The 132,561-nt window shown below is 36.0% G+C and overlaps 1 protein-coding gene across 5 annotated transcripts; it reads right to left on the reverse strand.

The window, feature by feature from the left end:
• Window positions 1-561: 561 nt before the first annotated feature.
• Window positions 562-120,883, reverse strand: LOC149795680 (LIM domain-binding protein 2-like). Of its 5 annotated transcripts, XM_089965537.1 has the most exons (11): window positions 120,772-120,883; window positions 118,414-118,538; window positions 74,906-74,984; window positions 45,064-45,166; window positions 31,239-31,411; window positions 25,841-25,978; window positions 24,344-24,424; window positions 20,682-20,811; window positions 15,957-16,016; window positions 8,692-8,834; window positions 562-3,879 (listed from the first exon to the last, which is right to left on the reverse strand). In XM_089965537.1, exons 2-11 carry the CDS (start codon window positions 118,461-118,463, stop codon window positions 3,640-3,642), a joined length of 1,197 nt encoding a protein of 398 aa, XP_089821663.1. In that variant the 5' UTR covers window positions 118,464-118,538; window positions 120,772-120,883; the 3' UTR covers window positions 562-3,639. The 5 variants fall into 5 exon arrangements, with proteins under 5 accessions (XP_089821663.1, XP_089821665.1, XP_089821664.1 ...); XM_089965539.1 differs by lacking the exons at window positions 118,414-118,538; window positions 120,772-120,883 and adding an exon at window positions 96,686-96,708; XM_089965538.1 differs by lacking the exons at window positions 118,414-118,538; window positions 120,772-120,883 and having other exon boundaries at window positions 25,856-25,978; window positions 74,906-75,485.
• Between the last annotated feature and the right edge of the window lie 11,678 nt (window positions 120,884-132,561).

The following is a 132,561-nucleotide window of genomic DNA, read 5'->3' on the forward strand; positions in this document are numbered from 1 at the left end:
CTAGCCTCATTGTTGCCAGGGGGTCCCAAACATTGTCTACATGTTGGCATTATGAATCAGATTAGTTTCTTTAGTAAAGCCCACTTTATTTGCATGGGTGAGTCTATGATGTTCAAATATTCATCAATCAGAATGAAACTGATGGAATACACATCTAATTGGATGGAGAGGTGGATAGAACACGCACACCATCTCCATCTTTAATTCTGGAGGCACAATGAATTGGTTGAGGCAACTCAAGTCAATGGTGTGTCTCGACTTGCTGCTTGCGTTCTGACAAAGAGCCTAATCTTGACATTTAGTAATGAGCAAGCCAAATGTTTTTAAAGTTTTGAAACTTGAAATGCTTTATATGGATCACCTACTGTACCATCTGTGTGTGCTCTTAATCAAAATCCAAAAGGTGCATCTTGCAGTTTTACTGACACAACACTATTCCATGCATGTGAGAGGCGATTGATGGCAGTGATTCTAAGATTTTTTTTCAAGTAAAAAACTGATAGAAAAGTTTTAATTTTACGAAGATAATTGCTGTTTCACAACAAAAATATCACAAAAACATTGGTTATTTTATTTAATCATCTCATATATTCTCTTGAACTGATACAATACTATAAAACTAAGATTTAAACACAGATATATACAAAGTGAGACAATAAATTAATAAACATGATTCATGTGTGTGACATGTGTCAAAGGGAATGATGCACAATGTTTATTTCTTTGTACACCTTCAACAGTACTTTGATTCGACAGAAAAAGATTGCATTTTAAAAAAAGTGACAACTCAGTGACTCATTTAAGTTGTTCTGGAATAATGAGAGTTTAAATGTGTACATGGAATAAATTCTTTTCAGTATGCAGATCATTTCATGTCTCGTCTGGTCAACTGAACTTTCCCACTATTAACAAAATAGAAAGATACAGAACAGCAAAAAAGTTTATAAAATAGACACCAACATAAAAAGCCCACATTGTATGATTGTATATTTGATAATAGCTTTAGATTCAATGAATTTACATAAATTGTCAAATATCTGCAGTAGTAAGAACTATCAGATGTCCTCCAAATATATTGTTACAGGTTAACAGTTCAGTCTTATCTAAATCTGTATGGGCATAAGAATGTTAATCATAGATATGAACAATCTATTTGTACATAACAGAAATGGATGCGGAAATACTGTTAGCTTTGATGAAGTGAAGTTCTGATAGACAAGGCAATATACAGCATGATACTGTTTGATACATGGCACATGGAATACAAGTGTAACACTATAATATGTCCGTTCAGGGTGGAACAATACACTTATGCCACATATATTGATACATATTGTAATGCACAACCTACAATACGATAATACCAATACATGTAAAAAAAAGATCTAGTCAAATGAACAATAATATTCATTGGTCACTTAAAATTAAAAGTATTTTTATATGGTAATAATATTTTAGAATTGATTCTCCACCTTTAGCACTGATGTATCAGAATGTCAAAATTACCAAAGCATCAATACATTGGTGAATCGTTTCTTCCTTAATGTCACTAGACCATGTATCAGATGTCATATTGGAATCACAGGTAACTATGTGAAGATCAAATCTGGAAACATGTATTAAGGCTCTTTAACGACATCCAATGGCACAAACTAATTTTTTCTGACAGCAAATGGTCATACTGATTTAAAAACAAAAATGTATGTGTGCAATTAATCTAGGTGCCAGAATATTTAATAAGCAATTTAGAAATGGCCATCATCAGAAAATATGCATCCAGTAATTACCAAAGAGAACAATAGATCAAGAAACACGTAACTGTCATTCAGTATTCATTTTTAAAAAAAATCATGAAACATCTGTTTCTGCACGCAAACAGTTAAGAATGGGCATTGTCTGTTTCTCAAAAAATGCCTGTAAAACCACTAAAGAAAACTAGAGTTACAGATATATATAAAAAAACTTTTTACAGATTTAAAAAAAAACCTGGAGTTACAACTCTGTTATATGTGACAAACTGAAAGGAACAGCAAAGTTATGAAAATAATATCAAAAAAGATTTGCATTCACAGTAACACAAGATTCTTTTGTATCCTCAAAATGCTAGATAGATAAATTTGGTATTAAAAAAGCATTAACATCATAAACTTGATAAATCATTATCTTCAGACAAATGAGTAGATTACCATATATAACCCATTTTATTTTAGCAGCAGTAAATTACTCAGACTCTATGAACACTTTGTACAGTCTGTCATTTTTCTTGCCTTATTTTGTCACAATGGCCTTTACCATTGCAACTTTACCAAGTTACCTTTCTTTGCCATTTATATAGTGACAAATAATAAATGTGCATTTATTTCTGACAGCAATTTGTTGTTTGCATTTATAGCTTTATGAATGACTCACATTACATATTGTTAAATGTCATTATTTTGTACCAGTCTCAAAATAAAGTGAAGCTTTGAAATTATAATTTCATCCATGACTCAAAGAAGCAATGGCACATTTCTGTCCCTGAAGAAAGGTAAGAACTCACAATAAAATATTATATGAACTTGAACTTGTAAATGGCAATTGCCAGCTTAGCTTGTACATTCCCATCAACATTTGATAAATATTTGAATCTGCAGTGTAACCAAGCTTCACACCACATACTGAATGACACAATAAAAAACACTAATAAACACTGCAGTAACATCTCAAAGTAGATAAAATGTGAACTAAACCTGCAAAGTAATGGTAATCAATATTCATAGTTTTTTTTTAATATAAAAAAAGGACTAAAAGAATTAACCTGATGCTGATTTAGAGCACACAAAATACCAAATACCAACAATTATTTTGTTAAACATATTTTAAGTTAAAAATTCACTGCAGTTAATATATGAAAGTTGCTGATGTAGTTGTGCAGACAATCAGCACCATAATACTTCAAATAAAGTGATATGTCGAGTCATTTTGGGGAATTATACAGTAGGAAACATATTTTCTAATGACAACAATTGATTCTTTAGAAAACCATGTCTTGCGTGCACATTTTGGTCTTGCTACTCTGATCTACACCATATTATCTCTATTCCAAGGCAAACACTCATCCATACACATATGTATTGGAAAGAGGTTAATGGTGGTGTCTCAGTAGGGAAATATAAAAAATGTCCATGCTGAGAAAACAAATACATGGCAAAAACATAACCTATCATGTCAGCATATTTTGTTTTTTTAAGTATTTTTTTGCTAATAAATTATAAAATTGGGTTACAAGTCAATTGTTGCAAATTTTACTTAAGAACGCTGCAATCAATGCATGATACAACAAAGCAATAATACTACCATCTGCAGTTGTGACACAATAAACAAAGTGATTTCCTATGCCCTGTCTGGGTAATCCTGAAAACGAATTTCACTGTCTAACAAGAATATATAGCCAATGACACCTCCCCCCATCCTGTAAAATACAATTATCAAAGGAAATGCATTTTTTTCACCACCTGATTTTTAATAATAGGATGTCAGCAGATATTTGAGTATAACACTGAGACAAGACAATATGGAGCACAAAAGCATGGCAAATTATGGATATCAGTCAGACAGTCTTCTATGTGAAGATTATACATAACAATTAAGCCACAGTAACTAGTCACTCTTCTCATCTGACTGAGTTGTCCCCCCTGACGGTGCCGATGCTGATGATGTAGGAGTCTTCTTGTCCTGGCCCCAGGGACTGTGCTGCAGGCTTGGGGAGTTGGGAAACTGTTTTTCATCATCGACAGCTGAGGTTTCAAACTGAGCATTTTCCAACCTGGTTATCAGCCGTTCATCTTCATCCCCAAATTCTCCACCCATAAGAGTTGGCTCCCCTACCACCATCACATCCTGTGAAATAAGGAAATACTCTTGTTCAACAATACTTACTGAAAACACACAAAGCAAGTAGTTCTGACAGGAAACAATTGGCCAATACCATGTTTTCAATTCCACCAAACTGACACCAAATAGTTGCAAAAATATTGATGATTCATTCAGAGGGCACAATAAAATAAATTTTTAAAAAAGTGTAATCTTTGAGTCTTTACTGCCAACAAGTGCGACAATTTTATCTTATCAATTAAACTGTGCTTTACTGTAAACTCTGTAAAATCACAGAAAACATTTTCTCTAATAATGAATGTTTATCCAGAGTACCCATGTGAATTACACTGCTCTCCTGACAATTTTGTTAGGTTTGCCATGATGTGACACCAGCTGCAGTTAGAACACTGTTGAAGAACACATGATTTTCCATGACAACAATCACAACAATAACCCAGTTTTACACTACTGGTATATAAATAAGCCAAGATCTTCCTTTCAGAAACAGTCCTTCAACATTTGTTTCTTGTTTTACACTATGATAAATTGGATTTAACAACACATTTTCATTACCATATCTACCTATGTGAAATAATATACAACCTATATCTATGTGCAATACTATACTACCTATATCTACCTATGTGTAATCCTATACTACCATTATACTACATATATCTACCTATGTGTAACACTATGCTACTTATATCTACCTATGTTTAGCACTATACTACCTGTATCTATATATCTGAAATACTATACTACCTATATCTACCTATGTGTAATACTATACAACCTATATCTTCCTATGTGTAACACTATACTACCTATATCTACCTATGTGTAATACTATACAACCTACATAGACCTATGTGTAATATTATACTAGCTATAATTATGAGTAATACTATACTACCCATATCTATGTGTAATACTATACAACCTATTCTACCTATGTGTAATACTATACAACCTATATCTACCTATGTGTAATACTATACAACCTATATCTACCTATGTGTAATACTATACAACCTACACAGACCTATGTGTAATACTATACTAGCTGTATCTATGAGTAATACTATACTACCCTTATCTATGTGTAATACTATACAACCTATTCTACCTATGTGTAATACTATACAACCTACATAGACCTATGTGTAATACTATACAACCTAAATAGACCTATGTGTAATACTATACAACCTATATCTTCCTATGTGTAACACTATACTACCTATATCTACCTATGTGTAATACTATACAACCTACACAGACCTATGTGTAATATTATACTAGCTATAATTATGAGTAATACTATACTACCCATATCTATGTGTAATACTATACAACCTATTCTACCTATGTGTAATACTATACAACCTATATCGACCTATGTGTAATACTATACAACCTACACAGACCTATGTGTAATACTATACTAGCTATATCTATGAGTAATACTATACTACCCTTATCTATGTGTAATACTATACAACCTATTCTACCTATGTGTAATACTATACAACCTATATCGACCTATGTGTAATACTATACTACCTAGATCTACCTATATGTAACACTATACTACCACTATACTACATATATCTACCTACATGTAACACTATACTACCTATGTGTAATACTATACAACCTACATAGACCTATGTGTAATACTATACTAGCTATAATTATGAGTAATACTATACTACCCATATCTATGTGTAATACTACACAACCTATATCGACCTATGTGTAATACTATACTACATATGTGTAATACTCTTCTAAGTACAAAATGCACACATCTAGGTTCTACAGTCCTATAATGTCATATCAAATCACATCCAGGTTCTACAGTCCCATAATGTGGTATCAAATCACATCTAGGTTCTACAGTTCCATAATGCAGTATCAAATCACATTTAGGTTCTACAGTCCCATAATGTAATATCAAATCACATTTAGGTTCTACAGTCCCATAATCTAGTATCAAATCACATCTAGGTTCTACAGTCTTATAATGTAATATCAAATCATATCCAGGTTCTACAGTTCCATAATGTAGTATCAAATCACATCTAGGTTCTACAGTCAATGTAGTATCAAATCACATCTACTGTTATCTGCCAGCCAATAAGATGATACTTTTTAACTAGAAAATCTTAGCTTCGTCTTACAATCTAAATCGACTTGTATATGGATTATGTCATCCGAATCCCTTTTTCGTATTTTTTGTATGGAAAATAATTCTTCAAGAGTACGAAAAATAATGTGTAAAAAATATTTAATTTTGGGGAAGAGATCACGTAGGAAAAAATATATGATCAAACAACGAGTATTTTAAACAATTACATGATCGTCAGTATTAAAAATTAACATAGCTCAGATGCAACTGCACTAAAACAGCATGCACCAGTAATGTACGTTGTTTGTAATATACACTTCTTAAATTTTATTAGAAGATGAATAACCATGACAAAAACATATTCCAGCACAATTTTCTTCTTGCATCTAATGATGAAATAATACGTATGCCCCATTTAGAAAGAGACAGAGACAGACACACATATGTCTTCACGATTGTAAATCTATATTGTTCACTTACCTGATGACTGATCTTACTCGTGTACAAGTGTAGTACCATTTTTTTCACCCCGTTATCAATTAATATCACTAGATAAGCAATTCCTTCTAGTTTTTGTTGCTACTTCCATTATTAAATGCTAATTAAATATGATACGGCTGTATTCAGTTATTCCAAGCAAACACCTGTTTAAGGTCAAGATTCAGCATACCAGATCTGATCAGGGAGGCTACCCATGGGTAATATAAATACCGTACCATATAATGAAAGAAAATGCCAGATGGTTACTAGTGAAAATTTCTCAGCCAGTGACATTTTTGAACTTGCCAATGGAACCGACAGCAATTTGAAGTACATATAGCATGAGCAAAGATCAAAAGCAATTGCCGCCTAAGTAGAGGAAGAACACATGCAACTTTTTAAAAAAATACTTGCAAAGAAAATTAGCATGCAAAATGGCCATTCTTGCGATTTAAACTAATGGGAGTCTATATGGATTTAACTATTGTGAATATTTAAACCCTGAAGGAGTATGGTATGTATTTTCATAGTTAATCATTCACTGTTTCATTTATTAATGTTTTCTCTCATTAACAAAAGCTTCAGCAACATGGGGGCAATAAGGTAAAGAATAAAACAACAAAACAAACCCACAAAGAGCTAACTCTCTCTCTCTCTCTCTCTCATTTGTTGGACTATATTTTATTTTGATCACAAGGTGCAAGAAGAAAAATGTGATGGAATACATATGCATCCTTCTCTCTGTATCTCTCCCTTCCCCATTGGAAAAATCATTTTAGTATTAATGATGCAATTTCCTTATTGCTGGTAATCTGAAATAGCATACAGTGATACTTTCAGTATTTATAAGACTGGAAGTTATTATAGTTTAATTCCATACAGCATTACGAGTTTTATCCTATCTGTAACTCAATAATGTTCAGGTCAGCATCATTATCTGTAGCTAAAAGTTCATAATACATTTAAAATACTTCATGTGAAACAAACTGGGTACTTTTAATTATGTTTAATGATCCTGACTGGAAAGGTTACTGAGTTACAGATAGGATAAAATTTGCAACACTGTGAAATGAAGTCAAAAACACAACCCAAAGTATTGATCTGGCCTTGTCTTATACTCAGCATCAACTTATATGTGGATGAAGGATGGAAAATTTGCCAAATTTGCTGATTCAATATATATACTTATAGGCAGGCAAATGAGGTAGGTTCTACAGTCCCATAATGTGTCAAATAACATTTAGGTGCTACAGTCCCATAATGCATATCAAATATACATCCTTAATTACAGTCAGAAGTAGAACAAAATGCATAGCAGTCTTGTTTCAACCAGACTTCTTGTATAGCTCTTTGAGAACTCCAACATTATAAAAAAAACAAAAAACAAAAAACAACAGCAAAAAACAGTTCAACTTGCATCGCCACAGGGAGGCTTTCCCCAAAATTGGAAATGCAATTCAAATGACAGAAAATGGGGAGACATAATGTCACTGTGATGATGAGACGTTTTGCATCTATATGAAAAATTTCACTGCCTGATAGAGACATGCCTCTTGCACTGGCTTCTATTTATCAAGTGAAGGTCGCCCCAGTTATCATACGTTGTACCCAGGGAAGGTTGTTTTTAAAATTAATGTATGCTAGGGTACTCTTGAGAATTCATATCAAAATCATAAAATTCTAATTAACATGTCTACTCCACACTGTAAGTATCTTCCCTTGGGTCCCAAGTATGTTTTACTGAACAACCCTGAGGGCAAATGTATTCCTTTAAACTTACAACAGAATTCTGACACAAATAATGACAAAATGTCAACAAAAGATTACATCAACATAAATTCTGACATGGCAATATATGTCTTTGTGATTTCATGAGTACAGTTTGAATGAGGCATCTTCTGTCAGTGATCAGTGATGCATTTTACCAGATCTTTGTGTGGCAGAGGTCTGCTTGAACAAGACTGGACCTCTAGCTAATGGTGCATGATTCAGTGGCAGATCAGGTTCTTTTTTTGTCTCAACTACAATAGGCATCATATTAATGGAAGAAACAGTTGCTGCATTCTTAAGAACTGGTGGTGAAGTTTTCTCAAGTCCTGTAATATTTATGACTGATTTTGCAGGAGAGATCCAGCATTTCACAAGAAACAAAGTTGATGTCATGAGTATTTCTTGGAAAGTTAGGTATAATAATCAAATGGAAGGACAAGTAAAATTCTTACTCCAGGTACAGAGTTTGTGATTCCCTGGGGCCCTGGAGATCGCTTTTGTTTCCCTGTAGGGGCACTGTTATTCATGTTAGTATTGGCATTGTTACTAGCAGAGTTCTTCCTTTTCCGCCGCTTTGTCTGTGTTCTTGTAGTTTCTGAAGAAGAAAAGAAACGATGTGCAGACTGTACAATATTGGTGAATAACAATTTCTAAAGTTAATGCTCAACCCAGTGTCTTGCAGTTTAATCTTCACAATCAAAAAGGGACTGCCACTCTACTGGCTGAAAAGAATTTTCATGAATCTATTACACATAGGTAGAAAATTTTCAAGTTAGCTACCATGGCAGTCATACTGGATACAAGACTGGCAGCACTTTCATTCAACTCAAATCTATCTATTGCATGAAGCAAGACACAAAGACAGTTGTGGATTTACATGACTAGATTCCATAAAATCTGCTGGAAATCCAGTACAAATTTAACAGTTTGTGATACCCTTTTCTATAGTTGAGATGTTCACCTTGAATTTTGTTTAAGGTATATGCTTTCCTGCAGGAATGAATAAATAACACTGACAAGGGCAAACTATCTATCTTTTCTACATTCTTGGGAAAGCATAAAAAATACTGGTCTGATTTCTTGACTGCAATATCCTGCCCATCAACTTATAAATATCAAAAAATGTCAAAAACTTTACATACGTTTGAATCCTCATTGAAAATGAGTATGTGTATGGGTGAAAGATGTCTTATCTTTACATCACAAATAGGAAAAAAACCTTGAATTGCATATAAACTCTAAAACCTGTTGTACAAATGTTAAGTATCCTTGATAAAAACAACAAGATTAAGAAAGGTTGGAAAAATAATGCACCCATACAATTTTATTTCCTTGGTGTTAGATGTTAACACTGATCCTTTCAACTTGCAATCTACTGATCATTTAACTAATGTTTACATGTATATAAATTAACATAATTACTTTTTTCCTGCTGAAGTGCATTAATCTTACTTATAATTCAATGACAAAGCATGTATTTTACTATGGTACTGGGTTAATCAAGCATTCAAATGCTTAGTGTGTTCATTTTAAAAGGTGAATGCAGAAATTTTCAAAAATATAATGATTTGCTTGCTTAGTAACAATCAAGATTGATGCAGTTTATATAATGAGGGATGTCATATTGGATAGCCATAAAACCTGTACTGGATCAAATCCTATCTTGTAAGTCATGCTTACTATATCTGATACATAAGTTTGACTGCAAACATCACAGCTGTAGATCTGCCATCACATGTGGCACCAGCAGAACAAGTTCTACTTAATTCTTTTTTCATATGATTTAATATGAAAGTAAAAATCTGACTCTGTCGGAAACACATTATAGGAAGCATGCAGTAGAAGATCCAAAATATTCCAATTGGATAATTGGAGAAGTACAGAAATGTTGACATCATACAATTATCTAGAATGAGTAGAGTTGTACAACTGATGTACTTTAAGCTAAAGCAAGTGTAACTAACACAAACACACATGGATAAATAATATTATCAAACAATCAATTATTAAACTGTCTCTAACAGTCACAGCATTAAAATTTCTTACAGGCAGGAGTTCAACCCATTACACACAAGTAGCAATGCTAATTGACTTGCTATCATGCATCAGTGCTGTAATTTTCTTGGCCATGCATTTGTACTTGAAAATGGATGCATCAAGGTCAGAGAAAGGCCCAAGGTGCATGAAAGCAAACTTAGGCAAGCAGAAATTGAACTCAGCTAAACGAACAATCCCACTGGGTTTCTATTTCAAAATGCAAGGTCTATACATGAAATTATAACCTGACACCCACCATATATACATGCTTCTAAGTCAAGTCTAACTGTTATGCACAGATCCAGATCTGCAGTCGCATAATGCACTGGCAGATCTGGATCTATGCAATTTGTTCAGAGTAATCAGTAGAACAAATAAAAGAGACCATGATCTGCCAGTGTATTATGTGACAGCAGATCAGATCAGGGTCTATGCTGTTGGCAGTTTGACTCAACTTATAGGCAAATACATAAAGTACAAACCCAGCAGATAAGAAAGCATTTAATCCTGGATCCAAAATCACACAAATACACACAAAGAATATTATTAAGCTTCAATCAAACTGCTAGAGACACAGAATCATACATTAAAATAACATGGCTTTTATAGTGTTGTTTGCATAAAGCTATTTGATGTATCAGCAATGACTGTATATCACATTGTGATCTGCCAGTGGTGCATTAATACAGACATGTAAACATTTATTCAACAGTAGGCTATCACTTGTATACTCTATGAAACAGTGTTTAATTTCCACTGACTAATCTATAGCAAAGTAAGAAAATAATGAGAAAAAATATCCCCATTTTCTAAATGAAGTAAACTTTCATCTAAATCTGTTCTGATTTCCCTTTCATGTCCCTCCCCGTCTATCTCTCGTGCATAAAGGACAAATAATGGGAAATCTGTGGAGATAGAAAAACTGAATTTGGGCATTTATAAAAACCTTGAAAGTGAACATGCAGCAAGTAACCTACAAGAACCTGGGCATCGTAATGGTTTGCATATGCTTTTCCTTGGGATTTAAATATAGTGTTCACAATACCACTGATACAAAGATGCAATAGCCTGTCGAGACTAAACACTACATTTCTTTGTTAGAAGGCACAAACATACCGTAATTAATGCTTTCTTTTGTTTTCCCCCTTATTACCAATAATTTGGTTCTAACAACAGATTATTTGATATTAAAATGGCCAAAGATCAATCTCCCCCACCCCCTTCTCTCTCTCTCTCTCTGTGTTGGTTGTTAAAGCAACAGACTAATTGGTCAACAAAGGAATACAGGGACGGACAATACAAAAATTCCTTTATGGTAAGTCTCCTTCCCTTCCACCACATGTATCTCTCTGTTTGTTGGTCTGTCAGCATACCCATTTTACCATAACCAGTCTCTCTCCCTCTCCATTATAGGAGCATGTGGGCAAAAATACATGAAAACACAATTGTAGTGGACCTTTGATGTGTCTGGTCTCTGATATTAAAATTTACACTCAAATGGACCATTGGAAATAAGGAAAAGATAGGAATGGAGGAAAGAAACAATTGCATGGTTGGTAGCAATGTTAATTAAAGCACAGTAATGACTTAGATCAACTGTAAATGCATTTAAATGTTTAAATTATCTCTTGCTGGTTCATCATTTCACTTAGTTTATATTTCCCATTTGTTTCAATATACCAGCTGGTAAGTTAATGTTTTTGTTCAAGAAACCATGCTGTGTTTGTAGTGTTCTACTTTCTTCACTTAAACCTTTTTCCTGTTCAAAATATAGGAATATCTTATAGTTATTTAATGAAAATAGAAGCTCAAAAAAAAAAGCAACTTATCAATTTGCAAAGATTATGCAGTCAATAAGCACAAAATGTAAATAACTACATTTTCTAGCAGGCACACTTGAGCAGGGATGTGAAGAGTTCATTCAGTTGGTCAATATACACCTGCCTTTAGCCAAACTTAAATCCTTTGGAAATGCAAGTATGTGTATTTGTATGTGATATAAATATAATATATTGAGTATGTATGCTGTATCTTTGATATACCACTTATATAAATTTTTCAATCATTGGAAACTCGGCAAGCCGCATTTCCTTTTAATGAAAACTTTATACAGTTAGTGGCATATCAATAATTGCAAACATGCCATATATGTGTGCTATGTATGTGTGTGTTCCCTCTTTAACAGAAGACCTAAAAATAACCCACACTATAAGCAAGGGGACCTTATACAGAGGGGTCTAGTGAAATAAAAAACCACACCCAAAACAGAGTATTTAATGATGTCAAATCACATAACTTTATTGCAATAATAAAACATCCAAAATGGAGATTTAAAACACATCTCAGGGCAAGAAAAAAATGCACGTTTCCTCTTTTTAAAATTTGGGAAGGTAGATATGAATGATTAGCAGATATAAGCACTTCAAGTTCAGCTCAATTTGATGCACAAATCAATTTCTAGATTTTTTTGGGTAAACTATTAAAAATATTTTTAAACATTATATATATTGTAATGATTAGAATATAGAGTGTACTAAGCACTTCAATAACTGGGCTAAACCAGCTCAGATGCACAAATCAATTTGCCCGGGGAGTGGGGAAGTGCCAGGGTCAGCAACGATAAACAGGAATGGTTGGCTGACCGAAACACATTTTTTTGCCTGACTGTACGTGTTTGCATTAATACAAATACTAATTACAACATCAAACAACACAACTAAAAGGAATGCCTTACATCATTAAAATGTACATGACTTGCATATAATCAATTAGTGGCAATACAAAAAACACCCTGATGCAACCCTTACCATGTGATCAAAATAAATGCCAGAAAACTGTCTGAAGAATGACTAACCCTTTGCACAACGATGGGAACAAATGTTACTGTGTCTGGGTTACAATGGTCTGGGGTGGGGTGGGGTGATATAAAGTTGAAAATATCCGACATATTGATATCAATGCTTGTTCTAAAATTTAATATCATTCCAGTTGCTGTCTCAATAGTTACAGAGCAAAATAAAATAATAATTTAGGCTATTCTTTTAATTTACTGACTGGCAGCTAATCTCACTCAACATTACAGACCCAAACAAAGGTCTGCTTAGTCAATGATTACCCTGTGTATTTCACACCATCTTCAATGACCTTAAACCAGGTGATAACCCCGTTTATTATCTATCACAGTACACCACAGGGTTGACTTCACCAATAGCACATAGATATTACACTGTGAAATTGGGCATAATGAGGTGAAAACTACACCAGCACAAGTGAATGAAGGTGAATACTGTATATGCCGTCCTACAAATTTAGGGAAAGGGGTGACTCGAGGCTGGAACTAATGCCATGTTATAAACTGTTGGATAGGCTTCATGTAATGTCAAATACAATAATGTTGGATAGGCTTCGTGTAATGTCAACTACAATATTGTTGGATAGGCTTCATGTAATGTCAAACACAATACTGTTGGATAGGCTTCATGTAATGCCAAATACAATACTGTTGCATAGGCTTCATGTAATGTCAAATACAATACTGTTGGATAGGCTTCATGTAATGTCAAACACAATACTGTTGGACAGGCTATGTGTAATGTCAAATACAATACTGTTGGATAGGCTTCATGTAATGTCAAACACAATACTGTTGGACAGGCTATGTGTAATGTCAAATACAATACTGTTGGATAGGCTTCATGTAATGTCAAATACAATACTGTTAGATAGGCTTCGTGTAATGTCAAATACAATACTGTTGGATAGGCTTCGTGTAATGTCAACTACAATACTGTTGGATAGGCTTCGTGTAATGTCAAATACAATACTGTTGGATAGGTTTCATGTAATGTCAAACACAATACTGTTGGATAGGCTTCATGTAATGTCAAATACAATACTGTTGAATAGGCTTCATGTAATGTCAAATACAATACTGTTGGATAGGCTTCGTGTAATGTCAACTACAATAATGTTGGATAGGCTTCGTGTAATGTCAAATACAATAATGTTGGATAGGCTTCGTGTAATGTCAAATACAATAATGTTGGATAGGCTTCGTGTAATGTCAAATACAACAATGTTGGATAGGCTTCGTGTAATGTCAAATACAACAATGCTGGATAGGCTTCGTGTAATGTCAAATACAATACTGTTGGATAGGCTTCGTGTAATGTCAAATACAATAATGTTGGATAGGCTTCATGTAATGTCAAATACAATAATGTTGGATAGGCTTCATGTAATGTCAACTACAATACTGTTGGATAGGCTTCGTGTAATGTCAAATACAATACTGTTGGACCGGCTATGTGTAATGTCAAATACAATACTGTTGGATAGGCTTCATGTAATGTCAAATACAATACTGTTGGATAGGCTTCGTGTAATGTCAACTACAATACTGTTGGATAGGCTATGTGTAATGTCAAATACAATACTGTTGGATAGGCTATGTGTAATGTCAAATACAATACTGTTGGATAGGCTTCATGTAATGTCAAACACAATACTGTTGGATAGGCTTCGTGTAATGTCAAATACAATACTGTTGGACAGGCTATGTGTAATGTCAAATACAATACTGTTGGATAGGCTTCATGTAATGTCAAACACAATACTGTTGGATAGGCTTCATGTAATGTCAAATACAATACTGTTGGATAGGCTTCATGTAATGTCAAATACAATACTGTTGGATAGGCTTCATGTAATGTCAAACACAATACTGTTGGATAGGCTTCATGTAATGTCAAATACAATAATGTTGGATAGGTTTCAGGTAATGTCAAATACAATACTGTTGGATAGGCTTCGTGTAATGTCAAATACAATACTGTTGGATAGGCTTCATGTAATGTCAAATACAATACTGTTGCAATGCACCATATAGATGTATTAATTCTTTCTTCTCATACAGCGATTTAAAAAAGGATGGTGCATGAACTGGTACATTAAATAATTAGTCATTAAATAATTAGTGTTGTTACAGTGCATTTGTAATGCTATACTAACCCTGATACAATGAAAAGAACACACACACACATATGCATATATATCACAACAAGGACTAAAAGCCAACAGTGCATAGTTTTTAAACAAGGCACACTCATTCCACCCAACCCATCCTCCGATTTCAACCTGTATCTTTTATACTTACTAGTACAGCTTCAGTGGTTAAACTTTTACTTTATGTTAGTTATATGAAACTAAATTATACAGATGACAATTTTTTTTACATAATGTTTTGATTTCCTAAGCCAGATAGTTTTTGAAGCCTATGGTGATCCCACCAACATAGTCTCCAAGATGGAGTTATTACAGACATCTATCTCAAACTCCCATTCCTACCTCATCACCACCCTAAAGAACTCCCATTTTAGCAAAAAAAAAAAAAAAAAGAAAGGTGCATGTGATAAAGATGAATGTTCACTACTCTCAAGACTACCTGTAAGTGCATCACATTTTACGGTGATCATTCCTTACAGTTATTATCAGTGTGGAAACATCCAACACAGATTGATAAAGAGTTAGTTTGGTTATTAATTGAACCTGATGCTATAACTGACATGCTAGCCTTCCAAAAGTGGCTAGCTGTTGTCAAATAAAGCCCCTAGACCAGCTGTTAGTGTCAAAATTGCTTGGTATTAAGTTCTACTAAGAGTTGAATTTGATCTGTACTCACTTTTACTTCCCATGCCCTGCTCTAGAGAATCACTTTGTGCTGCCTGCAAGTTGTTTAGCCCTGGAAAGTAGGTTACATTGGCCTAGTGGTAAAGCATACAGAATATCATGTATAGCCCTCATATTGTGGGCCAATATCAGATCAGATTCGGCATTCAGTGTGAGAAGAAAAACAAATATCGATGCTAAGAAATACAAAGATTGCAAACAATAAGTATAATAAATCTTTTAGCATAACGTTTATTACCTAAATGTTTCTTGAACATGAAGAGAATATGCATTTCAAAGTTACAATCCACTTTGCTAAGGGGCATCACAAGAAACTTGCTCAAAAAGTACATTTTTGCTTTAAGACTTATGAATTTCAAACTTAGAACTAGAAAATAAATATCCCAACTGTATCATTTAGTCTTTGAAAAAAGAAATTTCTGAACTGCCTCATTTAGCCTCTGAAAAAAGAAATCTCCCAACCATAAAATTTAGCCTTAGATAAAAAAAAAAGAGATGAAGGTATTTTAGCCTACACAATAAAATTTTAATTAACTCAAACATGAGCACCCTATATGATTACATTATATGCCCACTATGTCAAGTTCTGCAAAACCATTTTTCTTTTTCCAGCCATAGTGACCTTGATTTTGGACCTATTGATCCAAAAATTAATGGTTTCTTTCTTGTTTCAAATGTACCATCCACACAGTTTGGTTATGATTTGTGGCACAGGACTCAAATTATTTTGTGGAAACTATTTCTTCCTGGAGTATCTCTCATCTTTGACATTTTGACCAAAAATTAGTGTTTCCTTGTTTCCAATTTGAGTCATCTACTAAGGTTTGTCCAAATAGCTTCTAAAGAACTCAAGATATCATGCAGAGGTCATTTTCCTTCTTGAAGTCAGTGACTTCAACTTGTGACCTTTTGTCCCCAAAATGAAGAGGCATCTTGCTCATCTCAAATGAAACTCATTTACAAAGTTTGGTCAAGGTGTCTGTTATACAAGTAGGTGTCTGTTATACAAGTAGGTATCTATTATACAAGTAGGTATCTGTTATACAAGTAGGTGTCTGTTATACAAGTAGGTATCTATTATACCAGTTACTGAGTGACAAGAGTTTTCCATTTGACAGTACCTCTGACACTGCCCTTTGATATTTGAACTTGAAATCAGTAGGTTTCTTTTTTACCCAAGTGCAAGCTACTTACAAAATCTGGTAACAGTAGATGCTGGATAACTTGAGTTATTGTGCAGAAACAATATAGGGAACAGACATACAGATGGACAGACAACATAATATGGGCACAAAGTCTGATGAACAAAAGTCTACTTTCTACAACAGATTATGGTCAAAGATTTTATCAGACTTTTCTGCAGGATACAGCTGTGAAAATAACAACAAAGCATGCCTTCTAATGAAATAGTGGCATGGACTTGACAACGGGAAGTATATACTGCATTTATCTACATATAACACACATGCATGGAGTCAGATCTACTGTCACATTATGCAATGGTAAATCAGGGTCTACATTATTTCACTTGAAATAATAAGTAGGACATACAGCATAGACCCTAATCAACCAATACATCATGGAAAGCATATCGTGCTCTATGCCCTACACATCTGGGGGCAGATTATACCTAAGGAAATGTAGTAAGGAATGCAAAAGACTTTAGTTAGGCAAGCTTAATCTACAGGAAAGTGAGTTTTGAATAGTGTTGACATTTGTACGCATCAGTCCCATTTTTAACCAAGCTCATAGATTTTCCCCACTACAGTAGCTGAGTATTTCCATGTCTTTTGTGGTTACTTGTTGATACCATGCTCTATGTTGATGCTTCATACAAGCCAAGGTGGGTGGGCAAATACAATGCTATATACTGAAGCATACAGTGTAAATCCATACAAAGACTTGGGGTAGGCATGCTCAGCAAAACCAACAGTAAACAGGATTTAAAACCTTGCCATACACTTTTCCACATGTTGTCCGTTGTAATCAAACCTTTCTGTGGAACTTGATTTTCATTATAAAAAGCAATTCTACTGAACTTACTGACCCACGTTAAACCTAGAATTACAAATGCAACTAAAAGCTTATTTAGGATTATTAGGCCTTACATAGGGTTTCCAATTAAAACTTTGTAGCATGAGTTATATCCCTTTATTCAGCACTGCTCAGGTCAATTTTTGGAGCCATAAAGAAATGGATTCAAGCATATTAATCAAAATTCTCTTTTGAAAGTTTTTCTTTAATGCATTTTACAATACTGATGTCACATAAATGCCACATTGGAATTTTCATTTCTGTCACATGAAAAATTATTTTTTTTAAAAATGTGTCTTATCATACAATGATCTCAAAAATGGCAGACAGTAGATACCAAGAGAGAAACTCTCAAGTTATTGGAAACTGTAAGTGAAGTTGGACAGACAAGTATACATAAAGCCTTGAGTAACTACCCAATGTATTTCTATCCAGACTATTTAGAATCAACAATGTCTAGAAACTTGATTTATTATGAAAAACCAACAAAACTGCCAAAAAACAAGGAAGACTGGATGTCAAAAAAAATAACAAAATTCAGGAGAGATGTCTTTATGCACATCCACATTTCCTTTATCAATGAGACCCCTCCTGAATAAACCATCAAACCCAGTTTTAACATTTATCACTTAAATGACTTGTTGAGGTGGAATGTACATTACATGCCTACTGTGTTAAATAGTCCTATAGGAAGGCACCAGTAGGGTATGTTTGACTCTGGAAAATACTGACCAATGGGTATAATTCAGTATCACTGATCTTGACCATGAACTTTCTCATATCAGGTTCCATTTGTGAATTTTACTTAAAGATGGTATAGAATACCAACTGTCTTTATTTTGGTTGCTCTGACTTTGACCAAAGAGCTGTAACCCAAACTTTGCAGCACATTTCCTTCCTGTATCAACCAGCCCACTTCAAAGTTTGGTGCCCTCATCCAGTCTGTAAATTAAAGTTATTTTACGGAAACCATTCCAATTATTTGTGTCACTTACTTTGACCATGGACAGTGACTATATGATTGTGGATTTCTAGATTCCAAATATGTAGATTCACACTTACTTCCAAGTACAAACCATCCATAATGTTTGAACACTGAACATAATCTGAAACAAGTAATTGTGCAGAGGTAATTTTTCTTCTGAATCAAAAAGACCTCGACGAATGACCTTTTTTGACTTCAAAACCTAAAGACTTCTTCCTTTGGTTTCATCATGGTACATGGGTGAAACTAATCTTGCTGTGCTTAAACCATTTGTTCAGTCACAGTGACTGTTATATTTGAATTAATAGGTCTTTTCCTTACCAAATTGCAAGCTATCAACAAAGTCTGGCCAAGGCACAGAGTTAATAAAGATGATTATTCTGCAGAAACCATTGCTTATCCTTCAATCAAAATGACCTTGACCTCTGACCTACAATACTGGCTTCTTATACACCCTAACTTCAGCCACCTACAAAGTTTGGTCAAGGTTTGTGATGTAGAACTATATAAAAAATTGTAAAAACCATTTTAAACTTTTTACAAATCTTAGTTTTTAAAATGACTGACTTCTGACCCCCAAATAAATAAGCTTTTTTTTTACCCCCAAGTGCCAACCTGACTAAAATCAGATCTCCACTATCCTACATAAAGAACTGACAGCAACCAAATAGGGGTCATGTTCTGGTGACCTTTGAATTAACCAATTAAAAAGCACATTTCAGAAATCAAAAGTAAATCAAATTGAACGTACATATGCTTTTCAGGCATACTGCTCAGTTTCCCAATCATGATAATAACACAGGTCACCAGAATATGACCCCTAAGTGGTTGCTGTCAGATCTTCACGTAAGACAGTAGAGATCTGAGTTTAATTAGATTGCCCCAAGTGCAAGCCACCCCCAAAGTTTGCTCTAGGTTTGTAATCTGGAGCTATGGTTACTGTGTGTAAACCAAAGTGGGCAGATGGACAGAGTTGGACAACATTATAGCATTATATATTTCTGTCCAATGGTGGGGTGGAAACAACAAAAGAGCTAACTTTTGTTCATGAGATATTAAAGTCACAAACTTATCTGCTGAAACATTCTGCTAAATAATTTTGCAAATATGGTGTAATTCATAGAAAAGGTATACTGAAACATTACCAAATAGCTAAAATCATTGACCTAGATCTACCAATGCATTACGTTCTGGCAGATTTGATCATTCAACTTGTAATATTCAGTGGATAATATTGACCCTATGCAGCTAGTCTCATTCAATCAGACTCTTGCATGGCTCATTGAGATCTCCACTATACAAATGGTAGAATGCTTGCTGTTACAGACCGAAGGCACATGAGAAATATTTGTAGAAATGAAACTGCAAAGACATTTCTCCAAATTTATCTAGACATGCTTTCTGCAATCACTAAAGCCCAAATAGTTTTCAAGGCTTAAAAGAGTAACATTAAATACTAATTTTTTTAACAAAGTGGATGCCTCAATCTGTCAATGAAGCCATCCACTTTCATGTAAAACATTACATCATCAGAATGATTATGTCAACTCCTTTCCTCTGCCAATTAAGAAGCTTTTCAAAACATTGGAAAAGACTCATTCTGGCAATAATGGAAAGAACAAATTTTTACCACAACCGTATTTTGCTGAAGATCTCATAGAGCCATGTGAGAGGTCTGGTTGAACAAGACTACTGTACCTTTCCCTGGTGGGGCCACCATCCTCTGCCATTTTTGGAAAAGAGTTGTCTTTAGACAATCTCGAGGGTTGAGTCCATATGCTTTATGTCTGGACATCAGCTCCTGCATTGGTTCTAGGATCACACACAGCTGTTAAAAGGAGGAAAAGATCAAAGATGGAGACATTAATTCTATTATGTCACTTACAAAAGTAAAATGTGTTTCATGAGAAAATATCAACTCTATTATGGCACTTGCAAAGGTTTCTAGTAGTGCATTTTGGCACTAGTACAAGTTTCTAGCAGTGTAAACATTAGTTTCATGGGAATGTGTTAACCTTATTTTGGCACTAGTTCAAGTATCCAGCAGTGTAAACATGGACATGGAACAAAACAAATTCTCATCCATGGGACATTCTGCATGCCTAACTTTTCTTGTGTCAGTCTTTTTGTCTTAAACTGGCTGTCTGTAACCATGGGCAGCTGTGACAGTAGAGTTGAGGTCATGGGGTCAAGAGTTCCATACCCATGCAAGCCTGTGTCTGTCAGTTCTTGAGAAAGGTACTTAATTCCCAATTTTTCAATGCCATATAGCAAATAAAATGTTCAAAGTGCTGTTAAACTTAAAACCAACAAACTATAATGATGCTAGCCATCACCAAAATCAGCAAGAGTGATCAAATTTTCAGATGGAATTTCATCTACATTGGTATTTGTGAAAAAAATATGTCGACACTGCAAACATGGAAACAATAAACTGAATAATTTGCTGAATCAGGCCAACAAGGCCTGCAACACAAAGTGACCAAGTCAAACAGTTAAACAAATCTTCAAAAAGAGAATTGTGAATGCCACATAGTAGCCTGCCCTCTGTGTGTGTATGTTTGTGTGATTTGGATTTTTAAATGTAGCTTTAACAATTTTTCAGTCATATCACTATGATGTCTGCAGTGTGGCAGTTTATAGTGATGCCTAGCACTGGGGCATCATGCCACAGACATGTAGCATCATGTCCCACCCAGTCACATTATCCTGACAACAGGCCAACCAGTGCTAACACCAACTCTTAATGCTGTGTACCTAGTGAGGCAGCTGTTAGTACCATTTTTTAAAGTCTTCTGTATGGCTCGACTGGGGTTTGAACCCATGACCTTCTGCATCCAAGGCAGATGCTCTAACCACTGGGCCACCAGAGTGGTCTACCCTGCCCTGTGTTTATTTCTTTAACAGCCTTCTGCCAAGGCATGGTCAACTTTGGAGAATATCGACCAATGGGTATTGCTTACTTCAACCTTTGTTTATCTTATGCAGACTTGAACTAAACTTAATGTGAAGAAACCATTATTTCCTATACACTTACTATGACAAAGACCACTGACCTTGCGACTCCAGAATCTATGTGCAAGCCATCCACATTCAAGTAATTTTTTATCAATAACAAACATTATTCTGCAAAACCAATATTTCTTGAACATACGGATTCAGTATTGTTTTATGGCAACTCTGTAAAATTTTACTATATGGTGCCAACTAAAGTACAGCTAAATAATGCACAAATTGCATTTCTTTGAGCCACGATGACCTTCCACACCCAATCCTCATACTTTCAAACCTTAAATGCAAGCCCTCCGCAAGATTTGGTCAAGGCATATCCTCTAGAATCAATGTTATTATTTCAAAAACCAGTTTTCTTCTTTCAGTCAGCAACAGCTGACTTTATGACCCCAAAATCAGTACGTTTCATTCCTATCCAAGATGTAAGCCATCCACATATTTTGGTGAATATACATAATGGACCATGACCTTTGATCAACAGGCTTCTTTCTTTTCCCTAATTTCATGTCATCTACAAACAGCAGTTGGACAAGAAGTCTGGGCCAGCAGGATGTGTTCTGTTGAAATTTCTTTCTCTTTTGATCCCATCTCTTAAGCAAGCAAATATTTCAAGGCTATGCTAGTTTATCTTCATCAGATCAATTCTGGTCATATTCTCTTTAATGCTTTGGAGAAGAATTCCGTATATGATTTTCCACATCTAGTAAGAGTTGCCAAATTTTAAACTGGTGCAGAATCTTTCGCACAAACTTGAAAGACCTATACATCAGGATTCTCTGTAATTCATTTAGTAGAAAATGAATAGGTGGACTCTGTGAAGTTGAAAATAACAATGGTCATACAACAAATAATTTTTAAAAATTATGACCATTCAGTATTTTATGTACAGACTTGAAAGGTTTTATGCCAGGATGTACTGTGCCAAATTTTGGTTGAAATCAATTTACTGATATTTGAAAAGATGTTGAACATTGCAATTGTTGAAGGCCAGACAAAAGTCCGATGAAGCACCCTACAATCAGCTCATTGGCTTTATGGTCTGGTTAGCTAAACATCAAAAATATTGAAAATGAAGAATGGTGAATAGGAAAAATGCACACCAAGTTTTGAAGAGATACCATGAGCAGTTCAGATTTTTATGAATGGAGTAATTAAGCTTCATTCAAAGCCAAGCAGATAACACTTATGTATAGTACGTTACAGGTGAATGGAGTAATTAAGCTTCATTCAAAGCCAAGCAGATGACAAGTACAGTACATTACAGGTGAATGGCATAAGTAAGCTTCATTCAAAGCCAAGCAGATGACACTTAAGTACGGTACGTTACAGGTGAATGGAGTATTTAAGCTTCATTCAAAGACAAGCAGATGACACTTAAGTACAGTACATTACAGGTGAATGGCATAATTAAGCTTCATTCAAAGCCAAGCAGATGACACTTAAGTACGGTACGTTAGAGGCGAATGGCATAATTAAGCTTCATTCAAAGCCAAGCAGATGACACTTAAGTACAGTAAGTTACAGGTGAATGGAGTAACTAAGCTAGGTGAATGGCATAATTAAGCTTCATTCAAAGCCAAGCAGATGACACTTAAGTACAGTACATTACAGGTGAATGGCATAATTAAGCTTCATTCAAAGCCAAGCAGATGACACTTAAGTACGGTACGTTACAGGTGAATGGCATAATTAAGCTTCATTCAAAGCCAAGCAGATGACTCTTAAGGACAGTACATTACAGGTGAATGGCATAATTAAGCTTCTTTCAAAGCCAAGCAGATGTCACTTAAGTACAGTACATTACAGGTGAATGGAGTAATTAAGCTTCATTCAAAGCCAAGCAGATGACACTTAAGTACAGTACATTACAGATGAATGGCATAAGTAAGCTTCATTCAAAGCCAAGCAGATGACACTTAAGTACAGTATGTTACAGGTGAATGGAGTAATTAAGCTTCATTCAAAGCCAAGCAGATGACACTTAAATATGGTATGTTACAGGTGAATGGAGTAATTACACAATAAAGAGTTTCACTTCCTGTCCCTGCAGAAAGGCATGCCTTTTAACTGATGCTGTTGTTGTTGTGGTGGGTTTAATGCTATTGTTCAGCAGACAACAGGTTACACATATCAGCCAGTATAAACTGCCTTTTTAAGTTCACATGAAAACCAAAGCCATCCAAGAATTGTTGAAACCTGACAGCAATGGAAGTCTGGAAATAGTGCTAAAGTAGCCTTAAATTACACAATTACTTGATAGTACAATTCTAGGTGACAGGCACATATAAAATGGAAACAAGAAAGCTTTAAAGTTTGAACATCTATAAGTTGTAAATAAACTGACTCACCCTAAGGAAATTAAGCGTATAATTTGTTAAACCCTGCCGTGTTATATTCTTAGACAATTGTTCCACCATTGCTGGATCTTGCTGTAATAAAAATACATAAATAAATTACACTAAGTTATATTAAATATGTCTTATCTTATAGCAGGTATGAAATTCACAGATTACGATATTCAAATGAATGCTGGCTGATCATATTTAAATGTAATGTGACTCAGGAAATCTGCAATCTCCATCTACTCCCCATCAAGAAAAGTGGAGAAACTTGAAAATAAGTGAGCTGTAGTGTCTTCTTTAATAGACTTTATAAAACTTCCCATTGCTTATCCACCTGAACCTAGACCACTCCCCAATAACTATTTCAAAATGAGATCACAACCTTATGCATCATCTTTGTTATGTATATATTTCTTGCTTGTACTTTTTCTTTGTAATTACTTGTACCAGCATCAAGGTTTTTTGTTACTGTTGGGGAAACAGTGCTCTAATAAGCTCATGTTTTCTACTGAATTCCCAAAATCTGAGTTCTGTACTTGTCTATGGCAAAAGTTTTAAAGTCAATATGGTTTAAACTAACAGGAGACTACCTCCCAAAAAAGACCACTTTATCAACTGGTACTCTTAACTGTCCAATATGACTAATTTGAATTCCTCTTTACATCTAGTAAACAAATCACTCTATAAAAGCAGTATTTTCTATTTCATTCCAGTGATAAGAACAGAATGGTAAAGAATTAAGATATTTCAACTGCTGGATGTAGACCAAGGTATCAGTTTGGGATAATGTTCTCTTTTTTTATATATAAAAATCTAGACATCCAGTTATTCCTATTTTTTATTAATGGTAGGAGGGAATAATGTCTTTGGACTTGGAGACTAGTGTCAAGAAAAGATAAAACAATTCAACAATAGCAGATAATGTATTAAAATAAAAATAAATAATTATCATCAATAGTAATAAAAAGAGAATTACATCATTTTCAGAAAGTCTACATAATACATAACAGTAAGTAATGATAAATGTGAACTCGGATTAATTATCACTGATTATTCCAAATCTATACGTCTGTGGGACATGCATACATTTGGATAAATTGAGACCCCTGCCCCCCCCCCCACCATGTAGGTACATAAAAATTTACTTGTCTCATTGCACTCAAAACCATAATGTACACATCAATAACAATCAAGTATTGCATGCACTTTCCTTTCATACCCCCCTCCATGCTGAAATACATACAACATGGTAGATGTGTTTGTGTGTGTGTGTCTATATATATATATATATACACACACACACACACACACACACACACACACACATGAAATGTAAACAGCAAAATGAACAAAATGACCTCGACTAAAGGCTAACAATATTTGATCTCTAAGAAACAAACTGTTTCACTCTAAGCCAAAACAAGCAGCATGAAAAGAGAAGCAAGGTCTGCAAGGTTAAGACTTGGACAATCATATTTGTTTAAAAAATGGACTTTATCTCACTTCATAGTTTCCAACCTGCATTGCTATGACACTTCGGGGGATGAGCTCTCGATGTTGACGGATCGCAAAATGCCATGATCGAATTCTCATCAAGTCATCAAAGGTGAATTCCAACACCAGTCTGCCCTCTGTTACAACCTGAAATGATCAGCTTGAAATGAAAATAGGTTAATAAAACAATACATCGAAATTCTCATCAAGTCATCAAAGGTGAATTCCAACACCAGTCTGCCCTCTGTTACAACCTGAAATGATCAGCTTGAAATGAAAATAGGTTAATAAAACAATACATCGAATTCTCATCAAGTCATCAAAGGTGAATTCCAACACCAGTCTGCCCTCTGTTACAACCTGAAATGATCAGCTTGAAATGAAAATAGGTTAATAAAACAATACATCGAATTCTCATCAAGTCATCAAAGGTGAATTCCAACACCAGTCTGCCCTCTGTTACAACCTGAAACGATCAGCTTGAAATGAAAATAGGTTAATAAAACAATACATCGAATTCTCATCAAGTCATCAAAGGTGAATTCCAACACCAGTCTGCCCTCTGTTACAACCTGAAACGATCAGCTTGAAATGAAAATAGGTTAATAAAACAATACATCGAATTCTCATCAAGTCATCAAAGGTGAATTCCAACACCAGTCTGCCCTCTGTTACAACCTGAAATGATCAGCTTGAAATGAAAATAGGTTAATAAAACAATACATCGAATTCTCATCAAGTCATCAAAGGTGAATTCCAACACCAGTCTGCCCTGTGTTACAACCTGAAATGATCAGCTTGAAATGAAAATAGGTTAATAAAACAATACATCGAATTCTCATCAAGTCATCAAAGGCGAATTCCAACACCAGTCTGCCCTCTGTTACAACCTGAAATGATCAGCTTGAAATGAAAATAGGTTAATAAAACAATACATCGAAGAGACTGGTGCTCATCTGGTCAAAAGTAATTTCCAGCAATCTCTTACCTTGTAGTCTATTTCTGTGTAGGCCATCAATATATATGCAACAACGTCACACAGTATAGTGTGCTATAAATAGAATACCTGTTACCTATATGACTCCTATGTATAGTCCTGTCTGTTAAATTTACTGCAGTGTAGTATATGTCAAGTTCAACATAAATTTTAACCATTTTACTTTTCTGGCACACATCTGTTATCTATGGAAAGGTTGAAGAGGAAAATCTTATCTTTATAGTTGAGTAATTACTTTTCAAGAAAGAATTTTGTATTTGCTTTATAATCTTGAGAGAACTCCTTCACTATCAAGCCAGTGAAACAGTGTGACCAAACATACCTGATTTTTCTCAACTTTGAACGAAAGTCCATATCACAAAATCATCATTTTAAAGTAGCCAGGTGTAAATTAAAAGTAGCCAGGTGTAAATTAAAAGTAGCCTGGAAATCACCTGGCTCCCAGCTCATAAGCAAATCTTGCATAAAACTTTATTTTCGTTTTACGATACAGTTTAAATGATGTGTATCACTGATTACCTTTGACACCCATTGTTATTTCAAATGTTTTGTTTATATTCATGTTTATTTAGCACAGACTTGCTGTCAGAAACTCTTTACATAACGGACCCAAAAAGAATTATATATCAGTGCGCAAAGTAGTTTTGCGTTTATATTAAGCAGAGGAAAAGTTCATGGCAAACAAAGTTCTCACACAGTATGCGATTTTGTTCAGTGGACATCGTCAATACACTACTGTAATGGCCAAGCCAATGTATACTAGACTTTCATATTCTGTGCAGTTTCTGTCAAGAAATAATACTGATAGTGAACAAGAAAAAGATTATCCCCATGTGCCAACATGTGTGGACTGGATAGTGAATTTTAACCATCATGAAATATAACTTGCAACAGCGAACCAGCAAGCCATGTCCTCACATGAATCATACCCTGATCAGTGCTTTTTATGGCCTTTGGTTCAAAGGAGTTTGTGTTAAAAACTACCCATAGCCAGCATGTAAAAAATGTCAAATTTACCCCTCATGAACAGACAGATAATGGGGTTTACTGATGGAGAATATTTGTCCATTTCTAAATTCAACAAAAAGTTGATTTCTAAACTGAACACAGTGAATAAGTACCTAACTTGAATAATGAGGTGGTTAATCTGATAATCTGTAACCTAACTTGAATAATGAGGTGGTTAATCTGATAATCTGTAACCTAACTTGAATAATGAGGTGGTTAATCTGATAATCTGTAACCTAACTTGAATAATGAGGTGGTTAATCTGATTATCTGTAACCTAACTTGAATAATGAGGTGGTTAATCTGATTATCTGTAACCTAACTTGAATAATGAGATGGTTAATCTGATAATCTGTAACCTAATTTGGATAATGAGGTGGTTAATCTGATTATCTGTAACCTAACTTGAATAATGAGGTGGTTAATCTGATTATCTGTAACCTAACTTGAATAATGAGATGGTTAATCTGATAATCTGTAACTTAACTTGAATAATGAGGTGGTTAATCTGATTATCTGTAACCTAACTTGAATAATGAGGTGGTTAATCTGATTATCTGAACCTAACTTGAATAATGAGATGGTTAATCTGATAATCTGTAATCTAACTTGAATAATGAGGTGGTTAATCTGATTATCTGTAACCTAACTTGAATAATGAAATGGTTAATCTGATAATCTGTAACCTAACTTGAATAATGAGGTGGTTAATCTGATTATCTGTAACCTAACTTGAATAATGAGATGGTTAATCTGATAATCTGTAACCTAACTTGAATAATGAGGTGGTTAATCTGATTATCTGTAACCTAACTTGAATAATGAGATGGTTAATCTGATTATCTGTAACCTAACTTGAATAATGAGGTGGTTAATCTGATTATCTGTAACCTAACTTGAATAATGAGATGGTTAATCTGATAATCTGTAACCTAACTTGAATAATGAGATGGTTAATCTGATAATCTGTAACCTAACTTGAATAATGAGATGGTTAATCTGATTATCTGTAACCTAACTTGAATAATGAGATGGTTAATCTGATAATCTGTAACCTAACTTGAATAATGAGATGGTTAATCTGATAATCTGTAACCTAACTTGAATAATGAGGTGGTTAATCTGATTATCTGTAACCTAACTTGAATATTGAGATGGTTAATCTGATAATCTGTAACCTAACTTGAATAATGAGGTGGTTAATCTGATTATCTGTAACCTAACTTGAATAATGAGGTGGTTATCTGATTATCTGTAACCTAACTTGAATAATGAGATGGTTAATCTGATTATCTGTAACCTAACTTGAATAATGAGGTGGTTAATCTGATTATCTGTAATGTTGTGTGTTCCTGATATGCAAGGTTTTGTTACTTTCATAATTACTAGCCATTATCATCAACAATAATTATCAAGATGACGACAGTTGAGAAGCGAAATATTGTTCAGCTCTAGTCAGCAAGATGTATGTTCACCATAGCCATAATTCAGTCCATTTCTTATGTTACAAGATGTATGGTCACATAGCCATAATTCAGTCCATTTCTTATGTTACATGATGTATGTTCACCATAGCCATAATTCAGTCCATTTCTTATGTTACATGATGTATGTTCATCATAGCCATAATTCAGTCCATTTCTTATGTTACATGATGTATGGTCACTTAGCCATAATTCAGTCCATTTCTTATGTTACATGATGTATCGTCAACATAGCCATAATTCAGTCCATTTCTTATGTTACATGATGTATGGTCACTTAGCCATAATTCAGTCCATTTCTTATGTTACATGATGTATGGTCACCATAGCCATAATTCAGTCCATTTCTTATGTTACATGATGTATGGTCACTTAGCCATAATTCAGTCCATTTCTTATGTTACATGATGTATGGTCACCATAGCCATAATTCAGTCCATTTCTTATGTTACATGATGTATGGTTACCATAAACATAATTCAGTCCATTTCTTGTGTTACACGATGTATGGTCACTTAGCCATAATTCAGTCCATTTCTTATGTTACATGATGTATGGTCACCATAGCCATAATTCAGTCCATTTCTTATGTTACATGATGTATGGTCACTTAGCCATAATTCAGTCCATTTCTTATGTTACAAGATGTATGTTCACCATAGCCATAATTCAGTCCATTTCTTATGTTACAAGATGTATGTTTGCCATAGCCATAATTCAGTCCATTTCTTATGTTACATGATGTATGGTCACTTAGCCATAATTCAGTCCGTTTCTTATGTTACATGATGTATGGTCACCATAGCCATAATTCAGTCCATTTCTTATGTTACATGATGTATGGTCACTTAGCCATAATTCAGTCCATTTCTTATGTTACATGATGTATGTTCATCATAGCCATAATTCAGTCCATTTCTTATGTTACATGATGTATGGTCACTTAGCCATAATTCAGTCCATTTCTTATGTTACATGATGTATGGTCACCTAGCCATAATTCAGTCCATTTCTGATGTTACATGATGTATGGTCACTTAGCCATAATTCAGTCCATTTCTTATGTTACATGATGTATGGTTACCATAAACATAATTCAGTCCATTTCTTGTGTTACATGATGTATGGTCACTTAGCCAGAATTCAGTCCATTTCTTATGTTACATGATGTATGGTTACCATAGACATAATTCAGTCCATTTCTTATGTTACATGATGTATGTAAAGTGTACCAGACTAAAACCAGTAAATCATAGCATACACTCACATCCTTTTTAAACATAACATTTTTGTGCAATAGCTAGGAAGACAATGGAGTTGCCCCATCATAGGTACGATTTAGTTTGAAATTGCTATTGTTGCCTATTACAAAACAAGTTACTGTGAAAGTACAAAATTCATCAGAAGTTCTCAGATTATAAGGAAAAGCAAAAGGAATCCAACTAGATGAGAAATTTAATGTAAATTTTTAAAATAAATATCATTATCCATTCTGCTACAGTGTGAATGTGGAATGAAGGCTGCAACAATATCATAGCCATGACGTGTATTGAGAATGCTAGTTAGTCAGAAGATTATACCATGATTGTAGAAGTTTTTAAAATATATTTGCAATGGGACTAATAGTAATTCATAATTATCTTAAATAACATTAATAATATGTTTATCATATCAATTCCATAACTGACATGTAATTTTTAAATGAAAATATTAAATATCTTAGTTATTCCTTTCTTACTCTATGTGTATTACTCATACCTATGTGATCTCGCTCTCATTCGGCCCCACCCTTGTACAAGGACACGTTCCTACTGCAGAAGGGGTGGCCTTGTAAGAGGACTACTGTCAACTGATCTTGACAGAAGGTCTGCCATTTAATCTGTGCAGAGTAATACACATACTATGTGTTGCATGTTACCTTTGTAAACATGGGTTTCCCGTGATGGGTGACCATGGTGGTTTGATCGCAGTCTAATGTGATTGTTGTGGTGTGGAATGATTCCTTTGGATGCTTCAGTATGTAGTACAAATCTGTCACTCCCCCTTCAAAGATGCTGCGGAAGTAACGGGGAATCAGTGTCCTTCCAATGGCTAAAAGAAAAACCATATGCAAGTAAAAAATTTGAAGGAGCTTATACTATATTGGACAAAAAGAATTTCTTCTATACAACTGTTGTTCACGTGTTGGAATCATCTTCTATACAACTGTTGTTCACGTGTTGAAATCATCTTCTATACAACTGTTGTTCACGTGTTGAAATCATCTTCTATACAACTGTTGTTCACGTGCTGAAATCATCTTCTATATTTCTGAGTGACAATATTTGCCATCAGCCATACTGAGATGCAAGATTGGCACAATTTTTGTGTACAAGAAACTGAACATCATTAGAAGACTTGTTGAAAACTCAATTTTATATGATCATTCATTAAGGCAAATTAGTCAACTGTTGAAGTGCAATAACTTTCCATTTAGGAAGAGCAGCAATAAGATGTTTAAGACAGTTGCTGTGGTGGCCATTTTGGATATTAGAATTGCACATTTTGTATTTCAGACCAAGTTGACAAAATCAAAGTCTTTTTGTCAATACCCCATGCTGATAGGACTTTCTGTTAGGAGGAATTGCAATAATACTGTCAAAATGGCAGCCACGGTGGGTATATGGGCATCATTTTCAATTAAAACATGACACTGCAAAGTCAATCAGTCTTAAAGTTTAAAATAGCAATTGTTGATCAATGCATGTTTAGTTGAGCTAACAACATAAAGTTTCACATTTTAATAATCATTATGTCAAAAAAGAAAGTTTAATCACCCTTTGAATCCATTACAGAACTGGCAGACTTGTGTGGTTGCTGTAAGAAGAGGCCCAAGGGACTAATATTGACTTATTTAAAAAGTGTTTCCCAAAAAGATGGAAAAATTAATAGGCAAAGATCTGTCAAAACCGAACTTTAAGAAGATCTTGCTGGGATACACTTATTTGCCAAGTTGTATTGAAATTGAACGAGGACTAGTCCCTCAGGAGGTCAAAAGCTATAAATTGAAATCAGCAGTAACCATGTTATAGTCTGACTCAACAACAACCATGTTATTTTTGACTAAAATGCAACCATTATGGTCTAATTCAACAATAACCACCATATGTCATAGTCTGACTCAACAATAACTATGTTAAAGTCGACTAAAACGAAACAGTCATGGTCTGACTCAACAATACTGTTGTAGTCTGACTCGACAGAATGTTATAGTCCGACTCAACAGTAACCTTGTTATCGTCTGACTCAGCAGCTACTGTTAGTCTGACTCAACAGTAACCTTGTTATAGTGTGACTCAACAGTACCCTTGTTACAGTGTGAATAAACAGTTCCCTTGTTACAGTGTGACTCAACAGTAACTGTAATAATCTAACTCAACAGTTACTGTTAGTCTGACTCAGTGGTAACCACGGCATAGTCTGATCCAACAGCAAACTTGTTATAGTGTAACTCAACATTAACTGTGTTATAGTCTGACTCAACATTAACTGTTATAGTCTGACTCAACAGTAATCTTGTTATATTGTGACTCAACAGTAACTGTAATAGTCTAACTCTATAGCTATCATCAGTCTGACTCAATAGCAACAATGTTATAGTCTGATACAACAGCAACCTTGTTACAGTGCAACTCAACAGTAACTGTGTTACAGTCTGACTCAACAGTAACCAATATTGTCTGATCCAACAGCAACCTTGTTATGGTGTAACTCAACAGTAACTGTGTTATAGTCTAACTCAACACTGTTATAGTGTGACTCAACAGTAACTGTTATAGTCTAAATCAACAGTATACTCTTGTTGTAGTGTGACTCAACAGTAATCTTGTTATATTGTGACTCAACAGTAACTGTAATAGTCTAACTCTATAGCTACTATCAGTCTGACTCAATAGTAACTGTTATAGTCTGACTCAATAGCAACCTTGTTATAGTCTGATCTGAAAGTAATTAATTAAAAGTACATCGTGCTGGAAAAGTGAATACATATTGCACAAATGAATAAAATCCATAACCAGAGCACCTCTGATTGTTATCAGTCTCCATAAGCCTGTGATAATGGAATGAGAATTTTTCCTTTGTCATGAGCCTATCATAATTGGTTGAGAATTGACCTTATGCCAGAAGGTAAATCGCTCCGCCTACCGAACACGCGACTTGACAACATCTTAACCTCCGACAAACAATCTGTGAAAATGGCGTGCGTGATAACATTAACGTATGAAACAACATTGAGACAGAGACAGAAAGCGACAGCATTTATCCATCGCTTGCACTTCTCTAAGTTAGGTCGGTATGCGGAGAAGTTGCCCCCACGTATATGGAGAAGTCGCCCCAGAGTGGTTGGAGAAGTCATCCCAAAATTTGTCACCCAAACAACCTTTTTATAACACAATTAAGTCATCTTTTACATGATTCATATATATATATATATATATATATATGCGATCACAAAAGAGATATTAACTAAATTAAAGCAATATCATAGTAATATTTATAAGAATGAAATTAAGTCTGTATATAATCTAATAAATGACGACAGTATAGTGATTAAAAAGGATGATAATTCAAACACTATTATTATTGTGAATCAAGATGATTATGTTAAAGAAGTTGAACGTTAATTAGAAATTAAATAAAAAATTTCAACATGCATTAATGAGATCGCTAAAAATAATAATTCCGTATGTGAGGAATTTGATACTTTCCCTCTTAACATACGTACACCTCAAAAATAATAATTCCGTATATGAGGAATTTGATACTTTCAATTTTAACATATATACACCTCAATTCTACATATTACCCAAAACTCCTAAAAATCCTGACCATAATTTACCTTTAAATTTTCCAGGACGACCCATTATATCAGGTTGTAATTCATATACTGAAAACCTATCCAAATTTATTGATAGTGTTTTACAACCTTTAATGAAATCATTTCCTTCATACATTAAAGATACAACTACTTTCATTAAAAAGTCGAAGTCTATTCCACATCTATCTGATAATTTAAATCCTGGTATCATTAGATGTAACATCACTATATACCAACATTCTGCATGCAGATGGTATTGAAGCGTGCAATTTTTTTCTTGATAACATTCCTAATAATAGCACACTATCTTGCGAAGATATTTGTAAAATAATAAAAACTTATTTTGAAAAATAATTATTTTCAATTTAATAATATGAATTACGATTTTTAGATGACATATTTATGATTGGGAAGCATTCAACTTAAGAACTGAAAAAATGATTGATCGCCTAAATCATTTTCACCCGACGATTAAATTTACTTATACTGCATCTACAGGGATGGTCCTGACTTTTAAAAAGCTGTCACCAAAAAAATCGCCAACCTCAATATTTTGTCGCCAATTTTCACAAAAAGTGTCGCCAAAAAAAGTAGTGTACAGTTTTCCAAGTGTTAATTTAGTCTATTAATGTAACAGGCAATGAAAATTACAAAAGATGGATTAATTAATACTTTAATTACAACAAGCATTAACAAAATGTTACAAAGTGTTACATGAAGATCCGTCGCGATTTTAGGGCTGCCCACTTGTTGAATGCAGTTTCAAAGTCTAATTTTTCACATCTGTACATGCTGATTCTCATTAAATTCTCGAGAGATGAGATGCAGAGCTTATTTCTGATGTCAGTTTTTATGAGGTTCATCTTACTGAATCCACGTTCACAGTCCTCAGTGCTGACAGGTGACACTAGTAGTCTCTCAGCAGACCCCCCTCCATTTTATGGTTAGCTTCACAAAGCTTGTAGCAAATTTCTTCCTAAATCCCAAGAATGATCACTGAATGCTGTATAAATTTTCTCGACAAGAAAAATATGATCTCCATTCCCACGAATGAAACTTACACGAGTCAACACCTGGCAATATTGGACCGTATATATAAGCATAAATTCACACCCAATTTAGGGATTCTTTCACTCCTGTATTTTGAGAAATAAATAATTATTATTAATTATGCAAAACTGTTTTTTTTTGCTATTTCTTGTTGCGGAGTTTAAGTCTCTGCAGCCGTAACACGGGACTGATGGCAAAAGGAAAAGATCAATGAGTAAAATGCTGCACTGGCGACAGATGTAATTGTAATTGAGATTTTTTCCATTTGCTTTGTATTTATACACAGTAGTCGGTACTTCAAAGGTTATCAGTTTTCTATGAAGGTTCAGCAAAACTATTGTATTGGTATATGTATAAAAATAAAAAAACAGAAGGATTAGCCATTCAATTAATTGTATCTGTTCTATTCGCGTCTTCAGAAGTCGGTCAGTTGTAGGTATAGTGCTGTAGCATGATTGACTGTATCGCAGCATACAGTACTCAGCCCAGATGTCAGCATAAGCAGATTATGATGTAACAATGCACTGTAAAGATGGGGTTGTCAATAAGAACAAAGGATCGTTTGTGTAACAGATTGATTCCAATGCATTGCTTAGTCAAGTTTGTGGCTTCCTTTCGTTCTGCCTTTTAATTTATCCAGTCCAAATCCATGATTGTATGTACAAATTAAATAACCAAAAAATATGTCGCCAAAAAAATCGCCAGATGGGATATTTTTGTCGCCAATAAGAAAAAGAAATCGCAATTTGCGACATTGGCGAAGCCCAGGACGATCCCTGATCTAGTACGCATGTTTCATTTTTAGATGTAAATGTAATAAAAAATATTGATAACACTATCTCAACAAATATTATTAAAATACATCTAATGACTTAAAGAGCAGAGCAAAAGGGCCAGATAACACTTATTTTTCGTTAAGTACAGAAGCAGAGTTGCTCAAATGGAAAAGTTGAAAAATTGCAAATTGTATAAATTTAATAAGTTATTAAGTTGAAGAAAAACAACAATAAATAAAGCCTCAACCATGTGGCTATATCTCAGAATTACTATATATGATCCTTGGGGCGACTTCTCCAGGCGACTTCTCGAAACCATTGCGAAAATTTTTAAATATATATAATAGCCGAGTCGATATTGACAGAAGCAGCTTGTCGGAGGAAAATGGCAGACGTAAACAGTGCCTATCATAATGGGATGACAATACTACATGTGCCTATCATAATGGGATGAGAATTCTCCATGAGCCTATCATAATGGGATGACAATACTCCATGTGCCTATCATAATGGGATGACAATACTCCATGTGCCTATCATAATGGGATGACAATACTCCATGTGCCTATCATAATGGGATGACAATACTCCATGTGCCTATCATAATGGGATGACAATACTCCATGTGCCTATCATAATGGGATGACAATACTCCATGTGCCTATCATGATGGGATGACAATACTACATGTGCCTATCATGATGGAATGACAATACTCCATGTGCCTATCATGATGGGATAACAATACTCCATGTGCCTATCATAACGGGATGACAATACTACATGTGCCTATCATGATGGAATGACAATACTCCATGAGCATGTCATAATGGGATGAGAATCCTTTTTGCATTGTCATCAGTCTATCTTAAAGGGATCACAATTCTCCATGAGCCTATCATAATGGGATGACACTTCTCTATGAGCCAAATCATAATGGGATGAGAATTCTCCATGAGCCTATCATGATGGAATGATAATACTCTATGAGCCTATCATAATGGAGTGACAATATTACATGTGCCTATCATACAATCGGATAATAATTCTCCATAAGCCTATCATAATGGGACAAGAATACTCCATGAACCTATCATAATGGGATAAGAATTCTCCATAAGCCTATCATAATGGGATAAGAATACCCCATGAGCCTATCATAATGGGATAAGAATTCTCCATAAGCCTATCATAATGGGATGACACTACTCCATGTAATATCATAATGGGATAAGAATACTCCATGAGCATATCATAATGGGATTAAGAATTCTCCATAAGCCTATCATAATGGGATAAGAATACTCCATGAGCCTATCATAATGGGATTAAGAATTCTCCATAAGCCTATCATAATGGGATAAGAATACTCCATGAGCCTATCATAATAGGATCAGAATTCTCCATAAGCCTATCATAATGGGATGACAATACTCCATGTGCCTATCATATAATAGGATAAGAATTCTCCATAAGCCTATCATAATGGGATGACAATGCTCCATGTGCCTGTCATAATGGGATGACAATACTCCATGTGCCTATCATATAATAGGATAAGAATTCTCCATAAGCCTATCATAATGGGATGACAATACTACATGAGCCTAACATAATGGGACGAGAATTCTCCATAAGCCTATCATAATGGGATAAGAATTCTCCATAAGCCTATCATAATGGGATGAGAATTCTCCATGAGCCTATCATGATGGAATGACAATACTTTATGAGCCTATCATAATGGTGTGACAATATTACATGTGCCTATCATACAATCGGATAATAATTCTCCATAAGCCTATCATAATGGGACAAGAATACTCCATGAGCCTATCATAATGGGATAAGAATTCTCCATAAGCCTATCATAATGGGATAAGAATAACCCATGAGCCTATCATAATGGGATAAGAATTCTCCATAAGCCTATCATAATGGGATGACACTACTCCATGTAATATCATAATTGGATAAGAATACTCCATGAGCATATCATAATGGGATTAAGAATTCTCCATAAGCCTATCATAATGGGATGACAATACTCCATGTGCCTATCATATAATAGGATAAGACTTCTCCATAAGCCTATCATAATGGGATGACAATGCTCCATGTGCCTATCATAATGGGAAGACAATACTCCATGTGCCTATCATATAATAGGATAAGAATTCTCCATAAGCCTATCATAATGGGATGACAATGCTCCATGTGCCTATCATAATGGGATGACAATGCTCCATGTGCCTGTCATAATGGGATGACAATACTCCATGTGCCTATCATATAATAGGATAAGAATTCTCCATAAGCCTATCATAATGGGATGACAATACTACATGAGCCTAACATAATGGGACGAGAATTCTCCATAAGCCTATCATAATGGGATAAGAATTCTCCATAAGCCTATCATAATGGGATGAGAATTCTCCATGAGCCTATCATGATGGAATGACAATACTCTATGAGCCTATCATAATGGTGTGACAATATTACATGTGCCTATCATACAATCGGATAATAATTCTCCATAAGCCTATCATAATGGGACAAGAATACTCCATGAGCCTATCATAATGGGATAAGAATTCTCCATAAGCCTATCATAATGGGATAAGAATAACCCATGAGCCTATCATAATGGGATAAGAATTCTCCATAAGCCTATCATAATGGGATGACACTACTCCATGTAATATCATAATTGGATAAGAATACTCCATGAGCATATCATAATGGGATTAAGAATTCTCCATAAGCCTATCATAATGGGATGACAATACTCCATGTGCCTATCATATAATAGGATAAGACTTCTCCATAAGCCTATCATAATGGGATGACAATGCTCCATGTGCCTATCATAATGGGAAGACAATACTCCATGTGCCTATCATATAATAGGATAAGAATTCTCCATAAGCCTATCATAATGGGATGACAATGCTCCATGTGCCTATCATAATGGGATGACAATACTCCATGTGCCTATCATATAATAGGATAAGAATTCTCCATAAGCCTATCATAATGGGATGACAATACTACATGAGCCTATCATATAATAGAATAAGAATTCTCCATAAGCCTATCATAATGGGATGACAATACTCCATGTGCCTATCATATAATAGGATAAGAATTCTCCATAAGCCTATCATAATGGGATGACAATGCTCCATGTGCCTATCATAATGGGATGACAATACTCCATGTGTCTATCATATAATAGGATAAGAATTCTCCATAAGCCTATCATAATGGGATGACAATACTACATGAGCCTAACATAATGGGACGAGAATTCTCCATAAGCCTATCATAATGGGATAAGAATTCTCCATAAGCCTATCATAATGGGATGAAAATACTCCATGAGCCTATCATAATGGAATGACACTTCTCTATGAGCCAAATCATAATGGGATGAGAATTCTCCATGAGCCTATCATAATGGGATGACAGTACTCCATGTGCCTATCATAATGGTATGAGAATTCTCTATGAGCCTATCACAATCATAATGGGATAAGAATACTCCATGTGCCTATCATAATGGGATAAGAATACTCCATGTGCCTATCATAATGGGATGACAATACTCCATGTGCCTATCATATAATAGGATAAGACTTCTCCATAAGCCTATCATAATGGGATGAGAATTCTCCATGAGCCTATCATAATGGGATGACAATACTCCATGTGCCTATCATAATGGGATGACAATACTCCATGTGCCTATCATATAATAGGATAAGACTTCTCCATAAGCCTATCATAATGGGATGAGAATTCTCCATGAGCCTATCATAATGGGATGACAATACTCCATGTGCCTATCATAATGGGATGACAATACTCCATGTGCCTATCATGACGGGATAACAATACTCCATGTGCCTATCATGATGGGATGACAATACTCCATGTGCCTATCATGATGGAATGACAATACTCCATGTGCCTATCATGATGGGATAACAATACTCCATGTGCCTATCATGATGGGATGACAATACTCCATGTGCCTATTATAATGGGATGACAATACTCCATGTGCCTATCATATAATAGGATAAGAATTCTCCATAAGCCTATCATAATGGGATAAGAATACTCCATGATCCTATCATAATGGGATGACAATACTCCATGTGCCTATCATATAATAGGGTAAGAATTCTCCATAAGCCTATCATAATGGGATAAGAATTCTCCATAAGTCTATCATAATGGGATAAGAATTCTCCATGAGCCTATCATAATGGAGTGACAATATTACATGAGCCTATCATAATAGGATAAGAATTCTCCATAAGCCTATCATAATGGGATGACAATACTCCATGTGCCTATCATATAATAGGATAAGACTTCTCCATAAGCCTATCATAATGGGATGACAATGCTCCATGTGCCTATCATATAATAGGATAAGAATTCTCCATAAGCCTATCATAATGGGATGACAATACTACATGAGCCTATCATATAATAGGATAAGAATTCTCCATAAGCCTATCATAATGGGATGACAATACTCCATGTGCCTATCATATAGTAGGATAAGAATTCTCCATAAGCCTATCATAATGGGATGACAATGCTCCATGTGCCTATCATAATGGGATGACAATACTCCATGTGTCTATCATATAATAGGATAAGAATTCTCCATAAGCCTATCATAATGGGATGACAATACTACATGAGCCTAACATAATGGGACGAGAATTCTCCATAAGCCTATCATAATGGGATAAGAATTCTCCATAAGCCTATCATAATGGGATGAAAATACTCCATGAGCCTATCATAATGGAATGACACTTCTCTATGAGCCAAATCATAATGGGATGAGAATTCTCCATGAGCCTATCATAATGGGATGACAGTACTCCATGTGCCTATCATAATGGTATGAGAATTCTCTATGAGCCTATCATAATCATAATGGGATAAGAATACTCCATGTGCCTATCATAATGGGATAAGAATACTCCATGTGCCTATCATAATGGGATGACAATACTCCATGTGCCTATCATATAATAGGATAAGACTGCTCTATAAGCCTATCATAATGGGATGCGAATTCTCCATGAGCCTATCATAATGGGATGACAATACTCCATGTGCCTATCATAATGGGATGACAATACTCCATGTGCCTATCATGATGGGATAACAATACTCCATGTGCCTATCATGATGGGATAACAATACTCCATGTGCCTACCATAATGGGAGGACAATACTCCATGTGCCTATCATATAATAGGATAAGACTTCTCTATAAGCCTATCATAATGGGATGCGAATTCTCCATGAGCCTACCATAATGGGATGACAATACTCCATGTGCCTATCATAATGGGATGACAATACTCCATGTGCCTATCATGATGGGATAAGAATACTCCATGTGCCTACCATAATGGGATGACAATACTCCATGTGCCTATCATATAATAGGATAAGAATTCTCCATAAGCCTATCATAATGGGATAAGAATACTCCATGATCCTATCATAATGGGATGACAATACTCCATGTGCCTATCATATAATAGGGTAAGAATTCTCCATAAGCCTATCATAATGGGATAAGAATTCTCCATAAGTCTATCATAATGGGATAAGAATTCTCCATGAGCCTATCATAATGGAGTGACAATATTACATGAGCCTATCATAATAGGATAAGAATTCTCCATAAGCCTATCATAATGGGATGACAATACTCCATGTGCCTATCATATAATAGGATAAGACTTCTCCATAAGCCTATCATAATGGGATGACAATGCTCCATGTGCCTATCATATAATAGGATAAGAATTCTCCATAAGCCTATCATAATGGGATGACAATACTACATGAGCCTATCATATAATAGGATAAGAATTCTCCATAAGCCTATCATAATGGGATGACAATGCTCCATGTGCCTATCATAATGGGATGACAATACTCCATGTGTCTATCATATAATAGGATAAGAATTCTCCATAAGCCTATCATAATGGGATGACAATACTACATGAGCCTAACATAATGGGACGAGAATTCTCCATAAGCCTATCATAATGGGATAAGAATTCTCCATAAGCCTATCATAATGGGATGAAAATACTCCATGAGCCTATCATAATGGAATGACACTTCTCTATGAGCCAAATCATAATGGGATGAGAATTCTCCATGAGCCTATCATAATGGGATGACAGTACTCCATGTGCCTATCATAATGGTATGAGAATTCTCTATGAGCCTATCATAATCATAATGGGATAAGAATACTCCATGTGCCTATCATAATGGGATAAGAATACTCCATGTGCCTATCATAATGGGATGACAATACTCCATGTGCCTATCATATAATAGGATAAGACTGCTCTATAAGCCTATCATAATGGGATGCGAATTCTCCATGAGCCTATCATAATGGGATGACAATACTCCATGTGCCTATCATAATGGGATGACAATACTCCATGTGCCTATCATGATGGGATAACAATACTCCATGTGCCTATCATGATGGGATAACAATACTCCATGTGCCTACCATAATGGGAGGACAATACTCCATGTGCCTATCATATAATAGGATAAGACTTCTCTATAAGCCTATCATAATGGGATGCGAATTCTCCATGAGCCTACCATAATGGGATGACAATACTCCATGTGCCTATCATAATGGGATGACAATACTCCATGTGCCTATCATGATGGGATAAGAATACTCCATGTGCCTACCATAATGGGATGACAATACTCCATGTGCCTATCATATAATAGGATAAGAATTCTCCATAAGCCTATCATAATGGGATAAGAATACTCCATGATCCTATCATAATGGGATGACAATACTCCATGTGCCTATCATATAATAGGGTAAGAATTCTCCATAAGCCTATCATAATGGGATAAGAATTCTCCATAAGTCTATCATAATGGGATAAGAATTCTCCATGAGCCTATCATAATGGAGTGACAATATTACATGAGCCTATCATAATAGGATAAGAATTCTCCATAAGCCTATCATAATGGGATGACAATACTCCATGTGCCTATCATATAATAGGATAAGACTTCTCCATAAGCCTATCATAATGGGATGACAATGCTCCATGTGCCTATCATATAATAGGATAAGAATTCTCCATAAGCCTATCATAATGGAATGACAATACTACATGAGCCTATCATATAATAGGATAAGAATTCTCCATAAGCCTATCATAATGGGATGACAATGCTCCATGTGCCTATCATAATGGGATGACAATACTCCATGTGTCTATCATATAATAGGATAAGAATTCTCCATAAGCCTATCATAATGGGATGACAATACTACATGAGCCTAACATAATGGGACAAGAATTCTCCATAAGCCTATCATAATGGGATAAGAATTCTCCATAAGCCTATCATAATGGGATGAAAATACTCCATGAGCCTATCATAATGGAATGACACTTCTCTATGAGCCAAATCATAATGGGATGAGAATTCTCCATGAGCCTATCATAATGGGATGACAGTACTCCATGTGCCTATCATAATGGTATGAGAATTCTCTATGAGCCTATCATAATCATAATGGGATAAGAATACTCCATGTGCCTATCATAATGGGATAAGAATACTCCATGTGCCTATCATAATGGGATGACAATACTCCATGTGCCTATCATATAATAGGATAAGACTTCTCTATAAGCCTATCATAATGGGATGCGAATTCTCCATGAGCCTATCATAATGGGATGACAATACTCCATGTGCCTATCATAATGGGATGACAATACTCCATGTGCCTATCATGATGGGATAAGAATACTCCATGTGCCTACCATAATGGGATGACAATACTCCATGTGCCTATCATGATGGGATAACAATACTCCATGTGCCTACCATAATGGGATGACAATACTCCATGTGCCTATCATATAATAGGATAAGACTTCTCTATAAGCCTATCATAATGGGATGCGAATTCTCCATGAGCCTACCATAATGGGATGACAATACTCCATGTGCCTATCATAATGGGATGACAATACTCCATGTGCCTATCATGATGGGATAAGAATACTCCATGTGCCTACCATAATGGGATGACAATACTCCATGTGCCTATCATATAATAGGATAAGAATTCTCCATAAGCCTATCATAATGGGATAAGAATACTCCATGAGCCTATCATAATGGGATGACAATACTCCATGTGCCTATCATATAATAGGGTAAGAATTCTCCATAAGCCTATCATAATGGGATAAGAATTCTCCATAAGCCTATCATAATGGGATAAGAATTCTCCATGAGCCTATCATAATGGAGTGACAATATTACATGAGCCTATCATAATATTATAAGAATTCTCCATACGCCTATCATAATGGGATGACAAAACTCCATGTGCCTATCATATAATAGGATAAGAATTCTCCATAAGCCTATCATAATGGGATAAGAATACTCCATGGGCCTATCATAATGGGATGAGAATTCTTTATACTTCTGTAATCATTGTCTATTATTTTCTTTCTACATACAACTTTGGAAACAAATACAGCAGTCCTTTTGATGAAGATGTGAGATCCTACTTACAGGTCCATGATCATCAACCTTTTGCTCTCAACCAGTACCCATTTTAATCAAAATCAAGAAGACATTTATGTAAGCCAATGCAAATGGCAATCTTGTACTTTTCTGGCAACATTTGTGCAGTAAGCTTGCAATGCGCATTTAAAAACAAGAAAAATAAGAAATCACTGTTCAAGTAACGTACCCAGCTTAAATTAACCTGCAAGAGGTAACATGTTTAGCTGAGGATTTTCAAACTCAAAGACTGCTGTAAACCAGCAAAAAAGTCTAATTTATACTTACTGTATCTTTTGGGTCCATCTTCTTAACAGAAGGACCAAGTTAATGGGCTTTGTCCTCAAAGAATTCTGTAGCAAAAGCATCTCACCAAAGGATATTCCAGCAAAAAGTACCTAATTTATACTTACTGTATCTTTTGGGTCCATCTTCTAAACAGAAGGACAAAGTTAATGTGGCTTCATCCTCAAAGAATTCTGTAGCAAAAGCATCCCACCAAAGGTTATCACTCTCCTGGAAAAATCGGGAAGGACATATGAATGAGAATGAGACATGTGAAGACCATGATTCAAGATAACATTACTTCTCTTATGTATTTGTGACACATCTTGACCATGTGAGAAAGCCATATAGGATATAAATTTTGATTTTGGTTTGGTTTGGTGTTTTACAGCCCAGAAGCACAAGTTATTTATTGTCAATATAACTGCATGCCTTACCCAAGGACATGCCATAAGTAGCCAACCCTAGCAAATCTGACAGGATTCTAACCCACCTAGCAAATCTGACAGGATTCTAACCCACCCTTTCGGATTTTCCCCTCTTTCTTGAGATACAGCCACAAAGCCGTCATGGTTTGTTTGATTTGCATGCACATAGCTTTAGAAAAGTTCAGCATGCACATTATAACAGCTAAAGGAGAGATGGTGGGAGGCCGAGTTCCTCATTGATTCACTTAAAAAATGCTTTGTTTTGGTTGTTAACTTTGTACATGTTCATAAATTTGGCAAACTTTGTGGCCTTGCAAGATGACCTCATTCAATACAAGAATGTTTGTATCTTACTCTATTTATTATTCAACTTGTCCATGATCTTGACCTTCACACAATCAGATCACCACGGTAATATGTGTGGATCTTGTTGACTACAAAACCCATCCAAGATCTAAATGTTATAACCATCTATTCAGAGTTCTATCAAAATAAGGCCTCCAAAACCGAGATAAGATCAACTAATCAGATGCAAGATTACTCCATTAATATGCATGGATCTCAGTCATCATCAATTTGTTAAAGGTTCTGATGACAAAAAAAGATCACAACTTAACATTTGATTAAGATTTAACCATAAACATGGAATACAGATTGGTAACAAGCAAATGTAAACTGATGAAAGATGGATAACACTGCTCACTTACCTTTATGGTTAGGTGACCTTAATATGGTCTCACTGGATTAGTTTCGTATTTTGACACCCCCTTAATTTTTAAGGTAGAAGGCATAAACCTAATTATCACAAGCTTAGCATTTATAAATTCACACATAAGCTAAATCTATAATGTGGTTTAGATTTACTTTGAGTTAGGCTTGGAAATAGATTGGCTTGTTGGTGACTGCCTGTCACAGTTAGATTTGCATTGGAGATCAAATGCGTAACTTGGGCTGCAAATGAGCTGTCGACTTGGCTTACGTATTTATGTGTGTCTGCTACAGAGGTAAATATCTAAAAATCTAGATGGTTGAGGGGTGATGAAAAGTATGCTAATTTGTTATAGTACTAGTGAACTTTATTCATGCATAAGGCAAATACTGATTCTTTTAGCTGTCTTGTCACAGAAAAATATTTAAAATAGCTATTTCTTGTCAAAAATGAATGCAAAATTTAGGGGTTGGTGGCAGTGTTGGTTCAGTATAAAAACCACCAGTTGAATCAGGAATTAACCTTATTACTGCAGTCAAAATCTCACATGTATGCTTTCTACAAAAATCATTAGTTTGTTTTTATTTGTATCTTCAGTGTAAAATTATTCTCATTTTTCTGTAATTGGTCATTGTCGGATGAAAATTCACCAGATAAACTGTCCAGCGTGACCTATGGGCTATGGAGGAGTTGTCTCTCTTTGCATGCTCAATGTGAAAATTTACTACTGCATTATTGGAGGATGCAGTCCTGGAATCTGGACACCTACTCGATTTATCTTCATGCAAGGTTAGATTCTCAAATGATTTAAAAATCATGCAATGAGTTCTATCAAATAACGTATGCAAATATACATTGATGTGCTTACACTGATCACCATCATGACTCTGCCTAAAACGCTTTGAATATATAGAAGGGGTGGGTGTACATATGGTTCTTGTAACTGGAATATTAACTTTTCCAAATATATTCCTCTTACTCTTTACTCTCACCAAACCAAACAAATATACTGAAACAGACAGAAACTCTCAACAGAAAAATCAAAGTTTTCAAGCATCTACACTATCATCCAAAATCTAATAACTTCCAACAATTTTGGCAAATATTTCTGTGTTATATTAGCTCCTGATTCATTCAAGTGCATAGGACTTTGCCCCTATGATGTTTTGACTTGTTATACTGGCTTAATTAAATGCATGTAAACACATATTAAACAAACATTGTGGTGAAGAATTAAAACAGTGGTTGGGTGCACCTACACTACAGTGATCCAGTAGATCCATAACTAATGATATCTATTTTTAGAAGCATCTGAAACTGTGGTTCTGGTGGTATTCTGTTAGGTCAACTTCCAGCCTATTTATATTACCATGTTCTTGTGGTGAAACTCGTAACAATGGAATCAGACCTTTGAATTTAAGCCAGTATAACAATGCTTAACTTTTTCATACCCAGAGGTTAGGGTTGTATGTCATATGCTTCAATGCAAAATCTGATACAGTATTCAAATTATATTACTGTATGTAGCTGAAGAGTGAAAACTTGCATACAGTGCCTATAATGATGGAGGTCAAATACTCCATGCAAATTACACCATTGGATTTTTGTTTCCTATGAGATTCGAATTAAAATTATTAGCATTATATAGATATAGACATTTTTTATATTAGGTATATCAAATTGTAACCAAGAAAAATAAAAACAAAAATTGTGTTTGTGTGGGGAACCAAGGTTTTCTGAATTTCCTTGGGTGGGATTACCCTATCACATACCTGATGCATGTGACAGTTGTTGTTGTTATTATTGTGGGGTTTAACGCCATTTTTCAGCACATGATAGGCTATACATGGCGGTCAGTATTAATGGTGGAGGAAGAATCTGGGAAAACCCTGGAAAGAACCACCGACACACGAGAAGCTACTGGCAAGCTTTCTCACATACCCACATTGGCCGAATCTGAGACTCAAACCCACGCAGACAGAGGTAAGATGGCAGTGATCCTTAACGGAGAGCGCTTTAGACCACTTAGGGCCCCTACAAAGTTTGGTAACAACAGATGATAGAGAACTACAGTTATTGTGTGGAAACCAGACAGATGGATGTATGGACTAACAACAGATGATGGAGAACTACAGTTATTGTGTGGAAACCAGACAGATGGATGCATGTGATACAGTGTGACCCCGCTATAACACAGTAGTCGGGAGCCATAGAACCCAACCAGGTCAGTTAGCTGAAGAAATGATGTATGTAACCAAAAAGAAATTGCGGGGTGGAGGGGAAGCGGTAGGTAATAAATGTGGGTGTAAATACATGCTTCATTGGCACTGTTACCATCTAAAATCGATGCATGTTAAATGGGAAATACACTTGTAGTGAAAACAGAGATGGCATATATAATATTTTACTTTATTTAGAGAACCAAGGACTAGTACATATATTTGTATAATGTTTATATACACTCTCCTTCGATAACTTGTGCACAACGGGGTAAACAAACATAGACAGCACTATAAGTGAGTCGCGAGTTACATACAGAGGGACCTCAAAAAATTGGGAAAAAATTGCTTTGACAGCAAGAAAACTGGGGTGGGGGGAAGCGACGTTAGGGAATTGTGTTGTTTCTTGACTGAATCCTCAATTATGGCAATAATAATTTTTAATAATGCGCTTTTTATAATGAAGTTTGTTATTTAGTTTAAATAATGTTTATTAAAAAAAATGTCCAACATATCAAAGATCGTTCCAACTGGTTTCAACAACCATCACATGTACGCGAAAAAATCTGTGTATTACATCACTGCTTTTTGTTTTCTTGATGAGTCTGGTTCCTGTAGTGGTGTTTAATATTATCCTGCCAAATTAGGAGTCCAAAGTGCAGTGAACTAGACTAACTGTTAAAACACCACCAAACAAGATTCCTTTTTTAAAAAACTCGCGACATTTCGTGAGACAATCGTCTACATCGAAACTCAATTACTGTATTCTTCAATTAGTACAATACTGATGTTGTGATTTCATTGGAAGTAATAATGAAACTTCTTATCATCCTTGAGGATATCTCTAAGTACCAGTTGAAGAATTCTCTGAAACTTGCTTGCCCATAATGAGCTGTATCTGTGAAATAAAGCTCTATATCTTATCAAGTATTCATTTTACTTGGCTGCCTTGTTATCTTTGATCACAGTTATGAAAGAGTTGGTTAAATTAAGGTAGTTTATGTTACATACACAATTACATTTATAAGTGTTCGATCGATCAAATAGAGTGAGTTCACCTGACATTTGACAGGGCCGCTAGATTTAAAGTTTGTAGGATTTTCGTGCATTTTAACTTTTCTTTTATTCCACCTCTTTTTATTTGAAGACTGTAGTCAGCTTTCTTTGATGAAGGGTGCATAGCGTTATTGAAGTCACCGCCAAAGGACGGATTTGGAGAAACAAACAAATGCCTGTTTCATATTGTGGAGGCAACATCAAATAATTGTATTGCATGATAGAGACTGATCCCCCCGCCCATTTGCTAAGTACGTTTTCATAACAATTGGTGCATCAAAGGTAACCTGTTTTCTTTGAAATTTTATCAGGGTACATTTTTAACAAAGGAATTGGCTGTCACTTGGTCGATTGTAGATACTGTTCCTCACTGGCTACTGAATAGACCAACAAGTAAGATGTTTTATATTTTTTTTTTTTTTACATCTGCGGTATCATAGTGATGCTGCTTTCCAGGCATGCATTAGAAATTTAACAAAGGGTCAAGGGATGATAGACATGTATGTGTTCTGGTCTGATGACAAGGATTAGTGGTGTTCTGAAGGATTTAATTCTGAGTGAGAAGAACAGGAATATTACTTACCATCCACATACAAATGTCAATCTTTACCATCCACATACAAATGTCAATCTTTACCATCCACATACAAATGTCAATCTTTACCATCCACATACAAATGTCAATCTTTACCATCCACATACAAATGTCAGTCTTTACCATCCACATACAAATGTCAGTCTATATAAATATATTAACTACTAGCGAGCGGCTGAAATTATGACAAAAGATAGATTACGAGATAATGCCTCGTCTGGTTGAACTCCCTACCAGAAATGTCCACAACAACAAAAAGCAGATATCTCATAACATACAGTACTCATGCTTGATGTCAATATAAGTGGATTATAATATAACAATGCACGGTTAAGATGGTTTGTCAATATGGACAAAGAAATTGTTTATGTAACAATAAATAAATTTCAGTGCAATTTATATCAAGTTTGCGGTTTCCTTTCATAGGGCTTGTGAATTTCTCCACTCCAAACCAATAGTTGTATATACAAGTTTAAACAAGCAACAATGTTGCCAATAAAAACAAATATCAGCAGATGGTATATTCTGCCAACAATAAGGAAAAAAAATATTGTAGTTAGCAACATTGGTAAAGCCCTAGGCGATCCCAGAGTAAAAAAAATTTACGTTTTTTTCTTGCTTTTTAGAAGAAAAAACTAATTTTCTGTAAAACGAGAAAAATACATAAAATTTCAGGAGCCACGATCATCTTGTATTATTCATATGCGATATCTTCCCCAAAAATGATAATAAACTTTGTGGGTTTTTTTCGTACTTTTAAGAAAGATTTTTTTTTTCAAATACAAGAAAAATACATATATATAAAATTTCAGGAGCCATGCCACAACCGTGTTATAGCTGAATTTGTGTTATAACGGAGCGTGCTATAGTGGGGTCACACTGTATTAGTATTTGTTGCTTTAGTGATGGTACACCCTATACTGGGGCAGCAGCAGAGAGGGTGAACAGACCATAGAATTCCGACAAAATAAATAAAACAAACAAATAAATCATCTCGTAGAAAGGTCCAGATTTTACAAATGAACTTTCCTTGAGATGTTTATTTTTGCAATGACCGATTGTGCTAATAAAACCTCAGTTCGAAATAGTAGCTGAAAAAATAAAGTACTCTACGTGTTTATTTATTTCTTGTTTATTTTTTTGACGACCAACGTTGGTAGGTACCCTCTCTGCTGCTATTAATTTACCACCATACCAAGTTTGATGAATATTTTTGAACTCGTTCTCGCTGTCGTTTTTCCTCATCTGTTTCATCTTCATCTGAATCTTCGGAATTTGTTCTATGTTTCAAGTAATATTCAAGTTCTGATGGTGGTTTTTCTATTTTGGGATTTATGTTCTTTCTTTTTCTGTAATATATCATCAAACTTCTGTATCGATCTCCACCGCAATTTTTGCAAATCTGATATAATCCTCTAACGCCGTTGTTACATCCAACACATCTTCGTGGACCAGCATGAGGATTTTTCTTTATAAGATAATTATGTTTCTTGCAATATTCTCCACGGCACCTTTTGTTGCATTTATCTGTTGTTCCTTGACGCAGCCACGCACAGTTGTTCATTATCTATTTAATTAAATTTAATTTTATCATCACCCCTGTTACCCAAATATTTTATCAATACCCACACGATATCTTGTTCTTGGATCATGTAAATTTATTGTTATAAATCCATGTGGGGTAGCTTGCGCTCGTGAGAAGAAATTTTTGAATTTAATTATATCCATGTCACCACCACACCAGGTTTGATGAATATTTCGCAACGTGTGTGTGTCTACGCCATTAAACACAACTAAAATGTTGCAGTTGTCTCTGATCACTTTTGGTATTTGTGTATATCGTTGAGTAACATAGATCACGTCTGTATTTTTGTGTCTCCCTCGGGAAAATATTCTGGCTGGATTTGATTGTTTATCTAGCATCACATCGTCGTACACAACTAAATTATTAATAAATCCATCTATGGAATCTACGGATGGTGCTTCATCAATATCGGTTATAAACTCTATAACATCAGTATCTTCATCCAGTAATCGCGCGTTTTCATTGAAATCTTTAAGTACATCATAACATCGTTGATCATCAACGGATGGTGCTACTAAATACAACTTATCCCATTTCAACCATCTCATTATCAGATTAAGTAATAATTGCGTCTTACCCGATCCAGATGGTCCTATGATAATCATTCTGATGGAGTTCGGTAGCGCAGGATGATGCTTAACTGGCTCTCGCTGCCGAGTTGCTGAGAAATCAATTATATCCATATATATTATAACATGAATTTATATTGTTTACGCTGTAAAGTTAAAACTCCAACTATTGATTTAGCTACAGTTATAACAAAAAACAAAAAAATAGCGTACGGTGGAAAATGTTCTATATGCTGTAGAAAGAAATTTTCATTTTTACCTAATAAGCGCGGTGGTGATATTGCTAATTTGATGTCAAAGTTTCCAGGTGCTCCATGGGCTAAATACAGCGGAGAAAAACATCTACCAGGGTATAATTATTGCGGTCCTGGTACCAGACTCGATATCAGGCTCGATAATCAAGATCAACCAAAACCAGGCGAGGAACCAATAAACGCTATTGATCGAGCTTGTCATGCTCATGATGTAGCTTATAAAAGTCAAAATCTACAAGATAGGCATATTGCAGATGTAAAATTAATTCATTCATTAAATTCTATAAAAAATAAAAATATTAGAGAATCATTAGCTAATTGGTTAGTAAGATCCTCGATGAAAGGTAAATTAGCGATTGGGGCTGGTAATTAATAATGGAATCAATTTATTATTCACCGAGAGGATACTGGAGAGGCAAAGCAGCAATTGATAAACTTGCTGATGCAGCATCGGTTAAACATTCTACTGCTAAAACGTGGTTATCTAAACAAGCAATATGGCAAATTTATCTACCACGTCCTAAACAAATTCAGTACTCGTATTTCGATGTCAGTGTTCCTAATGAAGTTCATCAAGCTGATATTCTGTTTTTACCGCATGATACTGTGCGTGGAAAAACGTACAAGTACGCGCTAACCGTAGTTGATGTTGCAAGTAGATATAAAGAAGCAGAGCCGCTATCAACGAAAACATCATCTGAAGTAGCCGATGCGTTTGAACGAATTTATCAACGAGGACTCGGACCACAAGGTGGTCTGCGATGGCCACAGCTGCTACAGGTTGATCCTGGTAAGGAATTTCTTGGTCCAGTATCATCGCTGATGAAACAACACAATACCAAAATACGACGAGGTCATACTGCAATTCACCGTGATCAGGCAATTGTTGAGCGATTTAATCGAACACTTGCTGAGCGGTTATTTGGATATCAATACGCGAGGGAATTTATTCAGGATAAAAGATCTCGTGAATGGGTTGCAAGATTACCAATCGTGATAGCTGCATTAAATAATGAGATCACACGAACAACCAACATGAAACCCATTAGCGCGGTCACAAAAAAAAATATACCAACACAACGGAAAGATGCTGGAAAACAAAAAATATTAGGTGATGTCACAGTCAGATATTTATATGAGCCTGGTGAACTTGAAGGTGGTAGCGCGAGAGCAACTGATCCTATTTGGAGTGTTACCACACACAAAATATCTACCGTGACAAGATCCACTGGAAGAAATGCAGGCGTTTCCAGACCTGCAATCTACAGATTAGATTCTGCTGCTCCTCAACGTGGATTTACACGTGAACAACTACAAATAATTCCCGCGGATACACAACTACCGCCGCGATCACTTCGGTGATTTCGATCATTTAACTAGCACTAGCGCCAAGGGTGCCTGCACCCCGACGTCGATTACACTCAAGACAGGTTAACATGGTATTTTCTCGTGTATGACCGCGACTATTATCTTTTCTATCTACGGTAAATTGTCTTGAATCATTACTCGAATATCGCCATAACATTATACAATTACAACTGATGCAATGATTGTTCTGCTGCTGTTTTAACTCAATAATAAATTCAACATCAAGATCAAAGTCGCGTTTATTTTTTTTGTCAGATTGTTTATATCCGATTAATTTTTTTCTTATTATATCATCATCGATGATGTTAAATTTATCAACGATTTCAGGAATTATAATTCTACGTAATTGAGATATATTTCTGACCCTCGATACCGCCAAATAAACTAAATTTGACCACTCGATGCGATCGTCTACAATCCAGACTCGTGTATCAGAAATAGTTAATCCCTGTGACGAGTGGATTGTCATAGCGTATCCCAATACCCATGGAGATTTGTCAGCGCGTAATGCATCTTCGACCACACTGATATCAACGGCGACAATATCATTTAATACGAGAATCTGTTTCCTTGACTCTGTCTGTCCTGGAATATCAACATTAATATTCTGTTTTCGTGTATCTGATGGTCTATAACACAACGGTACGGGTAATTCTGAATATTGTTCTTTATGCAGTTGAAATAACTGTTGTTGTAAAGCGTCTCTGATTATTTTTCTGCTTGCTACGATCAAATCGGTGGGTCTCCATGAGTTCAAAAAATCACTCATTGATGTCTCTGAGATCACTCCACGTAATATTTCGCACTGAATTTTGTTTGATTGTAATCTGATTAATTTTTTAAACTCCTTCAAATTTGCATCAAGAGCTCTATGATCATCATCTATTTCTTCGTAATAATCAACGAAATTTTTTAACCAATCATGTGGAGATGGTCCAACAAAAGGCGGAGGTTGACCATGATCGCCACACATTATTATGGCGGTATTTTTCGTCAACAACCAATCAAGAAACATTTTTAATGTATCTAATGACACCGTGCATATCTCGTCCCAAATAATTATTTTAGGTATATATTTTTCTCCCATCCGTTCAGGAGTCCATGTATCTCCGCGCCACCGAAAGAAACTATGATACGTACACGATTGTACTTGCCGCTGTTTCATCTCACGTGCAAGTCTATGTGTGGGTGTCAGCACGATTATATCTGAATTTCTAAAAACATTAATCGTTCGAGTTGTTTTGCCGCATCCACCAGGTCCATTGAGATATACTGTCTTATATCTGGTTATTGGATCACTCAACGATGGTGCCTTCGACATTTCTGATATTTTATTACCCTCACGATAAACATCTCTCACTGGAACATCTGCTGATTCTACATAATTGTGTAATAGTTCCTTTTTTATTCTCCACGAACCCCATCGTTCATCATTACTTGTAAATTTCATAACAGGTTCTAAATATTTACTTGAAATATAAAACGAATCTGTTGCGACTCTGACTGCGGCCTCAGGAAATCTATTAATCATCGATAATAAATTTATAGAAACATAAGCCAACATGGAAGATCTTAGATGAGTATATTGCGGGGATACGTCATTTATGTAACTAACGATCGTACCTAATTTTGTTCCGTCAGATAAATAAACACTCTCTCGATTTACAAATGTATTTTTCGCCGTTGTATCAGCGATTATAAAATCGTACTCGGCATCATCTAAAATTAATCGTGCGTGATGTCTTTTATAATCATATGCACCACCTTGAGTAAATTTACCTATAATTTTTCTACCGAGATCTTTTGCGGTTTTGAGTTTATTAGGAATATCGTCCTTAAACTCGCTAATAACTTCAGAATCTGACATGGGCAACCAAATTTTGGTCTGTGCATGATATGATATAATTGCCTCACTGACCACCAACGATGTCAGTATCATACAATCTAGCATATATCGCAACAGAACTATAGGTGCCCAACGTTTTTCACAAAAATGTCTGCCAAACCAAACATAACAAATCTTGTGAAGATTTTCGTTAAACTCGAACGATTCAATACAGGCGAATCCAGTCAGATCAAAATCAGGTAATGGTCCATTAATTGCCACTCGCGTCATCTCGTTTGTAGGGTGACCAAATCTTTCAAAGTACGTAGAACAATCTCCGTATCCCAGAAAACTTCCTGGATAACATGCAACCATATCAACCGAAATAACATCATTGTAATTATATTTGGTATTCCATAATCCGCCATGTCCATATTCGACGCAACTTGCACGTACGTCCTCGAGTAAATCAAATCGTGTTGGTTTCCATGAATTTCGTTCCCTGGCGAAATGAGCCGCAACAGATGGAACGGTAAAACAATTAGTTAGTAATTTGTCAGTATTTTCCACGTGCTTGCACTGTAAAAACGTCGCAAGATTTTTCATCTCGTCATGGAGAGATTCTGTGCGATATATTTCACCACTCGGTTTGACAAACTGATCAAATTCACCCTCCTCATTACTTTTGAATAACCATACCGATACAGGATCGGTTTTACTTATTTCGTTAATAAAATCAAACATACTCATATCTGCCACAGATAATTCTGCCACAGATAATTCTGCCACAGATAATTCTGCCACAGAATTATCTGCCACAGATAATTCTGTGGGATAAAATCTAACAGTTCGATCACGTGGAAATATTGTTACTGCGTTAGTCCATGCGTGTGCGTTATGATCGATAATATTTATTGGAGCTCCTTTCGATTTATATTTCGACTGGTACAGTACTTCTCCCGTTATTGTTGCTACGGTTATTGGAAATTTTAATATTTTTCCTAACTCAGCAACATCTTTTATTGTAGCACCGGTATCCCTAACTGAATCAGCCCACGAGTTTATTTTTTCACGCCTTAAATCAGTTAATCCATTTCCACGCATCGCGTTTGTAAAGTGTTCTATTACTCGTTCAGCTACACAATTTAGCCTTGACAAGGTCAAGGATGATAATTTCATCGGCGCTAGTTTATCAACGTTGGGTTTTTTATTTATCTCATAAATTCCATAAATAACCGCTGTTACAGGATATGCTCGTTCATAATACGGTTTATCAATACCAGTCAATAGACCCGGTCTGGAATTTTTACTTAATATGATAGTTTTATTATTGCCAAGGACAGGATCATATTTGTCACGGATAATCCAACTATCTGTTTCTGTTAATACAATAAATTTTACTCTGAATAAATATTTTTGATTGCCCTCGTATTCAGCGATGTAGTTAATGATAGTTGCCGCTCGCTTGTCATTCATTGTAGCGTCCGTGACAGCGTCCTTGACGGAGTCAGCGCGTATAATCTTGAACGTTGACCATGTATGAGATGCACCATCCGTGTAAAATTCTTTCTTAGCGTCATGAATTTTCGAGATCAAACTTTTATTTTTCGGATCAACCAGATCTCGTACTGGCAATTGAGATAATCTGTCAAGGTTGAATTTATACTTAACAGGCCTAGTTTGGGATAATCTTTCAAACTCGTTCATATAACTAAAACAAATATTTAAATAAAGAAAATTATACATATATATATACAATGTCCCAATGCAGATGGTTGATGATCGGCTCAGTAAATCGATGCAACAAATCCTGTAGAAAGGAATATTGTTGGATGCACTCACAAAACATACGACGAGGAAGTCTAGGACCAATACCATGTCTACGGTGTGGTATTGGAGTGCGAGGAAAGACAGAATTATGTGGAAAGTGTGGCGGGAAACGGTTCAGAGAACTTAAAAGATATTATGACAAAAAAAATAATAGCGGTGAAAACGCTATAAAATCCGTGGAGGATTATATATCAAGATTTCAGACAAACAATGATTTAAACATATAATATTATTATAATGGAGCAAAATATATTTGTCCCACATCCTGTCATAACAAACTATGAATCAAATATTAATGGTATCATCAGAAATTGCAGGTTGAAGAGACCAGTTGGCGTTGTTTCTAATACTGGCTATCTAAGGTTCACAGTTGGAAAGAAAAGATATCATTGTCATCGTTTCATCTACGAGTGTCACAGGGGGTTGATCAATGATGGTCTTGTTATTGATCATATTGACGGGGACACTCAAAACAATAATTTATCCAATTTACAAGCTATCTCTTACAGCGAGAATAATACACGTGGAAATACAGGAAGATGTAAGACAATCGGAAAGAGGGTGGTAATTTCTACAAACACAGAAACCGGTAAAGTAATTATGTTTCAGTCTATGAACGCGGCTGCGACATATTTTGATATTCACCCGCAATCAGTACAAAGAGTGGCAGAAAATATATATAAAACAGCTCTCTCGAAAAAATATAAACAGAAAATCACATTTCAGTATCAATAACTATCATCACCACATTATTAACTATCATCATCACATTATTAACTATCATCACCACATTGAATTAATTTTTTTTAATTTATGTCACAGAGGTCCTCCATACACTACTGAATTTTTGATTTAAGGGGAGATTACTTTGTAATATATAGTTTTCTTCGTAGATGGTTGGTTTTTTATGATTGTAATTAGTCAGTTTAACTAATTACATCGTAACTAATTACTCGTAGAAGTATTATTTATGGTTTTTAAATATTTTCCCATCATACAAAAGATAATATTATTGATCCGTAGGAAGTTGTGTGCAAACAGAAACCGTTACTCATTGTAATTGACCTGCAGTTGTGTGTTCACTGAACTTACAATTCTGGAAAGTTCCTTGACTGGTGCATTAATGCCACTATATTATTGATTTTCGGTCTGCTACAAATACAGAAACTGTTATTATCCAGAAACCACTGCAAATACAGAAACTGTTAAATACAGAAACTGTTACAAATACAGAAACTGTTATTATCCAGAAACCGCTGCAAATACAGAAACTGTTAAATACAGAAACTGTTATAAATACAGAAACCGCTACAAATACAGAAACTATTATTCAGAAACTATTATTCAGAAACTGTTATAAATGCAGAAACTGTTATAAATACAGAAACCGCTACAAATACAGAAACTGTTATAAATACAGAAACTATTATTCAGAAACTATTATTCAGAAACTGTTATAAATGCAGAAACTGTTATGATTCAGAAACCGCTGTTTAGTGTAAATATTGGTTCCTTAGCTATATATTAACTTCCGAAACATATGTTCGTAACAAGGTTTGATAGCTCGATCAGTATGGTATTGGACTGTGGCGCTCGCGGTCCAGGATCAAACCCCCATGGCTGACAATTTGTCGGTGGTGCGCATAATTGCGATTTTTATAATAGTGGGGGGAACCGCAAGAACCCCTCCGCTCAGCAAATTCACAACCACAATATTGACTGGTTGTTGATACCTATTTTTCGTATCACCCACTGGATTAATTATTATGGGTGTGATTTTGCTGAGCGTACCTTAATTAAGTTATATGTTTGTGCTGTCCCAGAAACATCCCGACGAACTCGAAGGGGGTCTGGGATATTTTTTTTTTATTTTAAAGATTTATATATATTATATAATGAACCATGAAAATATCAATGATGTAATTGTCGCTATTAAAAAATTAAAAAAAGATGGAATTAATATATCTGATGAACTTAATCCTGAAAAAATAGTTTCTGACTTTGAGATTTTACAAGAACGTAAAACCATGGGGACACACACACTATCATCTGAATACAGGCTCATGAAACGGATTCAATCGGCAATGTTTCAGTCGCTAGCTACCGTAGAAGATGATCATGTGAAGGAGTTCGTTCCTCTTTCTACCGCCGTAGAAAGAATTAAGTCGTTATTATCCCACGAGTATGAGGCAAAGAAAACGATTAGTACCCGTATAAGACTACTAAGAAAAATAATGTCAGATCGTGAAACGATCCAGATTAACCTCGTTACTGGTGAAACGATCCAAGGTAACTTCGTTACTGATGAAACGATCCAAGGTAACTTCGTTACTGATGATAATGAAAATGAAAGTTTTGGTAACTGGGCTCCAAGTCAACGCTGACCACGTGTATTGATAGTCAAAATCAAGAAAGTTCTAACCTTGTCAAATTTGTTCCTAATAAATTTTATTTATTATAAATTTTATTTATTAATAATATTATTTTTACTGAATTAATTTTTTTTTTTACTAAAATCAAGAAAAATGCACAAATTACTTGATTCTGACGGGGTAGTTGGTAGTCAAAATCAAAGAAAAATGCACGAACTACTTGATTTCTGACGGGGTAGTTGGTAGTCAAAATCAGGAAAATTGAGCAATTTCGTTGTATTTTAGTAAAAAAAAAATAAAAATCTCAGTAAAAATAATATTATTAATAAATAAAATTAATTTATAATAAATAAAATTTGTTAGGAACAATTTGACAAGGTTAGAACTTTCTTGATTTTGACGGGGTAGTTGGTAGTCAAAATCAAGTAGTTCGTGCATTTTTATGTTTCTGAGGGGGTAGTTGGTAGTCAAAATCAAGTAGTTCGTGCATTTTTATGTTTCTGAGGGGGTAGTTGGTAGTCAAAATCAAGTAATTTGTAAAATCAGGAAAATTAATAAATATTATTTTTTTTTTGTGATAGAAATTTTAATTTTACTTTCATCGACTAGCTTTTTTAGTTGCCTAGGCCTTAGTTGCCTAGGCCGATTAATTTGTACCAAACACAAATTTGTGCCAGTAATAATAAAATATTTTTTTAAGTTGATCGAATTTGATTCTGATCTCCGTTACAAATGTTCTTCTAACTGTTAAGAAATCCTCGTGTGTAAAAACCCTCCACATAAAGATCTACGACAAAAGTCTTTACGACAAAAGTCTTTACGACTTTACATACAGATTTATTATAAGCTCTTCTTCACGTATGTCAATCAAGCGATTAAGGTGGTCTGTGAGTTTAAAATTGATTCGTGTTAACATATTATTGTGACACCGTAAATACACGGGATTAGTTGGTTCTTGCACGATTAAATTTCCAGGGGGAACTTGTGGTGTGAACGTGTACAGGATGTATCCTTGTTGAGCTTGATTTGATCTTCCGAGATCTATTTGATAGCTGCCATCGATTACGTCACAAACCAGATTGACCGCGACCGTCGGTGTTATATTAACGATTCGCGGGGATACGTGCCTTCCGCCGCCGTGTGGATCATTATCATGTCTAAGAACAGCTGCTGGTGGAATTAATTTTCTCCATGCATCGAGTATTTTAGGAAAAAACTCATCAATGACATCATTGACAGATTTTCTTAATTTATCCGGATTATAATCAGGAAACTTATACGTTACAATGTCAGCTTCGGGTATTCTCTTAAAGACTGCGAAAAATCTTCTATAATCGCCTGGCGATTCAAAAACCAGGTTTATGATTCTATTATGAAAATATTCAATAGTATCGGCTATATGATTTAAAATTTCCACCTGTTTAATAATTTTTTCACGCGTAGATGTCACATCGGACAAATATTCATGAAAACTATCACGTAAATTAACCAGTTGTTCTTCGTGATCTGAATTTAAGATACTAATGACATTACTGATATTTATATCATAAAATGAATTACCACCTTTAACGTTGTGTAAAACCCAATAGTATTTACCATTTGGCTCGACACGAAATTGATCACGTTTATCCCATACCCGTTTTTCTATGTTCCACCAAAAACTTGTATAATTCATTTTAATATTATGATGAAAACTTTTCGATGATGTAAAATCATCCCGAGTTGGTTCTGGTAGTCCTTCATACACCGTGGGAATTTCAGGCCATCCTAGCACGGATCTGATTGAAGATTTATAAATATCAACGGCATAATCAGGCGAGTTTATTTCAACCGTCGAGGACAACGTCGGCTCGTGAACGTTTATTGATATTTTTGATTCCTTTCCCGTTATTGATTTTATTCTACGCGCAAATTCCTCACCGATCTCTTCAATCTGGTAACTGCCGGTTGGTATTCCAACAACAACCCAGTCAGTTGTTCCATCGGGTTTGTTGTTGTTAGTAAATACAAGCGAATTATTTGCTGGTGTACCATTAAATGATTTTGATCTGATATTTGGCCAGCTGTAATATACTCGTAATTGTGCAAGTGCTATTTCTTTTACTGGAATTGCAGTAGGAAAATTAACACTAAATTCAGGATTAGTTGAACTTACCGAGATCATCGTTATCTTTGGCGGAGTTGTGTTGGTCACGATCTGCTGGAGTAATTCTGTCATTATTGATACTTGTATCTTTAATACCTTCATCGTATATTTTGGTCATCATTGAAAATTCGAAATCAGATATAATTCCATCACTGAGACTCGCTGATAACAACGAGGATAATTTCGAGTATGCTACCGTCACTGTATGTAATTTTATTTTGTAATCGGATAACTTTTCGTTCGTACAAGTACATATTTTTTTTGTGATGATACCAAGCACACCTGCAATAGTTGTTGCTGCTGAAATACAGATAGTTACAACTACTGGTGCCATCGTTGTTAACGCTGATAATATTACACCGGTTCCAGCAACAACAGCGGATACTGAATAAACAATCACATCAACGATAACCAATCGTCGTCGATATTTTTTTACTTTTACTGTATATTGATCAACTTGATCTTTTAGCGCAGCCTGCCATTCACGCGCTTGATTGTATCTGTATTGCGCACCGTCCATATATATTTTTATGCCGTAACCAATTGAGGTGTTTCAGCTACAAATTCCAAACACCACCAGAAGGATGTTGCGGTTAATTCCTTATCAGCTACTTCCAGAATAAATATTTCTTCGGTTCCGCTATTTAATACAACAGATACAACCCCGGAAAACCTGTCTGTGGAATGACGCCATGGAAACGTTGTAAATATTTCAAACTTAGCGGCGGAAAACACAGACAGCCTGTACACGCCAGTGACTGTTGCGGTATATTTGATAGTATTATTTTGCTGCGACCATGTTGCAAATCCCGATGATACCGTGCATACGATGTTTGTGATATGCCCGGGAGTTATTGCAGCTGGAATTTTAATCAAATTGGTTTTATTGACAATCTCAGGAATTCCTGCTACGACGTCTTGCTGTGTTTGTTTGATCGTGTCTAGGTTATTTTTGATATCAACGAGTTTCATGTCAATGACGGAAGGAGTTCCAAAGAACTTACTTATGGAATCATCGGTCCTTTGAAAATTTCTTCGATGCCTTAAAAAACCGGTTACGTGAACATCATATTCATAACGTGGATAATTTACCGTCTACGGTGCCATAGTTGACATCAACGTATTTTTTTGTTGCTGCGTCTTCGTCAGATGTTGGATCCGCTAAAACTACTATTTTATTTCCGTTCATGCTAAGTTCACCCATCATTGTGTCACCGGTGTTTTTCATACGATTAGCAACACTTTTTGCAATTTCATCTCTGATGGTTTTAAGTGACATACTTGAATCTCTGATTTTACCGCTATCAGTAAACACGGGAATATTATCTGTAACTGCACCAAGTACTCGCCGGACTATATCATTCCATTTGATATTGCTGGTTTTTAGTTTACCATATCGATCTTGAAAAATAACAACCTCATCTGGATCAACTCCAGCAAGGTTCATAATATCAGCGAGGTCATCTTTAGTCGCATACTTTGACAGATCAACGTCGGATTTTATTTTCTTACTAGTAGAAGATCTTCCGTAAATGTCAACCATTATAATAAGATCCGTTGTTTAAAATGCTTTACGCGCAACATATCGGTTGCTTGTATAATCGTGCACGACTTTATGTGGCGGCCTGGATGATTTTGATATAGCGTCGAGTACATTAATTACTTCACGGCCGCATATTGGCGGATCTGTCATTGTTTGTGTTGGTAGCGTTGAATACCAAACTTTGGTTGTTGCGTGGAGTGGTGCGACATACTTGATAAATTCAACAGGTGGAGCTAACCCGTACGAATCAAAATAAACAATTCCACGCGGGTCAACCGCGTATGATACCCAGTGAGTACCGGGTCCGGAACGTTTGTCAAGATTAATAATACCTGTTTCTAGTTTGTTTGGTTGTTTCGGTAATTGATCTCGCATAAAAACACCTCTAAAGGCGAATATTTTTAATTTTTTAGCAGCATCAAGTAAATCAAAATTTGATGATGGAACGTTTAACGAAATGACCCTGGAAGCCTTAGGCCTTTTCCCCAACGAGATCCCGGTAATCTTAGACCGCGTCCCTTTTTTTTGTATCCCTGCCCTGTTGCTTTCTTTAGTGCCATTCCAGCGGCTGTTCCAACAGCACCTAACACGGCCGCTTTTGCTATGGCTGGAGCAGCCGCAGCTATTAATGCCGGAATGGCCGCAAATAATGGGAATATACCACCCGTTTTAACCATGTCTTTGATGGCGCTCGGGGAGAGATGGAATTGAACTCCAGTTTTTGATTCTAGGGCTTTATTGAAATGTTTAATCTGATTATTTGTCAACGATAATTTGTTTGGACCACCACTAATATGATCTCGTTTTAGTGATATTTTAGTTCCGCATTTGTTGGCGGTTTTTGATTGAAGCTTTTTTACCTGACCCGGGGTCAGAGTAACATTAACATGACTATACGACATTTTTATATAAAATATATTTTTCTAAATAGCACGATTAAAGATTTTCCACCGGTGCATCAACGACCCTCATTCGACCACTGCCACCTTCAAGTAACATGGCCTTGTCGCTAAGTATGACCGCGATCGCTCTGTAGAAGGCACCAGCACCTGGCGGGGCAGTAACATGAGCTCGAAAGTGTATATCAACAACAGATTGTTTGGATAAATCAAGATGTTCTAGTGAAAAATAATAAATCGGATATAGACCTGTAAAATCTAGTTGTGATATTTGCAAACCAGTATCTATATTTTGATCACGTCCCATGAATGACATTAAACGATGATATGCGCGCTACATGATTTTGTGCATAATTTAGTTGTATATCCTCAGATGGTTCTTGATGTCCATTTATCCGTAAAGAAACTTCACTAACTCCAAGGTTATCAAATATCATATGTGATTGTTCTTGATCATTTATCCGGTTAATATTTTGCAATGCAATAAAAATATGTCGTGGTGCAGAAACACCCTGTTGTGATGCTATATGCCATGTAAATAAACCATTAATATTGCTTTGAGCAGCATCTGTGGTTACTGTTAACCATGATAGCAATGATTTACCGCCTTGATCCATAAAAGATAGTAATTTTTGTTCCTCAGTAATAGATGGAGTCATTACTGGCATCCACAATGAAAGTTTTGACATATTTACTTTACCCTCGGCAACACCAGCACCTCGCCAGATTGCATCATTATCATCACCTTTTCTTACGAGCACAATTGTGTGTTTAGCTCCAAAGATGACTTTTCTAACATTTCTGCAAAATCCAAAGATGTGAGATAATGGAATTGCACACGAAAAATTTCTATTATCTCCCGACAGCGCTGCTCGGCGTGTTGCAAATCCCAGGTTGTAAGTCGCATTAACGCTTCCTATAATATCAAAAGCAGCACCCGGTGCGGCTGCGTGCTCAAAATCAACTGGTTGTGCATCGGCAGTACCTTGTGGTGTTCGTACTTTGGTATACTGAACATGATCAGCGTTGTTGGTAATATCCTTAGCAAACATCATTGTTGGACCGGCTGATCTTGTAAAGTCGTCAGAATATCTCGCCAGACCAATTATTGTTGTAGCAACGTCGACATCATTCTGAACTGATTCAATATTTTTTCCATCAATCATATATGTGGCGCCACTAAATAATGCCATGATCCCGTTGTTGACAAAACCAACACGCAAATTAGCAGCATATGGCGTATTAGCTACAACATTCGTTACAAGTCTACCTTCTACTTCAATAAACGCCTCAGCGGGCAAGAAATATCTACTTGTATCATGAACCTGTAATTCGATTCTTCCCCGCTGATTTGGTAGTCTTGCGTCATAAGAATAAAACTGATAATCACGTATAGATTCATACTTAAGGACAGGTGCCTCCATATCAAATGCTGGGTCTGATTCGCGCCTGAACATTTTATTATAGTTACCATTTTTCCAAATGATGATCATCGTCGACGAAGACCACTTCCTGCTATTAAATTTGATGTTATATTTTTTTCTGCTTCTTCAGATATCGCCGCTAGTTTTTGATTTGCAGCCTGATTTATTATTTTACTTACGTCTGAGGGCATCACCTCAGTACTTGCCAGTTTCACCGGTGGTTGTTGTTTTCGTCGCAATAATCGTGATAATCTTTCCTTGATCGCCGAGAACGCCTTACCAGCAACATTGACAATTGCACCAGGAGCTTTATCACGAACAATATCAATAGCCTTCATCGATAATTGTTTTGCGACGGGTGCTACTTTTGGAGCTATCCTCGTGAATAATCCTCGGATGACATCACCAAGTCCATTTCCGTAAATTGCTTCATAGATTGGTAATCGTGAGTTTACCGCTCTAACCTGTGTGGGTTTACGATGATTATCATGCACAATCATCTTATTTTATTTACCATTTATCTAACAACTAGTCATCAACGAGCTCATCAATAAGTTCTCGGTAAGCGCCAATATCCATGATACCACCTTGAAATAGTCGCCGACAAATATCAGCTGCTTCATTAATTATTTCTGGTGAATTATTTCCGGCACGTTTTCCTCCTATGAGAACTTCTAACCGTGACACATCATTGATGATATTATCAGGACATAAACCAGATCCTGTTTTAGGTTCATCTTGAGGTGTTTTAAATACTGGTGGTTGCATTACCGGAGTAAGTACTTCAGTGGTGGCCGGGGGTGAACCTTCTCGAAATCCATGTGGTGAACCTGTCGGTGTAAATGTCATTTTCGGTGCAGAAATTTTATGTAAAGGTGAAGGAATTTTCTTCGAGGAGGGTGATTTAAGTGACTCTTTAGCCTTTTTAATTTCCGACTTCAACCTTTGCTGTGGCGAAGAAGATTGTTGTTGTTCTATTTGTTGCAGAGGTGGAGGAAGCTGATACTGGAAGGACTCTCCTTGTTTTGGTTGTTCCCATCTCTCTCTATAAAGTCTTTTTACTTCTTCTTTAAGTCTTTCGTATTCTGAACCTCTAGCTTGTTTTTTGTCGTAATATACGCGATATATCCATTTAATGAAATTATCATCATTTGTTTTTTCAAAACGGGGTTTTAAAATACTAGATTTATTAGATATACTATTTAATATTGCTTCAGGTAATCTCTCTCTTTCAGTTTTTCTAATTTCCTCAACAACTCCTTCGTTAAATTTTGCAATTAATTCTACGTTTTCTCCTGCTGGTTTGGATTTAGATGCAAGTTTTTTTCTCACATCGGCGACTTCAGTACGAAGTTCTCCAATGCCTTCAAGTATTTCCTCATCAACAGGTGGAGGTTGAGCTGCGGCTATTTCCCTGGCTATGCCAGGTGGAAGGTCTCGTAAAATCTTCTTTGTCTGTTTGGTTCTTTTTGCTGTTTTTTCTAATACCGGAAAAATACCCTTTTTCCTCCTCTCATCTTCCTCCGCAATATCTCCCCATATAGTTTTTTCAGCAGCCGCCGCAGCTTTCTCAGTAGCTGTAGTGACGGGTTTAAACAGTTTTTTAGTGTCCTCTTCATACTCAACTTGTGCTTCTTGCTGCGCTTGCAAGTTTTTTCTAAATGAGTCTCTGACAGGAAGAAATTTTTTAATTATTTCTAATCGTTCTCGTGCTGTTCTTGCAGTATGAGATTCTGGATGTACCATTTTATTATAACATAATAATTTAATTAATATCAGCAGAAGAGGAATACAGAAGTTTGATGATATATTATAAACACAGAAAGAACATAAATCCCAAAATAGAAAAACCACCATCAGAACTTGAATATTACTTGAAACATAGAACAAATTCCGAAGATTCAGATGAAGATGAAACAGATGAGGAAAAACGACAGCGAGAACGAGTTCAAAAATATTCATCAAACTTGGTATGGTGGTAAATTAATAGCAGCAGAGAGGGTACCTACCAACGTTGGTCGTCAAAAAAATAAACAAGAAATAAATAAACACGTAGAGTACTTTATTTTTTCAGCTACTATTTCGAACTGAGGTTTTATTAGCACAATCGGTCATTGCAAAAATAAACATCTCAAGGAAAGTTCATTTGTAAAATCTGGACCTTTCTACGAGATGATTTATTTGTTTGTTTTATTTATTTTGTCGGAATTCTATGGTCTGTTCACCCTCTCTGCTGCTGGGGCCCCGAGTGGCTTAGTGGTCTAAAGCGCTCTCTGTTACGGATCGCTGCCATCTCACCTGTCTGCGCTGGTTCGAGTCTCAGATTCAGCCAATGTGGGTATGTGAGAAAGCTTGCCAGTAGCTTCTCGTGGGGCAGTGGTTCTTTCCAGGGTATTCCTGGATTCTTCCTCCACCATTAATACTGGCTGCCATGTATAGCATATCGTGTGCTGAAAAATGGCGTTAAACCCCACAATAACAACAACACCCTATACTACTCTACAGAACTGGGTATGGTTATATTTATATATTATAGATCTGTATCAGTCTTGGCTTATTGTGAAACTTCTTCCTGTTCGTTCATCCAAACCCACAGAAACAATGACCACTGAGTTGTTCAACAGGTAAAAGGCAAACATTGTTACACCCAAGGTTTAAGTGTTAGAGCGACTAAACAAATTATTTAACATTTCTTCTAATTGTTGAATTTAACCATTTAAAAAATATTTATTTATATTTACAACTCTGCCTATGTATATTTACAACTCTGCTTCCAACTGAGCAATGGCTGAGCCTAAACAGGACAAGATTCAAACATGTTGTACCCTGAATGCAAGATTACAGGTTTGCCACATTTTTGTCCCAAGTACCCCAAATTGTTACCCTGAGTAGACCCCCATCTGCCACACTTTTCAGGCTGAAAAAAAAAGGAGAAGTAAAAGTGAATTTTTGACTTTCCTGGAAAGAAGAACGATCAAGTAATGGCCTACTTGAATTTTGAAAAAAGGGAAATGGTCAAGCAAATAAAGCTGAACTAAACCTGGCAAAAGTGATTTGAAACTTGTTGCAAAAAAAGAATACACTATCAACAGTTAGTAAAAGATGTGTGCAAGACTTGCCATATTATTTATATATAAAAAAATATTGTTTTGTATTACGATACAGGCCTAAAGGGTCAATCACACAGCATTTACTTACAATTTTATAAAAACATTTTTCAAAAAATGTCAATACACAATATTAAAATTAGAGTAATGGGGAGATTTTGACATGTTTTATACTCATTTATCCTGGTCAACATGCTGAAGACTTCAGTTCAAAGTTGAAAATTCTAGAATTTCAAGTTATAAAGATGACTTTTAATATTGATTAGGATCATTATCGAATAATAATCATGATTAAATGGCCATAGTCATGTAACGGTTATGTCATAAAATCATTTACATGACAAGCAATTTTACCTGTTCACATGTTCTTAAGTTCTTGTAATAAACATATAAACAAAATTTTGATAATTTATTATTTTTATATACCTGTTCTTGTTATAAAAAAGAGCACATTTTGATCATTTCTTTTTATTTAAAGAAATATAACAAACCATCCTAAATAAAGTCCTATTACAAAAATGTAATCATATACCAGATAGACCTTGGCTAAAATTGATTCATTACTTTGGTCATTTCTGTCATGTTAATAACTGATTATCGATCATTTTGAGTAACAGACTATTGATAATGAAATTTCAACCGATTCCCAGCACTAGATTAAAGCTGTGGCAAAACTGTTGAAGCAAGTATGCATCCATATGGCACTATTCATGAGTGCAGGTGAAATATGGTCCAAGATACTGAGGGTATAACAAAACAATACAATGGGTGCATAAGCATGAAAATCAAGTCACAGTGACCTAGTCTGGGTATTCTGAAGTTCCTGAAACACATCTAGAGCAGATCTGCCAACCTGGACGAGTCCGTCTCAGTAAGGCATTTGATTTGTTTTCCGTAAGATTGACCAGTTTTCAGTAAGGTGTAACAAAATATCAATAACTGATATTGTAAAACGTAATTAAAAGTTTGACGCATCGATGATAAACATTATGCTCGACTGAAAAGTTTGTAAATTATGCGTAGACTTTATTTACCACTAGTACAGTTGCAATTTTTTTAACTCCAAACCCTACGCACCTCAATGGCTTGTTGTTATCTCTCAACTTGAAACAATTCTTGGAAATTCTTTTCCATTTCACATGATGACTGCAATCATCTCACGCCACGATACATACATTGCCACGTAATGTCCAATAAATGTAATTGTGTCCTTTCCAGCTTTTATTCACAAGAATCTAAATACTCCTTTTTATTCTTCTGTGTTGATTATTAACACTTTTCTAAGAGCTTATTTTCCCTTTAGTCTTCAAAATGCATCTCTTTCTGAACGCCATTTTTAAAAATTCTATAATCAACAGTTTGATCATGCAGACGCTTCGCATGAACAAATAGGTGCAGTTTAAAGCGTCCGGGGTGCTGCTGTAAAGTAAGTCTGGTCCCCTGACTAATTTCACTAATTCTAAGATGAAACCCAGATCCAAATAAAACACAGATGAACCAATTATCTGGATTTTTCATCAATGATCATATTTCTGTATTTTAAGGTTAATTTTTGGAAGACTTGTGGCAAAATCAAAAGAGTTGGCAGGTCTACTAGAGTATCAAGTTTCATACACATTATAATGAACATATGACTGAAAATTCACAAGTCACTAGAGATTAAAAATCAGGTCATGGTGAAAAACTGTTGGCGTCAGTGAATTGTTATGTGGAGTCTGTTGTTGATATGCACCCAAAAAATAAATTATTCATTAAGCCAATATTCATGAGTGTGTGGAATACAGAGATACTGAGGACCTCAAACATGACAGTTGGACACTGTGACCAAGGCTTGGAATGGTTTGGTTATTCTACAAGAGTTGCATCCATATAACAAATTTTATTAGCATAAATTGGGACCAAGATAATAAGGATGAAATGAATGGGGAAAAAAGCTTCCAAATTAACAATGCCTAGTATGACCGAATCACTCATCCTCAGATGTATAAATAGGCCACTCTTCATAAATGCAGGTGAAATGTAAACCTAAATATGATTGGGGAAACAAATGGATAGTGGAAAATAACTCACTCTAGCATAAAAAGCGGGTGAAAGTAACCTATTTTTGCACACTTGAGGAGTTCTTATCAAGATATAGCCATATTTCTTTTCATGTGGAAATTATTTATATTCAACACTCGCTTTTAATACATTAACCCCTGGAGGTTTTTGTCGTTTTCGTCTGAAATTCGAGTAGGAAACACATTTGAAAGCTATTTATGAATACATCCTAAAACACCAACTTCCAGATGATCTTCCAATAACATACTGCCTAGTTGTGTTAGACACATCGTTTTTCATTGGCTATTTGGCTCGCGCATGAGCAGAAGGGTCAAAGTTGGAGTTTGTTTTTCTGCTTAACGGACCCATTATTTTTGTATTGAGACCACTCTTTATTCCAAATGACCATCTTATCCTACTTTTTGCAAAGGTTCATCTGTCTGTCAGCAGTTCATACCAGTCTGCCTTAGATCTGAGACCAAAAAGTCTAAAATCCAGAGACAAAATCAGATTCCAACCACGGGCGAATTTTGGGTATAAAAAATGAGGTTTTTCCCTTTGTATTTTGTAGTGCAACAAGAAATTCCAGATTATCTGGTATCATTGTAGAGCTATATCTGTCTACCTTTCTATAGTACCACCCACTTTAGTGTATCATACACGACCTTGACACTACAGAGCTTGGCAGTAGACTACTACCTCCTGCCAGTAAACTCGTCACCAGGGGATAATGTGTTAACAAGTCTACATGCGTACACTAATCGAAATGATCATGAAGCCCATAAATTCTGCAGTCAGCAATGTCCTTATGTACTTCTTTTCAGATTTGTAGTGTTGATTTGTCAGATATGTTAATTGTTTTGAAGTTTAGAAAGACCCATATGCTCTATGAATTTTCATACACGTGTCGAATCATTAAAGCCTGTATCACATATCTTGTGCCATTTTTTTAAAAGTACAGATTGGTCAAACAAACAAAGAAATGTGCGTTTCTGGTTGGCCAATCCTCCCTGTTTCTAACTGCTCACTGTTTCACTTTTTACGCCCTGGTAAAAAAAAACTTTTAGGAAACCACAAAAATCACATATATATATAATGTTTAAAAGAATTAACATGAGAACAATAGGAAACATTTTTTAAAGGCCTAATGATGGAAGCCATGTTGGCTCAATCAATACAGTTTCTGTAATGCAAGGGTTAACGGTCTGATACCAGCTCTAGCTAGAGCCTGGGTCACCTGTATCCATCCATCCACTGGAGAGACAATTAGCTAAATTTCCTCAGCTGATATCACCCACAAAGAGTTAAAGAGCTGTCAAAACCAATAAAAACACAACAAAACTCATGCAAAGTGAATGGAAATTTACTGTGAACATTCACTGTATTATGAAACAATAGACTTGTAGGCCAGTGAGCAACATTCATTCACTTGGCACAGACTAAATGTGTCCATTTAATACAACATGTGACTGATTACCTGTCTTTAAAACCACTCTAATTTCTATTTTTAATGTTGAATGACTAAACCGAGAAGTGTATTGCTTGTTTTTCTTACAACTATCATTTCCACTGATCCGTGACTGCTGAAATACAAGTTAAAAGTGTCCCTTTACACAATGTGTAAATTTTCAAAATGACTAGTGTTTGAAAGCCGATGGAACAAGTGTAGTCATCTGAATACACGCCATTGCAAGCTAAAGAGGATAATCCACTATGTTCCTTCATGGCTGCCTGTGTGGAGATTTTATTTTTCATCGGCAAGCGTACACAAAAATACATTATCAACCTCCAACACATCAATTAATGTACCTGTTTAATTGATCGATAAGCAACTGATTTGGGGAGAAACTTTGACTGGCTCTATCAAACAGTGTCATGTTGTGTCATAATGGCAAGAAAAAAAAGGGTTTATGCATATTCATGGGTGACTAATGGGCAAAGTGAATTGTCCAGTTGTTCATTTTATTACCCCAGTTAATTATTAATGGACTGGTACCTGATTAACCTGGCACCTGTTGGCATCATTACATGTGGCAAAAGGATACATCATGCTTTGCTTGCTCACAGTAAATCAACAGTGCTCCGATATTTTAGACAAGCCATGAGCTGGTGACTGTAAAAAAATGCACAAGCCCCAACTCTAATTCCACAGGCTTTGACAATTCAAACCCTCTGTCCAGTGCTGGTGGTATCGCTTTTATCAACCCCAAACACACACGTCCAGTGCGGGTGTTACTGCTTTATCAACACAAATCAAATGTGCAAACACAAGCATGTGTTTGTCTTTTTCAATCGGTCTATTTCATGGCTAAAATCATTAATAAAATAAAAGGGCAATTAATAGTTAGTATTTTGAAAGGTTCAGTTAACGATTACAAATAAAGAGAACTAATCGCAATATTCAATTCAGTGTGTCAAATATTACTTATAGGATTTTGTTCTGATTTTCACATGTATGGTTCACACAGTAATGATGTTATGTCAATATGCTGACTGCAATATATGCAAAGAATTAAATGCCCCCCCACCCCTTTCTTTCTTGCTGGCAAGCTCCACAAAATAAACTCAACCAAAAGTTTTGAAATTTAGTTTTGCTTGCTTTGCTCCCTAAACTGCCTTCAAAAACTAATAACACTGTATCAAAAACTGAAATAATCACATATTCTGTGTTATATATGAAGTAAAATCTGACTTAAAGTGTTGCCACTGTTCACTAGCTTGTCAATAATCTATAATACAGATAACTTAAACATTCTCGTTAAAGGAACTCATATGTTATAACTTTTGTTTGCCTCGACACCTCTAGCATCTGTCTGAGTTACCTATTTTGGGTTGTTCCACTTCGTGATATTTTTACCTATGCAAATTAACACAATGGGCCCACCCTCTGCCGTCTTCAAACACATCACACTAGCTATTGCAAGCAAATAAATACATGAAAAATGATGGTTGTACACATGACTGCTATGCCTTTTAATTACCTGTATTTTAACTTACCAAAGGATTGCTTTACATCTGCTTCAATTATGACTGTTTAACGTTATACATGCAATGTGTAAGAGGTATAAATACTGGAAGATTATTTTTTTTGTTCTACTATCCAAGATTGCTGAAAATAGATTTTTTTAAACAAGTCAAGTCGAGGTTTGGCAAGTAAAAATTGTGTATTTAGCATGCTATGGTGTGTTATGACAGGTCAACATCGTGAAAATAAATTTATCCATCATTGCGAACAAAATCTTCTCAGGTAAATTATATTTTTTGGGGCATCTCACTTAGAATACAGGAGTGGCCCAATCTAAAATTAGAGGGGACTCGGGCATCAGATTTGTTTTTTTTATCGTATAAGAAAGGTAAATGAGATTTTACAACTATTTCTACAACGATTTGCAGTACTTCCAGTATTAAATAAGAGGACTACTCAATTTATTTAATTATATGCAAGGAGTATGTTCAAATTATTGATATTAGCCTAAAAGAGTGCCGGCTTGCTTCATTGACACATATATGCTCATGTTAGTACCCTGTCCAAGAGGTAGGAGTAGGGGTACTAGTAGTATTAGTACTAGCTCACATTGGCTATTGTTATTCCTGTCCCAATATATATATATATATATATATATATATATATATATATATAATTTGACCCGACACCCTTAAAATCTTCAAGAAGGGTTAAGGCAATAAGTCTCTATGTAAATCACATGACTTGAGGTTTCATTGCCAATAACATGCATAAACATTAAAAATTCATCTGAATGTTTGGTATAAAAGTGTATACTCTATATTACCATGCATACATATATTTGGTTTATGCAAACAAATTTCAAGATTTTAATGCCTGTGTGTGTTTGGTAAGTTCATTTCCAAGTCCTGTAGCAAAAATGCACTGCTTATCTAAATGTTTAACTACTATATCAAACACAACTAAACTTTTGGCAACGAAACCAAAATTTGTCAATACACCGTATGGGTGGAATACATTACATCTGCATACGTACCTCTGTCCTCTGTTGAAGTCTCTTATTCAGCTCACAAATTCTGAAGTCAGGCTGCCCCATGTATGGTGCGTGTCGCGGCCTGCCCGGATAGAAAGAAAACGGGGATGTATAAAATGGATCTGGGTTCATAGAGTTCATCATTTTGAATACAATTTGATATTTACTGGAAACTACAAGCTTGGCAAGATAAGGTAATTAAGCTCAACTAGTCCTGAAAATGCCGTGTTCAGTTTCCACATATTCTCTTTGTTTTCATATTGCTTATGCGCTGAAAGGCATCTCAGATTAATATGTCCATATGATATGTCGAAATTGTCTCTGTTTCTCCACATACGTGATATTGGTCAGTCATCTTGTACTGTTCCACTGACCAGTCCATCAGCTTCAGTTTCTAATGTAACTAAAATATCGATAAATTTTTATATTCTGTTCTGTGTACAGCATAGGCTGTAGAATCAACAAATGGCTACAATCACTTTTTTTCTTAATCAGAGATTTGCTAAACAGACTGCACATAAGCTACATGTTTTACTTCAGGCCTAACTGTCCAGTACTGCTCATACGTTGAGTGAGACATGTGTACACTACCCTGTAAATACATGTACGTTACCTCACTCTCATTGGCAGGAAATTATAGGACTTGGGGCTCTAGTGGGGGATAGAAACCTACAAAGCACTACCAACCAAACTAAATTTATATGTTTATCCCATTTTCTTTTCCACACAGGAAAAATACTATTTTATGCCATTTTTTAATAATACCTAAGATTAAAGAACTGAATTAAATTCAGGACAAGCAGGAAAGGGATTTTACTTCTCCCCTGCCTAACACCAGCCACAATCTGCCGTGGTCTGGAAAACAGCTATAGCCTATTTCAACGTTGCTATGTTGCGTCGTAGAACATCATTATGGTGGTTGTTGTTGTTGTAGGGTTTAACGCCATTTTTCAGCAAACGATAGGTTATACATGGCGGCCAGTATTGATGGTGGAGGAAGACCCGGGAAAACCGAACATCATTATGACTCAATAAAAGTGCAATATAGTGCAATATATAACAAGTCATATTTAAATAGCATTTTACTCATATAGTGAAAACCATGTTCTTCAAATTTTACCATTCTCTCCCCCCATCCCCAAAAATGAAAAGCTATGAAATGTAATAAAACAATCTTTCTAAGTGGCCCATAGGCTTGCATATAATTTACAGCAAAAGAGACTTTTTGTTATCATTACTTCTAACCTTTATTATCAAAATATTAATATCAACAAGAAAACTAATGCCTGAGATATGAATCAAGGGATGGTTTAATGAAATAAACAAAGACAGGGCTTGCAAATATGTGCAATTTTCATGCATGTAGTTGAATATATTTTTTAAAACCGTTACTAACAATTGTGCATCCTAGAATAGATCCTGTTGCAGTTTGCAATATAACTACTTTCATTACTCAAAAATGATGATCAAAATAAATATATATGTACCTGATTTTATGTTAAGGGAGTGACCATTTAATTGGGGTGGGTGGATGGGCTTGGATTTCGTCCAAACCAGGATATTTGATGATTTTTCCTTTATAGGACAAAATGTTTCGAACTAGTCTTTGTTCCCAAAAATATAGCTTACTTCAGCAGCATTCTGCATTAAATCTACTTTATGAAGTAACCAACTTTATTCATTTTCTGCAATTTATGGTTTAAAAAAATATTATTATATAAGCACAATTCTCGGTATTCCCAAAATGGACCCTGCTTTATAATGCAGTGGCATTTATTTCCTGTTGTAAATCTCACATATCCATTGTGTAAGAACAAGTGAGTATTTTCTGGAACTTGCAATTTTCATGTGTGAATTTGGCACCCACATTTGTGTTTACAGGGAAAGATATGGTATCTTTTATTTTGGAAATCTATCAAAATGCTTTAGAATCTTAAGTTTTTGGTGAGTTACGGTTTCAAAGAGTGATTTTTTTAATAAAAAAAAGCAACAACCGAAAGTCATTTGAATGATACTGTCTTGGATTTGCACTTCACTGGTAATCAGTCATAGCAGGTAAACAGCTTTGCCTAAGCAATTGTCCAGTAAACTTACGTGACTATAATGTAATATTTCAATAATGAAAGCTGTGTCCTCATTTCAAACACGCAATCACCAATAAAATAAAAAATAAAAATGGGATTTAAGTTTTGAGATTAGTAATGTGAAGGCTATACATTGTGAAACAAGCTATAGTGATCAGCGGCAAGTGTACCACTGTTAACAAGCTTAGGGTCAGTGAGGTCAGTAAACGAAATGGCAAGTGGTTTTAGTGTATATATATATATATATATATATATATATATATATATATATATATATATTTGTACATACATACATAACTGTACATCAGGCAACCAGCCGATGTTCTGATCTAGCTGGGGGGGGGGGGGGGGGCACTCCCTGATCTATATAGTATCACAGTACATGTAGCCCTCAAACCTGCCAGACCAGACAGGCCGAAAGCAATGTAGCTATCCAGCTAACCAACAGTGTTTTCCTCCGTCTACTTAACAGATGAAAGGTTATACTGTAAATACCCTGATAATATACTAGGTGCTGTGACATGGAAAAGGCACATACACATATGCACATGAAAATTAAATGCACGTACTATTAAAGAAGAAGGTACTAACAAGGTAATAAAAACGGAGACATGGAATGGAGTGTGTACTCCAGGCCTTCATTATTCATGAATTTTACAGTGGATAAAAAAAGAGGCCCATGTGGGGCAGGTAATGCTCATCATGCTCATAGACTTAAGCCAGCTTGATCTTGGCCAAATCTGGTTAAGTCTCATTTGTGTAAATGTCATGACAATATGTGAATAGGTATACAAAACTGAAGCAATGATATGCTTTAAATGAATACTGGAAAGTATGTCACAGCTACCCAGTGATGGCCAATGACACACTCATTCTAATCTCCACTAATAAAGATGATTTAATGTCAATAGATGTAGTATGGGATTAAAGAATGGCAAAACTGACATGTTTTTTCTGCAATTTTTAATGAATACCTGTAAAGGACGTTATGGTGACCAAGTTTTTGTGGTCAATGTATACTGATCTTAACACATTAACTCCTGGAGCTTTTTGCCATTTTTTCCTGAAAATCGAGTAGGAAACACATTCTGAAAGCTATTTCTGAATAGACTCGAAAATACCAAATCCCTGGTCATCTTTCAATAACATACTGCCTAGTTGTGTTAGAAACATCATTTTTCATTGAGTATTTGACTCGCGCATGAACAGAAGAGTAAAAATTGGACTTCTTTTTGTTTGTTTTATTTTTGTTTTTTTTGCTAAACGGAGCCATTATTTTGGTATTGAGACCACTCTTTATTCCAAATGCCCATCTTATCCTACTTTTTGCAAAGGCTCATCTGTCTGTTTGCAGTTCATACCAGTTTGCCTTAGATCTGAGACCAAAAAGTCTAAATTCCGGACACAAAATGGGATTCCAACCACATGCAAATTTTGCATAAAAAAAAGTTGGGTCCAAAAAATGAGGTTTTTCTATCTGTATTTTGTAGTGCAACTAGATATTCCAGATTATTTGGTATCATTGTAGAGCCACATCTGTCTACCTTTCTATAATACCATCCACTTTAGTGTATCATGCATGACCATGACGCTACAGAGTTTGGCAGCAGGCTACTACCTCCTGCCCCGTAAAGTCGTCGCAAGGGGTTAATGTGTTAAGGTGCACTCTCAGTGTAAATTGGTAAAAACATTTAAAAAGGTACTTGCTCACATCTTTTTTTAATATAAATTCTGCATAAACACAGAAAGCAGGATACAGCAACTAAACTTTGATGGGTGATGAACATTCATCCAAAAATGTAGCCACAGCACAAGAATGATGACAACTAGTGTAGTCATACAGGAATAGCAGCCCAGAGTATGGAGTGTACTGACTACACTATTCATCACAGGTACTGGAGAGTATGGGGTGTACTGACTACGCTATTCCTCACAGGTATTTGCAGAGTATGGAGTGTACTGACTACACTATTCATCACAGGTATTTGCAGAGTATGGAGTGTACTGACTACACTATTCATCACAGGTAATGGCGAGTATGGAGTCTACTGACTACACTACTCATCACAGGTATTGGAGAGTATGGAGTGTACTGACTACACTATTCATCACAGGTAATGGAGAGTATGGAGTGTACTGACTACACTATTCATCACAGGTAATGGAGAGTATGGAGTGTACTGACTACACTATTCATCACAGGTATTGGACAGTATGGAGTGTACTGACTACACTATTCATCACAGTTATTGGAGAAATATCCTGGATAACCATATTTATCTGATGTACAGTTAACTGCAAGCAGCACATGACCAAATCTGCAGTCATGTTCTGTACATCAACGCTTCAAAGGTCATATTATGCAGAGGCAAGTAAAGTCAAGTGCTTTGCCCAAGGACAGCAACCTGAACTTGCATCCTTCTGGTCTTATGTCTAATCTGTTACTTTAACCACTAAGCTACTGTGTCTCCCAGAACAGCAAAGACCCTGAGATGCAAGCCCATTTATAAAAAATAAAAAAAAATCCTAATCAATATTTAGAATAACAAATGTTACTCCAGACTGGTAAATGTTATTTGAAATGTAATGCAGCTTTTCAATTGCTTAAAATATGTTCTAGAAAGATTTGGAATCAAGTCAAGTTATATGACTGAGAGGCTGGATCAAGGATGTTCACACCTTAAATGCAAAAATCAAACACATCAAAGGCTACAGAAAGTTATCATTAAACAGCATTTTTAATATAGAACTTTCTGTTGCTTTAATTCTGGCCTGCAGTATCTGATGTAATGTAACTATATGCCTTAATAAGCAGACCACCCCCCAATTTATTTGGTCAAAACTAACAATAAATATCCCTTACTGAGAACACATGTCTCTTTCTTGTAATGCCTAATCGATGGGAAGAAGCTGCCAAATCCTGCCTAAAACATCCACATTTTCTTCAAACTTACCACAATGCATGTGTTATCTCTTCTTACCTAACTTTACCAGTGAAATCTAAACAAGAGGCTGATATAGGCTTGATATCAATCATGTGGCTGACATGTACTTAAATGCCAAATGCAAGGGCAGTTTGCAAATAAATCTTGGTAATGGTTGACAGGGTGATTTCTTTCCAGTTATTTCTAATTTTGTTGATTGGTTAATGAACAGGTTGTTTTAAGTCTTTCATCTATCTTCAATGATGTTTGATTGGTTAATGAACAGGTTGTTTTAAGTCGTTCATCCAATGATATCTGATGGCAGATGAGCATCATTTGTATGTACATAGCAGATATGCCTTCATGCCAGCATGTTTTCTTCAAGCTCTGTTAGGAAATTTTTGATAAGTCCTTTAAGAGTGTTGCTGGTTTTTGGTAACAAAAGCCAAGATTTTACAGCAGTCCTGCACCATAATCTAGGGTGTGGGTGAATGTATGGGCATGCACATGGGTGCTGAAATGATGACTATGTTCAGATTACACCAAAGCAAGCTTAATAACAGGTCAAAGTGATCTATGTTTGGTGTTGAACTCCACCAAGTACATGATAGACTAACAGTGGTCTTGGACAGCAACAAAAAGTTTACACCAATGGTAACAACGGCCAACAGCGTTTAAACAAACTTAGAAGTCCTTCATACAAAGATGCTTTCCATCAAATTTGGCAAAATTCTGTTTATCAGATTTTCTGAAGTCATATAAAGGTATGTCTATTTTCAGTACAGTGGAATCTGTCATGAAAGACCACCCCTTTTGCCAAAACATAATGGTCTCTCATGACAGGTGGTCTCTTATAACAGGTCACAACACTATATAATCAATAAATCTGTATATGGAAAACATGGTCTCTCAAGACAAGTGGTCTCTCATAGCAGTGAACTCACAATGACAGAGGTGAGCATGACTGATCTGCAAAGTCGAGTACCTTTAGGGCCCTTTTATTTAGGACCAACTAGATATTATACAAAGTTGAGTAACTTCAGGGCCCTTTTATTTAGGACCAACTAGATATCATACAAAGTCGAGTAACTTTAGGGCCCTTTTATTTAGGACCAACTAGATATCATACAAAGTCAGGTAACTTCAGGGCCCTTTTATTTAGGACCAACTAGATATCATACAAAGTTGAGTAACTTCAGGGCCCTTTTATTTAGGACCAACTAGATATCATACAAAGTCGAGTAACTTCAGGGCCCTTTTATTTAGGACCAACTAGATATCATACAAAGTCAAGTAACTTTAGGGCCCTTTTATTTAGGATCAACTAGATATCATACAAAGATGAGAGTAAGAACTGCATGTTACTACAACCATTCATTTTGGAGTAGTTAAAAAAACCCCATTAATAACATGATTTTCAATATGTCAACCATAGCCATATTGTATATCAGATCAGCGCCTTTTTCATAATAAAAGTCTTTTAATGACTACAGCCTTTCCATTTAGAAAAAGTAGCCATAACAAGTTGTTCAAGATGGCCACCGTGTTAACCATATTGTATCTCAGAGTGGCTTCTTCGTTTAGTACCAACCAAACATGATTTGGTGAAAATCCCATATAGATACCATCTGTTTCGAGAGCATGATGGAAGTCTGACTGGCATTTAGAACCATTTACATAGATATATGACCATTCATTCAAAAGGATAAGTGAAAACAAGATTTTCAAGACAGACATCTTGGCCATCCTGTCAATACAATTTTCATTTTGGACCAATCAAGACTTTAAATGAAAATCCATATATAGATACAACCATCCATTCAAGAAGAGTATTGGTAACCTGATTTTCAAGACTGGATTCTAAGGCAAGACTGACACGCAACATTTTTATTTCGGACCAACCATCCATTCAAGAAGAGTATTGGTAACCCGATTTTCAAGACTGGATTCTAAGGCAAGACTGACATGCAACATTTTCATTTCGGACCAACCATACATAATAAGAAGTCTTTTAGTGATAAACCCATCTCAATATGACTGTATGTTCAAAACACATAACAATACAAATAGTTTCAGGACAGATGCCATGGTGTCCATATTGCAAAGTACCCAAGCACCATTTTTTTTCTTGAATCAACAACACATCATAAGAAGTTTTTCATTGAAAACCACATGTCAATATAACTGTCCATTCAGGAGGAGAAGTGAGAACAAGATTTTTAAAAAATAATTACAATGGCAGCCATATTAGGATATTAGATTTGCATCATTTTCATTTAAATCCAACTAGATGTCACACGAAAACCCTATTTCAATACGGAATAATCATTAGCAAGATTGTTAAATGGCTGCCCTTCTGTCTATATGAGACGTTCAAGGAACACCATTTTTATTTAGGACCAACCTGACCTGGAATGAACTGGTCTGTAAAGTTTGGTGGCAATTCTCCCTGTGCTTTAAGAGGAATCATGGTAAAAACTTGTGCTTATGGATGCCAGACACCAGACAAAAGGCCACAGCACAAGTTCTCCCAGTCTATGACCAGTAGTGTTAAAACCAAACTAAAGCTATAAAAGGTTCAGTATACATACCCAATGGCATCAAAACATACTAGTAATACAATTACTGTGCAGCATTTATGGTGGTTACCAAAAAAACCATCAAATGGACTGATGCTCTACTGGCAGAAACTAATTTCCAGGAATTCAAAGCAAGACCATTTCTTTAATTTAACTGCAGAGTGCTGAAACCATCTGTGATAATGATATTCTTCAGCAATATTGAGATTTTCAAATTAGCTGCTGTGCTGGAAATACTGAAGTCAGATTGGCAACATTTTCATTTAGAATAAAAAAATCATTTAGGACCAACAAGACATCATAAGACATCTTCTGGTGGAAACCTCATGTGATTTTCCATTTTGAAGGAAAACCAGTAACAAGATTTCTAAGATGACTGCCTTGGTGACTGTACTGGATATCAGATTAGCACTGTTTAGGCAGACATCACAAGAAGCCTTTTGGTGAAACCAGTAACAAGATTTGTAAGATGACTGCCTTGGTGACTATACTGGATATCAGATTAGCACCATTTAGGCAGACATCACAAGAAGCCTTTTGGTGAAAGTAGAATATTGATATGACTGGCCGTCTAAATTACAGATAAGATTTTTATCAAGGCCACTGTCATCGCCATATTGGAAATCAGATCAGCACAATTTTCCTTTATGACCAACTAGACGTCATAAGACATATTTCAGTGAAAACCCAAGCAGTGATAACAACATTTTCAAGATGGCCACTGTGGTGGTCCTACTGGATATCTGAACAGCAACATTTTCATTTTACTACCAACTAGACATCGTAAAAAGTCTTCTGGAGAAATTATCATGAAAATATTACATTTCGTTTAGAAGGAGTGATAAGTAGATGGACAATGTGGTTAAGCAATGTTTTCATTTAGGAGCAACTAGTCATCATAAGTCTTCTGGTGAAAACCTCATGCCAATATGACCTTTCTTTCAGGTGGAGTAACAATAACAAGATTTTCAAGATGACTGCTATGACAGTCATACTGGATGTCAGATTGGCACCATTTCCATTTAGGACCAACTAGACATCATACAAAGTCTTTTAGCGAAAACTCCATGTTGACATGACTAGCCATTCAGAAGGAATAGTAATAAGATTTTTAGCATGGCAAATGTGGTGGCCATACTGGAAGTCCAAGTGGCATCAATTTCATTTGGAACCAACCAGACACTGGGATGAATGTGTGTTTAAACTTTCATGCCAATCCTCCAAGTAGTTTCAGATAATTAATGAAAAAAAATTTGTTCTAATGAATCGACAGATGATAGATGATTTGACAAGAGACTAACATGTAGCTGGATGCTGAATATATATTTTGCATTTAATGGACCACGATTCACATTATAAATAGAAGCAAACATACCACAATTAACTTTTAAACAATAAATCTACTACCTATAAGGTAATTATAAATAGAAGCAAACATACCATAATTAACTTGTAAACAACAGATCTACTCCCTATAAGGTAATTATAAATAGAAGCAAACATACCATAATTAACTCGTAAACAACAAATCTACTCCCTATAAGGTAATTATAAATAGAAGCAAACATACCATAATTAACTCAAACAACAAATCTACTACCTATAAGGTAATTATAAATAGAAGCAAACATACCATAATTAACATGTAAATAACAAATCTACTCCCTATAAGGTAATTAGAAATAGAAGCAAACATACCATAATTAATTCGTAAACAACAAATCTACTCCCTATAAGGTAATTTACACACTTTCAAAAGACATTTCAATATGTTGACTGGTTGCTGCATTATAATAGTTAAAAATAACTATCAATATGATGATTCAAAAATCAAAATTGATAAAGGGCCATAACTATATGACTGAACACAGTATATTTATTAATTCATCCCAAACATAAATGAACCTGCTGTGAACTTTACCTTTTAATGATATACCTGTATGAGGTAATTTGTGAAACATCATGTAATTAAATAAACATCAGGATAAATATAGTAGCAGGTTCCCCTTTGCAGGCTCAAAACATTCAGTAATAAATTGCCATATTATTTAATATATTCCCCCAAATCCTTTCTAGTCTAGTTGTAAGAGCATTACAAACAGATGTCATTGATCGGAAACAAGAATCTGTTGACACAAGTGGTTATGTGATAATGCTACAGGTTCTTGTCCTGTCTTTCAACAAAACAAAAAGTCTTGAACAGTTGGATGAATCAATAACAACTGGGGAGTCCTACTTGTGAAAATTACAAAAGAAATATATCTATGCAGTCCCCATGTCCCTATTTTGTAACGTTCATGTAACTAATTTTCATTGAGAGAATTTTAGAGTTCTCACCTGAGATAGGGAAAGACAAAAACAATTCCTCATTTCTTTCGAGTGAATTCACAAAGTCTCATTGTGCATGAATTTTGGATTATGAGAAAATAAGAAGAAATTGTTTAAGATCAGCTATTTTTTGTTATAACATTTGCAGAGGGGTAAAAACTGGACTTGTGTTGTTGTTGGGGGAGTTTTTTTGCTTTTTACTCAATGGCCACTTCTTTTGTACAAATGTTAAACATACCCTTATTTTCACAAAGCTTAACCCTGTCTAGGTGCTAATTTGACCTCATTTCGAACTTACAAGTAAAATCCAGACCCATTTTCTGTTCCCAATACTGGCAATTTTTTTATACCTTAAATTGAGTTTCTAAATATCTGCTTTTTTGGGGTTGAAACTAAAAGAAACTGATAATCGACATTTAGTTGATGCTCTTTCTGTGATAGCATTACATTTTAATCTATGATTACCAATAGTGATTTCACTGCCCCATGAAGAAGCCTACGACTCCATGCCATGTAGTCATAGAGTCATTCCAAGGATTGACTGTTAACTCTGAAAACCATTCAATTGTGAAATATAACTTTAATACCCAATGCTAGAAATAAGCACTTCTTGAAATGGATTATAAAATGAATTTAGTCCCTCCCCCATTGATTTTTCATCACTGACTACAGTACATGTAATTCAATTTGCACTGGCCATGGAAGCATTAGAGTCCAAAATGAAGGTGATTTAGGTACCTAAGTCGTTCCAGAAATAAGCTAATCAGCTGACTGAATGACAATTGAAATAGAACTAACCCTCCCCATAAAACATAACCAAGCAATGAGGCAAGTGTAAAATTACTATAAAATGAACTGCATTTATAATCAATCATATCATTTCATAGTCAGCAGACTGTCTTGCTGTATTTTTGTGTGCAAAGGTTTGACCAGTAAGCATTAGGGTCCATGTTGGGCAGTGATACAGACAAAACCAATTCCCTATCAATTTGCCCAAATATAAAGCAAAGATGACTTCACCTTCTCAAAAGCTGATGCTCCTCCCCCATTCTTCTGGCCACTGAATGCTTTTGTATTCTAATTACAATATAGCTCTTGTGTATTTTGTATGTTCAATGAGCAATGTGAAACAATTTAAAATATAGTTTTCCTGAAGGCTTAACTAACTTCAATTACGCAATGCTCACTGATTGCTATTTTGTAGCTATCACTTTTTCGTACCAAACAAATCCTCATCCAAGTGATGTGAATACATCCTCCCCCAGAGTAGCAAATGTTTGTAAGTACTGCATAATTAAAATTAATTTTATTCCTCCCCCACCATCTACATTCAACACCAGCAATATCTTACCTGTCATTAGTATGAACCTAAATTTGTCAGGTGCATAAGTTTAATTTACGGATGTACTGAAACCGATAAAAAAAACTCCAGAAAAATGGAATGTACTCACCATTTGTGGGAGAGTTCCATTTACAGGATGTTGGTATCTCTCAAAGCCACATGATGTGCTGCAGTTAAGGGTTTCGGAGAAAACAAACGTCTAAACTTTGTTGTGCTAACAAGCAGATGTAGGAGAAAAAGGCAATATGTGATTGCCAAAGTGTTGCCTTCATGATGTCCTCCAAGGAGCAATGATTCAGATGTGGCTTGAACCTCATGGGCTTTTGATTTCATGAAAGAAAGGTCTCTATCAGTAAGAGACTGACAAGCTCTTTTGATGCAGGTGACAATCCACTGTGAGACAGTGGAAGTTGAAATACCAATGAGGCCTTTATGAGGGAGGAAAAGACATTTCCTAACCATCCTTTTCCTTTTCGAAACAATGAAAGACCCAACAGAGGTTACTGTAGCCCGGCAATGGAATAGATCCTGATGGAGGGACTGTATCTGAAAATTGTGGATCAGTGAGTCGTCAAAATACTTGAGAATCAGAGTTTCCAGTAATTGGAGGTAAGCTGCTACTACTCCCATCACTTAAGTGGAGACTCTGGGCATGGAAGAAATTCCAAATAAGCAAACCCAGAATTGAAAAACAACTTGGTCCAAGCAAAAACCACAATTATTGGTGATGTAGAGGAAACATTGGGATGTGCATAAAAGCTTCGTGACTTCTGATGGAGGTTTTGTGAATTCCGATGGAGATTGTGTAATCTGACTATATGTACATCTTTCAAGATGGAGACCACTTCGTAAATCTGGCATGTAATGCATCATTGAAAGATTCTCCAGAAGAAATCACTTTAAAGGGAAAAATGAGACAAAATTTCCAGATTTTCTTTGTGACCAGGAAGCCTGGAGTAGAATGCAGGAGAATGATTGTTCAGGACCCTCTCAGCTGCCTCTTTCCCCTAATTTCATCAGATTTGATTGGTGAAAGATCATGCGGATCCTTGATGAGCACCTATGGGGACATTTTGGACAGCAATGCATTGCAGGAGAGGGTCTGAGCCTTAGGGCTGCCCCCTCCACCTTCCTTAGGAAAAGGAGGAGAGTTAAAGAACTTCCTCCTTGGAGATATGGGTGAACTCACTCTGAACCTGATTGCTGAGGTCTAATTTGAGGTTGTGGATTGGACTGAGACTGCATTTGTTTGAATAATTTTGAGGATGGATCCCTCAATGTGATTCACATTACTAGGCTTCCTGGCTGATTGTGATTGGCCAGGAGTGGCTGTGAAGGATCTTTGCTGATAATACTTCAGGTCTTGGGAAGCCATAGTAGAAACAAGTCCTCTGAAGAGGTCTCAGCTTCCAAAGGAACAACCCTTATAAGGTCTTTGCTATGGTTAAGTAAGATCTCTGAGGAGTTCAATACAGCATCATGGCAGCTGTGCAGAAGCTGATAACGCCATTGAGGGAGAAAGCATGTACCACAACATTTTGGCCACATCTTCCAGCACACATTGTAGTGTAGCTGGATTCATTGAGGCCCCCTTCAGTATACTTAAGTAGGTGAGAAAAGGTCAGCATGAGACGCTACAATGCATAATAACCAAACTTTCTTTTCAATAACCTCAAATGTCTTTATGGGAGGGCATGCCCTGGCTACAGTCGAGATACCACTTGGATATAAACCAGCATCTAATTGGGGAGGTTAATAGGCCACTTCTGAGGGGAATAGGTCCTGGTAACATGAGGCAAAAACCATAGGTCTAAACTTAAAGGGACTACCCTTTACATTGTCAAATGATCACTTGGCCTCTTGAGAACTCTCTTAGATTTTCTCAATCATGAGGAAGAAGTATGATGCCTTGTTGCACTGGAGCCTAAGATCTTTTCCAAAATGGAAAGGATCTTCTTTGACTGTGTGCCACATGGTTTCAGGCACAAGTCCATGGGTCAGTGACCAGTCACTGCATGGTGATTGGTGACTGGTCAGATGACATAAATATGTCAGATCCTTGTTGTCTTATTCATCATTCAGAAGGGTAAAGTGCTGCTCTTCCCAGTTTGTATGTAGTGTGTGCTATATACATGCCAGTGCATACACAAGGTAAACAATGATCTAATCCACCTGTTAGAAATTTACCTGTCTTTTTTTTGAGTGAAGTAAGACTGTCAATGCTAGATCCTCATTGAGAGCAATGCAGACACACACAATAACTATGGAACACAAGTCATGCAAACAATTATGATACACAAAGGTGAAAAAACATTACTGGTGTTTAGTCAATTATTTAAGAGAAAGGAATACATGTATGTAATTCCTACAATGTTAGGGTAGGGACTTTGCTGCAAGATTTCTTAACACAAAAGGGTTACCCATATGCAGTTGTAAATGAAAAGAATAGGTGTACCCTATCCCTTAATAAGTATGATACAGAGTGATAACCTAATGTCCCTTAAAGAATTAAACTGTATATGGGACATGGGTTACCCACACATAAAATGAATACAGAACGGATAAATATAACAGCGAGATATATGTTGAAGGAAAACCACAATGCAGTAAAGCACTTGCAACAAGCAGTTTTTCTCTAGTCACAATCTACAACAAAAAAACCCTAACCATGGCATCCATGAAAAACATGACTGTTCTGCATATGGACATACATCATGTCTTACTGACAAATCTCCACTCTGGAAGGACGTATTCACATCAAGCAGACAAGTTTTCTCAGTAAGAAAAATAGCTACATAACAGTGATGGGTATGATATTGCTGCTAATTAAATAGTATCTTGTGCTTTTTGATCAACTCTGGTGTCAAATGAATGACTATTTGCCTGCAATTAGGATTCAACTGGGTGGGAGAATTACATTGACTCGGTGTGGAAAACAGTTATTATTGCTTAAATTTATCAAAACTAATTAAATTTTCCAATTTCTCTGACGCAATGAAATAATGCTGAAACATTCTTATTTGACAAGATTATGAAAGATATCTTTAATCTGCTTAGGTTTAGAGTTATTGTGCTTAATTCAACATGAACTTCGTATTTCACATATCTGTTGCCATCTGGCAGAATAATCCAGGTCAAGTCCTAATCCATATTAAAAACTAACCATTTTCTGCAGGAGTCCTGGGAGTTTTTTTTTCAAAGAAAGCAATTTTGGCCCCTGAATAAATATTTTTTCTCTGATCTGTAAACTTTTTTGTTATCCTTATATTATTTGACAGTTTTTTTAATTGATGCAAAAGAACAAAAAATATATCCTGTTTCAAAAGTTAATCCTATACCTGTCCTTACCCTGTAAATTAAATGGTTGATCCCATACCACCAAAAATTTATAAATGAAGCATGAAGTGGATGAAATACCATGCATTTATACCACTCAAAAGCAAATTATAATTCACTGGAGGTTTATTACAGCCTGCTTGATAGCAAAAGTAAACAAGAATTTTTTCATATTTCATCCTGTAGGAAGAAAGACCTGTATCTATATATGTTACCTAATTATTTTATATTAATCTATTTTAAAGATTATCATGTTTAGTAATAACAATTTCATGAAAATCACCTCTCCCCCCATCAATATTTTCATGAAACTTATTGAGTATTCCTTCATTTTGATATTGTTTGACTCAAACATAGTACGGTAAAAGGGATGTTTTAAGTGACACGTAAATAATCTAAATTTCCACAACTTTGCACTCATTTTTGTGTGTGTGTGTGTGTGTGTGTGTGATTTGGATTTTTAACATAGCTTTAACAATTTTACAGTCATATCGCTACAATGTCTACAGTGTGGAAGTTTATAGTGATGTCTAGCACTGGGGCATCATGCCTGAAGTATATCTGAAAATACCTGACAAGATGAGTCCAGTGTGGACCCTGAAGCATACATGAAAATACCTGACAAGACGAGTCCAGTATTTCTTTGAAGATTCCACATATTAACCTACAAAACTACAGGAGCCCTTATTTTCTTTTTTGACTCACCATGACCATGACCTTTCACCTTCAGACCTCAAAATCTATAGGTTTCTTTCTTACCCTAAGTGCAAGCCAACAAAAAGTTTGATCAAGGAACTAACCCTATAAAAAAAAAGTTATTTACAAACTCATTTTTCTCAGAGTCCCTATGGGTTTGACATTTCGATCCCATAATCAATAGGCTTCTTTCTCACCCAAAGTGTAAGCATTCCATAATCTGTGGTGAAAGTAAATGGTAAGGAACTGTAACTTTTGTTAAAAAATCAATGTTAATTTTTCAGCCTCCAAGACCATGATTTTTTACTTTAAGTGCAAGTCATCCACAAAGTTTAATCAAGGTTGCGATGTAGAACAACTGATAATGTGCAAAACCCTTTTTCCTTCTTTTAATTGCAGTGAACCCGAGACTGACATTTTGACTTAATCAACTGTAGGCTCCTTCCTTACCCAAACTTCCCAAATGAAAGCCATCCACAATGTTCAGTCCAGGCATGTAATGTAGAACTAATTTATTGTGCAGAAACCTCTACCGGTAGTTTTCTTTCAGTCATAGTGACTTAGCCAAAAAATCTTTTTACCCTGAAACTGATAGTCTTCTTCCTTATCACAAGTGCAAGCTATCCACAAAGTTTGATCCATCTCTGAGGTGTAGAACTAATGTTATTGTTTACAAACTATTTTTTATTTTACAGTCACAGTACCTTGAACTTTGACCATCTGACACTGAACTTAACAGACTTATACCTTACCCCAAGTGCAAGCCATCCACAAAGTCTGATCTCTGTCTTATGTCAAACTGATGCTATTGTACAGAAACCATTTTCTTCTTTTAGTCGCACCTTTTGACCACAAATCAATAGGCTACTTCCATAGCCGACCGCTCCAGTGGCCTAGTGGTTAGCATGTCCACCTTGGATGATGGAGGCTGCAAGTTCAAATTCCAGCCAAGTCACCCACAGATTTATTAAAATGGTGCTAACAGCTACCTTGCTAGGTGCTCAGCATTAAGAGGTTAGTGTAAGGCCTGGTCGGCCTGGTGTCAGGATAATTTGACTGGGTGGGACATCATGCTAAATGTCTGCGGCATGATGCCCCAGTGCTAGACATCACTATAAACTGCCAGACTGCAGATATCAGAGTGATATGACTGAATTTTTTTTAAAGCTATGTTTAAAATCCGAATCACACACACACACACACACTTCCCTAGCCCAAATGCTACCTATTTACAAGCTTTGTCACATTAGAACTCTAGTCAGTGTACAGAAATGGAATAGGGCACAGCTGAATGGGTAGATGTATAACATGACATTAGAACTCTAGTCAGTGTACACAAATGGAATAGGGCACAGCTGAATGGGTAGATGTATAACATGACATTAGAACTAGTCAGTGTACACAAATGGAATAGGGCACAGCTGAATGGGTAGATGTATAGCATGACATTAGAACTCTAGTCAGTGTACACAAATGGAATAGGGCACAGCTGAGTGGGTAGATGTATAACATGACATTAGAACTAGTCAGTGTACACAAATGGAATAGGGCACAGCTGAATGGGTAGATGTATAGCATGACATTAGAACTCTAGTCAGTGTACACAAATGGAATAGGGCACAGCTGAATGGGTAGATGTATAACATGACATTAGAACTAGTCAGTGTACACAAATGGAATAGGGCACAGCTGAATGGGTAGATGTATAACATGACATTAGAACTCTAGTCAGTGTACACAAATGGAATAGGGCACAGCTGAATGGGTAGATGTATAACATGGCATTAGAACTAGTCAGTGTACAGAAATGGAATAGGGCGCAGCTGAATGGGTAGATGTATAACATGACATTAGAACTCTAGTCAGTGAACACAAATGGAATAGGGCACAGCTGAATGGGTAGATGTATAACATGACATTATAACTCTAGTCAGTGTACACAAATGGAATAGGGCACAGCTGAATGGGTAGATGTATAACATGACATTAGAACTAGTCAGTTTACACAAATGGAATAGGGCACAGCTGAATGGGTAGATGTATAACATGACATTAGAACTCTAGTCAGTGTACACAAATGGAATAGGGCACAGCTGAATGGGTAGATGTATAACATGACATTAGAACTAGTCAGTGTACACAAATGGAATAGGGCACAGCTGAATGGGTAGATGTTTAACATGACATTAGAACTCTAGTCTGTGTACACAAATGTAATAGGGCACAGCTGAATGGGTAGATGTATAACATGACATTAGAACTCTAGTCAGTGTACACAAATGGAATAGGGCACAGCTGAATGGGTAGATGTATAACATGACATTATAACTCTAGTCAGTGTACACAAATGGAATAGGGCACAGCTGAATGGGTAGATGTATAACATGACATTAGAACTAGTCAGTTTACACAAATGGAATAGGGCACAGCTGAATGGGTAGATGTATAACATGACATTAGAACTCTAGTCAGTGTACACAAATGGAATAGGACACAGCTGAATGGGTAGATGTATAACATGACATTAGAACTAGTCAGTGTACACAAATGGAATAGGGCGCAGCTGAATGGGTAGATGTATAACATGACATTAGAACTCTAGTCAGTGTACACAAATGTAATAGGGCACAGCTGAATGGGTAGATGTATAACATGACATTATAACTCTAGTCAGTGTACACATATGGAATAGGGCACAGCTGAATGGGTAGATGTATAACATGACATTAGAACTCTAGTCAGTGTACACAAATGTAATAGGGCACAGCTGAACGGGTAGATGTATAACATGACATTAGAACTAGTCAGTGTACACAAATGTAATAGGGCACAGCTGAATGGGTAGATGTATAACATGACATTAGAACTCTAGTCAGTGTACAGAAATGGAATAGGGCACAGCTGAATGGGTAGATGTATAACATGACATTAGAACTCTAGTCAGTGTACACAAATGTAATAGGGCACAGCTGAACGGGTAGATGTATAACATGACATTAGAACTAGTCAGTGTACACAAATGTAATAGGGCACAGCTGAATGGGTAGATGTATAACATGACATTAGAACTCTAGTCAGTGTACAGAAATGGAATAGGGCACAGCTGAATGGGTAGATGTATAACATGACATTAGAACTAGTCAGTGTACACAAATGGAATAGGGCGCAGCTGAATGGGTAGATGTATAACATGACATTAGAACTCTAGTCAGTGTACACAAATGTAATAGGGCACAGCTGAATGGGTAGATGTATAACATGACATTAGAACTCTAGTCAGTGTACACAAATGGAATAGGGCACAGCTGAATGGGTAGATGTATAACATGGCATTAGAACTAGTCAGTGTACAGAAATGGAATAGGGCACAGCTGAATGGGTAGATGTATAACATGACATTAGAACTCTAGTCAGTGTACACAAATGGAATAGGGCACAGCTGAATGGGTAGATGTATAACATGACATTAGAACTCTAGTCAGTGTACAGAAATGGAATAGGGCACAGCTGAATGGGTAGATGTATAACATGACATTAGAACTAGTCAGTGTACACAAATGGAATAGGGCACAGCTGAATGGGTAGATGTATAACATGACATTAGAACTCTAGTCAGTGTACACAAATGGAATAGGGCACAGCTGAATGGGTAGATGTATAACATGATATGCTCTTCCTGATGGTTTGTACATAGCCCACTCAGCTTAAAAATTTAAAACGTCTGGTAACACGCGTAATCTTTTATAAATCAAAAAGATTAATCAAAGCCAATCGATTCATTGATCTTTAAGAGATGGAAACATTCCTAAAATAGACCATGTGATCATGAGATGTTCTTTAATTGTATAAAATGTGTGATATCATATTGTACTTCTCTTATGCTTGAGAAATTCCACACTTTCACAAACATGTGAAGAATGTACTAAAGATGTGCTTGTCTGTTTATCTATCCCTCACTTTTTTTGACAAATGTACAAAGTTCAACCCTCAAACCCCTATTCCCTGACGTTTTTTTCAGGAAAGATACTATATATTAGAAATAGTCATAATTGTAATTTCACAAGGTATTAAGACTCAACAGTTCCACAAGGTATTAAGACTGAACATTTTCACAAGGTATCAAGACGGAATATTTTCACAAGGTATCAAGACTGAACATTTCCACAAGGTATCAAGACTGAACATTTCCACAAGTTATTAAGACTGAACATATTCACAAGGTATTAAGACAGGACATTTTCACAAGGTATTAAGACTTAACACTTCCACAAGGTATTAAGACTGAACATTTCCACAAGGTATCAAGACTAAACATTTCCACAAGGTATCAAGACTGAACATTTTCACAAGGTATTAAGACGGGACATTTTCACAAGGTATTAAGACTTAACACTTCCACAAGGTATTAAGACTGAACATTTTCACAAGGTATTAAAACGGGACATTTTCACAAGGTATCAAGACTGGACATTTCCACAAATTGCTGTTTGGTTTTGAGAAGTTTCCAATTTACAGAGGTTTTATTACAAGAAAGGAACTTTGGGACTACTTTAGTTTCATGGAGATTTCAGTTGGGGCTGGATAGCTATAACAATAAGCTGGTATAAATCATTATTTTATGCCAATACTATACCCACTAATACTGTATCAGCTCAATAAAACAATTAAAACTTTCAACAAATGTTCCACTTATCATAAAACAGTATTTACAATACATCAATAAAATAGCAGTTTTCTGTATGAATCAAAAAAGGAGGTGGTGGCCTGATGGTTAGCACAATGCAGGTTCCAGCATTAAAAGTCCTATGTTCACATCCCAGTGGGATAAAAAGCTGCATTTCCTCACATTTCCATTACCAAGAGGTGAGTATAAAAGTTAAACAGTGTATACAATCCTGTTTGACAGGGATGTTAAATACAGGTCCCCTATGCTGAAAAAATCATATCCTGTGCTGGCGAAATATTCAAAAGATGCCTCTTTCTGCCTCCCTACATCCAGAAGTATAGCTGGACTGCACAATATACCAGGCTGTGGCAGTAACTGGTAGATAGATATAATTAAAAACAGAAAAATGAACAAAAACTTATCGATCAAAAACAAGAAGACCAGTGTAGAGAGAGGCATCTAATGGTGCAGCTAGTGTATTCCTACATCCTTGGTAAATGGAACATTTCAATGTGATATGGGTTAAGTATGGCACACACAAGAACAATTTACAGGTAAACATGCATGAAGAAATAATCAAAGTGCACCGTCAATACATACTGAATATTGGATGTGATTTATTGTGACATAATGTATCAGGAAGTGAGCTGCCAACAAAACAGTTCACCAAGGTTTCACAGAAGTTAACTTTCTAGGGGCATGGTGTTTTGTTTTGCCATTTCTCAGCACAAGAGAATGGGGTCCAGCATAACTGATGGATGAAGAACCCTGGAACACTCTGGTAAGAACCAATGACCCACAGGAAGCTACTGGCAAGTTTAGGGGAATGAGAATTGTACAGATAATGATTGGCTCATATGTACATGTATATAAAAGTGATAGCTATCCATTTCAGCACATGAAAACTAGGTCATACAAGAACTTATAATGTGACTATGTGCAATCGGTATAAGGTTCTTGTTTACAGGTTCTTAAGAACTGATGAACTTTCAAGCAAAAAAATAAATCTGAGAAAATGACCCATCATGAAACAATATTAAAATGATGCAGTATGATGAGTTGGTAGCAATTTATTACAATTCTTTCGTACTATACAACATGTTGCATGTAGCAATGTACAAATAATATTTGTTCAATCATGCAAAATACTGAATCAGTGCAAACCAAATGAAACGTGGTAATTAGCACACTATGACAAAGTGGGGCTTAAAATGAAGAATATTTACCATAAACGCAGGATTGTAAGCAAAATTAACAAACCCAAGATTTTTTTTTATAGATGTTTTAATGGACATGAAACAACAGTCAATAATGACCCACAACCCTCCACTTTTGGAATTCAATTTTCAAAAAGAATGAAATGCACATGTCCATAACATATTAATCTGATAAAGAAAAAGATTAAAATTTAGTAATTAGTCACAAAGAAAACTGCCCTAATGTGTATTTTACTATTAAAGTGAGAGGGGGCAATGACAAAGAAAAGCTGAAAATTACTCCCAAGAAGTCACACTGTGTGTGCAATTCTACAAGTGAAATCAAAAGGAACATACCAAGTGTTATGAAAACCAGAAAACATTTCTGAGTCTTTTTTTGTGCCATATTTTGGGAGTGAGAAAAATGTGGCAAAAGAAAGCATTACAGTACATAGGATGAGACAATGAAAGTTCGCATATAGATTAAAGAGATTATTTTTAACAGACCTCAGGAACCAACAGTAGCCCCTGTGACAAACAATACTGGTTAAATAAATCCATTCCCTTTATTAGTTAAACTGGATTAAAAGTAAATTTGGTACAGCATTTAATATCAGCATGAAACACCTCACCTTGACATCAGTTCATAATTCAGTCATGTGCAGATATAATCATAGCTGTTAATAATGCAGAAGTGGGCAGGTGGCTGGTCAATTGTTACTCCCTCAGACATTCCATTTGCTTCTGCTCTCTTGATGGTGATTTGTTACTAAGCATTCTAGTTAATTTATTATCTGACTTTATCAACTTACTTTAATTGTCACTAAGCCAGAATCACATGACTGTTGTCATAGAGATGATTAGAGCTTTGTCTGAGCTCTTCAATTCAAACTAACAATTTAGCAACAAGACCTGTTTGAACAGCCATTAAAGAGAATCCAAACTGCAGATGTAAGCAGAATAAAAAGCTGTGCTGCAAAAATTAAGGACCTCAAGGGGGGAGGGAGGGGACTCAACTTAAAAACTCATATAACAGAGAATACAACAGAGGACACAATCAGCTCATTTAAACAATCAATCAAATGATTAATCAATGAACTGAAATTACTTGAGGATAATTTATTTCCTACTTGTTTTGTTATAAACTGTGGTATATACATGAGTTGTTAAGTACAGTCCAGTCAGGTCTCTTTTATTCAGTTACCATAGTGCATCCTTGGGCAATTAAAGCACTTTAATTGAGCTGGCATGCTACATAACATATTCTGAAAATGCGCAGTAAAGCAAATGGTTTCCAATAAATTTGTCAGCTAAAAGTAAATGTTGTATGTGTGTGGGTGTGTTTTGGATTTTTAACACAGCTTTAAAACAAAATTCAGTCAAATCACTATGATGTCTGCAATGTGACAGTTTTTAGTGATGTCTAGCACTGGGGCATCGTGCCGCAGACATGCAGCATGATGTCCCACCCAGTCACATTATTCTGACACCAGGCCAACCAATCCTAACATTAACCTCTTAATGCTGAGCGCCAAGTGAGGCAGCTGTTAGTACCATTTTTGTAAGTCTTTGGTATGACGCTGCCTAGGACTGAATCCACAACTTTCCATATCCAAGGCAGATGCTCTAACCACTAGGTCACTGGAGTGGTTAAATGTTATATAAACAAAACAAAGCTTTTTTGATCACTCATATATAATTCGCTGAATACAAATATACATAGATTACCAGAAAAAGATTTACACAGGCACTCGGATTCCAATATTGAAAAAGAAGTAAAACCAGCATGCGACAAAATGAATGATGCAATGTTTTATAAGACAACTGCAATGAGAATAAGAATGAATTGCAAAAGACCTCGCTGAAACATGGCTGACCACTTCAGGTGTCAATTCTGATTTAGTTGCCTGTGGTCATTATGCATTGTATATATGCCTGTGGTCATTATGCACTGTATACATGCCTATGGTCATTATGCACTGTATACATGCCTGTGGTCATTATGCACTGTATACATGCCTGTAGTCATTATGCTTTGTATACATGCCAGTGGTCATAATGCATTGTATACATGCCTGAGATCTTTCTCCTTATCTTCTAAACTGTTTGTATATTTAATATCAAATTATTTTACAACATTCTTGAAGATTATTACCACTAAATTATTCTTTTACTTTAGAAATAATCTGGCCTGGATCAATTCATGACATGCTTAAGAAATAATCTGATATGGATCAATTCATGACATGCTTTAGAATAAATCTGACATGGATCAATTCATGATATGCTTTAGAAATAATCTAACATGGATCAATTCATGATATGCTTTAGAATAAATCTGACATGGATCAATTCATGACATGCTTTAGAAATAATCTAACATGGATCAATTCATGACATGCTTTAGAATAAATCTGACATGGATCAATTCATGACATGCTTCAGAAATAATCTAACATGGATCAATTCATGATATGCTTTAGAAATAATCTAACATGGATCAATTCATGACATGCTTTAGAATAAATCTGACATGGATCAATTCATGACATGCTTCAGAAATAATCTAACATGGATCAATTCATGATATGCTTTAGAAATAATCTAACATGGATCAATTCATGACATGCTTTAGAATAAATCTGACATGGATCAATTCATGACATGCTTTAGAAATAATCTAACATGGATCAATTCCTGACATGCTTTAGAATAAATCTGACATGGATCAATTCCTGACATGCTTTAGAATAAATCTGACATGGATCAATTCATGATATGCTTTAGAAATAGTCTAACATGGATCCATTCATCACATGCTTTAGAATAAATCTGACATGGAACATTTTATGACGTTGGGAGAAAATTCTGTAGACAGTGTTGCAAGTTTGTGAAGATGTGAAGGGGACAATTTTTTTAAGTGCCCCTGTTTCCCTGTAATGATCAAATTAAGGGGATTTCATTAAAATTTGGTAAGCACAATCAGTTTAAGGTGGTATGTCTCTGTGATTTGGATTTTTAATGTAGCTTTAACAGTTTTTCAGTCATATTACTATGATGTCTGTAGTGTGGCAGTTTATAGTGATGTCTAGCCCTTGGGCTTCATGCCGCATACATGTAGCATTATGTCCCACCCAGTCACATTATCCTGACACCAGGCCAACCAGTCCTAACACTAACTTCTTACTGCTGAGTGCCTAGCGAGGCAGCTGTTAGTACCATTATTATAAGTATTTGGTGTGACTCTGCTGGGGTTTGAACCTGCAACCTCCTGCATCCGAGGCGGACACTCTAACCACTAAAGCGTTCATTTAAGGTAGTAAAAATGTGCCCTGGGCTTACTCAAGGTACAATGCTGTTGTAGAAGAATACATATTATTTGTTGCCTACTGTGGATTTACACTCATCCCATGCTGTATATGACTGGTAATGGCAAACAAGAGACCCCATTTTTTTGCTGAGCCCACCATTAACTTGGTAAGAAAATTAAAAAACAGCAAAATGATGACTATGTTGACTTATGCCAAGGTGGGTTCAACGAAATAGATGCTTTAATGTGAAAACTGCACTAATGATACAAAACAAAACTGACGCTAGGCCGAGATGGAACATCTCCATTATTGCTAAAAGTTACATATTTAAGTAAATATCACACAAGTATTCCTTCTTTAAAGTATATGAAAATTGAATTCTATCAATATACACAGGGTAGAAAATATGACAAGTACTTTACAGTACTTTCAAGTGCTCAATGTTTTCATTACAAGACATTATTGATCCATTACTGGTGATAATTCAAGGATATATTTTAAAAAACAAAGATTTAATCTTTTTCTAACATGCTTACTATTCAGATATTTTTAACAAGAAAATTCTAAATAATATTATTCTGTTTTCTTCTCTTTATTTTTTATTTAATTAAACAATAGCAAGAATTTAAAATATAACAAACATTAAATTCCCAGCACGAGTCCCAGTAATGAAAGTCTCACCAACAATACTGTAACAAAATGTAATTCTTCCAACTTTATATCATATTCCAAATAGCTCTCTGTGATGTCTAACTTTATGTCACATTTAAAAACAAAACTGATTCCTCTGTAATTACATGTAGTGTAATTTGATTCCTCTGTAATACTGTGCAATTTGATTCCTCTGTAATTACTTTGTAATTTGATTCCTCTATAATACTGTGCAATTTGATTCCTTTGTAATACTGTGTAGTTACTGTATAATTTGATTCGTCTATAAAACTCTGTAATTTGATTCCTCTAACATTAACAGACAAATTGAAAGTTCCAATTTTTTTATTTGTGTCTGATTCCTTGAACCTTTTTGTTTAAGGTCTTTGCGCCCAAATTCTACACTTAGTAGCAATTTTCATACTCGTCTAAACATCAAACGCAGTACTCTTATTTACTTTGCTTAATTATCCCTTTAATAGCTATGTTGTAACTAATTTGTTATTAATTAGTATTTGATTCCAGGTAAAACCATCCATTTTCTTTAAAGTACTTACTTATGCACCAACTTAATTGTCTAATTAAACTGGGGTAAAATTTCTCTGAATGTTGAGTCATTTCTATCCATTCCTTGAATCATGATGCAACTCTACGAGTCATAATTACTTTATCTTGATTTTTTAAAATTCCAATACAAGATTTCAGCAGCAAAGTACTCTCTCTCTCTCGTGTGATGTCACTTTGCACATCCACTTATCTGAAACTCAGGCAAAACATTCTGTCATAGATATTGTTGTCCATTTCAGCTAACTCTAATTTCTCAGTCTGGATACCACGAAATGCACATAAACTGCAAGCTGCAGTTTAAAGTAATCTCCCATTATCCCCATTCTATTTTATCCCCCACCCCCCATCTGTGCTCTAACAGAAAGATAAACAAGTGTTGAAATTTGCTTTATCAATTAATCACACTACATAAATGTTTCTATTTCTTTAACTACTTGTATATCTTTAATTTTCTTTTGAAGGCCCTGTTAAATATTAAAATCGGCCCTTACAAAATAAATTATTTCATCAAGTTATCAGTGTTTTCATTATTTCTTTTCTCAAAATTAAAAGTACAAGACTAAATCAATATAATGATATAACAAGAAATGTTGCAGCATTGCAAAAGTAGACAGCTGAGCAGGAAAAGTAGCCATTTTGCCAGTTGATAATAAGGATGTGTTATTATTATTATTATTATTATGGGTGTCTTAGGTGGCAGAGTGGTCTAAAGCACTCTTCTTAACTGACCACTGCCATCTCACCTGTTTTTTTGTGGGTTTGAGGCTCAGACTTGGCCAATATGGCTGCAGGAAAAAGATTGCCATGTGGTTTCCTGTGGCTTGGTGTTTCTTACTGGGTTTTCCAGGGTTCTTCCTCCACCAGTTGTAATGGTCGCATATATAGCCTATCATGCACTCAAAAATGGCATTAAACCCAAACAACAACATTGTTATTGTTACTACAATAGGTCCTGGCAGTACACAAAGCCATACTGCCATTGTAAAGCTGGAAAACATAATCAAAAGTTTCAGGCAGCGATGTTAAACATTATATTCAACTGAAAATTTTGTTAAGTATGCATAGACTTTATTTACCACTAGTACAGTTGCACAAACTTTAGTTCCAAACCCCGTGCAACTCAATGGCTTGTTGCTATCTCTCAGTTGATGTAATTCTTGGAATTTCTTTTTCCATTTCACATGAAGACGGCAATCATATCTCCCACCACAAGACATACTCAAAATGGCACGTGATGTCCAATAAACATAATTGTGTCCTTTCCAGCTTTTATTCACAAGAATCTGAATACTCCTTTTTATTCTTCTGTGTTGATTATTAACACTTTTCTAGAAGCTTATTTTCCCTTTCGTCTTTAACGTGCATCGCTTTCTGGACGCCATTTTAAAGAAAGATTATATAATCAACAGTTTGATCATGCAGACACTTCACATGAACAAATATGTGCAGTTTAAAGCATCTGGGGTGCTGGTTTAAGCTTAGTCTGGTTCCCTGACTAATTTCACTGATTCTAATATGAAACCTGGATCTAAATCAAACATGGATGAACCAATTATCCAGATTTTTCCGCAACGATCATTTCTCCGTAGTTTCTGCTTGTATCCCGTAAGTCCGGATTTAAAGGGCAATTTTCAAGACCATTCGGCAAAATCGTAAGAGTTGGCAGGTCTGCCTATATAATGCAAAACATCGTGCATCACTCTACAGTGTTTAACTCATTCGGCCCCGATTCCATCTGTATGAGTGATCCCGTTTCTGCATTCAATGGCCGATCCTGCCTGTAGTCGTGGTTTGTTTACTGCATTCAATGGCCAATCCCGTCTGCAGTCATGATGAATGTGTGTTAGATACAATGTCTCTGATTAGTTACAAATGTTTTTTTTCCCCAAGAACTAAACAACTATGAGTTTACTTTATTTGTGGAAATTTGAATTGTTCAGAAGCCAAGGGTTACTGTTTGAGAGCAGTTTCACTACACATGTTCTGTTCATGAAAACTGTAAATGATGGCAGACATGAGAGTGATTTTTGATGAGTGCAAAAATGAGAAGTTTCTCGGGTTTGATCTCGAAAATATTGAGCAAGCTGAGGAAAGGTATGTTCGGCAGTTGGATATTTTGCGAGATTTAGATTCGGACATAGAAGTTTCTGAGATTGAATCGTCAGAAGATGAGGATGCTGACAGTGATGATGATAGAGTTCTTGTGGATAAATGTTGCACATAATTTTGTAAATAGTGTATAAATAAGTTGTGAAAGACTTGGACTAATATGAGAAAAAAATACATCACTGTGTGGAATAATTGGTGATAATTTTGTGGATTTTAATTGGATATAAGAAGAGAAATTAAGGTAAGAGTGAATGCATAAGAACAATGTTTTCAAAATTTTTCAAACTGGTAAAAGCTCTGGGACACAAGTAGCTAGACACAGCTTAGTGCTTCTGGGGCATAGCAGCAGACATACTGATAACAGTGATGGGGCTGAATGAGTTAAGAAACTAAGCAAAACAAAAAGGTGATCATCAAATATTTATCAAAGTAACAGTTTTAACTGCAAAGTTAGTTAGAGTTGTCACATTGATAGGAGTCCCTTAAAAGGACTGATTGTCCACTGACTGAAAAGAATTTCCATGAATCCAATATAAGACCATTTCTTATGTCATTTTATTTTATTTTAATGGCTGAATATTGAAACTTTATCTCTGATAATCATTAGAACAAATAGATCAAATCTGGTAAGAAAAATAAATACATTTTTTTTTACTTATCTGACCTAACATTCACCATTCATGCAAGCAGAGTAATGATAACAAGATTTTTAAGATGACCGGTACAGTGTCATAGGAGATCAATTGAGCATCATTTTCATTCGGAAGCAGCAGCTGTAATATGGTGTTGACAAAACTTTCATGTCAATAAGATCATTTTTTGAGATCACGAAGCTATATAAACATTTTCAGTCACAGCTGCCATTTACATGTAGGAGGTTAGGTCGACATCATTTTTGGGGGGTGCTGGGGGAATTACTTAATAGCAAGAAAGAAGTCTTGGTTTCATTTGTTTTATTATAAATGTTGGTATTGCCATCCAATTAGAAGACATCACTTCATGACATCTGTCAAATCATATGAAGTCTTTTAGTGAAAACCCCATGTTGATACGAGGAGAAGTGGTAATAAGAATTGCAAGATGGTCATGAGAGCCATTCTGTATGTCTGGACCCAGAGAAACCATTTTTATACAGCATCAATTACACATCATAAGATGTCTTTTAGTGAAAACTATTTCATTCTGGATAAGTAGATTTTCAAAATTGCTGTAATGGTGGCAATAATAGATGTCAGATCTACACCATTTGCATTTTAGGCCAACTAGACAACTTATAATATTCGTGGACTAAAACATAAATTTCGAATTATAGTGAATTCAGTCAAGGACATTTGGATTATATTATTGTGATATATCAAGACTGTTAACACATCACCACATTCCATGCCACCGGCACATTAGCACATTTGAGTCTACAGGCACATCAACACATTCATATTAGAATTATTCTGGAATACCAGTGGGATTCAATCGAAACTTTAAGTAACTGGACTTGTGATTGAACTTTTGGGACTATTTGGGATTTAATTCACAATACTGTAAGTTATTTTTAAATTTTCACTTTGTATTCTAGGGAAATAAATTATTTGTTGAATTAAAAAAAAAAATTGTTAGTTTTCACTCTTTTACGTTACTTAGCGGAAGAAGAATTGTGGGGTCCCGAGCGGTTGATTGGTCTAAAGCACTCACCATTATGGCTCACTGCCATCTCACCTCTGTCTGCATGGGTTCGAGTCCCAGGCTCAGCCAATGTGGGTATGTGAAAAAGCTTGCCAGCTTCTTGTGGGTCGGTGGTTCTTTCCGATACTTTCCCGGGTTCTTTCTCCACCATTTATACTGGCTGCCATGTATAGCCTATCTTATGCTGAAAAAAGGCATTAAACCCTACAACAACAACGAAAGAATTGTAACAGAAGAGTAATGATAACAAACATGTGCTAACAAATGGGTAGTCACAGCTAACGCCTATGACTAGTAGAGCAGACATATTGTAGATGTTTACACATCTTTAAAAAAACAAAATGATTCTATCTCTGCATGATCTAGGACTGCCATTGTGACAAGAGTGCTTAGAGTAATCAGTCTGTTTAGGACTGAAAGTCAGGAATAATTATATCTCTTGCTACAGTATACAACCATCTTGTGTGTGTGTGTGTGATTTGGATTTTTAACATAGCTTTAACAATTGTTCAGTCAATTGCTACGATGTCTACAGTGTGACAGTTTATAGTTATGTTTAGCACTGGAGCATCATGCCACAGACATGTAGCATGATGTCCCACCCAGACACATTATCCTGACACCAGGCCAACCAGTCCTAACACTAACCTCTTATTGCTGAGCGCCAAGCAAGGCAGCTGTTAGTACGGTTTTTGTAAGTCTTTGGTATGACTTGGCCGGGGATTCAACCGACGACCTCCCACATCCGAGGCGGACGCTCTAACCACTAGGCCACTAGAGCAGTCCAACTATCTTGTAATAAAAACATTTCAAAGTTTGTTTCATTTCACAAGTAAGTTTGACAGACACTGGCAAAATATAAACCCATCTTTCTAAGTTCAGCTGAATATATATTACAATCTTTAACATGATAACATCTTCCTTTGTAAAGAAAAGGTATCTTCACACTGTCCTACATGAAGCAAATGCTTAGGGGTCATTTTCTGGTGACCTTTGAATTAGCCAATGGAAATGTAACTTTCAGAAATTGAAAGTGAATCAAACTGTTTGGCACATATCAGTGCTCTTTAGCTATACTGCTTAGTTTCCCAAAAGTATATGACTTATCTAATTGGCTGATTAAATCAGCAATTATGGTAATAACACAGTCACCAAAACATGACCCCTGATTAAATGAGCAATTATGGTAATAACACAGTCACCAGAACATGACCCCTGATTAAATTAGCAATTATGGTAATAACACAGTCACCAGAACATGACCCCTGATTAAATTGGCAATTATGGTAATAACAGTCACCATAACATGACCCCTGATTAAATTGGCAATTATGGTAATAACACAGTCACCAGAACACGACCCCTGATTAAACTGGCAATTATGGTAATAACAGTCACCATAACATGACCCCTGATTAAATTAGCAATTATGGTAATAACACAGTCACTGTTAGATCTTCACATAGGACAGTTGAAATCTGATTTTAATCAGATTAGGGATACTGTATGTATATAAAATACTATTAAATTTATGGAAATTAAAAATAAAAGTTCTTTACTTATGTTAATAAACTTAACCAAAAAGCATGCTATTATATACTAGCTGTCTCTTTAAATCCATGCTTCTTAAACAAGCATCTCACAGAGACCATAACACTGCTAGAGTTGGTCATATAGTTTGTCATTGATTTTCAAAATAAAATTAGGGACAATATGGCCATTTTGGAAGCAGTTTCGAAAAGATATGAAGTCTGACTAAAGTTGGTGAAAGAAAGAAAAGCAGGAACAACAGGTGCCACTGGAAAGTCTAGATTAAAAAAATATATTAACCCTGCATGTGACCTTTTGACCTTGAAATCAGCAGTGTGCTTAATTATCCCAAATGCAAGCATTCCACAAATTATTTACTGTTGATGGTGGACAATTTGAGTCATTGAGCAAAATACATCATAGCATAATATGGAAGGCATACGAAAAACTCAAATCTGGAACCACTACACATTCAGTTCCATTATCAGTTTTTTTCAGCATGTAACAGTAAGAAACAATATCACACAATGATTACTGAAACCGTCAACAAGGACAGGTCTTACAAACTGAATCCTGTCATAAAAGAAGGTAAGACATGCACTGAAACAATCGCAAGTTGAGTGAGGTATGACATGCATATTTTAGGAGCTGTCTCCTGATCAGTACGCTTAATGTATAGATAGGGAGAAAGGCTGAATTACTCGTCATTTTGACTAAGTAATGCTGTTTTCGCTATTGTGAACCATGTGCATGTTTAGAAATTTTGATAACTGCAGCACATGACTTAAACAGGCTGAAATATTATTCAGGGCCCTGGCTGGCTGAGTGATCTAAGGTGCTCATCTTTACAGGTCACTGACATCTCACCTCTGTCCATGTAGGTTAGAGTCTTGGATTTGGCCAATGTCGGTATGTGAGAAAGCTTAACTGCGGTTTCCTGTTGGTCAGTGGTTCTTCCCAGTGTAGACGGATCTTGTATAAGCTTCAATGAAAAGGACTAGTACATGTACACTGCTAGAGTAACTTGTCTTGATTAATGATGGATCTTGTGTATGCTTCATTTCCTTCTAAGAGAACTCTGTTTTGTTATTTTTAATTCTCTCATGGCAAAATGCAACACCATAAAAAAATATGGAATAAGCATCATCTGTCCTCATAAACAATATACCAACACCTAAGATCCTGAAGATTCTTCATAGCAATGCCATTTAAAAGATGTTGAATTTACATGTGCTTATAAACCTTTTAACACATTAACCCCTAGCGACGACTTAACGGGGCAGGAGGTAGTAGCCTACTGCAGAGCTCTGTAGCATCATGGTCATGCATGATACTAAATAATCTGGAATATCTAGTTGCACTACAAAATACAGATAAGAAAACCTCATTTTTTGGACCCGACTTTTTTCTACCGAAAATTCGCCTGTGGTCAGAATCCGATTTTGTGTCCGGATTTTAGACTTCTTCGTCTCAGATCTAAGGCAAACCGGTATGAACTGCAAACAGACAGATGAGCCTTTGCAAGAAGTAGCATAAGATGGGCATTTGGAATAAAGAGTGGTCTCCATACAAAAATAATGACTCCGTTTAGCAAAAAAATAACAAACAAAAAAACTCAAACTTTTACCCTTCTGCTCATGTGCGAGTCAAATAGCCAACTAAAAACGATGTTTCTAACAAAACTAGGCAGTATGTTATTGAAAGATACCAGGGATTGGGTGTTTCTGGATCTGTTCAGAAATAGCTTTCAAAATGTGTTTCCTACTCGACTTTCAGGCAAAAATGTCAAAAAGCTACAGGGGTTAATGTGTTAAAATGTAAAAGTTTTTCATACTTTCTACCTTTTTATCAAGGGATAAATATAAATTGGTAGATCTTGATAAAATGTTTCTATAGATCAGGCCCAGGAAAATCTAAGACCACTCATCTGACTGACATCTGCCTGGTAGTAATATGCAAGAGTAGGTGGCCAAGAAATGAGTATATGTTTTCTGTCAGTAAATGTCTTGTGTTGAAACACCTTCCAATGCTTCTGTTTGTTTGCATATGGTATGAAAAACAACTGTTCCAAGGTTTCACTAGTTTTTTTGTCCTCATCCTTATTTGATAGCACATCAGCATAATTTGTCCTTTATTAAAAGGCCCATAAAAAGCATGTTTTTCTACTTTTTGGTGGTGAACTGGCATCATTTGTAGAAATATGAAAACCTTTGATGACAAGATGCTTTCTATAAAATTTGATCAAATTCACTTAGGCAACATTTCAAAAGAAGTTACCTCAATGTTTTTTCTTCTAATTTTGGTTATGATGTTTGACTGATCAGCAACATTTGTATAGATCTTAAAGATCTTCATGCCAAGCTGATTTATGTCATGTTTGGCCAAATTCAATTCAACAGCTTTGGAGAAGTCATTCAAAGATGGATGGTGGATCAGCCAAATTCAATTCAACAGCTTTGGAGAAGTCGTTTAAAGATGGATGGTGGATCAGCCAAATTCAATTCAACAGCATTGGAGAAGTCATTTACAGATGGATGGGGGATCAGCCAAATTCAATTCAACAGCTTTGGAGAAGTCGTTTAAAGATGGATGGTGGATCAGCCAAATTCAATTCAACAGCATTGGAGAAGTCATTTACAGATGGATGGGGGATCAGCCAAATTCAATTCAACAGCTTTGGTGAAGTCCTTAAAAGATGGATGGTGGATCAGCCAAATTCAATTCAACAGCTTTGGAGTTGTTGTTTAAAGATGGATGGTGGATCAGCATCATTTATACAAACTGGAATGGTCTTCATGCCAGGGTGCTTTCTGTCAAATATCTTCAAATTCTTTTCAGCAGTTTTTGAGAAGTCACTTAAAGGTTTCTTTTTGTTTTTAGCAATGGAGACCACAGATAGGGGCAGATCAGTATCCTTTATATAAACATGAAAAGTCTTCCTGCCAGGATGCATTCTAGTATGTTTCATCAAATTTTACACAGCAACATAAAAGTTGTTTAAAGGTTTATTTATATTTATTAACAGTGGTCATATTTGATGGCAGATTGGCATCAGTTTGTACAAATTTGAAAGGTCCTCATCACAAGATGCTTTTTATCACTTTTTGCCAAATTCTATTTAACAATTTTGGAATAGATGTTTATGAAGTCTGTTGAAAATTAGATCTCCACTGTCCTATGTAAAGATCTGACAGTGATTGCTTACGGGTCATGTTCTGGTGACTTAAGTTATTAATGTAATTGCTAATTTTATCAGCCAATCAGATGAAGCTTTATATCTGTGTTTGGGAGACTGAGTAGTATAGCTGAAGAGCATCAGTGTATGCTGCATTTCCATTGGTTAACTCAAAGGTCACCAGAACATGACCCATAAGTGGGCACTTTTAGATCTTCACCCAGTACAGTGGAGATCTGATTTTAATCAGACTGATGTTTATGGGCTTGATAATTTTAGCAACGATGGTCATATGTGATGAATAATCAGCATTATTTGCATAAATTTAAAAGATCTTCATGCCAGGATGCTCTGTGTCTAATTTGGTAAAATCAGTTATTGCAGCTTCCTACGATATTGCGGGTTCTATGCTATCACAGTATTCTGATGTTTTCTGTATTTTTCTGCAAAGCACCACCTGTCACTTACTTTTCCTATGTATATTTCATGACCATAAGTTACCAGTTCTGCATTGCCAGTTGATTTCAGGTAAATCTTGGGACCGTTGGGCAAACAAACTATTTTATAAATAAACCCATGAATATCACTGTTTGCAAAAATGGCTGTACACCATGTTCTCCAATATAATCTATATCTTTCCTAAATTGATATCACTGTAACAAATCGGTTAAACAGTTTGTCATCTGATAATGTTCCAAGATGTTATGCAAGAGTCAGATTGCATGATTACCATATTTGTCAAGAACCACGAGATCAAATCTATGATAGCATATAAGAGGCAAAATGTGAAGTATGTTAATGTGCATGTTTTCTGATGGCTTTCAGAATCGACTGGTGTCAACTTCAAAACATTGTTGTAAATGATTTATTGCTTTTGATGGAACATTTGGAATTGTTTACAGTTTTCTTGTCGACAAGTACTTTCATGTACATGTTTGTGGGCAGTCTCAATGACAATCGTGGCACTACTCCCCCATCACAGGTGGTTACAGATGCATTCTTTAATTCTCTCAGATAAGGTTCTGTAGTTGGAGGGAACATGTGGTAGAATGAGGACCATGTAAGCATCATCCATTTTTTCAAGGTGACTTACACTGTGTGCAACATATACATCAAGTTCCCAACATTAAGACAAGTATATGCTATCATAAAAAGTTTTTTTCAGTATTACTGTGATATCAGAGTAACTCCTCTTGCATAACCTGGAATCTACATGGCATCTGTTTATCGACTGTTTCCTGCAATTATCGGTATCTGATTTAAACTGGAAATTAAATGCATTTTAATATAGTGCAAAAAACAACAAACAGACCCAGAATATAGTGTTTTTATTTACTTATTCGCCAATTGCTAACTTTAAGACCCGCCATACGATAATACTACAATATAAATAGTTTCTGGGAAAAGTTTAAAATTAAAGCTGTACCAATTAATTGGCTATACTCATAATCGGGCCAATTATTGAAACAATCAGTATAATTGGTATCGGCAGAAATAATCAGTGCCAATGTAAACAAATTTCCAAAATATAAATTAAATCATAACATTCATCTTGACGTGGCTTGAATTTAAAATCAGAATTAAGTAGTGGAAATTAAGGAATAAACATTTGATTTGGGGGTTAATTGAAAGACAGTATATTCTTAAAAGTAAATACTTTTTAACATGCTTGCTGTAAACCACCGCTGATTGTCTGCTCACAACAAATTATCAATACCATGCATGCACTCATCCCAATTACAGCTGCCAACCAGCCAATGAGGCCTCATGTGGTCATTGAACTTCCAGCATACACATTATAGGGATGGTCCTGGCTTTTAAAAGTTGTCGCAAAAAAAAGGTCGCCCATCTCAATATTTTGTTGCCAATTTTCAAAAAATAACACCAGAATAAGTAGTGAATATTTTTCCAAGACTATTAATGTAACAGGCAATGAAAATTGAAAAAGATGGGATAGTTATTACCTTACTGACAACAAGCAATACAGCCATAATATTACAAAAAAAAATCATCATATGATTGTTTTACACTACTTCCATGGTCATTCTATTGCGCATCACCGTTAGTGCATAGGTCTAACTGTTGTCACCGGAAATGAATGCATTATCAAATGTAAAATATCTACTTTCCCTCAGTCTCTCTCTTTTTAATAGAAACATCAGGTATTAAGCAAATCTGTATTATGTATATTATTTTCCAAATAACAGTTTTGTAAGAAACTTTATTTAGATAATGACATTTTAATACTAAAACCCTATGATCATACTTTGCAATGTAAGATAAGTGACGTATAATGCGACTGTCGATTTCACGCATTCAGGAATTAAATGCCCCCTCCCCCACTTTTTATAGCTAGCTTCACAAAGTACATCTCCGTCAACCAGGAGGTCAGCAATTTATTTTTGCTGCGCTTTACATGTTTTGCTTGTTAGTGAACTGCTTCCTAAGATTTTTTCTCGACAAGCACCAATGAAACTTACACAAGTCAACTTGACCCGGCATTAATGTACCGTATATATAAGCACTGATTATCATTATTAAATTAAAAGAAGAAACGAAGAAACATATCACAGAGCATATGTGCCTCTAAAAAGCTAATTCGGAAAAAATATGTTATTAAGTAAAGAGTTTTATTTGCATATATGAGTTAACAATAAAAAATAAGGTGGGATATAAAATGTGGGAAATAGTTATCACATGTATGGTAGCTTGAGACCATTTGAACTGTTAACATTAATCTGTACCCATTTTAGGCATTGTTAGTTATAACAAAAATAGGGCATGGTTTACCTGTCAATCAAATGCTAGTGCTTTTCACTAAATGTAGAACAGGCAGTCTCTTGAAATAATTGGTCTCATAATCGGTATCGGCAATTTTAATAATTGGCTATATGCTGTATCGGCATAATCGGCAAAAAGTGACATCGGTACAGCTTTATTTAAAATATCAACTGTTGACAGATACACTATGGATGCAGGGCCCTATGGTACAGGTGAGATAAAAATATAATCAAATTTTTATAGGTAGGCTTTATTATCTTTTTGTAGGGAATGGGGTAAAAACTTCCATATAACGTTTCGAAAGAAAATATTTATGGAATTACCTCTTAAGAGCACTTTCTATTGAACTAATTATGCCTGAAGTTCTACATGGTTAAACTATCTCAAGGGAGGTAATCACAGTCTAATCATTTCATGAAAGGATTCAAATTGGTGTTATATCCCTTTACATGGGCCAGTGTCTTGTTTTCTCTGAGAAAGTAACCAGTGGACAATAACCTTATCGTGACAAAAATCAACTAGTTTTGGTCCCTCTGACATGGTGAATAACTGGTTGCGAAAATTCTCTTGTGTCAGGGATGTCCTCAAGTCAGCCTCAACACAGTTGGCTTTGGAAGAACCATGCTCACAAGCATAAGCAGCTGGAGATATGGTAAAGAGGTATTCAGTCAACTTAGCTATTGCTGAGTCAGTGAACGTACAACCTCTCAACAATAAACTACATGTATCAACAAGAGGATTGGCCATTAGGGACCAGTTTTAATGTAAGCCAGTCTTTGTTCAGGATCATCTGATTATCTTCCTCTGAGAAATAGGCACCACAACAGATTCATACAGCAGGTGCTTGAAATCTTAATCACAGTACTTGTGAAGTTCAGCACTGTCCAGAGGCCATTCATGGAAATTCAACACAGTTGCTTGTTTGGTTCCTCCTTCAGATTTGAAAATCTATCTTGAATATATCTGATAGTACTGCCTAGCATTACTTGACTGTATCTGAGAGTACTGCCCAGCATTACTTGAATATATCTGATAGTACTGTCTAGCATTAATGCAATGTAACAGGTTCACATAATCCTTTCAGTGAAACATTGCCAAATACGTTCACTTCAGGGTCATACTTCTGCAGAAATACTTTCATATTTATTCCTGGGGTAGTCTTCAAAGAAGGGTGAAACACATGGGAGTCTGTTGAAGCAGCATGCAGTTCCACCCTACACCACCTGGTTTTGTAATCAATACAATTTTCATCATATCTAATGTTTTGGAACCTAGATCCAAATACCCTTTTAATAACTATAATACGTTGACAAAGCTCTCCCACATTATAATGAAATACAGGGTAACCCCACTATAACACTGTTGTTGGGGTCCAAAGAACCCAACCGTGTTATAGACTGAACTGTGTTATAACCAACCAAATCAGTTAGCTGAAAAAAATGATGTATGTACCAAAATATGGCCACAAAGCTGGGGTGGGGTGTAATACAAATAGAACAACTGGCTCAAAATATTGACAACTTGCATTTGTGTGGTGCAATCCATAATCTGTTAACTACCTGTTGTTCATGTACATGAAAATTCCATGAATCAAGAACAGATCACATTATAAAATTAACTTATCAGTCACGTTCCAAAAGAAAACACAAATACCATATACAAATACCACAAACACACACACAGACACATATATATATTAATATTAAAAAATGTTAGACCTAATTTGATCTATATCCAACGGACACTAAACAATTCACTAGGATAATGTCACCAGTAGCACATGGCTATAGTTGTTTACACGCTATAGAGCATGTACTTAAATTAGTCTAGATTTTGCTCCGCTGGAGATGGCTATCATCTTACAGAGGCTACCTAGGGGATGAGGATATTCACAGGGAAAAAACATGAACAAATTAAAAAGGTTTAACAACATCTTTGTGAGATACCCCAATCTTCAATTAACTTGACAGCCACATATCTATGCTTTCAAATGATTGGAAACTTAATTTGCATTTATGCCACTGCTGGTAGCGATCTTAAACTGTTTTCTTGCTAAAAAGGAAACTTTCATTACACAATAAATGTGTTCAAGTCACTTTGGAAAAATGCAACAATCAATCAAATTTTATTGGTTTTATTTAAGTTTGTCTTCTTTCTTGATGAAAGGTGCATATGTTACTGAAGTCACCACTAAAAGACGACTTTAGCAGACCAAACAAAAATGCCTGTTTCTTATTGCAGTGGCAACATCAAAAATAACTGAAGAATACTGATTGAGACTGATTTTTTTGTCATTTGCTTATTTATATAAACAACTGGTGCTTTAAACGTAATCAGTTTCCTTTGAAGTTTCAGCAAAACTATTTTTTCTGAGAGTACATTAAAAACAAAAAGGAATTAGTCGCCATTTGGTCAATTGTAGCAGTTACCAGTTACACAGCATATATTACTCAGGCCAGATGTCAGAATATGAGGATTATGATATAATAATGCACTGTTAAGATGGTTTTTCAGTGTGAAAAAAGAATTTGCTTAAGTAACATGTTTAGATAGATTCCAGTGCATTTTATATCAAGTTTATGGCTTCCTTTCATGATGCCTCTGAACTTCTCCACTTCAAAACCAGCTTAAACAGTCAACAATGTCACCCCCCAAAAAATTACTAGAGGGTATTTTGTCACCAATAAGAAAAAAAATATCACAATTTATGACTATGGTCAAGCCCAGTGTGATCCCCGAATAAACTTCTTACACATTATTTTTGTACTTTTAAGAAGAAAAAAATATTTTTTTTTGTGCAAAAGAAAAAATATAGGTATGTGAAATTTCAGGAGCCATACCATGATTGTCTCATATTAGAATTCATACGTGAACTCCTCCCATAATTGATAAACTTTTTGCACGTTATTTTTCATACTTTAAGAATGAATTATTTGTGTACCAGAAAAATACATTCATATGAAATTTCTGGTGCTATGCCATGTTTGTGTTATATCTAAATTTGTGTTATAACGGAGCATGCTATAGCAGGGTCACACTGACAACCAAAACTGCATTATGCAGCTCTTTCTCATTAAAATGTGGTAGTTGGGATACATTTCTGATGAGTACCAAATTTTGAACTGAATACCACAAGTCTAATGTACAGAACTGTACAATATCAAAACATTGTTCAATATTCATGTTTTGAAAAAGAAATGAATTTAAAAGACAAAGTTTTAATTTGGCTTCCTTCAACCCTTACTGTTACATATTGGTATGATTTTGGTCACATTGTCCAAAGTCGCACTGCACTATACCTATAATTACATTATTATGAGGTGTACAATTATTTGTAAAAGAACAAACTTCAGGCCATGATGCTTTCTGTCAAATTTTACTCAAATTCTCTTCAATGGTTTTGGAGAGAAAGCTGCTTAAAGGTTTTACTTAGTAGTGGTGGCCCCATCTGAAGGCATCATTTGCTTCATTTTGTTTAAAATTGAAAGGTCTTCAAACGAGGATGCTTTCGATCGAATTTGTCGAATTCAGTTCATCAGTTTTTGAGCATATGTTCTGTTAGTGCTTTGCATTATAACCAAGTAAGCACGCGAAAGACACCTTATGGAGCTAGGGCATATGATAAGCTCACTTTGCCTTACAAACAAGTACGAAAAACACCCAAATGGATGTAGGGCTTTACAACCAAGTAAGCACTTGACAAACACCCAATGGATGTAGGACCATACGATAAGCTCACTTTGCCATATAACCATGAAAGCACTTGAAAGACACCTGATGGAGGTAGGGCCATACACTTAGTCTTACAACCAAGTAAGGGCCATGCACTTAACCTTACAACTAAGTAAGCCAAAAACAAACAAAAAAAACAAATTTACATGACGTTGACACCAAAGTCAAAGGAGAAAGTGAGAATGTCATTCTGACCTTGACATCAAAGTCAAAGGGGAAACTGAGAATGTTACAGAATGAATTGTCTTAGTTTCATATTGATTCATCCCACAAATGAACAAAATCCATCAAATGGTTTAGGAAATATAAGTAAATGAAAACACTTTAACCCAAACCATAACACAAACTTTTCCATGACCTAAGGGTCAAAAGAGAGAACAAGTATGTAACACAATGGATTTTCTTAGCTTCATAATCAGCAAATGAAAATGTATGTATGTATGTATGTACATATGTACGTACGTATGCATGTATGTATTGTTGTTGTAGGATTCAACGCCATTTTTCAGTACATGATAGGCTATACATGGCGGCCAGTATTAATGGTGGAGGAAGAACCCGGGAAAACCCCAGAAAGAACCACTGACCCACGAGAAGTTACTGGCAAGCTTTCTCACATACCCACATTAGCTGAATCCGAGACTCGAACCCACGCAGACAGAGATAAGATGGCAGTGATCCGTAACGGAGAGCGTTTTAGACCACTCTGGGTCCCCTGTATTTATGTATGTCTGCATGTATATATATATATATGTGTGTGTGTGTGTGTGTGTGTGTGTGTGTATGTATGTATATATGTGTGTGTGTGTATGTATGTATATATGTATGCATGTCAGCACAACAGCAGCTATATAGTGCTGATTAAAGTTTTAAAAATGTAAATGTAAAGCATGGCAAATAAATATTTAGTAAGATAAACCCATTCCAAATTAACATAAACATATACCGTATTTTCCGGCCTATAAGTCGATACTTTTTGACTTGAAAATAAGGTCTTCGTCTTATACTCCAAACTGACATATATATGGATTGTCATTGAAATTGCATTGACTTATATATGAATTATGGTACCCAGTATGCTATTAAAATGGCTCGATATTCTGCATAATCGAAAACAGGTCACATACAAATTCTTGTTCAATTACTATGTCAATAAACTGTTATAAACTAAGATGACTGTGTTTGTAAGTTTTGTCATTATTTAATTTGCATTCTGCGTGTATTTTCTTATTTCTCAAACATGAAATAAAAGAAAAAAATTACCGGTAAATAATTCAGCAGGCTGCATAGCACACTTATGGTCTATACTCTATAGTGTACTGTACTAATTCAAAGCATATTGTTTGCTCCTAAAAACTACATGAAATAATTTTGTTTTATTCATCTTTTTAACCATACCTCATTCTTCCTGATCACATTTTAGCAACTGTTCCATTGATATTTGATTTTCCAGTATACTGTTGGACACACGCGAGTGATTACCAGTATAGCTTTTTCATTGATATAATTGATACTACAAAGGGATGTTATCCATAATAACTCGAGCGTTCTCTGAATATTTATAAAATACCATAGATTATGCTTTTTACTGAATCCTCCAAATCATATGTTTATAACTGTATTTGACAAAGTTTCTCAAATAAATACTTGTATGTTCATTAGTACTTTCAAGACTGGTCTATTGTAACTCAATTCTGTCTGGTTCATCTCAATATCTACTTCAGAAACTTCAAAACACAGCTGCTCAGATCATACTTAGAGTACCACGATCAGAGCACACCTCCCTGCTGCTCTGTACCCTACACTGGCTATCCATTCGATCCAGAATCAAACACCAAATTTGTTCTTTGTGCTACATTTCAATGACGAACTCAAGTCCAACATACCTATCCTACCTCACCCATGTTTACACACCAGCAAGATACTTAAACAAATCGTAAACTCATTATTCCCACTAAGAAAACAAAGTCACATGGACAACGTTCTTTTGCATACCAGGACCCAGCAATGTGGAATGAATTGCCCACTGAACTTAGACACAAAGACACAGTGATCCCATTCAAGAGTGCTCTTAAAACTCACTTACTTCGACTGCAAGAACAAACTTAAAGACCTAATAATGTTTCCTACCTTAAATGTTCTCAGCATGTTTTTTAAATATGTTTTCTGGTTTCGTGGTGTTTGTGTTTGTAATCATGTCATTATAAATGTTTTTTGTCTTATAGGTGTTGTCTAATGTTGTAAAGCGCTTAGAGCTTCTAAAGATTAGGCGCTATACAAAGTTCTCATTATTATTATTATGCAATTTCATGATTGCCGGTAATATGGAATATCATACAGTGATACCATTAATATTCATGAAACTTTACAAAATTAGTGGATTCAATATACTTTGTATCAACTTATAGGCAGCAAATATGGTACATGAAGTATCAAAAGATGAAAGATAAAATTTTTAGGAAGATAAACCCTTCCATAATAATGTAAACATAAAGTAGTACCAGAACAAAAATGAAAGGTCAAGAAGCAAATAAAAATATATGCAAATGAGAAGCTTAATAAACTGTTTACACTGCTGCCATCCAAAAAGTGACTGCTATGTCTCACTTCCCCATTAACATGGGGTTCAACAAAACCATGCAAATTCTGTTATAGGCAGAATCTCAATGGGAAATGGGTAACTAATTTGTGGCAAGGTAAATTACACAGGCCAAGCAAACTTTTTCACCCAAAACTCCCACTAGCATGACTATTGTTGCATTTTTAAAGTCACTCATGATAATCCCATTGCTTCTGTATGACAATGCAAATGTAGTTTACTTACCCCATCCCATGATCCCTATCCATAGGGTTAGGGAGTGATTGGGAGGGCATTCTGGAGCCCAGGTAGCGTGCTCTATCCAGTCTTAATGGCTATCAACTGGACAAACCTACAAACTTCTGATTGTTCTGAATAAGAAATGAAATATGTTTTCATTAACCTAGTAATCATTAGTCACAATACACATGTTTGATTATAAAATAAAGTACTGTATATTCACTATCATTCATGGAAAATCAATTTCCATGTAGTCCCTGGTTGCTGCAAAGCATGAATTGAAAACCCAATGAACAAGGTTCCATCTGTGAAGACAAAAATACAAGCTTCTCCAATCAATAAATTTAAGTACCAAGGAAAATGCCATTTAACCAAGAACACAAATAAATATGCAGGACTTCCCTATTTGTACTTCCAAGATCAAGAGAACTCAAATGCTTCAGAAGAACTGATCTAGTTTGCAATGATTTCAAGTAAAACCCTGTAACATATTTTCTGTATGTTAAATGTGAATTCAGGCAGACAATTAATAATGTGTATCACATATATTCTGATCGATGTGACTCCACAACCACATACTGGGGAATTTAATTATAGTGTAACTGATGGTGGCACTGACCTATTGATAATTCAAGCTGCAAACACTAAATAACAAATAAAACTGATCCTTAGCACACACTCTGTCCCTTGAGACCAACTGATTTCAGCATGCTAAAAATAACCCTTCATCATTACCTTATTTTAAAAAAAAGTTTGCAATCCTGCAGATGCAGGTGAAATATGAACTACTGACTACATTCATATCTAATCAAAGTTAAAAATTACCTACTACAACACACATAGGTTATTTAGTGTCAAGGCAATTAGAGTAAAGTGCCCAAGAATACATCACAGTAGCCATATGCTTTGATCCTTTATCCTTCTGGCTAGGAGTCCTGCAAGCCAACACCACTACTTTATCATAAGAGTCCTGCAAGCCAACACCACTACTTTATCATAGGAGTCCTGCAAGCCAACACCTATCCAACATAACTTCTTTATCATAGGAGTCCTGCAAGCCAACACCAATCCAACATAACTTCTTTATCATAGGCAAACACTGCTCACATGATTAGTCATTTAACTGACAGTTGATACTGAGAGAGATTTTGCAGTTGCATGTTTTTTCTCATTTCATTTCAACAGTAAAAAATGTAAGAAGTGGATTCAAGCTTCTGGTCAATTATTTGTTCCATTGTTAGTAAGATATTTCTTCATCCAATGAAACTGTAAATATTAATTCAATATGTGCATGAATTGTCAACTGCAGAGACTTTGTTAGACAAATGAACTTTGGTACTTTTATTTTTAAACGTGTATTTTTGAAAATTCTCAATTTTAAATAATGAAAACCACTCTTGTTCTGTGTATATGTGGTCATGAAGAAATGTTTCAAAAACAAAAATTTAATGTGTGCATCACTATGTTTATACTTGTTCAAACAGAAACATATTTATTATTATTAAGTCATAAATTTTCATGAGGTTAAAATAAAAATAAAAACTGCCATGCATCCTTTGTTCATGGCATACAAACTGCAAATAACATTCCCTTATTAAACTGTATGATTATAATTTCTTACATTCTCGTAATGTTAATCCCCTAACAGGATGTGTGAATGCTATTTGAAAGGTGTAACCATAGTATATGCATCCTGTATAAACTGTGATTCCATTTTGAAAAAAAGTGTTGCACAATTGTCTATTAACACAAAAAATAACTCAGCGATCATTGCATTCAGTATTGATAATGATCTATAGGTCTGCAAATAATAAAGTTCTTTGTTAAACTTTTGGTGTGGTAGTTTTTTTTTTTCCGTCTCGGTAAAACTGCTTGTCTACTGTAGTGCTTTTATGTTTCCTGACTACCGAAATTAAATTAAGTTTCCCGTACCTTGTAATTTTAGGGTAAATGAGTGAGGGAATGCGTTCAAGCAAATGCTGGATGGAAGAAAAAACAAACTGCAATGAATATTTTACATCAGGGATAAAGCTGCTGAGTTCGAAAACGTACACCCTTCGGACCCGAGGGCCAAGTGCCAAACATAAATCAAATGAAAAATACGAGCGTATATGTTCTAAAGACCTCATAGGTGATTCATATATATATAATTGCAAACTCGCACTCCGTAACTTTGAAAACTGTGGAACCGGTTACATGCACAATATATATGACAGACTACACCCACCCACAACAGCTCTTTGTTAGCCAATTAGACCACCTACAACAGTTTGGCGGCAATTATTTTGAGATGGTTCGACTAAAAAGAACTCAAAATTATTATCTAGACTAGTGAATTATACTCGTACTTAAATTATATTTTACTTTTTTTTAAAGCGGAGGCAAAACTGCATAGAAATCGCAGTCACTGGGCTCGAGAAGATTGATTTAGCAGAACAAAATATAGATGCATTATGGGATAGCTAACCATTCTTTTGTGTACGGTTCGCTTGACACAATTGCCTGAACGAAATATTATCCGGGATGTTTTTAATAATTGCCAACCAAGTGTCAGTCTCGAGTAGTCACGTGGGGGTCTGGAGGCTACAAGTGATTAACATTACTCCGTAGGTTAACTTGCAAGGGCACTTGATGAACATACGGAAATACTATGTTTAAATTGTCCACAAATTTAAAATTGGGGAACATTGTAACAATGCTAAAACTAGTTGACTACAATTTATGGGAACGTACGGGAAATCCTATGTTAAAATTGTCCGTAGGTTTAACATTTCAGTGGCTTCATGGGGGCACAAGTTTATGGGAACAAGTTTATAGGGACAATATGGCAAAAGTTTATGGGGACAATCGTAACTTTAACATTTTAATTTTATTATTACTATCCAACGCACACATTACTACATAAAAGAAAAAAGATAGGGTGTTTATACACACATCACATTTACAAACACGTCTGTCGTAAGAGACGGGAGACCTCCCGGGGCGGTAAGCGAGGAGGGCATTACGCAGAGTGTGCGTGTTCTTTAATTCTGTATTTTACTTAAATAGAGGTACATATTTTTTTTAATTAAAACACCTACATTTAGTCAAGACTGTTACTGCATAAAAAAATGAACAGTTCGCAGTGAGGATTTTTACGAAGGTAGAGGGCATCGAAGTCTGCGCTCGCAGTAGTTAAGGGGGGCGATATAGGGTATATTGGTCTTTAATTTTAAAACAGGGTATGGCCGGTATAGGGTCAAGTGAAAATGTATAGGGTCTATATATGGTCAAATGGTAATGTATAGGGCCTGTATAGGGTCAAATGAAAATGTCTAAAGCCTATATAGGGTCAAGGGTTGTAAAGGGACAAACACAACATAGATATATACATACAGAGACATATACAAGCAAACAAATACACATACAAATACACAAATCTGGCAATAGAGCAGAAATCTTTTCGAGGCAATGGAGTGGCTCTGAAAAGGGCCTTTGTGTTTCATTTAACTTCTCGCCTCCCTTCTTCTTTTTTTTTAACAACTCCTAATCGTCTCCATTAGATTTTTTTCTTCTTCTTTTTCCCGTCTCCTCTTATTCTTCTTTTCATTTTCTTTCTCCTTCCTCCCCATTTTCATCTTCTCCTTTTCCTCTTTTGCTCCTTTTCCTCTCTTTCATACTTTATTAGATCTTTCACAATCCCTTTTGCTTTCTTTAAGTTATTCACTTCCATTTCTACCCTATTTAAATTATACCAGTCTGCTTCCACTTGCAACTGTTCTACTATCACATCTTGCAACCTTTAAAGCTTGTTGAAATTACTTGCGGCCATCATTAGTATATGGGGCTGTTTTGCGACAATAGAAAATACATTACAGACACCCCTTGGACACGTTTAGCGACAACACCTTGTAGCACACCCTGGGCACGTTTAGCGACAAGGGGAATTTAACATGGGGAATATTTTGACTGTATAGTGACAAAAAGGAAAGTTTGGTTGTTATATAGGGTGGCGGGTAAGTTCAGCTAGTTCATAAACTATACCAATAAAACAACGCATGGCGGGGGCGGGACTGACGGGATATAGACATAGACATATACATAGAAAACATATTCAACACCTAATATATAAAATGGACTTTTAAAAAATCTAGGCAAGGAGAATAAATATCTTTTCGAGGCATATAAGTGCCCTTGAAAAAGGCCTTTGGGTTTCTTCTAATTTCTTCTTTTCCTCCATCAACTTCTTATTTTCTCTCCTCATTCTTCTTCTTCTCTTTCTTTTCCTCATTCTTCTTCTCCTCCTCGTCTTTTTTTCTCTTCTCATTCTCCTCTTCTTTTTCTATTTTTTTTTTTCATTCCAGGCTCTCATCCCGTCTTTTTCCTCTTTGTAAAGGTCTCGTAGACTACCTTAGGTTCGGGTAGGGTACTCCCAGTATTATCTTTAATTATTACAGAGACCCACGATGGCTCGTTTTTGTTAGAAATTGAAGTAGTAATAGAGATGCAAAGCTCGGAGCCCCCAGTCGGCGATACCGACAGTTAAATTACTGAATACACAAAAGGTGAAATTCAAATAAACAACAAATTTAATGGCATTCAATAAAATATAGTCTTTCCTCAAATGAAATTCAGTATTCAAAACCCTATCACTCGTCTTTCACTCGACCAAGTGACGGCCTATTTCATTATCTGACTTAGTGTGATAGATTTTCCTCCTGTCCTGTGTTTCTACTCATCTGTAGCATTTCTTGAATGGTACCCAGTACCCCTTCAGTCCAACAACCACGTCCTTCACCCTTCCACTTCCTACACTTCCGTTCTCTCCTTTTCTTGTCTCCCAGAGACTCGGGACCAACTGTACCAGGGTATTTCCCTTTTCTGTCTCCTACAGCTCCTCCGGTCCCTAAAAGCTTGCTGTCCGAACACACACAAGGACATTAGTATATTCCTCTAGCTATCTAGTCTCACAGTAACAACAATCTATCATCAGATAAGCCATTACCTTCTTTGCTCACGCATTCGTGCACATCGAAATACCCATACTTTCTGGTATGGTATACACGGTATCAACTGCTTATCATGCATATATCAATAGATTTCATCACATCGGTATATATAAATTCTCAATCTTATTATACAGAACAATATCACATAATCAGACGCATTTCTGTACATTACACTTCTACAAAGTGTACACAGATATCCACATATCCATGTGCTGATATATCCTTACACATTATACTCCTACAAAGTATACACAACTAGTCAAATACCCTTATTAATTAATGTTGCACACAGCAACCATTATACAAAGTTCTAATTCAATTCAGCATTTGCAAATCTAGAATATCACATGAATAAATGCACGAGGTTACTACGAATTAACCAAATAGCGAATTACAATATTAATTCTTTACATATCTCAAAATATGCATGTAGATCAAACACTACAAACGAATCAAACCCTACAAATGGTAATTCTACGTACTAACGATTCTTATAATGAAGTATACATGTTGCACATAATTAAAGTACAATTACCTTGCCGTAATAGATTGAGACAATCGAGCAAACGAGACAGCGACCTGTCCGAAGCTCCTTTGATAATCCCAAAATAACAATGTTTCCCGCCAATTTCGAATGACGTCGGAGTTGCTTATAGATTCCTTATGTAATTCCCGCAAGATGGTTTAGCGACTACTGTCGTTTAGTTTCAAGACACTATATTTAAACTTGCGATTCCAATGGTGGCCACGCCTTGCCCAATTCCGAGTGGATGTCGATTCATCCATGGTCTACATAATTAGCAGACATTGCCCCCTCCCCGGCAGTCTGTCAAGGGTGATTTTACGTTCCCCCACTTGATGTTCCTTTGACCCCAACACCGGCAGTTCATGCCACTTACCTGTGCATCGCACGCAGCCAAATAAGGCGCCAGTAACAAGTTCCTATGGCCATGTTATATACAACTGGCTTCCCACCCGTCCATCTGATGACGGCTTACACTATCGTCACATAAGTCGACCGGCAAGCTGTGTGCACATCGCTTTGACACTCATTGTTAGCAACATTTATGAAGCGAATAATTAGCCTCAGGGCTAATATATGTTGCAATATGGCTATTGTCTATTGTTCCTTACTTATAACGTGACACTCTTCATCCTCCTTCTCCTTATATTCCCGCTTCAATAACTCTCTTAGTCTTTCTTTCGTCTTCCTCAAATTGTTTATTTCCATCTTCACTCGATGGGGGATATAAGAATAGTGATCATCATTTAGTTTGACAAGCATATCCTCCACCATAACCAGATCGTATACTGCTTCCAGCAACGTCTTCATTTTGTCGATTATGTTACAAGCCATCATCTTCTTTGGTTATTCCGCAGAACGGCGTGAATGACGAACGCTTCTCTTTATATGTCTCAAGCACAGACGTGAAGGAAAACATCCCTTACACTCACTTTACATATTATCTACTATCCACACAGAAGGGAAAGGTAAAAAAACAAAAATATACTATCAAAATCCCCAATATCTTCTATCCCCACACGGGAAGGAGAAAACAACTACAATATCTACTATCCACACAAACGTACGCGAGTGCATTCAAACCCAAAATATACTATCAACTATCAAACACCCCAATATCTACTATCCACACACGGGAAGAAGAAACAACCCACAATATCTACTATCCACACAAACGTACGCAAACGCATACAAACCCCAAAATCTACTATCCATACAAAATTACGCGCACTCATACAAACACACACTCTACTGTCCACAGAAAAGTACGCGAGCGCGCGGGCGCGCACACACACACACACACACATACACACATAAACACACATACACACACACACCACATTTACAATCACATCATTAAAGGAGTGAGTGTTTGTAATCACACTACTCCACACTCACTCAAATTAGTAACTTGAATAGTCTCTTTTCTAGAAATTTGGTTAGCCCTGAAAAGGGCTAAAAAAAAGTTAATGTCAAATACACCTGGTTAATGCTTTGGCATCACCCTGGCCTGGCTTTACACACGCAACGTCTACTCCAGTCCTGCTCCTAATTTACATTGGTTTTTGGGAGCAAAAAAGGCGGGTTGAGTGACCTAATCATCTCAGTCTTCACTTTGTTTGATAGTAAAGACTTCCCTTAGTCTTCTATTTTGCAGTCGGGGAACACGAGGTCTCCTTATCTCTGGCACTGCTACTGGTGGATGTAGCTGACGTTGTTGTGGTTGTGGTGCTGATTGTCCTGCTGGTTGTAGAGTTTGAGGCGTCCTCACCTCAGGTTTCAAAAGAAATACTTCCTTTTTATCTAAAAACGCAAACTTCAAACACAAACACATATAGACTACATTTTGACAAGCTAAGGAAACGAAGTGTGGATAGACACACTTCTACTTTTTGGACATAAAACAAAGAAACTAAGTGTTTATAGACACATATATAATTTTTAACTTACTAACATACAATTGGCAATTGAAGTAGCATCTATTTTCTAGAGCATTTGGGTAGCCCTGAAAAGGGCTGTTTTTAAGACGTGAGTTATGGCAATCTTGTATCGTCCAAGATTGCGTCCCAGTCTGGCGACAGGCTTTCCCACGGGTCTGCTTCTTCGGAAAGAGATAGAGAACTCTTTCGTGCCTACTCGACAGTCCACAAATCCTGTGTTTGGTTCCTGTTGTTGCTGTTGCTGCTGATGCTCTCTCTGCTTCTGAAGTCTGTACTTCTCCGTCCACTCTTCTTATTTTTTCTTGATTTCTTCTCCGAAGACCTCTCTTATCAGGTCTTCGACCACATTCAGCATTCTGACATTCTCTATCTCTTCAGGCATGGGTATCAAGCTTTTCCTGACACGAAGCAAATGCACGTTGGCCTCGTTTAGTTTACTAAATTTGAAGGAATCTTCATAGGTTGACGAGTCAACAATGGATGGCAGGACGGCAGACTGCTTCGCTCAATATGGATCAAGAGCGAACGCGATAGAAAATATCCCTACGATTTTTGTTTGGTCGGAACGCTATGATAATTGATTGTAGAGTGAGGGATAGAGAGAAGTCAAAGAGCATTATAATGATCGAAATTGAAAACAAACGACAGATTTTTTTAAAACACAACATTTTTATTCAAAAAACAAACAACCACCAATTAAATATAATTTTTTTATATACAAACAAACAAACATTTTTCAAATAACAATCTATTTTTGACAAAGTTGACAACGTTGTGAAGTTAAAATAGACTTCCCCTGATGGAAGTCATTGGGCCATTGATGTACACTACGTTTCCTAGCTAAAGACAAGTGATAACTATAATGGTCACAAAACCATTTATCTGTTTTGTCATAGTTTCTAGATGAGTGACGATCAAAATAAGTCAATAAATGTTCCAAAGAATATCCAATAATGCAGTGATGAAGAAAATACACACAATATTGTCCACACATCATGGAATATGTGCCTTGTAATTTCACATTATTGTGTCGTCTGGGCATTTCTTCTCATAAAGTCGATGATGTCGTCTTCCAAAGGAGGCAATCCATCCGAATCAAAATAACCCACATAACCTTCTTTAGGAAGTAAACGGTTAACCAGTGGGTTCCTGGGAGATGACTGTCGTCCGTGTTGATGAAATAAGCTTGATGGTCTTGAGGTTTGCGATGAGGCAGTTCATCTTTAGCATACACGACAGGATTCATTTTTGTTGTTGTTGTTTTTTCTTGTGTTTTTCTTCACAGGTAAAGATAAGTCATCAATTCAATGCTAACTTTTTTTCAAGAAATTCTCTGACAAGTAACCGTTTCTTCGCTTCGTCTCCACACTCTGAGCCACGAGAGCTTTTATGTGATGGATCTCTAGAGTCATCAATGCTAGTCTTTATACCACTGATGCAACACGTTTTCTTCCGAGGTGAGACTCCAAACTTCGTCCAGATACTCGTCCAAATTTTCTTCTTGACTCAGCATCAGACATTTATCGTGTTGAATTTGACTGGGATGATCGTTTTGGCATCGATAGCAATCTTTCTTGATCAATTCTGTAATTTTTTCTGACAGGTATTTGTCAAAACAGGAGACTTAATGTTGTGCTTGTTCTGGCCATCTGGATTTCATGACTATGTCCTCTTCGTCTTTTTCGTAGGGTTCTGCTTCCACGGTATCCTCCATTCCATTTCCATAGATTCCCCACTATTCAAAGAGGGTTTACAGGCTTCCATAGTTTATAATAGTCTGGAATGACTTCTCTCAAGCTGTTGATTTATATCGTATTATTGAATTTGGCACACAAGATGACGTTCACCCTGTTGTTTACGGGTATTGGATTGGCAAACTGAAGTTCCACACGAAATTGGACAGATTTCATAGGGTGCAAATGTCCCTCGTCGCTGATTTGCTCTGGAGTGAAATCAAAGGCCCACACAGTATAACCTTCTGCATAACCCTCGTACGTAATGCCGTGACTGGTGTTGGTTCATAACTGGCATGTGGCTTCGTACAGGGACAAGTACTATTTCAAGTAATTCTTCTTCTCGTCACTGATGTCAGGTTTGAAAGGCATGGTACACAAGGTTTTGCCATCTCGACTGTCTTCGATCTTGGACGCTTTATAGTGCTGAAACTCAAGAGGATTTTCCTCGAAGGCTCCATTGAGGGCTGTATTTTTGACGATACCAGTGATCAAACTTTTGGGTAACTGTCATTGGAACAGATGATCGAATGAATTGATGTCCAGCGGAAATGGTAAAAGATTTCACATCCACGTGTCGTATCGGATACTTGGCGGTCTTTCTGTTCAAAGTGTGACATATGTTATTTCCCACTTTAGGTAACACTTCCACTTCTTACGTAGAGTGTGGCTTCTTGACTGACTGTTTTATAATAGGCAGACGCAGCTATTAAATGGAAAGCTGCACTTCTACGATTCAGTCTCAGCGGACATCCACTCCCTTCAGCTAATACTTCACTTGCAACCACATGTCTTAATGTAAACGATCCATCAGTTCTAAAATTTTGTTGGGTTGTTTGATTTTGTTTCTTCGACTGTTGAATCCCACATTGTGGTTTAGTTCTTTATCTGTAATCAAATCGGTATTGTTGAATTTGCCTGCTGTGTCAGGTTTCCATACCACACAAGCATATAGACGGATGTTTTTGGCTTTTTTTCCGTACGTCAAGAGATTTTCCAGGTGTCCATGCTGCTACTGACCAGTTTGTTATTCAAGTACAAATACACTTCACTGAACAAGGAATGCATGAAGTTGTTGACGGGGATACTCTATCTTCGTCCTTTATTTCGGGACTGTCCGTCGATGTATCGATCACTTTCACTTTCAAGTACAAGTACAAGTAACTGCTATTCAGATCGATGTAATCTTCGGGATGTCCTTTGATTTCATATTCGATGGGAGCTGATCCTGAATCCTTGTCCGAGTAGACGGGACGAAATTTGACCCATTGGGATTCTTGCATCTTCATCATGGTGGGTGGCATAACAAACAGATCCAGATCCGACTTGAAACAGGCGTAGGAGTCCTGGTGCATCATTTTCTTTCTTTATAATCTCTCTGGGTTTTTTTAATAATCAAAAACGTCTAAGTCTCGAATGGTTCTTCTTTTCTTGGTCTTTCTAGCTCTAGGGGTGTGAAGTCCTCTGGAAGGGTGTCTTCGTCGTCTCTTTCTGCCTTGTCCTTGCCGTGGAGTCAGTGATGCAGAAATTCCTGATTCGGCAGCGTCCATGGCATTTATAGGAGTTTCTCATCGGCCCAAAATGTCTTTGCCTGCTCTCAAGAAAGCTTCTTTGGGGTTTTGATTGTCGATGATGCCTTTTTGGAGAAATTCTTTGCCGTGCGTCAATGCGGCATCTTTGAAAGCGTGAAATCCTCGTATCACTATCGGCTTTAAACCAGGGGCCACCGAGTTTGTCTCCTTGTTGCAAACTGAAATTGGCAGTGGCCGCACCGATGACACAATATACCAAAAAGATTTGGTAGAAAAGACGATTTGTGTTTTAGTCACACGTTCTCAACACAACACACACATAAGAGTTGCTTTGTAGATCTTGCAGAGAAGAACACGGTGAAGTAGTGGTCATTCCGGTGATAGCGGTTGAGGCAGTGTTGAAGGTCATGATGGCCACTTCTTTTTATAGTCGATGACTTCCGAAGCGTCGATCCAAGAATCAAAACTGGGAGGATATATTTTCCAACACCTTTTGACTTCTTTGATACGGCGTTTTTCCACTTTACGGGCTTTACGTTCGAGAATGCTTTCGATGTCGTACACTGTGTCTCCTATATATTCATGCCTTGTAACCCGGGCAAGTAAACCGTTCCTTTTAACACTTCTACATTCATGTCTTCCACTTTATAGAAGACAGGATGACGGCCACGCATTCGTCCAGTGACAAGAAACAATTCGGTGGTTCAGTTGGGTAAGTAGCCTTTGTCGAAAGTGCGTTTGGTTTTGCCAATGCGCACCCAGTCTCCTGCTGACAACACTCCACCTGTCTTGGGGACAGCTAACATTGGGGACGTGCCAATCAAGCGCTCACAAACAGTTACTTCGTTGTCGGGAGTTACTTTGATGGGGGGGGGGGCCACATCCGATGCCCAGATGGTGATGGTAAGACATCGATGTACTTGAGAGTGTGTTGATGCTTAAAATATTTCCACATGCGTTCTGTCAATGTGCGTTGAAAGCGCTCCACGATGCTGGATTTGGTTTCGGGATTCTCGGTGGTAAAAAAATGAATGTCTCGTTTCTTTAATTCTTTTTGGAATGTTTGGTTCGGATTTTGGTACCGTTGTCGGTTTGCCATCAAAGAGGGTGACGACCACTTTGTTTCAACACCAGTTTGAGGGCTAGCTCTAACTCACTGCTCGATTTGGAAGTCATTGGTATGACACAGGCAAATTTGGAAAAGACGTCGATGACACAAATCAAATATTGTTTGTATGTGGCCAAATGAGAGACATCGGCTAAATCGACATGTTATAGTTGATCGACTCCACTTGGGTGCAACTTCTGGATCTTTTTTTGTCGAATTGGTTTGTGATAGTGTTCTTGTAACCACCGTTGCGCATGAGGTAATTGGAAACTTTTCAGACGGGTTTTGGCAGCTGAACTCCTCTGTAACCTGAAGGATGGGCTGGATCGTAGTAAATGCTGGCTAACACATTCTCCATTTTTAATAAGTCACCCACTCTTTGCTAATGCGACTTTGGTTGGGGTGAAATGGTGGTTTGGAAATGGCTTTACGTGTCCACTGGAGCCTAAGTCGAGGGCAGTGGTGGCAGTGGTGGGGGTGGTGGTGGTAATTGGATGGCTTTGGTCTCCTTTTTTTATTCACTTCTGGTTACCCTTCTTTCTTTTTGACTTCCGTCGAAGGAGGATGTGTGTGCGTGTGATTTGGAGTTTTAACGTGGCTTTAACAATTTTTCAGTCATATCGCTACAATGTCTGCAGTGTGGCAGTTAACAGTGATGTCTCGCACTGGGGCATCATGCCGCAGACATTTAGCATGATGTCCCACCAAGTCAGATTATCCTGACACCAGACCGACCATTCCTAACACTAACCTCGTAATGCTGCGCGCCAAACGAGGCAGCTGTTAGTGCCATTTGTGTAAGTCTTTGGTATGACTCGGCCGGGGATTGAACCCACGACCTCTCGCATCCGAGGCGGACGCGTAAACCACTAGGCCACCGGAGCGGTTTGTCAAAGGAGGAGTGGACATAATCTTTTTAACACATGCTTTAAGTTCTTTTCGTTGGGGAGTGGGGGAAGGGGTGAACAAGGACGCTGAAATCTTACCAGAAAAGGGTGCTGCTGACGGTGTTTGAAAGACTTCTCGTACCTCTTCTGCCTCAGTCATTCTCGTGGCATTGGGTCTGTTTTGGCCGCTGTTGATGGTGAGGGTGGTGGTGGTGGTGATGGACTTTTCATCAGGGTCTTAAAATCTTTCAGAGTTGGCAGAGCTGTTTCGTCTAAAGCTCTGGTGAAAGAGTTGCAGTCGTTTCAACACTTGACTGTACCTTTGCGATTTTTCTGTTTCGGACTAATCGTTGTGATCCATCAACGATTGTAGTTCGTGTTGTAACTAGGACATCTCGGTTAAATGAGGATTGGGAGGCAAATGTGGGGTCCGTTGTTCTTGCCAACGATAGTATTTCATCCATCGTTTGTAAGGCACTAGAACCAGTTTTCGTCCTTTCATCGGATTTCAATGATCACGTCTGAGGTCTTTTGACTCCAGAGGTTCCTTTGATCTTCTTGGTTCTTTTTTATCTTGCTCTCATGAGTCCTTCTAGCATTGTTCTCAATACTCCTTTCAGCAGGAGTCTTAACAACATGGGCAAAATTCCTCCGGGTTATACTAACAACTTGTGACGGATGGGTATTTTCTTTTGGACCATTTGGCGAAGAACGTTCGATGCTTGGCTAAGCATTCTTTCTTATGTGTGGAGACAAAGGTATCGTGCGTTTGAAGACATTCAGATAACTTTCACACGCGGTATAGACGACGTCTTTGGAGGCTGTTTGAATGAGGTATTTTCGCACAGGTGAAGTAGCTTTGGACAGGACAGACAACGTCTTAATATTTGGCTAAACGAGGAGGAAGTCCTTTCCTTTTCTTTCCTTTTTTAGCCAGAGACAGAGAGTGGTGTGCACTTCTTTTAGGGGACATCTTTGGGCGTTTAGGATCACAAAAACACTGATCCCCATCCTTTACCACAGGTCTTTTTATACTGGAATGCGTCGCCACTGATTGTCTCTAGGTCGTGTCAACTTGATGACAGGCATCACCCGTCATGGAGGGGTTCGCAAAGGATTAAATCGGGACAGTTCTTGCGTGGACAAATCCAATTAACCCTGTAACATGCCCGATCTCTATTGGACTTTGATTTTGGGGGCAGGTATTTTGTAAGCAGCTGACACTCCAGCTAAAGAGGAGGAGGAGGGTGTCACTGCTGCAGGAGAAGTTCTTGGAGACGCGTGTTTCCAATGATTCATCAAATGAGGAAGAACAGATGTAAAATTAGGCTTGGCTGGCATCACTAGCAACAGAGAAGCGGAAGAACCTGAGGCTAATGGAGACGCGGTCACCGTCGCAGTAGGTCGTAGCCTCTTGCGGAAAGAAGCTGTTTTCTGGAGGTT

The sequence above is a fragment of the Sinohyriopsis cumingii genome, chromosome 7, assembly GCF_028554795.1.
Source record: "Sinohyriopsis cumingii isolate HCF-2022 chromosome 7, ASM2855479v2, whole genome shotgun sequence".
Classification (NCBI taxonomy): domain Eukaryota; kingdom Metazoa; phylum Mollusca; class Bivalvia; order Unionida; family Unionidae; genus Sinohyriopsis; species Sinohyriopsis cumingii.

Excerpts from the sequence above, each read along its gene's own strand:
- LOC149795680 (XM_089965536.1), bottom strand. The coding sequence starts at position 75,046 with ATGATGAACTCTATGAACCCAGATCCATTTTATACATCCCCGTTTTCT. Across the intron at positions 31,412-45,063 it reads AGATGGACCCAAAAGATACA|CCATTGGAAGGACACTGATT; the intron begins GTAAGTATAAAT and ends TTTTTCTTTTAG. Across the intron at positions 24,425-25,840 it reads TGCAGGTTGGAAACTATGAA|CAAGATCCAGCAATGGTGGA; the intron begins GTGAGATAAAGT and ends TTTTTATTACAG.